Source organism: Dysidea avara, chromosome 3 (genome assembly GCF_963678975.1).
Source record: "Dysidea avara chromosome 3, odDysAvar1.4, whole genome shotgun sequence".
Taxonomy (NCBI): domain Eukaryota; kingdom Metazoa; phylum Porifera; class Demospongiae; order Dictyoceratida; family Dysideidae; genus Dysidea; species Dysidea avara.
This window is the reverse complement of record NC_089274.1, coordinates 14,149,450-14,271,345: the sequence shown is the minus strand read 5'-3', so window position 1 is coordinate 14,271,345 and position 121,896 is coordinate 14,149,450. Positions and strand designations below refer to the sequence as shown.

At 37.9% G+C, this 121,896-nt stretch overlaps 8 protein-coding genes and 2 long non-coding RNA genes across 22 annotated transcripts; 5 read left to right on the top strand and 5 right to left on the bottom strand.

The window, feature by feature from the left end:
* Positions 1 to 2,966: 2,966 nt before the first annotated feature.
* Positions 2,967 to 56,184, bottom strand: LOC136249509 (guanine nucleotide-binding protein G(s) subunit alpha-like). Of its 4 annotated transcripts, XM_066041539.1 has the most exons (14): positions 36,754 to 36,891; positions 26,228 to 26,611; positions 25,214 to 25,286; positions 24,950 to 25,004; positions 21,917 to 22,036; positions 20,685 to 20,782; positions 20,005 to 20,065; positions 18,854 to 18,927; positions 15,636 to 15,691; positions 12,324 to 12,391; positions 12,173 to 12,222; positions 11,926 to 12,047; positions 8,862 to 8,923; positions 4,519 to 4,963 (listed from the first exon to the last, which is right to left on the bottom strand). In XM_066041539.1, the coding sequence occupies exons 4-14, from the start codon at positions 24,989 to 24,991 to the stop codon at positions 4,811 to 4,813; spliced, it is 906 nt and encodes a 301-aa protein (XP_065897611.1). In that variant the 5' UTR covers positions 24,992 to 25,004; positions 25,214 to 25,286; positions 26,228 to 26,611; positions 36,754 to 36,891; the 3' UTR covers positions 4,519 to 4,810. The 4 variants fall into 4 exon arrangements, with proteins under 4 accessions (XP_065897609.1, XP_065897611.1, XP_065897610.1 ...); XM_066041537.1 differs by lacking the exons at positions 4,519 to 4,963; positions 26,228 to 26,611 and adding an exon at positions 2,967 to 3,218 and having other exon boundaries at positions 36,754 to 37,001; XM_066041538.1 differs by lacking the exons at positions 26,228 to 26,611; positions 36,754 to 36,891 and adding an exon at positions 56,109 to 56,184.
* On the top strand, positions 30,022 to 30,934 carry LOC136251583 (uncharacterized). The gene is made up of 2 exons (XM_066044045.1): positions 30,022 to 30,654; positions 30,707 to 30,934. The coding sequence occupies exons 1-2, from the start codon at positions 30,022 to 30,024 to the stop codon at positions 30,890 to 30,892; spliced, it is 819 nt and encodes a 272-aa protein (XP_065900117.1). The 3' UTR covers positions 30,893 to 30,934.
* LOC136249514 (uncharacterized) lies at positions 30,964 to 34,405 on the top strand. The gene is made up of 5 exons (XM_066041547.1): positions 30,964 to 31,033; positions 32,749 to 32,945; positions 33,557 to 33,604; positions 33,655 to 33,799; positions 33,858 to 34,405. The coding sequence occupies exons 2-5, from the start codon at positions 32,832 to 32,834 to the stop codon at positions 34,229 to 34,231; spliced, it is 681 nt and encodes a 226-aa protein (XP_065897619.1). The 5' UTR covers positions 30,964 to 31,033; positions 32,749 to 32,831; the 3' UTR covers positions 34,232 to 34,405.
* Positions 56,156 to 58,390, top strand: LOC136249515 (uncharacterized). Of its 8 annotated transcripts, XM_066041549.1 has the most exons (9): positions 56,157 to 56,422; positions 56,477 to 56,682; positions 56,731 to 56,882; positions 57,005 to 57,109; positions 57,160 to 57,429; positions 57,490 to 57,518; positions 57,569 to 57,701; positions 58,120 to 58,184; positions 58,244 to 58,390. In XM_066041549.1, the coding sequence occupies exons 5-9, from the start codon at positions 57,364 to 57,366 to the stop codon at positions 58,317 to 58,319; spliced, it is 369 nt and encodes a 122-aa protein (XP_065897621.1). In that variant the 5' UTR covers positions 56,157 to 56,422; positions 56,477 to 56,682; positions 56,731 to 56,882; positions 57,005 to 57,109; positions 57,160 to 57,363; the 3' UTR covers positions 58,320 to 58,390. The 8 variants fall into 8 exon arrangements, with proteins under 8 accessions (XP_065897628.1, XP_065897621.1, XP_065897622.1 ...); XM_066041556.1 differs by having other exon boundaries at positions 56,156 to 56,422; positions 57,005 to 57,429; positions 57,569 to 57,608; XM_066041550.1 differs by having other exon boundaries at positions 56,157 to 56,350; positions 57,005 to 57,429.
* LOC136249508 (uncharacterized) lies at positions 56,170 to 83,059 on the bottom strand. 3 transcript variants are annotated; one of them, XM_066041535.1, is made up of 2 exons: positions 82,960 to 83,049; positions 56,170 to 64,189 (listed from the first exon to the last, which is right to left on the bottom strand). In XM_066041535.1, exon 2 carries the CDS (start codon positions 64,124 to 64,126, stop codon positions 60,332 to 60,334), a length of 3,795 nt encoding a protein of 1,264 aa, XP_065897607.1. In that variant the 5' UTR covers positions 64,127 to 64,189; positions 82,960 to 83,049; the 3' UTR covers positions 56,170 to 60,331. The 3 variants fall into 3 exon arrangements, 2 of the variants coding, with proteins under 2 accessions (XP_065897607.1, XP_065897606.1); XM_066041534.1 differs by having other exon boundaries at positions 56,170 to 64,135; positions 82,960 to 83,043; XR_010698236.1 differs by lacking the exon at positions 56,170 to 64,189 and adding an exon at positions 82,511 to 82,908 and having other exon boundaries at positions 82,960 to 83,059.
* Positions 83,060 to 83,429: 370 nt separating this feature from the next.
* On the top strand, positions 83,430 to 84,115 carry LOC136248346 (uncharacterized). Its single transcript, XM_066040135.1, has 2 exons — positions 83,430 to 83,610; positions 83,709 to 84,115. The coding sequence occupies exons 1-2, from the start codon at positions 83,430 to 83,432 to the stop codon at positions 84,113 to 84,115; spliced, it is 588 nt and encodes a 195-aa protein (XP_065896207.1).
* Positions 84,116 to 84,739: 624 nt separating this feature from the next.
* LOC136248345 (uncharacterized) lies at positions 84,740 to 85,886 on the bottom strand. The gene is made up of 3 exons (XM_066040134.1): positions 85,825 to 85,886; positions 85,734 to 85,769; positions 84,740 to 85,030 (listed from the first exon to the last, which is right to left on the bottom strand). Exons 1-3 carry the CDS (start codon positions 85,870 to 85,872, stop codon positions 84,740 to 84,742), a joined length of 375 nt encoding a protein of 124 aa, XP_065896206.1. The 5' UTR covers positions 85,873 to 85,886.
* A 1,247-nt stretch (positions 85,887 to 87,133) lies between these two features.
* LOC136248344 (uncharacterized) lies at positions 87,134 to 89,551 on the bottom strand. The gene is made up of 3 exons (XM_066040133.1): positions 89,500 to 89,551; positions 89,259 to 89,342; positions 87,134 to 88,143 (listed from the first exon to the last, which is right to left on the bottom strand). Exons 1-3 carry the CDS (start codon positions 89,549 to 89,551, stop codon positions 87,134 to 87,136), a joined length of 1,146 nt encoding a protein of 381 aa, XP_065896205.1.
* Positions 89,552 to 107,220: 17,669 nt separating this feature from the next.
* On the top strand, positions 107,221 to 112,264 carry LOC136249495 (uncharacterized). Its single transcript, XR_010698235.1, has 2 exons — positions 107,221 to 107,373; positions 112,020 to 112,264. It is a non-coding gene; the product is annotated as an uncharacterized lncRNA (long non-coding RNA).
* LOC136249494 (uncharacterized) lies at positions 108,924 to 110,613 on the bottom strand. Its single transcript, XR_010698234.1, has 3 exons — positions 110,327 to 110,613; positions 110,044 to 110,122; positions 108,924 to 109,270 (listed from the first exon to the last, which is right to left on the bottom strand). It is a non-coding gene; the product is annotated as an uncharacterized lncRNA (long non-coding RNA).
* Positions 112,265 to 121,896: the final 9,632 nt, after the last annotated feature.

Here is a 121,896-nt window from a genome sequence, read left to right as displayed (position 1 = left end):
TTAAAATGTAACCATTAACCTACCATCACAGTCATTTCTTGGCCGCCACCTTGGATTTCACATATTTTTTCACCATGGCCTTTTTGGGGGCCGCACCTTTTTTTACAGCTAGGCTGTTTTTGATTAGATATCACTTCTTTTTGTATTTGTATACTGCAAAGCCGGCCTATGGCTGGCTTTGGGGCTTTTTTAACCCATGTGTTTTTTTCTTTACCACAGGAAGAAGAAAAGAACTTAAAGAAGATTTGTAATACTTCAATTATTTTTGATTTTATTAGTAATTATACAAATTATATACATATATTTATTGCATGCCCATTATTCCCCACAGGATATTTTTTTGCAGCTGATCTCTCTACTGGGTGACTTGAAATGTAGCTGAACTATATACAGGATGGTTTCTTTGTAGCTGAACTCTCTACTAGGTGACCTCTTCTAGCTGGTCTCTCTACAGGGTGATTTGTTTGCAGCTAAACTCTCTACATGGTGGTTTCTTTGTAGCTGAACTCTCTACATGATGGTTTCTTTGTAGCTGAACTCTCTATAAGGTGACTTCGTCTAGCTGAACTCTACAGGGTGATTTGTTTGCAGCTGAACTCTCTACATGATGGTTTCTTTGTAGCTAAACTCTGTACATGATGGTTTCTTTGTAGCTGAATTCTTTACAAGGTGACTTCTTCTAGCTGATCTTTCTACTGGGTGATTTGTTTGCAGCTGAACTCTCTACATGGTGGTTTCTTTGTTGCTGAACTCTCTACAAGGTGAATTCTTTTACCTGATCTCTCTACAGGGTAATTTGTTTGTAACTGAACTCTGTACAAGGTGCGTTTTTGTGGGTGATCTCACTGCAGGTTGATTTGTTTGTAGCTGAACTCACTAAAGGTGATTTGCTTGTAGCTGAACTCCTTGCATTGTGTCTAGTTTCTAGCTGATCTCTCTACAGGGTGATTTGTTTGTAGTTGATCTCTCTACAAGTTGATTTGTGTGTAGCTGATCTCTCTGCAGGTTGATTTGTTTTAGCTGAACTCTCTACAGGGTGATTTACTTGTAGCTGAACTCCTTACATTGTGTCTAGTTTCTAGCTGATCTCTCTACAGGGTAATTTGTTTGTAGCTGAACTCTCTATAAGGCGATTTGTTTGTAGCTGATCTCTCTGCAGGTTGATTTGTTTTAGCTGAACTCTCTACAGGGTGATTGCTTGTAGCTGAACTCCTTACATTGTGTCTAGTTTCTAGTTGATGTCTCTACAGGGTGATTTTTTGTAGCTGAACTCTCTACAGGGTGATTTGTTTTAGCTTATCTCTCTACAGGTAGATTTGTGTTGATTTGTTCATTGCTGATTGCTCTAAAGGTTGATTTGTTGTAGCTGAACACTCTGCAAAGTGTTTTATTTGTAGCTGATCTCTTTACAGGGTAATTTGTTTGTAGCTGAACTCTCTCCACAGTGACTTGTGTGTAGCTGAATTCTGTGTAGCTGAATTCTCTAGAGAGTGACTTAATTGTAGCTGAATTCTCTACAGGGTGCATGACTTGTTTATAGCTGAACTTTCTTCAGTGTGACTTGTAATGTTCTGAATCTCTATAGTGATATATTTGCTTAACTCTCCACATGGTGACTTGCTTCTTGCTGAACTGTCTATAAGATTAACTGTTTGCAGCTGAACTCCCTACAGAATAACTTGTGATGTAATAAAATTCTATAATGGAGTAAATAAATTAGCCGAATGCTCTATTAGGGTGACTGTTCTATTAGAGTATCTCGATCTCACATTTGCTACACGGAGTTGGCTTTAGAATCATAATTCAGTGGTTTGTACTCCGATTCTTCTGTACTACTGCAAGGACTTTCTATGAAGATTATTCCAGCTATACACCGATTTTCAGCTCATTGCTCTGAGCGGTTTGCCTATATAGTAGGCGTGAAAACTAATACTTTTTTATTCGTAAAAATCGATCGCGTAATTCTGACGCAGGTTGGGTTTTGTGTCATATCTCCATGGTCTTTATCTCGATTCCTTTCAAACGACCAAACGGCACTCCTACGATGGTTACTCCATCTACATAGCAATTTTCAACTCATTCCATGAAGCGGTTTACCCTGTAGGCGTGACAACAAATCGATCTTGTTTTACGCGAATAATCGGTCATAACTCCTGAACCATTCATCGAATTTGTACCAAATTTGATGCTAGGATTCGCCGTTGGAGTGTGCCAAATTTCATGGCGATCGGAGTACGCGTTTGCTTGTTATAGCAATTTTTGCAAGTGTGCGAAAAGACGAAGAAAAAAAAACGAAACTTTGGCAGCTCGTATCTCGGAAATGGCTGGAGCGATTTCCTTCAAATTTGGAATGTAGACTCCCCTGGCTGGCGGGCAACTGTGTAGCAAGTTTGGTTCCAATCGGATAAGTGATCACTGAGATACAAAGGTGTGAAAATGACGTTTTCGTTCTTCCTGTCAATATACTCACGGGTGTGGCGCGCCGGCTTCTTGGGCCGCACGACACACTACCGTGTGTCTTGATATGAGATATCAGGGAATGGCCACATCTTACAATTAGTACAGCATAACCCATTTGTTATAGCTAGTCCAACTGCTTGGCATCTTGTAATGTTTTAATGATAACACAGCCATCAGCAAATTGTCTCGCTCATGCATTGAGAAGATGAAAACCGCATTTTCATTCATGTCATTACGGGAGCCTATATACTTGTAGTACTCCAGCCTTGACATGTGTTGCACTAAAAGATTTTCCATCTACATGCAATCACCCTTTAACATCATTCAGTTAATGTGCAAACATGCAATGCATGCAATCAGGCACAGATTAAAACTACGACACTGAAAAGGAGAACAGCTTAAGAGCATGATAGTTACTAAACTGTTTAGTTTCCATTGTTCTTGGCATCTAAACACACTACAATATTTTCAAGTACTCAACAGCCATGACAAGATTGTGGCAATAATAAGTTATCTACCATATACATATTGACACAATTATAAAGAAGACACTTTGAGCAAGTCATGCATGAATTATTGTAATGACTTTTTTGTTATTCAGTGAGATGTTGAATTTACAACAATTCACACGGTCTACAGCATATATATAAACCGTGACGGCAATTATTGAACACTCGGTGGATAAGTTAAGTGTCAACAGCACATGTGAAATGACTGTAACAGTTACGCCTATCACCAGGTGACCTTTTAGTAGTCTTCTGTGATAAAGAAGAAAAATAAACAAGATTAGGAATTCACGGTGCAATGACAGACTATGCAAATGCACCACCTGGCTACTGCCTAGCAATACTGGTGGCCTAATATGGACTACAATATAAACATTTAATATTTTCAGAATAGTGTACAGAATGCACCATGCACACATCATAGCCACTATAAGTAAGCTGTAAAGCATTACCACAAATACCACATGCAAGCACATACAGAGTGAACACATGACAGAATTTTAATTAATATAGTACTATAGGCAAAGCTGATCATGAGTGCAATTATTCCCAAGGCCATTCTTTGAATACTGTATTCATGATGAACATGCAAAGCAATGCTGTAACTGGTACAGAGAACTTCACTAACTTCAGGTAAACAACATAATAAGAAAATTGCCGCAATGGAGAAGTCTTGAAAGCCATCATCTTGTTTATAATTGACATTATTTTGCCCAATCTTTATTCTAACTAGATTTCCCAGTTTCCCTCATGTGTATGCCACTTTATATCTACCCAACATTGACATGTAAACTGTTCGTTCTATATATGACAAATATAACACTGTTCTTTACTTCGACCCTCTCATGCAGTTTTACAAGTAAAAACCAATTTACTTTTTAAACCATTATACCATTCTTACAAGTAAAACATGAACAGTATGGTACTGTATACTATATAAAACTGGGCCTAAAATTGTATCTGTATGATTGGTCACTAACATTACTACTGGCTGGGGTAACCTTGAAATACCATACTCTTCTAAGTTGATGAGTATATATTTTTAATAGCACATGTATATTCAATTAATATACGGTAGCCAATATATATATAATTGAGACTGGTCTGTTTTAGCTGCTACCTCTTTGACCTGATGTATGATTATGCTGCAAAATGTGATGTTTTATTCGAATTACGTATACAAGTGTCACGTAGATTTGTGAAAATTTTGCTTGATTTAATGATGGGTGTATATATGGAAAACTATATAGTATGGTATGTACCACTCAGATGCAATGTCATCTTGCGAGAATGTGAGCAATTAAAAACTTGCTAAATAAAGGGCATGGGATCCATTTCGCTTGCGAGCATTCATCCTATTTTGTTTGGGATGAAGACTGACAAGTGAAACAGGTGCCACACCCTTTAGTTAATGTTAAATTGCTTGCACTCTCTGAGACAACATTGCATTTGAGCGGTACCATACTTTAGTTGCATCATTCATATAATATATAAATTACCCAATTTCTTCTACTAAACTAGAAATATTCAGAACTCATGCAATGTTACAGAATTCACAAACAATCATAATGTCTTGTATTTATGTAAATTTTCATTGGAGAATAAACATAAATAAAAAATGAGAATATAGATACAGTGTAAACCTTGCATTGAATACAAGCTTGTATATACAAACATGCATGTACTTGAGCTGGTATTAATTTCCACGTATACAGTATTTCATATTTGACTACAACTAGACACTGCAAATCTTTGAGATGCATTCAATACACCAATACGGCATAAAAATTTGTCAATAAAACTGTTGTCAATTGACTTGATCTGTTGTCTAGAAGTTGTTGACTTCACAGCAACGAACAACATTTACATCGCATATGCTCATGCAGGATTTTATGATGACAATCACCAAACACTTTGTGAATATTCTCATTTTCAACTGCACATGTGAAGTACTGGTAGAATGGGCGCCTGACATCGGGCGATGCTTTGATAATGTTCTGTAACCAAGAAATAGCAAAAGATATCCTCATTGAGTACACAAAAAATCCTAAACGGAGGTAACTTCATGACTGGGGTAACTTCGTGAATTTTTATTTTGATGGACTGCAACTCCTAGACCACTTAAAGAAACAACTTAATATTTGTGTAGAAGATACACCAGGCTATGGATATTATATCTGTACCAAATAGGCAATTTCTAACTACTCTGGTTTTTATGATAGCTTTAGTCTGATTAAACTTGATTTGCTTAAAAAACTTCAAGAATTTCAACTTTGATGGGCTGTCTAAGTTGCTACACAAAATAGTTTAAAATTTGTGTTGAAGATACATCATGCAGCGTATGGTGATTACCTGTATCAAAGTGGTAGTTTGTAGCTACTCTGGTTTTCATGCCAGCTTAGTTTGAAGTAGTGTAGCACACAATGAAATTTCCTTGAAGCTTGAAACCACTCGAGGCAGTGCTACAAGGTAGTTGCAGCTTAGTTGAAGGACTGAATTGCTTTTCTGGCACATTTTCTAACAAAGTGATGAATTACAGCAAGATTGGTGGTGTTGCTGGCTTTATGTTAGAAATTCATGAAGCTACCCTATATGTGTTTTTGATACAGCCATATCTCCGTAATAGCTAAGTTGAATCACTCATAATTTGGTATACATAAATACATGTTGCTTGTACCCATTGCAATTGGTTTCATTGATCATAAGTTATGAATGTGAATGGAAAATATTCACAGAGTTACCTCCATTTACCTAATGACCATAAACCACAAAATTATTAACGTATGATTATATACTGCTTGAATGTACGTATCTATAAAGTTATAGAATTATCTCAAAATCATTGCTTACACTAACTGTCATGCCAGATTTTGACAGATACAGTTTTAAATATCCATTGAAGTTAACAAGTGGATGTGTCGGACAGCATCACCCACTTGTCATTGTAATAAAACACAAGACAGAATTGTGCATAGTTACCTTGCTAGTAAATTGAAAATCTGAGATTGCAGTTTACTAGGAAATGTTCAACAAGTACATTACATGATCCAAATAGTATTTTTCTATTTAATGGATAGCAACAGATGATCAAAACATATAAAATAAGGCAGGGATGGTACCACAAAATTTATACAGTATGTAGTCTGTTGTATGAGTGGTTAAAATTAAGGATGAAACTTGGCACCACTACCAGGCAAATCAGTGAATGCATGTTTGAGATGAACTGGTGGCCAGGCTGAAGTATAAAGAGCTGTATACTAACATAATTAAGGTAGTAAAAGAGTTTGAAAAATGCCTGATGAAGAGGTGTAATAAGTTGGTTTCTACACAATGTTTGTAGCTTTTATATCATTCATTATAGACTAGTGAAATCAGCTAAGGGAACCGCAGTGTACATAGTATACAGCTATCTAGATTCTTTAAAATGTATGCAGAGCCCACTAACAACAGATTTGAATTTTGTGCTGGTTAGTTGCATGGGGGTGAAACTTGTGGGTAGGTGTGTTCACCCATCTTGAAGGTCCAGCCACTGGAATCAAGAATTGATTATCGATTGAAGCTTTGTCTGCTGCTAAAGCCCTCCGGCCAATGTGAGTGCATGTATATGCTTGCAGAATACATGAAAATCGATTCTTATCATTTGCAAGTAGCTATAGGAGTTTAATCAAAGAGTAATTATAGAGTTTGTGCAAGTATGTTATTTTCACAGTGAGTTTCGGTTATTGCAGGGCAGGTATAATTTCAATCTACATACAAAAAGACTAATGGTGAATAGTGGTATGGACAACATTTAGTTACAGGCTTCTTATCACTCAAGTCAGTGTATGTTGACTTAAGAAATAAAAGGATCTAGCAAAAGTCATTGATTATGACCACAACTATAATTAATAGGCTATGGCGTAAGCAAATGGGAAATATAACTTTTAGATGTGGTAGGATTCAACAGGATACAACTAACTAACTGTATAATCTATTACCTAATATTTTCAAACCGCATGCACTATGATAGCTAATCTGATTACTAACCATTCAATACTCTTGCAAGCAGTTTACCTTTTAACGTGACATCAAATTGCACCTGTGATTTGCCAGAAATAGCATTTAATTTGTCAATTATTTAGCTGATTTGTACAAACATTATAGAAAATAATGTAAGGCAAACTTTGTAGGTACATAAGATGGCTGGGGACCTTACCTGAACTATAAATAATTGTGGAATGTACCCCACTCCAGGAAAAATTTTCACCATTAAATGGTACATTTCATTTCAGCTACGAATGCCTGAAAAACTTTCTTGGTTTCTGTATAATGTGCGCTTGTCTACCGTGACACCAACACTAACTATCCTTGCATGGCCATGCACACAATACACAGTCAATCTTTTTTATAGTCCATGAATGTCAAGCTGATGTTGTTCACTTGTCGATTGCCGTCCACTGATGGTGGTTGTTTGGTAGATGTGAAGGGTTCCATGGTTCTCCTATATGACTATACAATTATGATCAGCTACAAAATGTGGTTTCCAATTGCATGAGGCTTGGCTGACTGAAGCCACAGGGATTTCTAAGGCCATCCTAATAATCCTAATGAAACTCCACACTATCACATCCCAAGTTAGTCTTGAGATGGATTTTGGGATGGGGAAAAACTGGACTTGAGTCTACTACACAAGACTCCCTTCAATGTTGGTGCATTTCCTCGCCTGATAGAATTGATTCCATAATCCCACACCATAATTGAACAAGTTGATGTGCTACTTCTAAAAACCAGGTGCCATGCAGTTGCTAACTTATCTGGAATTAACCATATATGCTACTATGAATTAACCAACTATGTATTACCATATTACAATAGGGTAGTTTGGGTTGTGCAATAATATTATTAGCTAAGTCTTGTATTTTATAATTCATGAAATTTTTGCAATTCATTCAATTACGTTGCTATGCACTGCTAAGGAAGCGCTTGTTAAACAAACAGCTTTTACCAACATATTACACACAGAAGTATCTTCTAAACTGTTTTATAGTTGTTTTTTTTTCCCACAAATTCTCTCGACAAAGCCTCAAAGCTGCTCTTCATGTTTGTTTGCGTACATAAGGGATATGCCCCCTTTCAACTCAATGCGATAGGCTATTCCTGGTAGTGTACGAGGCCTGCACCATTGTTTTTCAGTTGTTAAACGCCTGAAAACCTCAAAGGGAAGGTAGTTTATAAAGTCTCAGGAAAGTCTCCACACCTGTATTTCAGTCTGCCAAAAAGAAACTACCTCAGAGCAAAGTTCACCTGTGTAGAAGTTTAATACAGACTTCATTTCGTTTTTATTTCTTACGTAAAAGCTGCTTTTACCATTATTTAACGAATTTGCTCACGTGGGAGCGTACAGACAAACATAGGTAGATAGATAGATGGGTACACACACACGCACGTACGCACGCACACACACTCACACACACACACACACACACACACACACACACACACACACACACACACTTTTACGAAAACAATTTCAGTAAACCAGGCACCCGCCCAGGTTTAAAATATTATAAAGTTTGTTTTAACAAGTTAAACTTTATCAAGTGAAACAATTATATTATAATTCTTCTGTGTGCAAGTAAACAAATAACATGAAGAACAGACTTAATGCACAGGAATGGCTTGGTATGTAAATCTACTAAGCAATGAAAGAACTTACACACTGTAAAGGCATCCATGTATTGCATTAATCCCGTTGACTCTACCACAAGCTACCACTTGTCAATTTCTTTATTTAAAAAATTGAAAACACACCAATTGTTGTTCTTGTCAGAAAATAACACGCAACTATGTATGGTCAAGTTTAAAGTGGGTACCCACTATCCACTGGCAGCTATATATATATATATATATACTCACCATAAAAAGGTCTCTGATGAATTCCTTAGCCTCTTCTACTTCCAGTGACTCACTGCTAACATCTATTAAAGAAATGTTTGAGCATGTACGCACAATAGCAACACAAAACTCATACTAGTACACTATGAAATGCTAGCACTGTGTAACATTATCAAGATCAATCAAATATTGTACTAAAAGTAATTTTAAAAGTTAAAACATGGGAATAGAGATTGCTGAAAAAAGTAAAGAAACAAGAGTCAAACAAGCCAGCATGTTAAACACACAGAGATCTCTATTTGGACTCAATGGATATGGTAGAAACTAAGGAAAAAACAGTAGTTTCTCCATAAATCAGGGGCAGATAAATATACTGAAAATGCTTCTGTATAAATATATATTTTAGTCCAAATAGAGATCTGTGTGTGTTTAACATGCTGGCTTGTTTGACTCTTGTTTCTTTACTTTTTTCAGTGCTCTCTATTCCCATTTAAAATTACTTTTACATTAGTTTGTTTACTTTATAAATCTATTTATGGATAGCTAACATGATAATAAGATGTGCTGGTGGTGCTTGATATTACACAGTACTAAACATGTATATCAAAATCAGTCATGTACAGTAGCTGTTAAGTAGTCAGCTAATATTATCAGAGTTAGCAAACACCAGTGTATTGTTTCCTTACTATTGAATGTACTTTGTACTATATAGCTATGACACATCCAACTATAGGCAGTGTACAGCATGCTGTGGTCAGCAATAGTATGACTTCAGATTTATCATATAGGCATGTACACTTGTGCAGTTATGTAATCACAGTGAGTCAAGTATGCAATGGTACACAACAACGTAAATTGTTGCTCTGGTTAATATATTGTGGTTAAACATAAATAATGATATAGGGTTTCCAAATGAATGTGTTAACATGAATAGATTGGATACTTATTAATACATTGGTTACCCTTGCAGAGACTAAGTCAGAAACAATGGCAAAGTGAACCTACAAGAAGCAAATTTGCTTGAGAATGGGTGTTATCATTGTAATATGCATTTAAAAATAGGTAATGGACATGAAGAAAGACATATGAAGGAAAGTTATGTAGATTTTATCCCCAAAAAGTACTCACATTTTCCTCTAGCCTTGTGGGAAAAAATAATAAGATGAACAAAATGGTTCAATATGGCAGATTTTAAATCTATAAAAAGGTACTTTTATTAAGTCCTTTTGACTTCATCTTTGCTAGTGACCTAAACTTCTTCCAAATTAACTTCTAAGGCTTCTTTTGAGGTTGGAAAAGATTTCTAAGGTGGTGTTTAGTTGAGTGTTCCATTAGGATTTTGGAAAAAACATAGGCGATCTCTATTATGAACCACTACTGTGGTTCATGATTCATGCGTTGATATCCAGAGACGTATTGATTGATTTGATAGATTGATTTGAATTGATTGGTATAGGTTCAAACTCCATGGACTATGGGGGGGAGAGAGTTAGTTTCAGCATTGTCTATATGCTTCACATAAAAAATGTTTCTTTATACAACCAGTTATTCATTGGGCTAAACACATTTATTTATTTATGTATTTAGGCTTTACAGCACAAGTGCTGAAGATCTGTGGGAAACCTGGTCTACAGCCTGTTTGAAGATGTAAAGTTAAGTATGTTTGAAAAGAGAAAAGAAAAAAAATCCACAACTGGACTTGGGAAACCTCTATCCTGCAGCCATCTGATTTATGCTTGAACATTTAGGAGTCTTCCAGGTGGTCTAAATCTCACTTTACATATATAAAGGAGCTAATTATAAGTCTGCTGAATTCCATAGAGCAATATATGTCCTTTTATATATCACCTGTATACCTATACTAGCATTGGTGCCCTACAGCTAAGTGCAGGACCATTTCACATTTTCACATTAACCACAATAACACGAATCAATGCATTAGGAATGAAGCATTAAAAATCATGTCCTAAAGTAGCATGCATGGTGGTATCTTTCACATGAACTTTATTCCACCATCATGCAAGCCTAATAATGTGAACATGGGGTTAACTAAACAGCAGAATTGCATGAAAGCTAAACCAATAATTATCAAGACATGTGCAAATTATGTATCATGCAGGCACATGGTCAACAAAGAGTATTTAAAGCAGTTGTAGTTATACTGTAAACAAAAGTTTGAGCAAAATTAACTTAATACACAGGTACACACTTCCTGGCTATAAGTAGTTAACATCACAAAGAATTGGAGTTACGCACTTACTCTAATAGAACACACAGGACAAACACACAGACAAACAAACATGCACCCTATTGGCCTGTCCATGCCTACCCTATACCTATCAAAAATATGCTGTGAAACAATACCAGGATGAACTTACTATGAGAAAAATAAAGTTGAGTTAGAAAAGGTATGCACCAAAAAGGTATATAAAACAAAACAAAAAAGTTTTGTGACTGGCGGGATTCAAACCCACACCCTACACAGCAGTAACTGCAACAACTTCAGGGAGGTACTTTACCAACTGAGCTGTTTATCATGTGGTTAGCAATGAAGGTGGCACTGGGAAGAAAATAAAAGTTGTCATGGGCAGGAATCAAACCCTAGACCTTTGGGTTAACAGTTCCATGCGCTACCACTTTGACTGTTTGTTTGTGGTTTTAACAGGAATGTATCTGAAGTTTCCTCTACACAACACCTTCAATGCTTTATACAGAATGAACGGAAGCACACAGCGATTTGTAACAACAAACTTGGAGTTGCCAGATGATGAGCGCTTAAGTTTGTTAAAGTCCCATGTTGATATGTGCTTTGTTTGTGTCGAGTTAGCGGTGTAACAAAGCAGATGGACGGATGGACAGACAGACAGCTTTTCAGCTTTATATATATATATAGATAAACACAGAGCTTATTATGGAATGAGTTAATATATAGTGTTTCTTGAATATACACATAGTCTTAGCTGTATGCAATGAGAATTAGATATGCTACAGTCTAACACACAAATATATTTAAAAAATTTCTTTAGCCGGATACATACAAGTATGTCAGGAGTCTGTCACAGGATACGGTACAGTAATTTCATACCCTTTGAAATTGTCTTATATTCAGGAAAGTAAGATTCTAGCTTGAAATGACCTTCCATTATTTTCTGCTTCAGTAAATCTTGTTTGTTGAGGAACATAGTTACTGAAGCCTCTTTTAACCATCTATGTGGAACACAATTATAATGTACATTTCACAACACTGTACATACAAATTTCTATAGCCGAGCTGAGTTAACATCTAAGTTACAGTGACAAATTACATACTAATATGCATTAAACTGACGTACTCACTGTCCCAGACACTCTTAAACAGATCCACAGATTCCTCCAATAGGTTCTATATATAATTGACAACTCATGTAATGCAATAGATGGAACTTACAATATCTCATACAAAAATCAAAAAGGAACAATATAATCCTCAGAGTTAATTCTTACTTTATTTGGATTTTGCGAGCACACATTGTAACTATTACAATCCACGAAAAAGAAGATAGAGGTCACACCTGTAGAGAAGTATTACATGTTAAGTATCACTGATTTTGTTTCATCTATGGATACGTGTGTGTGCCAATCTCACCAAGATTAATTAAGTGTTCTGTTTATGCATGTTGTAAGGTTATTTAAAGTGTATTTATTGAAAGCATATTTATTTATAATATGATCTTATTATCTTAGAATCTTAAAGTATCTGGTAGCCATTATGATGACTATTAACGTCAATAAGCACAGTTGTAGGCCCTGTACGTACGTAGCTCATCCTTAAGTATGAATTCTAAGGAAGCATTTTCAACAGGTCTTAGAATGATCAGAACATTCATATCTTATTAACAGCCGTAGCTGTGATACAGTGGCATGGCATTATGAATCATGCAAGAAATAAAATTTAGCTTCACCACAAAATGTTTCATGCATTTCATAGCAAGATGCAATAAATGATCACCTTATTTCTCCAGAACCCAACGATCTATCCGTCAGTACCACCCTCTACATTTCGTTATACCTATTACCAATTGTGATTATTACAAGTATAGCTTTTTTCCAAGAATAATCCAAGATTGGAATGATTTGCCTAGTGCCTTGATTGAAAGTAACACTCTACCCTGTTTAAATCCAAGCTGCACGCAATAATTAACTCGACTCTTGATTGACTTTTATAACAAATATCATTGTATAGATATAATGTATATGGTTGCTTTTGGGCTGGTCCCCTGGATATGTCAGACACTATCTGTCTATCCAGTAAAGTAAAATAAATAAATACATAAATAAATGTTAAAAGTAGCTATATAGGCTTATAATGGTACCATTTCTGGGATAACTGGATCCTTCCCAGACCACTGTGCATGATTATTATGTAATCACTGGTTAGTGTTAGTTGTTAGAATAGACGAATTAAACTATTCTTTGAGTTGAAAACTATTCAAGAAATTATTATACATCAATGGAAACAAGTGGAGTTGACAGTTGACTGGATGTAGCATGGCAGACAATGGGATTTGGAGAATGCTTTGATATTTGCAATGTATGCAAGGTTTTTATTCTGGTAAGAGACCTATACACTGGTAGGTAAAAACAGTGAACCCGGGGACCCACGGAAATCCAACTCTTCTTGGAACTTCTTACACTTCACAGTATTCTAAACTTGTACTAGGTACCTCTGCAAACAGTCTTGCATGGCCAATCCACTTCCCCCCCCACGGCATCTCGCACGATGTTTACACCAATTAGAAATTATAAGCGCCTCTGAAAAAGTGTCTGAAGCTGACTGCATTAATTACAGGTCACTCGCTATTTTCCCAGAGTATTTGTTTGCACAATATTTCTAAACTTCAGTAGCTAGGTGACATAATAGACTAGCATGCTCATTGTGCAGCAGGTGAACAATTACCAGCTAAGCCAAGTTAAGCAAGTTCCAGCAGTTCTTCATACGTCATGGTGCATTGGCACAATGTTCCTAAACTACTCTAGTAGTGAGGCGGCATAATAGACTAGTGTGCTTACTGTGCAGCAGGCAGTGGCCTATAAATGCAGTCAGCTTCAGACACTTTTTAGAGGCGCTTATAATTTCTACTTGGTGTAAACATCATGCGAGACGCCACGAGGGAAGAAAAAGTGAATTGGCCATGCAAGACTACTTGTAAAGGTACCTAGTATAAATATAGAATACTGTGAAGTGTATAAAATTCCAAGCAGAGTTGGATTTCCGTGGGTCCCCGGGTGCCCTGGTCCTGCCTGGGTCCACTGTTTTTACCTACCCCTGTACACAGGTGTCTTACCCACAAATATTTGACAAACAAATTGCATACTGTGTGGGTTACTAACAGAATTCCAGTTACAGGGGCCATTGTCTAAATAACTATAAGACATGTCTACCTCAGTAATTATTACATCATTCCTTCAGGTTGTTTATCCACTGAAGAATGCTAGCACTGCATGTCTTACCTATACATACATATATGCATGCACAACACCTAAATCACAAAGTATGTAATTTATTTGTCAAAGCCTCTGGCTAGGTGTCTTACTCAGTAAGACCTTACTGTGTATAGGTCTCTTACCAGAATTTTTGTATCCTGCATATACTTTGTAAATATCAAAGCATCCTTCAAACTCCATTGTCTAAACAATATAGTCAAACTCCTTATAGCTTATAGTGCATATTTAGATATCTGTAACTAATTAGCTCTATGAAAAATATCATGCAATTTGGTGATTCGGCTAGTAGTTGCTAGGAATTCAGCCGTCAATGTGATATAGATATAACGAAGCCAGCAATCCTATAAATATATGAAATAGATGTTGTTTGCATGTGTTGACTTGTCCTCTTGCTCTCCAGTGCCTAACTATGAAAGTTTAAATGCTGCACTTGACTGTAGTTCTTGACTGCTCTAATAGAGTATTCTGATCTTGTGAGTGCATTTCATATCATTAGCATACACTACATACATACTGTAAGCAGTACAACTGTAAGCAGTACAACTGTAAGCAGTACAACTGTAAGCAGTACAACTGTAAGCAGTACAACTGTAAGCAGTACAACTGTAAGCAGTACAACTGTAAGCAGTACAACTGTAAGCAGTACAACTGTAAGCAGTACAACAATGTATACTCGTACAGTACCCACCACATACATGTGGTATAGCTAGTATATAAACTATATAATAATTATATGAATATTAATACTGAAATAAGGGAAACAGATGTGCTATATATTGCATACATGGTATAGAGGAGTACAGGAGGATTTGCTAGAGCTACAGAACCCTTATAGCTCTGCGTAGGGACCCATGGAATATGCTTTTAAGGCCTTTAATTATTTTTTCTAGCAATTCTACCTATTATTCCCAAAATTATTCCCTGATACTTCCTAGAGTAATTCCTGGAATACAATACATTACATCAGGTTTGTAAAGGCATTTACTAGCTTAAAATACAAAATGCTCAAATAGTCACATTACACTTGGGTGGCTTCTTTCTTAGGATAGGTGAATGCTCGAATGAATGCTTTCTATTGTAAAATTATGAAGTATTTCAGAAATAGTTTTGAGTCTTTGATTTGACCACCTATATTGCCAAATTTATTCCAATATATTTTGTGGGTCCATATGATGAATATTACTCTACAGTGTTCACAAATTCCACATTCACAATTGCTACGTGTTGAAGAGATAATCAAAGGCTATCATTACACTTTGTAATATGTATATGTTCCTACAATATGCACCAGTACAGATACAACATACGTACCATTAAAACACTGGAGCCATTTAAGGCTATTACTCCTTTGTCCAGGATCAATTATGCTACATAACAAAAACAACACAAGCATTGAAATTGTTTTCACAAAGTTTTTAGTACAGAAAACAGTACAGGTAAATATTATAAATTATTTTGAAACGCCAGGACACTTGACTATTGTCTCATTTAGTGGTATATAGAAGGACATCTTGATAGCCAGGACACTTGTCTATGGTCCCATTTACTGGTGCTAAAATATTAACACACAGATAATAAATATATGTTCTTTTTCATTTTGTTTTTGCTGTACAAAAAAAGGTAAACTGTAAGCCTCAAGCTGATCAGCTGTAGACCTTTTTTGGAACTTACAAATACGTACAAAAAGAAGTGGTTGCTGTGCCAAAACAGCCAGTGTACAACCTTTAGGAATTAAAAAGATGTGAAATTAAAGATGGTGGCCAAGAATTAACACACATTTTAATTGCTTCGGGTATGCACTGAAAACAAAGCTCAAATCAATAAAAGTTACACACCATTGGATTCACCTGTCATAGAGAATAAGAAAATCTTTGTTTTGTGTTCATACAGCAAAAGAAACAGAGCTATATGGCACTTGCAGTTTGGTAGAAATAAAGTTTACCATTGTTATTTCTTGACCTTTTTTGTCCATACAAAGGAGTACTGGAAATGCACTATACCTTGATGAATTTGCCAGCTCATAGTAAACAGATTGAGCCAAGTCCTGTCTTCATAGCTTGTTTTAGTCGTAAGTTATACTCAAATAAGCGCCTGTAATTTATTTGCTGTATTGTTGTTGTACAAATCAAATTTATTGTTCCAACTGTCTACCACTATAACTCCAAGACTGTTCATTATAAAAAGCTGAAACTTTGGCTGTCCACTCCTTTGTTACTACAGATACACAATAGAGAAACAATAAAATGGAATTCAAGGAATGTGCAAAAACAGCTGGTTTTTACTCATTACAGCCATTTCTTGGCCACCACCTTTGACTTCACAAATATTAAACTCTACCTTTTTGTTGAAGGCTGTACTTTTTTCACAGTTTGGTATAGATATTACTTCTTTTTGTATTTGCAAGCACCTAAAGCTAATCTAGGCCGGATTTTTACCCTTTTTCCTGGAACAACACAATGTGTTTTATGAATGCTTGTATGAACTATTTAATTGACAGTGCTTTTTTTAAAAACAATATTGCAGCATGATTTTTATAACTGAGGATGACTGCACTATTAGAGTATTTTGATTACATGTTTGCTACACTTAATGGTATAAAAATTAGATATATTTTTTAACTCTTATAAAATCAATCCATTTTGTTAGCCGGCTTACATAGGGGTGATTATAACAGTCGGCCATCAGCTATTTGCCATCAGCTATTTACCGACCAATTAGCAAGATTGCCACCCATTTTCCTTGTTTGGTTTGACATTTGTCAGGTCAGGTAAGGTTGGGTGTAGGCTGTGGTTCTCACTTACATAGTTTTTCTAGTTGACATAATAACATGTTTTGTTGCTAAGAGATTTACAAACCAGATGGGGTCACTGTACACCACAGTGTAAACAACCATTTTGAGGCAAATAGCAGCGTCAGATCAACCATAAAGCTGGTCTGAAATTTGTCAAATCAACACTGAAAAAATATAATCACCCCTGTTATGGCAATGAATCATTTTATTCACAAGATTCCATTACATGCTGGTTACACAAGTTTTATCCCAATTATTTTCAGACATGACTAGGAATCAAAAAATGAACAGGTACATTTATGATGCATATACAGACTGATATTTATTTTCCCTGTAGAAATTGGTCCTTTCTCTATGCTAACACAGCAATAAAACTTATCATGCTTCATTTGAAGTCATAATTAGTATAGGTAATCACACACATTTGAGTGCAATTTTGGCTGTTACGAGTATAATTATTCCCTAACTGCACAAAATGTGTGTGATAACCTACTAATCACACAGCGACCACCTTCCACACTAGTAACCATTACTAAGCAACAGAAATATAAAAATTAACTATGGCAAGACTGATTACACGTTGCAAACAATCTTTGCTATGGTGCAAAATGACTTTTACCTCAGCAATGGATACCTAGCAACCATTGCTAAGCAACCACATTGTTGTTATGGGCATCTATCATTATGGTAAATAGAATCACACCATATTGTCAGATTAATGGTACAAGTACATAAACAACCAGTATGATCTGGGATTAATCGCACTCTAACTATTGGGACTAAATGTGACCAGATCTGCAAAAATCGGACATACGTAATGGCGCCAGCTTATAGGCTATTACTTACAATTGGTAAAATATTTGTGCAAACGTAAATAAAAAATAATAATTTATGCGCCTTGTTCTGGGTGTAATGATGAAAACATGGATATCATCTCATTTGCCTATTCAAGGGGAGTTTGAAAATCTTTGTTTCGTAGCAGTAGACTAAAGGATACATGAGTTATGGGCATTTGTTTTATATGTCATGTCAAAGTGATAGTACATGATCGATCTTTCTTCACTGATTTCATCTCTGTATGTAGTGAAGAAAGGTAACAGAAGAAAAACTTACTAATGGACTCCCCTATTCATGGCGAACACGATGGTGCAAGTTGCGACTCTGTATTACATAGCGTTTGTAAGTTACAGTTGTTTTTGTAAGCAACTGTTATTTATTTTCCCAATACTTGCTGTACAAATCGATCTTTCTGTTGTTGCTACTTTGTAGGGCTTTAACTCCTAAAGTTGTTGGCATACAAGGCTGAATCTTGGCCAGAGCATACACTTGGCTAAGTGGATTGTAAATATAAGAATTTGAAAAATGTGCCATTATGTCGGGTTTTCACAGATCCAGTCAAAAATGTAATAATGTATGGCAAACCAAATCACTATGTGATAATGTAAAGTTACTATAGTGGCTTGTGTGGTTTTCAGGGATGAACAGTATGTACTGAATTGTTATACCTTTCTTGAAAGTATATATTTGTAAAAGCAACTTCAAAAGTTTGGCCCTTGAAAATGTACCCATATAGTAGATATAATCTAATCAAAAAAGCATTGGCCTGCAGAGAATACAAGAGGTATTCAGGATTAAGTGAATACACTCAACAAACTAATACTGTACCATTGTATTTTTTATTTTAAAACATGTATTAAAAATAGTGAAATAAGAGACATCATTGAAGAATCACACTTACTGCACTATGTGGCCATCCAACTCAAATTTCAATTCAGATACTCCTTGACTCTTTTCTTGGCATTGAAGGATGTCCTATGAACAATTATAAAGTACATGTGCACACTCTCTCTCTCTCTCACACACACACACACACACACGCGCACGCACGCACGCATATGTGTAGTACAGTTGTAACATCAACTTTTGCAATACGTATGCAGTGGAACCCCAGTTATCCGAACCCCTTGTGACCAGGAGTGGTCCATAAGTCTGAAAAGTCCATATCTCTGAAACTGTGTATAAATAACCTAATAGCATTGGTAAAATATATTATTCAACTACCCTAATGAAACAGTCACTACTTTAATAGAGCAGTCATTTCCGTGGTTCGGTTAATCGAGAATCCAGACAAGTGGGGTCCGGATAACTGAGGTTCTATTGTAGGTATGATTTTTTTACTAAAAATCATTATTGGTATGGCACCAATAATTTTTGTGGCGCTATTACTAAGGACCCTAACAGGGCTTTTTCAAAGTCCACAATGGTTGAAGATTTGTATGAAGGATATATTTTATGAACTAAGTGTTGATTTTGTCGATTATTGAATTTGTAACCAAGACAAGTTAAACCAGTAACAAGGATTCCCTGTACATAAAACTATTAGTTCCTATGAGAATGATGTCACCGTTGCTAATCCCTATAATTATTGTCTACGGTATAACCAAACATGCTTTCAGGACAACCTGAAATGCTTCCAATAAGTTGCTATAAATTTTTAAGATGAAGTTCAGTTTCATTGTATAGATTACTAGTAACAAGAGTTCATAACATAAAGAGAGAGGAGAGTGTCCTACTACAGTATAGCCAGTATAAATGCGTATCTCATCTCGAAGTAATGCAGTAAAACTTTGATTTCTTTAGGATATCATGCCAACACGTAAAGCGTTAAGTAGTGTTGACAATGCCATCAGTGGACTGCTTATTGAAGCCATAACTATAATGGTTATTGAAACTTAATGCTGAGTGCATCCCTGACCAACTAACACATTGAAAGTGACTATAGGTATTGCATCATAACTTCGAGATACACGTTTATACAGGCTATACTGTAGTAGGACACTCTCCTCTCTTTTTATATTATGAACTCTTGCTAGTAATGATCTCACATACTTGAATGGTTGGGAGATAAGTTGGCATAGAAATATCTTTGAACTTCTGCGGATCCATAAAACTACAAGAAAAGAATTTCATTCAATGTAAATAAAATTAATATTGTACAACCTTATTTGTCTGCATGATACTCAACTTGTGTGACAGCAATTATGAACACAATTATTGTGTAGATAAAGGATATTAAATGGTAATAACTTCTGATTGTGGTGGTTACATAAATAAAATTTTCACTATGAACGAACCATTAATTTTATGGTAAAAAAAGCAGCTGTTACAATATCTGGTCATTAGATAGGTTATATAACTCATGAGTGTAATTGTATCAAAAATGCCCACATAGACGTGAAGCGGGGGCATGCACCAGAATGGGGTTAGCAATGTGATAGCACATAATAAATGAATATAACATTTTTATAACTTAGCAAGGCAGGTCAAGTCAACAGCAACTCCAGGATCTTGCCATGGCCACTGCATAAACTGTGTTCAGCCCTTACATACCTATCTATAGAAGTCTAGCTCCAGAAAGTAGGTTTGATAATATTGAAAGTGTGGAAATTGTTAACTAGATAATGTAGCTACTTTGTGATGGTGCAATTTTAAAAATTAGTTGTTTTGTCAAAATGATCAAAAAACTATGTGTCACGTGTATTATATGCATGCATACATCAGACACTCACTAGTGTGCAGAGTCCATCAGCTGATATTCGTTAGAACGAGAGTAGCATGCCATCATCCCTGGGTCATTCCATAGCTTCAAGCAGTGGTTGAAGAACTCCTTGAAACCACAACAATGTTATAATATGATTTTTGTGTTCCAACATAACAATTATGGTAGGGCTACACAGATTCTAGTATCGGTATTGGTATCGGGCCGATACTGCTGTTTTCATGAAGTATCAGAATCAGCCATTATATTGTTGCAGATACCGATTCTTATCACGTGTGAGAATAAAATAACGTTTGTTTGTACTTGCTTATTTTACTAGCGCAGTGGATGCCTAAAAGCATCAAGTATAACACTATAGCTAACTACCATCAAAATTACTGATCTATGCATGCTGAAACCTATATGTGTGAAAATGCTTTACTGAGAAAAAGATCGATATACTCTAATAGAACAGTCAATAACTCTAATAGAGCAATCAGGTAGAAGTGACTGTTTCAGTGTTAGAATATTTTGTTTTTGTAAGCACCATTATGATATTATCTACACTTCTCCAGAAGAATACTGGAATATCCACTGGTTTGCATTTCAGTGACTTCCTTCTTTGTGAATCTTGATTGGTTATTTTATAAACAAGAACTATACTGAAAACGTGTACAAGAATACCATGAAATGCACTATATAATAAATGTGCGCACTATGAAATAGCTACTTTAAGGTACTTGGTATCGGTACTTGTACTTGCAGATACTTCCCAGCTGAGTACTTGGTATTTGAAGTATCGGTAAAAAGTGGAATCGGTGCAGCCCTAAATTATGGTATACTCTATTAGTAACTAGTCTCCTGATGTACAATCAATGTTGGGGTAGTTACTTTGTAAAAGTGTTACTTATTACTATTACTTGCAACGAAACTATTTAGTCATAGTTACATAATATTCATTAATTCGAGGTGGGATTCATTACTTTGTTGTGGCTAGGCATTGCTCAGTGAATTAGTAATGAGATTAGTAACTTCATTACTTGATAAATTACTTTACATTCGAGTTGTTACAGTATATTCATTGCTTAGGTAATGCATTATACATTTGTAAGCAAAGTAACTTGAGTTTTGTTTAATAGCATATTTCGTTATATTACTTAGTTACACAAAAGGTAATAATATTATGCATAGGTAACACATTACCCCCAACATTGCATATTATTACAGTTAAAATATTTCACCAACTCCAGTATGTTCACTCACAGGGGGATAATAATAATCAGGTTTGTTGGCTTCCTCCAGAAGATACTTAGAGTGCTCTACACTTTCAGGGTTTACCAACTGAAGTGGTGGATTAAGTGTTGACATTGTATTCAGAACAGTCTAGAATTAAAATAATAAATACACTCTAAGAATGTGTACATCTTTGCTTAGCTATCACATCATGGGGTTGATGTTTAGAGGTATATATCACACAGTAGTACTGTATATTAGGGATCATCCAGGAGGTTTGCACATAATTTTCTCACAAAAATATTATATTGACCAGAAATTAAACTAACCTCACAATACCTTCACAGTGCCTTGGTACGTAGTATAACCAAGCCCAATAGTGCCTTCAGTGCAACCCAAAACACTTCCAATAAATTGCTACAAAAATTGCGTGCTGACTGACTAACTTACTTACTTACTAATGCCTTCAGACAAGTGTAACTCGATAACTGCCAAAGCTACAGCTAGATTTTTCACTGCTAGTAGGTGTTGTCTCAGTTCAACAGGTGCATTTTGGCATACTGCAGCACATACAATGCATGCATCATGGACTTACCTCAGTCCTTCTTTATGATGTACCATTTCTTTTCGCTGAAAGCATAACTGTCAATTTGCGGTAGTGCATTATGGCTTCCCTATGGCTATGCGGTTATTGGTTATATTTTTGTAGCGACTGGTAGAAACACTTCTTGTATTATTCTTCATCATTGAAACACTATGTAATGGGGTTGAACATTTAGCTGAAAACACAGCAGAATGGCCTCTCCATTCTCAGTTCGGGGTGTACAAAGAAAAATTAGAAATTTTAAGTCGATTAGCAACTGATCCCTTGTTTCACTACTTTTTATTTCTATGATCCCTAATCGAACTTAAAATTCCTTGTACTTGCACATATTCAGAGCTGGAATTATTTCAGTTTAGTATTCATCTCTCTTTATCAATTACTTTTTACAGGGTGACAGTATAATTGTCCTAGTATGGAATATTTTACAGTAATTGTATACGTAGCTACACATTGCACATATCATCAACATGCTGAACTTGAGCATTTTCCTTAATTATTTTTTTAAGATGACATTCAAAGACAACATCAATGAATCACAATAATAATGACATACTATGTATATCATGGATCACATTTAGTGTGATTACATTATTTATTCATTGATTTAAATGCTTTATAGTACACACATATGTATATGTGTTTGAATTGCTGTGTGTATGTGATACGTGTTTGTGGTTCAGTTTGGTTGTTCAGAACATTAGATGGGTGTAGGAATTTGTGTGTGTGTGCGTGCGTGTGTGCGTGCGTGTGTGCGTGCGTGCGTGCGTGCGTGCGTGCGTGCGTGCGTGCGTGCATGTGTGTGTGAGAGAGAGAGGCAGCATAGCCAAGTAGTTAGGGCACCTGCCTGGTAATCGAGAGATCCCAGGTTCGATTCCCGGTTACACCACTTTGGTGTTATTGTTGTTTCTTAGAGCAAGAAACTTTACTTACTTTGCTCCAGTCTACCCAGCTGTTTTAATGGGACCTGATGGCCTAGTGTCAACTCGGGAAGCAGCCCACCCAGCTGTAACATCAATGGGTACCTGGTATTAACTGGGGAAGCAGATGGTCAACTGTCCCTGTCTCGCTTAGCGGTGTTGGGGTCGTTGTGGAACTTTGGGTTCCGCGACCTCTCTCCATGAGACCTGGACAGTCCTCCTGTGGGTTACTAGCCCTGCCCCAGGAGGATTTGCCTGCACAAGGCTCAAGCGCCTAAGAGGTGCACAAGCATCCCAGTCGACTGGGTGGCAATAGCTGTGTTTCGTATGGCTGCCATAGGCTTTGCTTTGTGTGTTGTGTGTGTGTGGCCAAATACACAAATGTATGGGTAAAGCAAACATTAAAGTATATGTATATGTGTATATAGTATGGAAAAGACTAAAACTTATATAAGTCCTTATGTAGTATCAAGAGTTCATAATATATATATACACTGAGGAGAGTATCCTACTCTCATATACCCCTGTAGAAGGGCATATTGTGAAGTTATGACATAATGACAAGATGTTGTGGTATGTGACGTACAAGCAGCCATAAAAGTGTAATGATTGTTAGTATTATTTCACACTCATGAAGCTTAGGATAGCTGTATTCGTGAATGACCTTAGCAAGTAATGCCTACGAAGGGGTCTTAACCCATAAAGGAACAATTGTAGTTCGGTGATAAATGCTAAGAAGCGGAGTTAATTTGGTTGCTAGCGATGTTGTTAGGCACGCATTCAATTGATATCATGTTCAAGTAATGACATCATTAATTATACAAAGAAAAACGGGCAAACTCAGAAGTGCTACGTCATAACTTCATGATACGCCCTTCTACAGGGATATATGAGAGTAGGATACTCTCCTCAGTATATATATATATATATATATATATATATATATACGTATTATGAACTCTTGGTAATATACAATTATATTTCAATGCCTTCTATTTTGGAACAATACACAATATGGATTGGAAACAGCCTCGATCTGGTCATGTGATAACATTTATGGGATACAGGTGCATCTCAATACATTTTTTGCTGAGTTTTGCCATATTTTGATGATTGAAATAAAATTACTCAAAAAGTATGCACATTTTGTAATCCTAGAATCATTTTTATGAAGTCAGGAAAATTCCCACAAAGCTACTATCACTACTGCTACTGTCCCTTCACCTGCTTAACATATTCATTGTACCAAGCTAAAAATGTACCTGAGCACTCATTCACATGTATATAGCGAATCAAAATCCTGCATATAAAAACTGCCAAACCACTGTATATACGTTCTTTCATGACAGCTTCAGTAATAAAACGACTTGCTTTCTTTATTCATAAACTAAAATATAGCCACAATACCTCAATCTTATAATAAATCCTGTAATAATGTTAAAAACACTGATATTCTACATTTTTATAAACCAATGACCAGATCAAGCCCGTAACTGTAAAAGATATAATTTCTTTTCATATAATCACAAACACAAAACGTACTGTGATGATTTCTCTGATGTTTGAATGAATTATAGCCACCATTTGCTGTCTTTCTCTAAGGGAAGATAATACAAACCATAGCCATATACATACTCCACAATTCTATAATTTCTGTTTTCAGCAAGACAATGTGTACTATTTGCCAGGAAAAACAGGCAAAATACATACCATTATACAAATAAAAAAGAACTTTAAATGTTTAAAAGAAAATTAGAATGAAAGACACACCTTGCCATGAAAAATACCTATCAACTCTATACTTACTTCAAACTGAATTCATTCCCATATAAAATTTTCAACTGCTTGAGAAATGTGCTTTTCCCTGAATGTTCGGTGCCTAAGACACAAGCAAAATACACATTATTTGGATCTGATTTTAAATTAAATTGCAAACACTGGTCATGTAAATTTTGGTCATATGTGTAGACAACAATATGCACACGGTAATGTCCTGTGCAGTATGTATGGTAATCTACCAACTAAGTATAGTACATAGCAGCAATAAACAGAATCAACAACTGCAGTTCCATATTGCTAACTCTATGCTGGTGTCCAAGGCTTATACATCATTAGTGTTACTTTATTAAGTCACTCTATGTTATTGTACTCGCATTATACTTAATAACTACGTTTGATGATACAACAGGATGTCATGCATATAATATAGCATCTATCATTTCTATCATCACCAAATAATTGAAGATTCCACTTATCATAACTTATGCAGACCAAATTTGATATTCATGACATGAATAGAGGTTAATATTCTGATAATACCAGCTACAGAATTACTGAATGTTGCATCTGAAAAAAAGATTTTCAATATGGACACCACAATAATTGCAGAAAACTATAAATAAAGGTGGTTGCCAATACATTTTTGTAAAACAAACAAAAGAGATGAAAAAGGTGTGATGAATAGGTCTGAGCAAAGGAAAAAAATGCCTAACTTGGGGGTCAAGCCTTGGCCATTCTGAATAGCTTTACATTTCAAATAGTGCTGTAAAATCAGCCATTTTGTGTGATTTCGGTACCAATATTAATTTTATATTTTATATCGGTGTATCTCTAGACATGACCAGCTGGATGTATATTACGGATATATGTAGCCCAGCGATTATTCTGTACCACAGACTTATACAAAAAGCGAAACCAGCTGAATTGCTACTATGCAATGGCTTCTTGCAGCGGCTATGAATTATTTTTCAAATGAAGCAAAAGGTTCCCTCTCTCAGAACCTTAAGACTTGATTACATTTCAATGATGAATCAAATTTACCTGGCTTTTGTAATAGCAATACGTAGATGTAGTGTAGATTTACAATATGTAAACTGTATACCTATCACATCTCCTTCCAACTAGTCTGGCAGTGCCCACCCTTTCACATAGAGAGGAAAGATTTTGTCACTCTAGCATTAATTACCAATGAAATGATGGCAGTGAGAATGTCACATTTGGCAAGCATATAAAACATTCAAAATAGTTTTACAAAAGTGCCTAGCATACAGTGACCCTTTTTACAATGAGTATAGGCAGCATCATATCAATTCCAGCTATATATATATATATATGCAGAACTTTCCTTTTTAGAATGATAATCAATCATATCTTCACAAACATTTCGTGGCAAACTCTTCGGAGTAGTATAGTATATGTGGTAATCTGAGGAGTATCAATGGTATGTTACTATGTATCTATGGTAATTCAAAGATAAACACTGTATGACGTATCTCACTAGTTAGTGCCAATGCGATTGCTATTATGCAGTTGTCAGTAGTATATGGTACATGCTAATGGTACATGCTAGAGTGACCAGACCATTATATTCTTCTCAATGATGTGAAGGGAAGGGTGTCACCAGACTACCTTTCACCTACATCTTTACAGGTAGTTTTACCAAGGACAACTGACAATGTTGTTTACTTTGTTACTGAAGGACATACAGAACCAAATATTCTTGATAAAATTGGCCCTTAAGTTTGACTACTGTGTGGCATTTGGCTAGTCTCACTATAGTGTGAGAAATTCTTTTACTGTTCCCTTAACGTAGTGGATTACATATGACAATTAAAACTTCAAGCAACCGCTATCAACAATGTGTTCAATCACATGAACGATTATAACATTACATAAAAATGTTTTTAACACAGGCAGCTTACTGCTTGTTTTTACCAATTCTACTAACTCATTATGTATTAGTTTCTTAGGTTCCCTTAGCTTGGTCCATACACACTTAGGACAGACTCTTCCTGTACTGAGTTCCTCATAGTATGGTGACTATGGCATCCCATAGGGGATTTTCGTATCTAACGAAGTGGCTAATCAACCGGTATGGCTTTCATTCATCATTATGCTAAATAACCAGTGCACATGCGCCCTTTATTCAAAATGGCGGGTGACGTTGACTTACACGTGGGGTCGAAGTTTCAATCATTGAAAGCGGTAGAAGAGGCAATGAAGCGATTAGAGCAGCAACAGTTAATTACCTATTGGATCAGGGATTCCAGAAAGGTTGCTGCTTATGAAAAACGCGCTCCAGATGGAGTCGTCATAAACCCAGCACTTGTTTATGTCGAAATGAGATGGACCTGTATAAAAGGAGGTAGAAAATTTCATTCTAACGGAAAAGGAGATCGTCCTAACGCACGGTCAGTCCATTAAGCTGCACTTATATATTTGTTTCCTCTTGCATCTGTATTGATTCCTGCACAGTAATCAATGTTGCAGATACTGTATGATTTATTTATTATTTATGTCGTTTTAGGATGTTCAGAGAGGACTGTCCATCATATGTGCGTTTTAAGGCATCTAGTGATGGAAACTACCTGTGTTGTGTTGCGTTAAATTTGCAACACAATCATCAAGTCACTAAAGTATGTAAGCAGTGTTTTTTGATAGAGTAATGTTACGTATATTTAAAATGCTGTTTGTGTAGGAAACATTTGCTTTTTTGCCAAAGCAGCGGAAGCTAAATGATGAAGAAGAAAATGAGTTGCAATCATTACTGATCACTAGACCTAACAAAAAGATATTGCAGCAGCATATGGTTATAAATGTACTGGTAAAAAGATTACACTAAAAGACATCCGCAACCAAGCTGCGTCTCTGAAACCCTGTGCTGATAAGAATACTCTCGAAGAAGTTTTAAAAGATCTTGAGAATAATTCAGGTATACAAGTGTACCAAAAATAAGTAATTTTTTATATGAGAAGGGACAATGTAATAAAAAGTGCCGAAACAAGGGAGATCACCCACATAATCCCTACTCTGGCTACTTCAGTTGCCGGAGTAGGGATTTTGTGTGTACTGGTGTCACTTGCAGTAGATAATCTCCCTTGTTTTAGCACTTTTTATTACATTGGGCTTACTCATATTAAAAATTTCTCATTTTTTGCTATACTTACTTGTGTGCTTTTTATTCACCATTTCATAAATAATACTAAGCAAAGAATTTGTAATTCAATTATTTCATAATTCACAAATTACATTGGTGGTACCTTTTAGCGTAGTATTTTCTAATCAGTTTTATAGATTATCTATTGTGTTATGTTGCACACATTCTCTACACAAGCCCTCAAGGCTGCTCTTAACTTCTGTTCACGTTCTAAGGGGAAATGCCCCTTTTAACTCGAAAGGATGTGTTGTTGATTTTCTATAGTTATCTGTTCCAGTACTTAAGCAAATTCCAAATTCTATCAATTTTTGTGAGAAAGCCCAAAACGCCATGATTCCTAATATACCCTACTATCGTAGGGTTTGATATACACAGAGGCAGATCAGGAGCTGACAAGGAGAGAAGCACAAACATGCAGGCTAGGTTGTAGGTGGTTACCTAAAGGAGATTCTCAGTAGTTGTTGTACAAAATGACAATCATCACTTCTCAATAGGTTGAATTTTGTAATCTGGCCTTTGTAGATGGTTGTGAAGTCTTAAAAGCTGTTTAAAATGCTATGAATGCTTCAAACACCATTGAAACGATGATTATTTTTAGAGGCGCTTAGTATGAACAAAGTGTTGGGAGGAAGTTTGACACTTATTGTAACTGGTTTCAGGTGAGTTTGCAATAAAATAATGGTGGTATTATGTTTTCATAAGTTACAAATTGATTTTGGTCTGACAAGGTGTATAGTACTTTTATCAAAAGAAGCATGGCTCTTCAAAAAAGGGAGGGGGGGGAGAGAATTTACCCCAAATGCCCCATCCTGGATCCGCCATTGATACACATACTTAATTTTTGGGTAAAGTGTTATCTCAATTGCAAATTTTCAGTGATGCAGTGATGCTTTCTTTACAGCTTGTTAGCCTGTCTGTATTTAATAATTTTGTACTGTGTACTCTCTAGGGAAAAACATTGCTGTAATTGCAGATGATGAAAAAGTATTGAAAGCTATCTATTTCGAGACAGACATTATGAAGAAGATGTTTGATGCATATCCTGAGTTACTTATGGTTGATGCGACCTACAAACTAAATGATTTGCGGATGCCTGTGTTCTTACAACTAGTTCAAGATGGAAATGGTGAGAGTGAAATTATTTCCGTGTTTGTTATGGCAAATGAAGACGCTGACACGATAACTGCTTTGTTGCAAATTTTTAAGCAGCATAATCCTGCATGGATAAAAACACAGACAGTTATTTCTGATAAAGATTTCATAGAACGCTCTGTCTACGCCACTGTATTTCCACAGATAAAGCTTCAACTCTGTTTATTTCATGTTCTGAGGTCCTTTAATCGTGAATTGGCCATTGAAAAAATGAACATAAGGCTAGAAGACAAAACAATATGTCTGGAAATTTTAGAGCAGTTAACATATTCGAAGTCTGAAGACGAATATGAAGAACATCTTCAATGCCTTAAGGATACAAATATCCGAACTGTGGTTGAATATTTTTTTGAAGAATTGGTATGATATATGGAACGAATGGGTTGTTGGCCTCAAAAATTCATGCAATTTTGGAAACAACACTAACAACAGAACCGAAAATGCCAACCGTTTACTTAAGCAAGTTACTGATAAGTTCTCCAATTTGAAAAGGTTTTTTGTTGATCTTGAAGTAGCTGTGGATTCCATGAGGTTGGAACGTGATCGAAGACATGCAGATGCAATTATGAAAAGACCTTGTTTAGGAGACAAGGACAATGTGCCTGATATGAAATATGCTTCATTGTTGACACCATATGCTTACAAAATTGTGGTGAAACAGATGCAGTTGTCTGAAAAGGTTAACATAGATTCAAGCGAGGATAAAGTAACTCTTATAATATCTAGTGGAGAAACCACTGTCACAGCCACATCCTGCTCCTGTGGATTTGTTCTCTTGTACCTACTTCCATGTAGACATGTCTTAGCAATGAGGAAGAAACTTGGATTGGATGTTTACTTTACAGATCTTGTTCATGAAACATGGTGTCTTGCAAAGTATAATGACAACAGTAAGATCTCTCTTGTCACTCCAACACGTGTATCAGATGATAAGTCATCCAGTGCACCTGTGAGTATACCTGTATCAGTAATGCAGAGAAGAGAAGTGTTGACACAAAGTCAAAAATACAAAACAGCTTTTGTAAAAGCCCAGAAACTTGCAGAACTAGCCAGTGAATTTTCCATGTTGGAATATAACAAACGCTTAGCCATTCTGGCAAAGCTAGTTTCATGCTGGGAACAAGATCAAGATGTTGAAGTGGTAAACTTTAGTGAAGAGGTATTTAGCAATTCTAATACATTTTGGTGCATATTGTTTTTGAACTGTTTAGGTGCAAGGAGACAATGATGAGATAAGCAGAGCTACAACTGTTGCCTTATCGGATGTGCAGGAGGTCAGAGGAGATGATGCTGCTATGACTAATGATTCTGCGATTAAGGATTCAGTAGAATTAGAAAGAGACATAGAAGAATCAGACCAAGACATGGAAGTTCCAGATCAAAGCGTGGAAGGATAAGAACAGGGCAAGGAAGAAGAGGAACAGAATATGGAATGGGACATGGACATGGACGTACCAGAGAAGGACAAAGAAGGACCAGAACGAGATATGGAAGAACGAGATGAGACATCACTAGTTTATGACAGTACCACCAGGAAGGTAAAGTCCTGTCACGTACTGTTAGGAATCATATATACAATGGTGTGTTTAAATTGTGCAATCCAGTGTGGTATCATACAGTATGTTACTATTGTACTAATATTAAGGGTCATGGAGATAATTTCTCACAAAATATTTTTTGGCCAGAAACTAGCCTCACAATACCTTCTTGATGCTTTGGCAGCATTGTTGAAGTAGAATCAAGCCCAAAAGTGTCTTCACAGTGCCAATAAACTCAACTGTCAAGTTGCTACAGTTTTTTAAAAATTATTCAGCACAATTTTCTACCGACTGACAGACAAACAGCTTGCCCACCTGATGCCTTGAGACAAACTTGACTTTACAACAGATATATTATACGTCACTTAAACTGTATTTAATAGTTATACAGCAGGCATGAGTGCTTTGCCTATAAACGAATGAGCCTGAGGGCCGTTAGGTCCAAAGGTCAATGAGTTTATATGGGGACGAGTGTACATTGTATAACTGTTATGTATCACTCACCTAATAGACAAAAATAATTAGCTGCACAACTCCATTCCTAAAGCAATAGAATGTCAGTATCGATTGTGGCATTCAATATTGATATAGCACAATGTCGTATTGATGCTACTGAACTTTCATGAAGTGAGGCTGGTTTCTGGGAAAAGAATTTATGGATTGACACCAACTAGCAGGGTCCATCAATGCGGTTACTGCAGCCTTGTTTTCATGCCTGCATTTATATAAAGATGTTGTAAAACTGCATGTTTCGCTAATATTAATGTCCCAACTACAATGCATATTGCTATCTTTCTGCTAGACAACTCTACACCTATTGCACATGCTTGATGTATGCATCAATATATCACATGCAAAGTCATCTCATATTCAAACTATTGGACCCTACAAGGATTATAACATTTATTTAACAGTTGTTATTCACAAATTTCAGGTAGGAGCAGGTTCACCATAAAATACCCCTAAGTTGTCTGAAGTCCTAGGTTTAACAGGAGTGTTACTTAAACATAGTACTTTGGACTGAGGTTCCACTACAGGACTGTGTCATAATCCTGCAGTGGTCCATCCCAATGTTACAGGCCTCACATCCTTTAGTCCTCAAGTCTCTAGGTTCCACCATAGGGCTGTTCCATAATCCTGCAGTGGACACCTCTGTTTTAGAATAATAGTAAAAAATTTTTGATGGATTTTCATTGTTTCTAGCTGCCACACAGTGGCTAAACTTGTGCTTGACGTAGTTTCCTTCGATGTCTAAGCCTGCTAGAAATTGCATCCCAGAAGTTCTATTTAATGTCCACCACATAGCATATTGCGTTGAATTGGAATGTTTGTTGCTGTGTGTAAGACAAGGGCATAGCCAGAGGGTTCAGGTGGCTCAGACAAAATCTCCTTTTGAGCAGCTGAAATTTAAAAAATCAAATATCATACTAAACTTTCAACCTTGGAGTTCTCTGAGAGCTCAGAGTATACAGATGATGTTATTTCCCAGCACTACTTCCCAGTAGTGAACCATAGACCACAATTAGATGTTGCCTATTTGAGCGTGTCAAGTGATCAGTTGTGCACGCGATACTTAAACGAATTGGCAGAAAATTGAAGTGAAATTTGTTGAGACTGGCTATAAGGCAGTAGCTGGAATGATTATGTTATAGACTACACTCTTGCTAGGTTAGTATTAATCATTTAGACAACTCAATATTGCCCTATATGTATAGGTTTGTAGGAAGTGATATGGCCAAGAGAAGGGTACGTGATGTCTCCATTACATTGGAATACCAGGCAATTGGGGAGTTAAAGGATGTGTTTTGTATGCTTTACCAATAAAGTGATTCTTATGGAGAAGGGCAGTGTGCTAGAAGATGAAAGTGTTGGCAATCAGTATCGGCATCCGGAAGTGAACATAGCTGATAAGGTTTACAATAAGCTTATAGCTAGTCAATAAACAGCAGCATGTAGGTGTCAATTAGTTTAGATGCTCACACCAACCGTTTTCAGTGCTACTGCCCAAGGGCAATATTTGTCCATGCATTATTTTTGTCTAAAACTGCGCTTGGACTGGATTTCCCTCAGTTAGCTAGTTGACTCAAATTCAAATCACCCTATATGACAGTTGGAGATGGTGCACAATCTGCAAAGACTATTTTTCTACTTGGTGCGTGTCATTTAATTGTGTACTGTTCCTGCATTTAGTACTACCCCATGGTTTTTGCTAAATCTATTTCAGAAACCAGGCTTACCCCACAGCCAGCCAAAGCAGCCAAAGGCTGGCTGTAGGCACACGCTTGGTTTAAAATCATAGCTTTTAAAAGGAAGTAGATGTCTAAGCTAAAAAGAGGTAGTGAAGGCTTGAAAATAGCCTAGATTAAAAGGCTAATAAAAGGGTAGTGACATTTGACTAAATACTATTAGAGAGGTGTCCTGATTTAAGGTATCTATATGTTACAGTAGCATTACAAGTCTAAGTGTCCTCATTATACACTGTTGTGTGTTGCATGTAATTATCTTAACTTTTATTGCTATTAGAATAATCTTATCACAAAGGCAGTAGAATGCAACAAAGTACCACTACAGGTGAGCATTATTTAAAACCTGTAATATGTAAACTTTCATTACATGTGAAGGATATCAAGCTGCCCTGCAGAATGAAAAAGAGAGGTAGACCGAAGGGATCGACATTGACCGCCATAGGTCTGCCAAAGAAAAAGAAAGAAGATAGCCATAGACCAAAAAAGTTTTACATGAAGACCGCTCTTGAAAAGGATAGAGGTAGTATGTTTAGTATTTTAACTGAGCAGCATTGGTAATTTCTTCTTCACTTTTCTAGCTATGATTAGTTGGTTTGTAAGCCCCGAACGTGTGGAAGCAGCTTTGTCCAGGGAAACTGTGTTGTGTGTTGGTGACATTAACTGCTTGAGTGATGTCTCAACTGCTTGCCTTGATGAGAATGTCAATATTAACCGTATTCGAAAGTACTTTGACTCAGTGGCATGGTGCAAGATACTGAGATTAATGGATGATGTTAGAGAAAATGGATGGTTATGCAGAACATGTAAAAGAGACGTTGATGTACAGAATTCACAGGATAGTGAGGCTATCTCCATATTTTGTGATGGATGCTTAGAGTGGCTTCACATATCTTGTGCAGGCTTACGTAAAGCTCCCAAGTCAAAGAGTTGGTTTTGCAGAAAATGCAAATAGCTTGTACTGTTTTATTTGGTTGTACTTAGGTTTTTGGCAATCATTTATTAAAGTTGAATTACTGCACATGTGTTCCATTGTAATGTTGTTGTTAATGAAACATGTATTAGTTATATAAAACGTATGATAAATGTACACGTCACTTGTACATGCTGTCTTAGCAGTCCTCAAGGAACGTCGTATCATTTAACATGCACTTCTTTCGAAGGTAAATTGTCTACACAATACGTACAGATGTAATTAACAATATTACTAATTTAACTTGCATACCTCAGTCAGTCTGACTTGATGATTTTGTTGCAAATTTAACACGACGACACTTGGAACATCTTCGATACCATCGCATTGTCCCCTCAAGGCTGTAGCTGCACTGAGGGCAAATATATTTGAATTTCACATAAATCAGTTTTGCTTATATATACTAAAGGTTTCAGCATGTACCACTTTATTGCTTTGGATGTTCAGAGAGGACTGCATTTTAAGCATCTAGTGATGGAAACTACCTCCCTTTAAGCAATGAGGCCAGCAGCGCCAGACCAGATTCCAAAGAGGTCACAGACAGTAAGCTAGCCTTTGCACAAATGTCAGGAGTGGTATCCTAAAAGGCAGAGTAATGGTGTTCATTCAGCAGTTCACCCCACTTACGTTGTAGGTGTCTGTGGTCCACATATGCATTATTTCACAGCCAGTGAAATTGTTACATAACTGCTTACACCGGTACACACTTTCATGGCAAACAATTAGAGTTCAGGCCTGTATAGCGATAGCTAACCAGCTTCAAGATGTAAAACAGTACAGCATACATTAAACAGACAAATCATTAATGATTTCATGTAGCATTTTGTGAATGAGGGTAATTTTCCACCCATCCACCTGGCTGTTATTAATGGACACTAGTTGTGTAGTAAATTACAACAGTTGTATCTTGCTAGGCATGTTTAGAAACTCGCTCACTACTTTATAGCTTTCAAACATTAGCTCAGTAATATTACCTACCATTACTAGGGATATAAAATGTGGCTTTTGGTTGCAAGGGGGTGTCACATAGGTACATGCTGTAGAGAAATCTGTGACTGCGGTCAAAGTCTTGACTGGACAAATTTCGCTTCGACCTGTGAATAAGAGGCTTTTTCAATCTTTTACCGGTAACCTAGCGATGATATTTCAGTACCTTTCAATTGTGGGTTAGAAAGTTTACTATTGACTGTTGAATTGGCACAAATTTGATGGCCTTGACCCTTAACGTCGCATAGTTCCCTACAGCACATACCTACGTGACACTCACTACCACGGCCTATATGTGTTACCAAGAGCAAGGGCATAGCCAGCCTGACATGGTAGCTCTGACCCGGGGCTTTGGGCTGTCGTAACCCGGGCTAATGTTACTTTACACTACAGTTACCAGGGCTTTGACTGTGCTGTAGAGCCCTGGTCAGCCTGGGTTTTGACTACAAGTAGCTATAGAGAAATAGATAGCAAGTATAAATGCACAACTACCCAGCAGTGATCAGCCTAAGGGTAAAACTTATGTATGTTGTATTTGTTCTCTCCATCACATCAGGTTGCAATCACAGCAGGTTGCATGGGAAGGGAATTATGATACGTAGCCAGTTGATCTCAAGCCTAGTAAAGTGAGAGCTATCCAAACTCACATTTCCAATGCTAAGCACAGTTTTTCAATATAGATACGTGCATAATATACTGACCATGGATTAGGTAGTCCAAAATTTTTACCACCACCAATACAGCAGGGCCCATGTGACTTCTCCATAAACAAGTTCAGGGTTTATTACCCCACCATTGCTAGGCTTTTGGTAAGCAGCTACATTCCTACCTCGTATAAATGCTTTATTGCTACTTTTATTCCTTTGTACGATTGAAATTCCCACTGTCCGCCATTGAACATCTGTATACTCCCCGTATTGCCTGTCCTCTTTCAGTGCACGGACTGTTACGTCTACCAAACGTTGCAATTGAAAGCCATAATCGACAATCGAAAAGCTTACTATAAAAGTACGCCACTTAGTTGTAACCTCGTGTTTGATGCTTCGCTGCGAGCAGTCTTATGGATATCCGGGCTATCAGCCTATTCCGTTAGACTGCACTACGGAGAAGCACACGCTAGGCTATTAGCCTAATGCGGTTTTACGCCGTGCGCCTCATCATGAGGTCACGTGAGCATTACATTTTATGCTCACGTTGTTCATGCAGGCAGCCGGCATTTTAGCAGCTCCTACAGAGAAGGCCGTACCGGTTTCCTATCCCCTACCATTATCTAATGAAAGGGGTAGGGCATGACACTGATGATAATGTGACATGGCATAACTGATTCTATTCTACACACATATAGTCTTGGGCTCCCTTTAGCTTTCTTGTATATGTAGCCAGAAAAGGATCAGGTCTGTACTGATAGTATCGCTGATAGTTTCATGCCCAGGACATTTTTTTTACCCTTTGCCTTGGAAAGAGGGATCTCTACTCAGGCAATACGCGACACTATTAATAAACATACACGAGGTTACCTAGTAGTAACAGGCTGATAGTGTAACGATGGGAAAATCCATAGGAGCGTATTTCACGACAGATTTCGTCGTCAATAGCTTTGCTGTGTCTTCTTCGTTCTTCCTCCTCACTGGGCCTCCAGCACGACATCACTAAGCATTACGCCTATGTGGAAACAGTGCCCCGTTTAAATCCAGTGTCTTGAGTATTGCTCGGTGTTATCAACTGAGAGCGTGACTCATGAATCAGAAAACTTCCATGACGTCATTATGCGTCACATTTTTAAATATGGAGGTCAAGAAAATACTGTGAACTGGGCTGAATAATAGAATCTATAATAGTTCTTATTATTCAGCCCAGTTCACATAAACATACGCAGGCTGGTCCGCAGAGAGTTAGTAGCTGGCTGTATCCATAGCTCAGTTTAGTAGCTAACTACCAGTTAGCTACCAGTATTTGGCCGGCTGGGTAGCCTAACATAACAATTTTGCGAATTTGGTGAATGCTCTATTAGAGTCAGTGAATACAGTCATTATGGATTTTGGTACTATACAGAGCATTTCAAGACTACTTTTAAGCAGAAACACTTAGTACAGCAGTGGCGGATCCAGGGGGGTTTCATTGGTTTCCACGGAAACCCCCTTTGAAAAATGATTGCGTAACAATTAAATGTTTTAATTATCGCGGCGTGCGTCTCGATCGAGATACTGTAATTAGAGCAGTCACAGTAGCTACTAAAGTAGTGTGTAGGAAGTTTTTAATATATTTTATGTACTATTACTAGGCTGTGACCTTTTTTATTCCTAGATCCGCCACTGTACAGTGCTATATACATCATAGGGACTAATAAACTTCCCTTAATAATGAATCACATTATAGAAGTCAAACGTGTCAGACGTGTCGCCAGTAGCGGTGTGAATATAGTTTACAATTGTAGGGATTTCATTAGCTAGATAAACAGCCATCTAACCACTCAATACGTCAAAGCAAAAAAAGTGATTGTAAGTATATAACTGCTACTGCTATGAGCACAATTATTTTGAGTTACTCTAATAAAGCAGTCACCCATTTTTAGATTTATTTTTGTTACAGCGCACAGCAATCCTTCAAAGAATAATTGTAGGCTTTGACGTTTAGAGTATTATTAGCAGTACCATATGGGCTAATGAATTCATTGCAACTATGAATCTTGTTTAAGATAATAGTGGCGACATAGTCCAGACTAAATGACATCTATAACCATATGAATATAATTTGCACTTGTATGGATTTCATTAGTTAGATAAGCTACTGGTTGATCAATAAAGCTGTCTGCACACATCAATTAGCTCTCAGTACAACTATTTATGATTTATGACAAAGCAATTTTAAAACTCTCTAATAGAGCAGTCTTTCGTTTTTAAGTATTAAATAGTTGGTCTGTTGGTCAGTCACATCACAAGAAACTTTAAAGGTAATTTCTCTGTTTCTCGTCCTGGACTCAGGCATGTTTGCATGCGGTCGGGCGGGCGGACCATTTCCATTATTTAAAAGCATGCTTAAGTTATGTTCAAGCTAGCTACCTTCCTTTTTAAATTGCAAAAATAACACAAACGTGAATTTTTGCCAACATAGTAGCACTGCTGACACCTGCAACCTCAGGAAAAAGACACATGAAGGGTATGTGGTAGTGTAGGTGTATGGTTCCAATGAGGAGACTAAGGACGATATGACTAGTCATGGGGACTCCTCTTGGGGTCACTTCAGCTTTTATTATTATTATTATTATTATTAGCACTTTACAGTGACCAGTACTGAAGGTCTGACAGCAACATGTGCTGCAGCTTTAGGATTACCTAACCTACAAGGACTTAGACCTAGTGACTTGACTTTACTGACTGAATAAGGTGTAACAGAAAAGGGGCCAAAGTAAGGAAAAAAATCCCTCCAACCCCAGGATTCGAACTGCAGGTCACCCAATGTCTAGTCGGGGCCACACTCAGTCTTCCTCCAGGAGGGATGGATTTTCTTCCTTAAACCTAAAGTATTTATTATTAGCACTTTACAGTGACCAGCACTGAAGGTCTGACAGCAACATGTGCTGCAGGCTTAGGATTACCTAACCTACAAGGACTTAGACCTAGTGACTTGACAAGCGTACCAATGCTGCATGCATATAGCTACTCCTGGCCATCATATGACTTCTTATCTATAGATCTGGAAGCAGTAGGTACAGTCTTCAAGTAACTCAGTATCAGTTAACTAGAATACTTTGTGAATCTCAGTCAGTTTTCATCAGTATTAATTAATTTTGATATGTAAAATGTTTATGGAGCTAACTTTTGACTTAGCTAGTCTATATTAGACCTATTGTGCCAGCCATAATTAATTAATGGATGGTTAGAATAATTGGAAGTTGTCGGGCACATTACAAAAATAATCAGACAACTTGATTGGAGATATCAGTATATACATGTATGCTTACAGCTACGTAGCTGTTTTTGATTGATGCATTTCTTCAATGACAGTTGAAACATCCTAAAATTGTTATCTTTAGTTGATATCATATACATGCAGTATATAAATAAACACACATAAACAGCAAGAATTATATGTAAGAACAATAGGTCTCATGTTTGGGAATAATGGGTAATAACTTTAAGAAATCCGAAATCCTGAAAAGAATACCGAATAGGCAAATTTGAAAGCATAATAGACTCAGGTCTAGTCTATATACAGGCTAGCTAAAGTCTATCAATTCACAGGTCATCGATGTACATTCCTGGTGGGATAGTTACCAAAACATTCTTGACTGTTTTATTAGAGTACGCAGGTGACTGCCTATTAGAGAATGTTCCGATTGTTTTAGGGGAAGGGTACAAACAATATATGCTGCAAAGAAACATTGTGCTTTAAAATCCAACCTATCCAACGATGACCTTTATCAGACATTATTCCCATTTCTGCGAATTCTACACTTAGTCACTAACCCACAAAAAAAAGTGGAGACTTTTACTGAAATTGTGGACCTTTTTTCAAGAGAGGGGTTCTACCCCCCTGTCTATGGGCCTAAGTCCATGCACATGTTATTTTTTTATCAAAATGATACTAACTCTTGAAAACAATTCAGCAACTATGCGTTTCCTACAAAATGGAATCTCACCCAAAAAAAAACTATAACATCTTGCAAAAAATTATATGGCAGTACAGTAACTAGTTATTATTATGGGACAAATACTTTTAGTGCCAATCTTATAACAGAATTTGAACAAAATAGTATATTTACAAGTGACTACCACATTGATAAGAGATCAGTGTTTCGTTCTCTCAGCACATTAGATTTCCTGTACAGTGTTCTCCCTTGTACCACCTTGAAACCACTTGCAGTAAACAGTCTTCTATAGGGAAACTGATCCTTCAGATTTGCCTTGAGTATCTTCAGATTGAGCCTTGCACCTTCTTCACTATGTATTGGTTCGACCATGTACACATGGAGAGTTATTAGCTTCTTAGAGTTTGTCACAAGAGCATCAATTCCTTCAGCAGTAATTGACTTCACAAATAATACCACATGAGTCAGTTCCCCATGAGCTGACACAGCATTCATTAGAGTTTCAGTCATCCTACTGAACTCTGTCTCAATGCATAACTGCTGCAAACCTTGACTGCATATGTTCACAGATGTAAAGGACATCTCTTTTCTACAACAATACTTCAACAACTTTAGCTCTTTACCACTTGAAAGGATATCTTCAACTGGAAAATTGGTTTCACAATCATCTACCTTAAAGTAAGTCAGTGACCTGAAATGCGACAGGACTTCTACAGACGGATTATCAGACATTTCACATAGAAAACAACCAGACACCTCTAAAACTTTTAGGTACGCACATTTTTGAAACTGCTTAATCAGTAGCTCCTGGTATGAATGCTCTTCCTTATTAGGCAGCAAAATACTAAGGTCTGCTGCTAGATGTGTTAGCTTTACACAGCCTAGTATTTCCCACAACTCCAAAACCCAAACACAGTGCATATACGTGTGATCCTCAATATCATGCATGTACACTATGTTCAGTCCTTGCAATTTACAATGATTGGCAACGCTGCGTAGCCCATGTAAGCTCTTCAAACAATGATGGTTATCTTTTAGGTTAAGACGCTGAAGGTTTGGGCATGCAATAGCTAGTTGCTCCAAGTGTCCAGAGTAAAGTTGACCAAAATTAGAGGCATCAAAATGAGTTACAACACTCAAGCTCTCAACATTACAATTTAAAAGAGTGACATCAAAGTACATATACTTGTTTAGAAATGCTTTATGTATATTCTTCCCATTATGGACACAATCTGTTAGTAGTAACAGACCTTTATTTAACCCTAACATCCCAAAGTTACTGGCTTTCGTAAAAGAAAGCATAGCATCTTGACCAAATTGTAACTGATACTCTGGAAGAGCAGGAATTAAATTGAGAGGAACTTTCAAATAATCATACAACTTGAAGCAAGCAGTACAACCTACTGGTACTTGTCGATTCAATGTTTTCCAGTGCTCTAGAATGGTTAGCATCAAATATGCAGTAACTTTTGTAACAACATTCAATTTTGGAGGCTTAAAACGTGCAGCTACCCAATTTTGCAACCAGTCATAATCAATCACCTTTGTGTGAACAGTAAGCTCTTCTAAATGTACAACAAATGGCAGTATAGGCTCCAGCCCATACCTAGCACAGTGAAATTCAAATTTCTGTATTCTTAACATCCGACTCATAGCCTTGCCCAGCTGATCAGTGTACAGATAAGTTCCCAGGCTAACCTGCGTCACGTAGCGGCAACTTCTCAGCATGGACACCAACTTGGTTGGTGTCACGTGATCCGGGAAACACAAAACTTTAACGTGGTCTCCACACACTTTCAGTACAGCACTGACTAATCGTTCTTCGCGGTTATCATAATGAGGCCACTCGAATTTAGTCCACAATGATGGTGTTTCGCTGACACTCCTTATTCTTTGTGATACGTAGCGAAGTCTTGCCTTGTCACGCGCAGTTGGTAAAAATGAAAATATATAAACTAACAACTCAGCAGGAAGGGTCAAGAAAACATTTGAAGATACTTTGCCATCACTGCATTCCATCATAGACCATAGTCTCGCGCAGCCAGACCACTATTTCTCCCCACGGCGTTTATCGATTAGAGATTATAAGCGCCTGCTCGAAATAGGTGTTGATAATGTACCCTTAAAATTTAAATAAAAAAGAACCAGCATGCAATGGCGAATTCTTACGTGTGCTTGTTAACGCCTTTTCGAGCGGCGTAATCGACACCTCACATTCCTACCGGGTGCTGTCACAACTGGCCTATTGGAAGTGTACCAGACCCTATTTCGAGCAGGCGCTTATAATCTCTAATCGATAAGCGCCGTGGGGAGAAATAGTGGTCTGGCTGCGCGAGACTACATAGACCACGCTGCCAGCACACGTGACCTACTTGTGCGCCCCTGCTGCCCCATTCATTCAGTACCAAAAAGCTCTGTGCATTTGTACACAAAACATCCTAATAATTATTATAGCACACCGTCATAATAGCCGGTCTGATTTTGTTTGTATTCTGCCATTGTCTTTAACCTTGTATCCAACCTAAGTTATTATTTGTAAACCTCATAAATGAGTATATAGCTAATAGCTAGCTATATTCAGTCATTGATTTTAGCATGATCTTGAAATTATCTACGGAGCAATCACAAAGGGGTAATTTGTTCCATTTGCTAGGGAAGAAACTAAACTTGTAGGGGTTCACAGTGATTGAAGGCATTACAAATTTTATAGTTTCCACGAGTCACTCTAGGTGCTAGTGTGATGTAGCTAATTATCTGGTAAAGGTAATTCAACAATCAGCAATCTTGAAAACATAATGAAGCGTATTTCCTCATGCTGTCTGCTGATAGATTGCCAGTTAAGTGAATTGATCATGGTTGACACGCTGCTTGTTCGGCGGTAGTCTGACCGGCATCACAAAACGCGGCAGCATGTCTTTGGATGGCTTCCAATTTATGGGTGTATAGAAAGCTGTTAACTACTTTAATTTGTCAGTAAAGGATGCAATCACAAAGTCATGCCAATGTAAAAACACATAGCTAGAAAAACCAAAACCAAATGACAGCACTACATTAAGTAATTTTTATTCCAAAAATGTGCAGCCTCAGTTTGAGGATTAACGCACATATGAAACATGTATACAATATGTTTTATATTATGGGATTACTGATTGGTAGGGGAAAGTAATAGTAGTTTAATTCAGTTGGTGCTCAAAAATTTGCAATATTATTATCAATCAACACTTTACAGTGACCAGCACTGAAGGTCTGACAGCAACATGTGCTGCAGCCTTATGATTACCTAACCTAATTTCAAGGACTTAGACTTAATGATTTGACTTAGTGACTGATAAGGTGTAACAGAGAAGGGGCCAAAGTAAGGAAATAAATCCCTCCAACCCCAGGATTCGAACTGCAGGTCACCCAATGTCTAACTTTGGGTGGCTTGCAGTGGGTGACCTGCAGTTTGAATCCAGGGCATTCTTCCCTAGATCAAAATTGTTGTTGTTGGATTAGGTCAGGTGGGAGTGAATCCCACAGTCTTATTGATCTAGGGAAGAATGAGATACTGTGCTGATTGGTCCTTGCATAGATATGATGAAATCTTTGGTTATGTCCTCTGGTATTAGAAGTGACAGGGATTAAATCAACAGGAGATATATCAATGAGATTATGAACAATTTTGTAGAGGAGGGTGATACTGGATACTCGTCTGCAGTGTTCTAAACTAGGAATGTTAAGGTCAATGAGCATGTTGGTTATGCTGCTGAAACACAAGAAATCAGCCATAATGAATCTGGCAGATTGCCTCTGAACTCATTCAAGCTTATCAATGTCTCTTCTGATGTGAGGGGACCAGACAGAGTTGGCGTATTATAAAATTGGTCTTGTCATGGCATTATAACATTTCAATTTAATTTGAGTTGGGCAGGACTTAAGATTTCTCTGTAGGAATGCTTTGACTGATAGAGCCTTGGATGTGATGTTAGTAATGTGTGCGTGGACCATGACAAATCATTGGTGATTGTAACTCCTAATTATAAATATTTAGTAGATGAACTTCTGTGATAGAGATGTCATTAATGGTGTAGTTGTAGGTAATCGGATTGTGTTTACGGGTGATTCTCATGCATACACTTTTATCAGGATTAAAAAACATACCAGATCTAGTGCCCCAATGTGATAAGAAGTTAAGATCGTTTTTGGAGTGATAAACAGTCAGATGTAGAGTGAATAACAGTGTAAAGTATGGTATCGTCAGCATACAGACCAATGTTGGCATTGACTGATAATGGTAGGTCATTAATATAACATAAAAATAATAGAGGGGCTAAAATTGTTCTTTGGGGGACACCAGAGTTAACTGTGTGTGACTTACTGGTTGAACCATCAAGAATTACTTGTTGATGCCTACCAATGAGGAAGTTTTGGAGCCATGTTAGTAGTTCCCCTCTAATACCATAGTAGGATAATTTGTTACATAAATGGTGATGGGGGACTTTATCAAATGCCTTAGATATATCTGGAAAGATGATATCAGTTTGAAAGCCAGAGTCAAGAGATTTAGAGATGTTATTTATGGTTGTGATTCGCATGATCTTCTAGGTTGGAACCCATGTTGTTGGTCGCAGAGAATATTTATTGATTCTAGGTGGGAGAAGAGATGAGTGTGAAATAGGTGCTCCATGATCTAGTAGCTTATACTGGTTAGCGATATTGGTCTGTAATTGGATGCAAGTGTTTGTCTAGCATAAGTAAAGGAAATAGGCTGTATATCAGGATAAGGGCTTTCATCTGGTGTGAGAGTAAACTGGGTGTCTTCGGTGGTAAACACTGAGCTAAAGTAATCGTTGAGGATATTAGCTTTGTGGGTGGAATCAGTGATGGTATGACCATTATGTGACAGTGGGGGTATTCCAACGTGATCCAATTTTTGCCTTTTGATATATGACCATTAATTAGCTGTGCGGCGCCTGCACATATTTATTGCAATGCATCAAAATTACTATGTAGTAGACAACTTTTACCCTTTAGTAAAACAAAACATCTCTATTATATACTTGTCAGGAGTATTACATTAAAGTTGTTATCCCATATGACTGTTGTACATTCTCAAAGTGTCTCTTCATATGTTCCATGACCATGCATTTTAGGTACCTTATAGATGCTAACATGCACCCCATTTCTTTATCATCCTGGTTAGTACTGTATATTATGGATAATGGATGTTTGCACTTTCAAAATATTGACCAGAAATCACCCTCACAATACCCTTGTGGCGCCTTGGCAGTATTGGTTGGGTATAACCCAAAATATAATGTGTGCCTTCAGAAATGTTTCCAATACCGTACGCAAGGAAATTTTGACGTAAGAAAAATTTGACGAATTCAGACTTCGGCAGATTTGACGAATAAAATGTTGACGAAAATCAAGAAATTGTAGGGAAAACCTGTACTTTTAAGGGCGCTTATAAACATTTGACAAATTTAAATTTGACGAATTAAACTGATTCATCAAATTCGTCAAAGTTTTTTGACGTCAAAATTTCCTTGCGTATGGTAGATTGCTACAAAATTATCACTGTGTGACAGACAAGGAGAACTAGCAACTGCTGACAATAGTAATAATGCTCTTTTAAATATTTAACACCTAGGCGAAAAGCATGATTATTCATGCTCACTGGTTTTTGTAAAACTAATTATAGTAACTAGTAAAACCAGTCTTACTGGTTCTAGATCTTGTGTGTATAAATACAATGCTGCATTTTGTTAAATCAGTTGATGAGAAATTCAAAAATACTTGAACGTGAGTGTTAGTAGTGGCCAAACTATCACATTTAGTGACAGGAGTGTTTTTTGGATACATCTCTGCAAGGAAGGCAGAGAGACCCACGTGAGGTTCCTAAGTATTAAATTTGTGAGTGCTACAAAGAGATAGATAGCTAACTGTATTCTATGACAATGTGTTCTGGTTGAGAGTATTCAGTTTATGGACAAACCATGAGTGAGACAGACCAAGCCAGTAAGATCAGCGAAGAACCTAGCCTGGCCCAGCTGCTAAAGGTTTTGTTAACAATTAACCCATAAAGAGGAGAAATGCTGGGAAAAGGTGCACCAGGAACAAGAATTAGCTCAGCGCCAGGAAGAGAGGAAAGTACAAATAAACTTGATGAAAGCCCTACTAGAAGGGGTAACCTCTAGCCCTATTCCCAGACAATCACAGCCTAACATCTATTTTAGGAAGTTAACAGAAGCAGATGACATAGAGGCATACCTTACTACCTTTGAATGACTTGTAACTTCAGAAAAGCTTGAACAGCAGCACTGATTGGGCATTTAAACTAGCACCATATTTGACTGGCAAAGCACAGCAAGCTTATGCAGCTCTAAGCAGTGAAGAAGCAGCCAATTATACCAAGCTCAAAGAAGCAATCCTTTATAAGTACTATAGAGAGCTATCGCCAACAGTTCAGAACAACTTTTAAAAAGCACAGTGAATCATATCAAGAACTAGTGATAAGGCTGGGTCATATAGTAAAGAAGTGGCTAAAAGACTGCATAACAGTAGAGGCAATCCAAGACCAGGTAATCCTAGAACAGCTTTTGAATATCCTCCCTAAAGATATGTTAAAGAAAGAAAGCCAAAATCCAGCCTAGAGACTAGTATGTTAGCAGATAACTATGTGCAAGCCAGAAGAGGCATTACAGCAGTGCCACAAGCCCCCTTTAAAAGGAATATTCCAGTGAAGTGCTTTACATGTGGGAATTAAGCTTGGACATGTTAAGAAGGACTGCTTAAAGAGGTGCCATCTAACAGCTGTTCTGACTGATGTATCATTGGAACAGTTAAGAAATCTACAGAAAGCTGACCCTACACTAGAGAAGATTTGGAAAAGTATGAAAAACAGCTTTGATGGGATGAGCCAACAATTCTTTGAGAAAGATGTGTTGCTGTACAGAAAGTGGGTGCCACCACAGAAGAATCCTAATGAGATGGAAATTGAACAGTCGGTACTTCCAGAAGAATGTCGTCCAGGAGTACTACAATTGGCTCATACCATCCCCTTAGCTGGTCATCTGGGTAAAGACAAGACAGCACAGCAAATATTACATTGGTTCTACTGGCTGTCAATTTACAAAGATGTAGCAGAATACTGCTGCCAGTGTGAAATTTGTCTAAAATCATCCCCGACATCCCGTCATCATGGCCAACAAGCTACCTTTGCCAATTTTGTCTGAACCATTCCAACGTATTGCAATGGATATCATTGGACCGTTACCTCGCAGTCGCTCGGATAAGAGGTATATGCTAGTGATTCAATTGTGACTATGCCACCAGATACCCAGAGGCCATACCACTGCATTCAACTGATGCATCTCACGTTGCAGAAGCACTGATTGGTGTGTTTTCAAGAGTGGGAATACTTGGTGAAATACTTACTGATCAAGGTAGTAACTTTACATCACAGCTCTTTAACAGAATTGTACCGAATGCTACATGTCCACCCAATCAGGACTACCCCTTACATCCACAAACAGATGGCCTGGTAGAAAGATTTCACCAGACCTTAGGTACACCATTATTTGGAAAGCAGTTAACAACATCCTAACAGAATGACCTTAGTGATTTGATAACAGAATTCAAGGATGTGTTTAGTTCCAAACCAGAACACCATATCCAGACTAGTGATGTAAAGCCTACCACCATACAGAGTGCCACAAGCTTTCCAGGCGATGGTTAAACAAGAGCTCAAGGAAATGTTGGATCAAGGAATGATGAACCATCAGTGAGTGAATGGCTGCACCAATTGTCCCTATAGCCAAAAAGGATGGGTCCCTTAGACTCTGTGTAGATTATTGGCGTTTGAATGCCATTTCACAAACTAACGCATATCCTATGCCTAGAGTCGATGATCTGATTGACCAGCTAGGTCAAGCACAATTTTTGTCAATGCTTGATCTTACTAGGGGATACTGGCAGGTGCCAATGGGAAAAGCTTCATGCAATAAGACTGCTTTTGTTACTCCTGCTGGGCAGTTTCAATTTACAGTTATGCCCTTTGGACTCAATGGTGCACCATCAACATTTCAACAAATGATGGATTTACTCACTAAGGATACACAAGACTTTGCCACTGCTTACTCATCATTTTAAGTGACACATGGGAGAATCATCTGCAGCATCTCACAATAATCCTGCAACAGCTCCGTAAAGCCAACCTCACAGTAAAACCACAAAAGTGCCAACTTGGCATGACTGAGTGTGTCTATCTGGGCCACATAGTGGGCAGAGGAGTGGTGCGACCAGAGCTATCTAAAGTGGAGGCAGTACAAGCTCTTAGTCAACCTATCACTAAGAAGCAAGCAAGTAAGAGCATTTCTGGGGATAACTGGTTACTATAGAAAATTTATCCCAAATTATTCAACACTGGCAGCACCCCTCACAGATCTAACGAAGAAGAACCGACCTACAAAAGTTACTTGGACATCAGAGTGTGGCTCTGCATTTCATGAACTGAAGACTCACTTATGTACCTCTCCGGTGCTCAATGGTCCTAATTTCAGCAAGCCATTCATATTACAAACTGACGCTTCAGATTAGGCATGAGGCTATTATGCTCCAAAAATTGAGCATTATGCTTTTGAGCAGTGCTCAAAAAATCACCTATTATGCTTTTGAGAATTGCCCATTATTCCCAAAATTATGCCACCACAATTGGCTAATAATGCCAGTTTATTGCTGTATCAGACTATTTTCATTGATGTTTAAGCTTCAAATAGTCTTGAATTCTTTAGATGGTTGCTGAATTAGAGTATTTGACTTTAATATGACTGCTTTATTAGAGTAAATAATATTCAGTGACTGTTCTATTAGAGATTCTGACTGCTCTATTAGAGTATCTCGATCTTTTTTAACGGAATTGTGCATTCTGCAGATTTTCTTACTGTTAAAGCTTTATAATCACCTCAAAATGCTAGCATAATTCCTGATTTCCACACATACCTATTATGCCCGAAATTATGCTGGCATAATCGCCGCATCTCTACTTCAGATCCAGGTGTTGGTGCAGTGCTCAGCCAGTATTCAACAGACAGTCAAATCCATCCAGTTGCATACTTTAGTAAGAAGCTACTCCCACGGGAAGAAAGATACTCCACCATAGAGAAAGAATGCTTTGCAATAAAACTGGGAATTGGAGCATTCCATTTCTAGATCTATCTCATGGGGCGCACATTCACTGTACAAACTGACCATCGTTCCTTAGTCTGGTTGGACAGACTGAAGGATACCAACTCACGGCTGACCAGATGGAGCCTCAGTTTACAGCAGTACCAGTTCACAGTTACACACCATCCTGGCATAAGTAATGGTAATGCAGATGCCCTCTCACGATGCTGTCAAACAAGTTTGACTGGAGAAGGGGAAAGATGTGACAGACAAGGAGAACTAGCAACTGCTGACAACAGTAATAATGCTCTTTTAAATATTTAACACCTAGGAAAGCATGATTATTCATGCTCACTGATTTTTGTAAAACTAATTATAGTAACTAGTAAAACCAGTTTTACTGGTTCTAGATCTTGTGTGTATAAATACAGTGCTGTATTTTGTTAAATCAGTTGATGAGAAATTCAAAAATACTTGAACTTGAGTGTTAGTATATGTGACTGGATTTGACAAAACCAGGCTTCCACACACATCCATTACTTCAACTTTAACTGCTTGTAACTTGACCTCTCAGTAGGGTATTGACCTACAATTTTCACAAATGTCTTTCACTGCATTAAATAATAACAGGTCAAATTTTGAAAGTGATAGCTTACTCCTACACTGAGTTGTGGTCCTTTAAAGTCGCAAATCTGGATGTGTGTGGAAGCCTGGTTTTGTCAAATCCGGTCACATATAGTGGCCAATCTATCACAATTGGTCATGTAGAATTTTCTCTGACCAATACTTTCAGACAAACATAGCATGATAGGGTTAGGGTAAGGTTATGGCTGGGCCTGATTTGTCTCTGTTCATGCAATGTCACTTTATACCTTTTTGGATTACTGGACCAAAAAATAGTGCAAGGCTTATTGTTGTTGTTTTTTTTAAACATATGTCTATAATAAGAATTCCCATGTCAAGTAGGTCCAAAAATAGCTTTCTTACACTCATTAATAGAACTACATTAGTTATAAGTCCCTCAATTTAATGAACTGATGTGCAGTACAGTGCAGAAGCACCAGTGAAATCAACATATAATTATAGTCTCAATCAGGAGCTTATATCATTAGCTGCCAAAGTTGTTTGCCACCTTCAGCAGCTCATAAGCTCCTGACCATGTCATAATAGCCTAATTCATAATGTCTACTCACATGACTTTCTTGTCGAGTCATTTCAGAGCAGATAAACTATAAGGGTCTGGTGGATTTTCATTAGATAAGTCATTTCCTCTACCCAATGATCAAAAAGCAGTTGGGTCATATGGGACTATCTAATATCCACTTTGACACCTCAGATCAAAGGAAACCATAAAACTATATTCATGTATTGCCCTGAGTACAGGGCAATATCATGATACCGCCCTGTGGTTAGGGCAATATCATGATATAGCCTGACCACAACTGTCTTTGATGCTGATGCATTGGTTCCCTTCTATATAGAGCTGCTTAAAATTTTGCATTGTGGAGCTGCTTAAAGTTTTGCATTGTGGGTTTGAGTTTAACATGTTGGTTTAGTTAGGGTAGGCATTATTTTGAAGGAAAAAGAATTGCGTGAGTCAGCATTTCATAGTTCAGTTACTAGTCCTCACTAAATAGTGTGGAGATTGTTTTTCTACACTGCACATTTCAACTGCATGAAGAAGATGCCTCAGACATTCCCAACCTATACGCCTAAGTATTTATTTTAGCACCCTAGGTTACTTTAGTCATCCACAAAGTAGTTATTTGGTTTAAAATGGTATCACCAACCAGTGAAACCCACAATCATTTCTTTTTGTGCCCTCAATGTAAACCCACAATCAATGTTTGCAAACCTCTGTATAAAAGTGATGTGGCAAATGCAGATTTGTCTTCATTCACCTATATCAGGTGAACATACCAGAGTAGTATATAATAAAAAGTACAAACAAAAAATAGAATTTTCAACTGGAGTAGGGACCATAGCACATCGTCATCGATAAAAAGTGCTGAAACAAGCTGGAGTTGTGATTGATATTAAATACAGTATAACAATAAGAAGTGTTATATCCCTACTGTGCTCAAGATACCATAATGGAAATGCACAGTAGGGATATATATAACACTTCTTATTGTTCTACTGTGATTTATGCACCTATCAAAATTATTCTTCACCTCCCCCTCCCAGGCGTAATAGGAGATATGGTGGGGATTTGATTTTTTGAAAATCAAATTCTCCACCCATTGCGGAATGACCAGTGGTCAAATCTCCACATGTGACCGGATTTGCAAAAAGGTACCCTTTTCAGACACAAAATTTGACCCATATTCTGAACTTTGAAGCATCATAACGTTTTAATCATAGCATACCATTACCTGAACTTTTTCATGAGTGTAGCTATGGTATCTGGCTGCAATTTGATACCAAGTGCAAGTTAATCAGTGTAAGGATTCAAATGTTACATCATTTTGTTTGCTGGTATGTAAAATGTGCGGAAAAGGTACCTTTTTGCAAATCCGGTCACATATATTATGGCTGCAGTGCACTTTAGGAAACAGGTTAGTTATTATGTAGCTTGCTAGTTAAACAAGCACCTAGAATTCGAATGGTCAAATGCCCCACTAATGGGGCAGAATTTCAGATCAAATCGGGCCAAAATCCCTCACTAATCCCGGGAAGGGGTAGTGGGGATTAATATTGATAGGTGCATTAATGTCATAGACTACTTCAACTTGCTTGTTTCAGTATTTTTTATCGATGTGCTATGGTCCCTACTCTAGTTGAAAATTCTAATTTTTTATGTACTTGTTTGTTGACTTGTTTTGTAAATAATTATTAGGACTGGTGAACCTACGCATACCGCATCTGAAATGGTGCCGCACACCCCAGCTATATCAATTATCATCTGAAAATTGAAGTATCCATTACCCTTCATTGTCAACTATGTTTAACTCGTTACACAGTAGTACGAATCAAGAACTGTTTGAAAAGCACCTCTAGTTGCAATCAAAATAGCTACTATGAAAAATACGGATGATTTCCATTATGAAGGGAAGCCATCACGTGCTACTGCCAAATCAACACTTTTCGCTGTCAGCAAAGATGAATGGGACACAAAGGAGGATACTGGTAAGTCCATGAAGAATGCATTGTACATACTGCGGTATGCTGCACCTGTCAGGCCGAAGCGATGTTGAACAGTGAAAAAATCAAGCCCGTAACCTTAGCAGTTATTGAGTTACACTTGTCTGAAGGCATCAGTCAGTCAGTTACTTACTTACTCAGTCAGTCAGTAGAAAATTCCGTTAAATGATTTTTTTTTAAATTCCGTAGCAACTTTTTGAAGGCGTTTCGGCTCAATCTGAAAGCTTCTTTGGGCCTAGTTTTACCTAACCAATAGTGCTTCATTGTCGTCTGGGAAAACTGAGGATGGTTTTTGGGTGATGTTATTTTGTGGGCCACACCACTCCTTTGTGGTCCCTACTAATGATATACAATGGCCACTTGGGATTTGCCTGATATATATGCCTACGCCCTTGGGCCTGCGGCCCTTGGGCTTGGGCGCATATATCAGGCAAATCCCTCATGGCCATGGTATCGTATAGTCTAAATATTTCGAGGTTGAGCAATGTTGCTAAAATAAAATTTTTGGGGATTTGCAAACATTCCCAAAACGTATTAGACTATATGGAGGTCTAAATATTTCGAGGGTAAAATGTTCGCTGAGAATATCCAAAACCGTGAAATCAGCAAAAATTTTCCTGCTCGAAATATTTAGGCTATACGGTTTATACAAGCCATACACATCAAAGTACCCTCAAATCTTTCACTTAATTAGCAGTTATATCACAACAGTATAGAACATCTTATAATTACATATTATAATTTTATATTTGTCCTCCTTGTCACCTGACTCTTGTCAACAACTACGTAGGTAGGACTTGAAGATACTGTATACTACTGTGATATAACTAATGAACTTATATTTGTTATAGCTATAATATATTTAGGTGTACTAGCTGTTGTGCAATTTTTATGTACAGCCCAGTAAGAAATGTTTAATTTTTAATTACCATTGACTTGAAAGAAGTTTTTTTTTACAAATGGTAAATACGGCAAATACGTAAAATGCATATAGGTAATACAGCATCAGCAATTTTTGCCATGCATGTACAACACTGAAGTACCTACAAGTTCTGTAACTTGGAGAGAAGCCACGCACTTATATCACAGATTAGTCGTTGAGACTTCCCCATTGGCTACTCCTCTGTTATAATCCTGCTCTGACATTTGATATATTGTTGCTAATTTTCTACTTACAGCCATAGGAATAAAATGTCCACTAGTATAACTGCAGATGACCTCCCTTGTTTATTCTATGATCCCTACTCAAATATAAGATTTCCTTACACTTGTTTGTTAACTTTTCCTGTAGCATAATTTATGACTGGTGAACCAACGCATACTGTATCGTATCAAAGAAAAGAAGTCAGTGGCAGATCCAAAGTGGGGCACATACCCCCCCTTAAAATACAATATTGAGATACTCTAATAAAGCAGCCAGTCAAATACTCTAATAGAACAGTCACCACACATAACACTATTGAGAATCCTCCATAGTTTCTGCAGCAACTTATCCTGTTAAGAATATTTTGCAAATGAAATACACATGGTCTTGTGTATGCCATGATCATCCTTTAGGTCCATACTGTTAGATATTTGTACATGAAACCACTCGACATCAAAAATGTTAGTCCTGAAGCATATATGAAATAGCTTTATTGCTTCGTTTTCAGCTTTGTTCTACCTGTTATACAGCATTAATATGAACAAAGAAGTACAAGAAGCTATTCTGAAATCAATACAACCATACAAAAGTTGTGTGATTCAACATGTAACTGCATGCCCGGATGCAAACAGCAATTCTGCTTCATTTTCAGTATGTTCTACCCATTATACAGCATAACAAGGCCTCTGCAATCAATCCAGGCACCATTACAGATGATTCTTGTGAGTGAAGCCACATTACCATGAATCTGCATCTAGTACTGTATGATATATATAGACAACACAGCTAATTTATTGCAAGCTGTAGTGTTAATTAACCCTGCACACTTTCAACTTTAATGTAGCATCGTTATAGTATAATATATCCACCCCAAAAACACCTTCGCTGTAAAAAAGGCGTGCCCAAGAAACTACAAGTACCTGGAACCCAATGTAAAAAAGAAAAAGAAAAAACAGCTCAGCTGAAGTGAAAAGTAACTGGTAACTTAAAGAGCTGATATCTGAAGCGGCCAAGAATACAATTACTAAAGTTTAATCCATGCAAGAACACCTTGGCTATAATACAGGTGTGTACATGAAAGTAACTGGCAACTGAAATGGCTGATATCTGAAGTGGCCAAGAATGAATGGTCATATACAACTAATTCAAAAATTTAACACTGAACCTTTATAATTCAGCTGTGTTCTATATTCACTCTTGCTGCATCGTAAAGTAATTTCTTTTAACTCTAATTGGCTGGTAATTTGGCTGCCTTTTTTAATAGTCAGTATAATAGAGCAAAAAAAGGCGGCCAAATTACCAGCCAATTAGAGTTAAAAGAAATTACTTTATGATGCAGCAAGAGTGAATATAAAACACAGCTGAATTATAAAGGTTCAGTGTTAAATTTTTGAATTAGTTGTATATGACCATTCATTCTTGGCCACTTCAGATATCAGCCATTTCAGTTGCCAGTTACTTTCATGTACACACCTGTATTATAGCCAAGGTGTTCTTGCATGGATTAAACTTTAGTAATTGTATTCTTGGCCTCTTCAGATATCAGCTCTTTAAGTTACCAGTTACTTTTCACTTCAGCTGAGCTGTTTTTTCTTTTTCTTTTTTACATTGGGTTCCAGGTACTTGTAGTTTCTTGGGCGCACCTTTTTTACAGCGAAGGTGTTTTTGGGGTGGATATCACTCATTTTTGTCAGTGATAGACTCTACATTTGGTTTAAAAGGTAATTTTTTGGAAATGAGCAATTAACATTAATGCAGAATATTATCTTGGAGAGTCAGTAAAATCCAAACATAATAATGATTGTTTCATAACACTGTAAATTCGGAAGTATGAATTTACGGTGTAGTATGACTGTTCTATTAGAGTAAATCTATCTTTACTGCCTGCATGTGACGAATATATCTCATATCTGTGCATGTTAAATGCTTCAGACACCTAATTAAACTTGCAAGTGTCTAACTAGTTCACAGTTGCTACACAGCTAAATAAATACATTTGTAATTGTTATCATCATAATCATTTATCATGTTATAACCATTTTTTAATATTTTGGTCACAACTTCAGGATTAGAGCAGCAGAGAAAGGAATAGAGGACTCAACCATCAAGACTTGTATATGGGAGATGGAACAGTATTGCGATGGACAATGCCGGTACTAACCCCTCAAGGGTGTTGCAGTACAGTATAGATGCAAGACCAGAGCCTCGATCGTCACCTTTTGACTATGGTCACAACTTCAGGATTGGAGCAGCAGAGAAAGGAATGGAGGACTCAATCATCAAGACTCTGGGAGATGGAATAGTATTGCCATGGACAATGCCAGCACTAACCCCTCAAGGATGTCACAGTGCAGTATCGATACAACCACTCCAACCAGTGCATAAGACCAGAGCCTTGATCATCACCTTTTGGCTGAAATTTTTATACTTGAAGCAATTAAAACAAAAAAGTTCTAATACTTATACTTTCCTGAGGGAGCATGTCCCCTGAGTCCCAGACTCCCTTGCCTGTTCAGCAGAATAATAGGATTGAGCCTTACTACCACTTTCACCTTTATTCTTGGCCCGGATGTTCATATCAGCAACATAATACAGTAGCTGTAGATAATGCTAGTTAATGCCCCTAGCTATAGGTAGAGCTATAGGAGTGGGAATTTTTCCCTACTATCACACTATCACAGTAGTTCTTCTCGCAGTTCTTTGCCTGGCCATCATCAACTGCTGTCAAAACATTAGTCTCGTCCCCCAGACCCTTCCTCAAGCATGCTTATCACACAAAAATAACTTAGTTTAGCAGTGCACAAACAATTATTGACAGCTTATACTATATTAAAGTATAGACTACTTACCGCATTGTTGAACCATGTATACCACCAGAATCCACCGGATTGACAACTAACACGTGATCTATTTAGGGGAAATCTCGTGGAAAGTCCCTAACTACCTTAAGCGGACACTCGTGATACGTGGTTTTAAATTGAATGGTTTAAGAATGTACCTGGATGGTGAGGCGTACTTTAATCGGCTCGACTTTAATGAGAAACTCGAGCCCCTCGTGAGAAACTACATCGCTTGAGCAACGCTTGAAGAAGTAAGAGTCAAGAATACTGAGCGGGTACTCTGACATATGCCGGTCTTGAATGCTAACGAAACGAGAAGTGAAGTTTGTACAACGTGTCATATCGCCACACACTGATTCACCGTGTTTGTGCGATAGGGTTTTTGACCTGTCCACCAGATGTTGAAAGGAAATTCATTCCACCACATGTTGAAAGGAAATTCATTCCAACTTGTGAAGTTATTGATATACTCATTGTTGGGGTCCACGGGACATCGATGATCATTTACCAGTCAGCTGTAAGTAATGTCACAACAGAAGGAGAGGAACCATTTCCATACCCCTATGGCATACTGATTTTCCAGGTCAGTTTATGTACACTCAACCACAGAAATGTAGAACTTTGGTTGCAGGTGGAAAATAAACACCTTTTTACTAGAGATTCACCCAGCTGGGATAAAATGTTGAAGTGAATGTCATTAGTACCAACTTGTTCATTAGGTATTGGACAATTCCAAGTGTCCAGATTATGCAGTTGTCCTCATGTTCAAGTTTACACGTTTAGGCAAGTTCCACAACATCCTATAATCTAGTACTATATCAGTGTGGAATAATGCTTATATAATATTTTTCATATTCCAGGCTTTAGGTGTATTGTATTTAACACCTGCTTGTTGGTTTTTGCAGGCCATCTGGTCATACTGGTTTATCCACTAGCAGTTGAATGTGATCATGGTACATATGCAAGTTGAGACCACGCAAGAACAAAGATACAGGTGTCATGAATTTCAGGTCAGTTACCGTTCAGAGGAATTGTATTATTGCAATTGTTCTTTTTGTAGTTATCAATTATCACTGACCAGTTTGTGATAGCGTACTTTTGTTTGACTAATGACCTAATGTTCTGGTTTACATGCTTACCCAACAGTTATGTTACTCACTTAACCTGCATATGGGATATATATATTTTTAGTTCATTTTGATTATCCATCCTTTATTGGTACAGCCTGGCATATTGATTTTTTGCACATTCTCTTTTTAATTCGATGCCTGCTGGATTGTTTCGTCAGATATCGAAACAGGTGTCTTTGGTGTTGCGACCAATGTTCCAGGTCAGTTTGCATGTGTGTTTAATTTAAGGTTGATTTCAGTGCCTGCTTATTCTTTTACAGGTCTCGGTATCGAGTGTCATGAATTTCAGGTCAGTTGACGTACAGAAGAATTGTATTATTGCAATTGTTGTTTTTGTAGTTATCAATTATCACTGTATACTAGTGATGTGAATTTGCAGGTCAGTCTACTCAGATGTATCGGGCATAGTGTTGATGGGTTCAAACAAATATCCAGTGTAGACTGTAGTGGCATCAAGGGTGTTAATTTCCAGGTCAGTTTACATGTTGTGATGTTAGTGATTTTTTCCTAGTACCCAGATGTTCAGTGTATTGTATTTAATGCCCACCTGTTATGTTTTTAAATTATGGTATATCAGTGTAGACAGTGCAACAGTAAGCCTTCTGTGTTGTAGTAACTATTTGTTTCATAATTATGCTGTTGTCCTGGAATGGCACAATTTTTGGGCAACCAGTGTGAAGTCCAGTGGTACAAACATTGTATTATGACCAAGTTGTGATAGCGTACTTTTGTTTGACTAATGTCCTAATGTTCAGGTTTGACATGCTTACCCAACAGTTATGTTATTCATTCACTTAGCCTGGGATATAATTTTTGTTCATTTTGATTATACATGCTATTATTAATACAACCCAGCATATTGATTTTTTGTACATTCTCTTTTAATTCAGTGCCTGCTGGATTGTGTCATCAGATATCGAAACAAGTGTTTTTGGTGTTGCGACCGATGTTCCAGGTCAGTTGCATGAGTGTTTAATTTAAGGTTAACTTCAGTGCCTACTTATTCTTTTACAGGTCTCAGTATCGTCATGCTGACATACAAGAAATCATCACTATTGTTGGAACTATTTTTAGTCAAGTCTTGATGTGATGTTGATTAACGTTGTTAAACATTGTTGTATGTTTACCATATGGCAAGAAATTTTCATGGCCATCATGAAATTTATTGTGTAAGTTGTGTGGAACAACCCCCACTCATACATGGTCACTGGCAAACCACGAACCACATTCGAGCCACAACACCACGAACCACATCCGAGCAATCCATTACAAAATTTTGTTGCATCATTTGTGTGTGCATAATACTTAATGAAAGCCACAACACAAGCTACACACTACATAGAGGTGGTAACCCCTAAAGGCTTGTATTCACCTTACCGGCCTTTGTGGTTAATCTATTAAAAATTACATGTAAATAGAGAATTGAAGAGTATGCTTAAAGCACCTTCGCTAGTGATTTTGTTCTTCACACCATAAGACAACTGGCGATTTATAAACGCTCGCATGGGGTGTGGCACTAAATCAAATTTAAAAGATTTCTGTTTAAAACGCCATCCCTAGGGAACTTACGGTTCAGCATGCTGTCACTACTTGTTTATCAGGCATTAGAGTTTGTGTCCACGTTGTGTCTTTAAAAGTTATTGTAGGGAATAGAGGTTTGATTGAAGAAAATACGCGTACAGGCAAACCAGGATTGGATAATGTCAGTGCTAGATGGACTATACAAACACAGCTATGTTGACTGGTATAACGTGACAGTAGTTGTAACATAAGGTAGAGAAATAAAGTGAAATACGCCTATTTTTTTTATTTTGCGATGGTAGAAAACTATGATGATGACGACTCCTAAAGATTTTTTTATCACGTAACGCAATACAAATCTATTGAGAGATGTTGCATAATCTAGGACTGATATTGCGAAACCGGCCCTACACGTAAATAACTCACAGTAGTGGCCGCGCGTCTTTTAATTGGGCGTGCGCTTTGTAGTTTCTTGGCCGCACGACTCACTACCGTGAGTCTTGATTTCACTGAATTATGCATGAAATGGGATATCACATTATGAGTTGGTCATAGCTAATCTTTCAGATCTTATTATGACACATGGTGATGTGTGTTTTAATTTGGACCAGTCTGTTCCAGTTAGTTTTTGCCTGTATGTATAATGCATTTGCTTTTGGTATATTTGTAGTTTACGATATCAATTACCTTAATGCCACATGTATATGCAGTTTGTACCTTTGGACTTTACCATATTTTACAACATTATTTTAGCACAAATCCAGATTTTTCAATATAGCTACTATTGATGCCAACATACAAAAATTAATATGGGCAAGTGAGTCATCTCCATGCAACCAGTTTCAATAGCTTTTTGATGGTCCCTTGACCAGACATTGTTATGTATATTTCTGTTACTTCCTGTATTGCACTGTTTGAGCTGACTGTCCATTGGACTCTGACCACCACTGTCTCAGTCATGGAAGTAGGCTGAATATTACCAACTATTAACTAAATTAACTTTGTTATTGACTGTCACGTTGAGGTGTGTATATGCTCTATGTTTAAATATAATGATTAGCCTCTCAAACAGAATCTCCATACAGCCTCATATGCATGAATTTATTGAATTTGTAGTAATCATATTATATCATCCCCATAGATTATTATAGCAGTTATCATCCCACACTTGCTAAAAGCTGAAAGTACAGCATACAGGGAATCAAAAATTTGAAACTGAAAACTATGCTGAATGCACCCCATGCAGTTCCCCATGCAGACAACTTCAGCTATGATCTCGGTCCAGCGTTCAAGGAACTACAGTGGAACAGCCAGAGATGTGGAATTTTCTCTGCATTCCATTGCAATCTCTACCATCCTCATGACTTCTTGTACACTGCATCTAATATTATAGTTGGTTCTGTAAATGCTCTGTAAATATTTCTTACTATTTCAATGATGGCTTTAATCAAACATTTGTAATTATTATTATTAGCTACTTTTAATCTGATCTTAATTATATGCAGCATTGTTTAATACTGTACTGCTAGCTACGTACGCGTACAATGGTGTGATTAAATGTTGCAGATGTAGTTAAACAATTTAGTCATCATTATCATCTTGGTGGCCACCATCATTACCATCTATCCTATTAAACAATGCCTCATAAGCCATTTCTTCAGCAGTCTCATCATCATCAATGTGAGGATCAAGTATCATTGTATATCCTCTTTTGTGTGCTTTTCTTATTTTATACACAACGTAGCTTACTATCACTACAAATGGAATCAAAGACAAGATAGTTTGGATCCACAAGTAAGTCTGAATAGTCTCCTTTAGTGCATCTTCTGTTCTCAACTGCTCTGAAAATGCATAGAAAGAATTGATTATGATCCTTAGTGAAAACATAAAAATATCAGCTTGGTTATAAGTCTTCTTTTTGTATGGTTGAATAAATGCATGTAGAAAGAGCATAATCACAAAGAGTATTGTCAAACCAAAATATATTTGATCAATCTTGGGAGCAAGAGATTCAACAGCAAAAACTAAGAATCGATACACAAAATAAAACCCAGCAAACATGTGACAGTTGGGCTTGAATTCGCTCCAGAAAACATCAAACACAGGCATGAGTTTGTAAAGGGGAATCCATCTTCTTAGAGTACGTACAGTGTCAGTGTTATCCCATCCAAAGTGCCCAATAATCGACAAAATGACAGGATATATTGTTAACAGCAATGGAGGAAGGATTCCAAATAACAATAAAAATGTTAGTGCAGTTAAAGCATATGGAAAATGCTGCTTGCCAAAGTATTTCATGGTTCCCAGCTTAAACGGAACATACACAGGTGACTGGCCACCTGTCTTATCTTCAAATGTAGCATAACTCAAAATCTGAAATGAAATGTTCACAAAGTTAGCATAAGTCAGTAACAAAAATGTGATGAAGCCATGTATCACGGTCTGCTGCATGGACGTTCTCCTCCTAATAGCCATCACGCAACGTCTAATGCTATGCCAGAAATATTTGATGGGTATACAACCAGGACAATACCTGATAACACTTAACATAATAACCATAATCAACAAGGGATATAGTGCAGCAAAATATTGTAGTAAGTAGTAATCCATAACAGTCATCTTTGATGACAAGCAATACCTTGTGGAAAACTGTACATCAAATTTTAAACTCATCACATTTATGATGGTATTGTAGATGTTAGTAATGACCTGAAGTGCATCATTGTAATTCTCCCAATGATTACTTTCCATAGTAATAGCAGGGAAAATCTGACAAAAGAGAATGAAGGAGTGAATAGGTCCAACAGCAAGGTTTATGTTCAGCACCAATAGTAATACAAACACAATTGTAATTGGTATATATGTAGTAGTTATATATATGGTCCATGCAGTGTAGTGAGATCCTTTACATTTAACGCAATCGAGTGTACCAATTTCTAACCCATGTCCAAATGAACAATTGCCACAAAGTCGTCCAATCCTATTGTTACACAAAGCATCACTGTCATTTCTGTGCTTAAGATTAAGCAAAATTGTACTATTCATGTATTTACAGTAAGACATTGGGCATGAATAAATAGACAAAAATCCATTTTCAATTTCTCCAGCCCAATAACCAGGCTGAATGTGAAGTCCTCTTGAATCACAAGATAAACCCTCAAATTTTGCAGAGGTACAAACGCATGTGCCATTATTTACATGAAAGCCCATAGGACAATCTTCCACAGAAACATTAACATACCCGACATGTCTTCTTCTGTCAACAGTTACAAACTGAAGATAAAAGCTATCATTTGTGTTGTTGGTTTTAAATAACGAACTGCCATCAGTTTGTACAACAGGGTTAGGTATCTCAACTTGCCTATCATTACTAAATACCGCAAAGATGGTTGGGGTAGTATTACCAAAATCATTTTGTGCTTCAAATGGAAATGGAAAGGTTTCACCAGGAGCTACCTTCAGATGATTAGTTGAACTTTTAAAAGATCGTGCTGATGTTTGAATAAAATTGGAACAAATATCATTGGAGGTAATAAATTCAAAATTTGTCCAGTTAAGAAACACATTTCTCAGAGTAGAATTGTCTACTACATTAAAAGATCCATCCCAAGCACAATCAACTACTGTTGTGGTGTATATTGCATCACCTCCATTATCTGTAGAGGCACAATTGTCAGTAAAGTTGAAACTAACATTCTTCCACTTATCAGGCGATGCAATATTGTCTATATACCTTATGAAACAGTTAGCAGTAGATACTAAATCATGTTCACCACTTTTTTGAGCATATATGGCACCACCTAAATTAGCAGAGTTGTTGATGAATAGTACTTGTACATTAGGTGAAGCACTTATCCATGAATAGCCACTTAAGTACAGTGCACCACCCATGTTACCACTGTTATTTGTAAAACTAACAACAGCATTGGAATGGAGGTTAATTCCAGCACTAATAGCTGCAATTGCACTGCCTGTGTTGTTAAAAAACTGTATGTCATGGGAAAAGTCTACGGTGATACCATCCAAATACATTATGCCTATTCCAGGCCAGTAACCTCCAGAAGATGTATTACTACCAACATCAGTAACAGCGTACTTACCAAGCTTGCTGTTCATTTCATAGCCACTTACCATATTACTCTCAAATCTGCAATTACCAAACAATGGTTTTACTAACTGACCATTCTCAGCCGAATGCCAAATGCTAAGATCAACAGCAGCCCCTAATCTAGCTTCATTCTTATGCCAGAGACAGTTGGTAAAACGTAAGTGATTTGTTGGTTGAAGCACACCAGTTTCTTTACTAGAATGAAAAGAAAATCCACCTCCAGTAAAAGCAAAGTTTGATTCAAACACAGTGTTAATAAATGCTACACTATTATATAAAATTTCATTGTTGTTATTAAAAATATTGTAATCTAGCATTGCACCACCTCCACTTGTGCCTGTAAATCCAAGTCTTTTGGAAAAAATTTTGTTCAATTCAAAATGAGAATTTTTTATACTAAAATTGTTGTGGTTTGATGAATCTTGGAGTTCAATAAACATTCCAGCACCATATAAAGCACTGTTTTCAGTAAAAGTACAGTTTAAAATGGTGAATGTATGGTAGCTTGCATTTCCCTTCAAGTAAACAGACAGACCTCCTCCTCTTCCAAAAGCAATGTGAGTATGATTACCTGCTCTAATAAATGCAGTTCTTTCAGGATTAGTAGTCGTAGCATTATTTAAAGTGAAATTAGAATATTTTATTGTATACTTTGTATGTGAATTGTAATTTAGTTCTACGTCCTTACAATCAATAGCAATAGTACCTGGTTGACAAAGACTGAACTCAATATATACTCCTCCACCTCCTGAAAACTTGCCAGTTTCGTTAAACAAAATTTTATTCCCAACAAAGTTACAATGTGAAATGCTAACATCTCCTATTGTATTGTATATCTGTATACCCACTCCACTGCTATTCTCTATTGTAACAAAACTCAATGTCAAATTATGACAGTATTCAAACAGAAGAGCAACTTTAGATATAAGAGTAGTGTTATTAGGGTGGTCTGGGTTCACACTGGTACTGTTAAACTTCATACCACAATTGTGAAAGGTAATGTTTTGGAGCACAATATTTGAAACATAGTTGAAGGATAATCCTGCATTGTATTTACATTGAATTGTTGTACCTTCTTTGCCTATGACTTTGATAGAGTTAGCACTGTTAAAGGTATTAGTTTCATTGCTTTCTTCGAGATTAAAAATTCCATTTTCAAGATAAAACTCTGAACATGATTTGTTAGAAAAATGCACATTCAAACTCACACGATTGTCCTTGATATTACATGTGTGACAAGATGCGAGTAGTACTTGTATCAATGTCATCAATACACTCTATCATAAGACATTACAGTTTTAATGCAGGGTAATATGTAGATCTACGAAAACCTGAAATAATAGCACAAGCTTATTATAGTACAAACAGTTCTTTGTTACAACGGGTACATGCAAGCATGCATGCCATTGTAAAAAAATTTATAATTGATTTTTGATGAAAGAACAGCAAAAACCTGGAGAGGAGTTTGTTTCATTCCAGTATGTATGCAACAAAGGTGTGAGCAGGAATGAATATGCCTATTCTAACAAATACATTAGTACAAGTCTGCAAACTTGGCATTTTAATACAATGTGCTATATTATGTATGTCAGATTTTTGCAGATCTGGTCACATATGCATGCCAGTAACACAAACAGTAAGTATCACATGTGACAATAGTAAGGATCACATGCGAAAAAGGTTTATTCCTATCCTGACGGCTATAGTACCACAATAATAATTACATAATAATATTGATGATCGTGCACTAGTTTCAAGTCAGTACCCAAATTGTACTCTTGTATGTATAACCATTGAGTGTACTATGCTTTAATGGTGTCAATCTTCTACATAGTAGATACATGCAGCTTGAGCAATAGGACAACTTAATTACAGAACATGGAGCATGCCAAAAATGATTCATTATAAATATAATCTATATGATACACTCTACAGGTAATTACAGCATCTAACTACTCGTATTTCTGCATACTCTGCATCCCAACACCAATGACAATTATTTGCACATCTTTCAAACATTATACATAGCTCATCATATGACCCACCTGCCAATGCATCACCATTCACTACACCACACACCCTTGCTTGATTATGATGAGTTTATTGTTAAATCAAGACACATGGTAGTGTGTTGTGTGGCCAAGTAAGCTGGTGCACCACACTGTGAGCATATTTATAGGAAGAAAAGAAAATGCAATTTTCATGCATACATATAGCTCTGTGTTCCCTACTTGAATTAGAATCATTATTGTACTGAAAACGCCCTCCACATTCAGCACTCCACATAGCAAATTTGAACGAGATTGCCCAACACAATCATGAAATACAAGCCCTCAAAGTTTGGCTTAATTTCTTCATTTTCACCTTCGTTTACGGGTTTGGGGGCTTAGATTATTTTTTCCACACTTTACAACAAACCATTACACTTGCTAGCATTTGAACCAAGAAGTTCCACACTGAACACTCAAATCCTTAACCACTGAGCAGCTGCTATCACTTAATATCTACTTTATAAGCTAAAATCTACTCGATAGTAAAAGTTTATAATTTCATAGATCAACCAATGGAAAATCTGTGTGTTCTATTAGAAATCCTTGAAATATGTGTATTCTATTACAGTATTACAAAAGTAATCAAATAAACTCTGCAGTACAATACTATTCTAGGTACTATAGCCATATTGGTACTAATTGGCTGGGTGTTACACTACGATTAAGACCCACTTGTGCCAATCGTTATGATCATAATAAGTACTATGCCAGCACAACTTGCGACAACAGGCTGAAACGTATTCAAGCACAAAAAGTGCAGGTTAAAAGTTGAGAATAATTGTACAACTAATCACATTTTGCATGAAAAATTGAGATACTCTAATCGAACAGTCACTGCAAAATGCAAAACAAAAATCCTAATAGACAAACAGTACAATCATCTATACCTAACTTGGAAGGAATTTCCTTTGTTATAAAACACAATTGCAAATAAATGCAGGCACCTTTATGTAGCCATAGCCAAGCACAAAATTAAACAGCAATTATCGGTATTAGTTATTGCATAGCTATGTAGGTATTCTTCTGTCATTAGTTTGTCTTATACCTTAAGTTATAACTGTTTAACATTTGCATTTAGGTTAGGATTTAGAAACGTATATTTGTACTTATAGACAGTGGTTGCTCATCACATTAAGTCTCACATTATAACCATATGTGAATTGTATCCATCTTAATTGTGAGCATAGATAAGCGATTGGAGAATCCTTTGATGGCTTGACTAAGTAATACAGTTCTTAAATGGTCCTTCAACCAGATTTGACAAACATCTAGGTGATACAGTCATGGGACGTCTTAATTAGAGTCTATTCAAAAGCAACCAACCTCACACCATGGTTTTATATTATTCTATAGAATGGTACTTGATAAGGCGAGTGACTTGTTTCATTCCCCTTCTCCTGTAGAATATCAAGTGATCTTCCGGGGGGGAAAGAAAGAGAGTGAGAGGAGCTCACAGAGCTTCAGCCACTACAATAATGCAACAGATAACAGAACTCATAAGCAGTGTCACCCCTAAGTTTGTCTGAGACAGGCATTGGATGAGAAGCTGACAACAATTACAATATTGGATACTGAAGGGAACTGATTACTTAAGATGAAGCTGTAGCTAACGGAGAAGCTTAAGATGCAGAATTCTGCTGGGTGTAATTCGACTCCACGCAAACCCCAGTCACAAATGTGTAAAACTTCCAAAGCTACAGCTAAATCTGTTTTCTGATGATCTCACCCAGTGGAAAAGCAAACTGTTAACCAAGTTACCCCAAAGAACTACCACTCATGCACCTACCTAGTGACCAGTGAGATCTTAAGGCGATGTTAGAAGCTATTGAAAAAGAATTGAATGCACAGGAATGGAGTGGTGTAACTGAAGTGCACCAGCAACAGCAGCGGGGAAACAAAGCTACAGCAGCAGCATTGATGTCAGTTTTACAATCTGTTTATTACTATTGCAGTCACTCTCATAAAACAGCTGACTGTGGGAATGTTGTGCAAATCAATGCTAGGAAACAAAATATTGAATAGAGCAGGGTGCTGTTTCATTTGCCTGAAAAAGGTGACAGAAAGATGTATCACAAGTATTTGTATAAACCTTCTGCTTCTTGTATAAATGACAAGTTGTTCCTAAGTATGTACTAAATCCAGCAGCTCCCACATTTACCTCAACACCAACATCCACATCTCTATATGTGGGTTGTAGCAAAGTTCTGTTATTAGTCAGCATTCATACCTGACAGAACAAGCGAAAAACACTTCAGCAATTCAGAGAGTCAAATGACAGCATTGTAATTGGAGCTTCTAGAGGGGATCCAGGACACTGTGCAAAGTCATGTGTGTGTGCACGTTGATTGATTGATTGATTTATTGTGATTGATTGATTTATTGTTTATCCTCACGGTAGTCGGCAGAGCCGTTCTTCCTTTGGAGCACACATACATACAACAGAGTACAAAAACAAAAACACGCAGACACAAAAACTAACTACTCAAACAATAGAACACAAGAAACTAACTATAATCACAATCAATTGCTTTGAGTGTTGATATAAAAGTCCTTGACAGAGAATACAAAGGAATTGTAATTACAATCGATTGGAATAGATTTTAGAGGAGAATTCCACCATGTTGTAGCAGAGGAACGGAAATATTTTTTTAGTGGTTGATAAATGGTAACTAGGTGGGTTGGCAAAACAGTCTTTACACCATGTATTGTAACTATGCTGTGCTCCGACCATAATAGGAGGATCGAGGAGCAAACAAGGCTGTTTATCATGATGGTAGCGGTGATACATGGCACAGGATAACTTAAACATAATACGTGTGTTGGTATTGCTACCAGATCTGTTCAGATGAGATATTAGAGCTCCTTGTTGTCCCTCATCTGTGAACCAATATCTGCTCAACTCGTCCTTTGCTCAAAACTACTTGGCACCTATAACCTTTGCAGAAACTAACCACAGTGATGATACTCCACTTGATGTTGACATGTTAATTGGTTCAGATTTCTACTGGCAATTGACTACCAGAGAGGTCACATGAGGACAAGCAGCACTATATCAACACAAAGTTGTGATGAACCAATCAAGCAGATGACACTGCCACAATCATAATGATTATCTGATGACCAGCTAGACAGGGCTCTCATGACATGATTCTGGGAGCTTGAGTCATTCAAAGTGGGATGAGCCCTATGACCACACTGTTGAAATTAAGGAAGGATGCTATGAAGCTTGGAAAGAGTTCTACCAACCATTACCAGACAACAATGAACTAAGTTTATGTAGACTTAAGAGCTTGTTACATAGACTGTCAAAGATCCTTGATGAGTACAGTGTAATAACCAGAGACCAGCTTAATGGAACTATTGAAATTAAACCAGCCAGACAATACTTCTGAAAAACTCATTATTTCCACAGTACAGCGAGACAAGGACACCACCAAAGTAAGAATTGTGTATGATGCCTCTGCTCATGCAAAGGGTCCTTCACTGAATGACTATCTGAACACTGGACCCAAAATCAATCAGAAAGTTGTAAAATTTTTACTTCGCTTTACGTCATTCAGACTAGCTTGGACTGCAGATATATAGAAGGCTTCCTTATCAGAAGAGGACTGTGATGTGTTGAGATTTTTGTTGACAATCCCATCAATGTGAACCCACACATTGTTTACAAGTTCGAGTAGTATTTGGTGTGTCCTCTAGTTCTTACTTACTCAACTCAACTATATAGCACCATTTCAATAAATATTCTTCCTTATATCCTGAACTTGTGACAAAACAATTTGGAGTCATTTTATGTCAATGACTTGGTCTGTGATGGTAACAATGATGAAGAAGCATATGAGCATTACTGCCTGCCCAAGAAGCTTTGAGCCATGCATCCTTTAATCAGCAGAAATTTGTCACTAGCTCCCACAAGCTGAAAGAGAAAAACAATCCATATGTAGATGCCACGCTGTCTCCTATACAATGGTAGACAGTTCAAATATTAACTGCAAAGACTGTACATTCCAGCGGACGCCCAATACTTTGTATTCTTCAGGCAAAGTAGGTTGGTTAGAAAGTGCAATCACTTCAGTTCCTAGCAATCAGTTAATCAGTCTGATTGGATTTTTCTGTCACCTATCACAATCGGGTTCAAAGTACTTCAAGAGTTTTGTAAGACTCAAGTAAATTGGGATGAACCGCTATAAGGTGATGGATTAAGGACATGCCTACAGATTTGATAAAGAGTGAGCCTGTAGCCATTGATTGGTGCTTTTTCTCAGCACGAGATGATGCTGTGCAATACCAGCTAATCGGATTTTGTGATGCATCCACTATCACTTATGCAGCAGTTATATATATTATACAAATTACACCATCTCTAGTTTTAAAACTTGTGCTTCCCCTTTGCTCAAGTTACTTTCTGCAGTGTTGCTAGACAGATTAAAGAAGATGGCCATGGAGAAATGTTTTACAGACTCTCAGATTGGCCTCTGCTGGACAGAAAAGGACTGGACAGAATCACGTTAATGAGATTAGAAGGCTGGTTCCCATGGAATGTTGGGTCTGGAAAGAGCAATTCTGCAGACATACCATCACATGGATTCTCATCAGCAGAGCTATTTGTCAGTGACTTGTGGAGACATGGGCCCCAGTTGGCTATATGAAGACCTGAGTTCAAACCTCCTTCCTCCTGAGATACCTGAAGCATGTGCCAAGGAGCTCAAGTCAATTATTGTATTCTGCTTGATGATATTGACAGACAACATCATTCATGCATGTGAATGTCATTGTAGATTGTCATACAGGTACAGTTCTGTCCACAAGCTATATCAAGTCACAGCATATGTTTTGAAGTTTGTATCCCAGTTGATGGATAAGAACCAACCATGTCAGTTCAACAGAATGATTTGGATAAGCTGTGGATCTCAGATTGCCAGGTACCACTATAGTGAAGGACAAGAACTTTCCAACATAGAAGTCAACATTTTAATCTCTACCTAGATGAGAATGAATTTTGGAGATGTCAGGATATGCTACAGAACTCTAGTTTATTGTGCCAAATGCTTGCATGAAAGCACCATTATACAGAATTGTTAGAGATGCCCACCACATTGTGCAGCATAGCAGTGTCAAAAAGACTGCGTCACGGTATTGGATTGTTGACGGTAGGAGCCTAGTTAGATCTATTATCCGTAAGTGTGTCACATGTCACTGGTATGAAGGCCAACCACTTTGGTCTCCACCACCACCACTCCCAGCTTTCAGAGTGAATGAAGCACCACCATTCTCCTTTGACTCACAGGTCTGTTGTTTGTCCCTTTAGAAGAGCTATAGCGTAAGCAACCAATTAACAACCATACGTCATCCTTTAACTCCTAACTTAGTGAAGGAAGGTGCTATAAACTTCCAATTTTCACCATCTGCTCTGGCTGTCTTTCAGCTATAAGTATAGTCGTGGTCCCTTTTTCGTAGACCAATTCATTTTAACGTTCTGTGCCACCAGGATCCTGCTGAAGTTCAATATTATCAAGACCAATTGAGAAGCTATTCTGTACAATTGTTTCATTGAGAAACCATTTGTTGATCTTGTACCCTTTGAGCATGTACATATTGTATTGCTAGCATATTGTTAAAGTGTAAGGTACCTGGTTGGTTCACCATATCCTTGAAGGTCCTGCCATTACTTAATACAAACTTCCGGAGAAGTCCCTGTCTGGTAACAAAATGCTTCAAACAGTTGGAGTGGACATGTCACATACAAGTTCAAGGTGTACAGCACAAGTAATGCAACAGGCAGTGTTGGGAGTAACGTGTTACAAAAGTAACGCGTTACGTAATATTATTACTTCTGTGGTAACTAAGTAATATAACGAAATACGCTATAAAAACAGGTATGACCCGTTACCTAAGTAATACAGTTACTGTAACGAATCTAATATTACGTAATATTATTACTACAAGTAACGAAGTTACTAATCTCATTAGTGGTCCACTGAGTAACGCCTAGCCACAACGAAGTAATGAAGCCTACTGAATTCACCAGCTTCTTACTTATAACCAAGATTTGCACATTGTCCAACAACGCAATCATGTCACGTGATAGGGTGGTAGTTTCAACGTGACAGCTAAAGGCTGTGGATACAAAGTAATATAATCTATATATTAATTCTCTTCGCCCACGCACGTGTTTTTCGAGCACTGATCCGTCATTCTTGGTCGGATTTCAATCGGATTGGTACCATTCAATTCTAGAATTGGAGACAAATCTTATGATCCAGAATTGGTGGCGATTCGTTAAACTACGGAAAATACCCTTTAAACCACCGTAACTACTGGAGGAAGTCACGAATTCGTCCATAACTTTCTGGAGATCCTTATCGTGTTACCAGCCTTCCCCATCCCAGCCTACACTAGACTTTTCTCTCCCCTGTGGCCGACAGAACGAGAAACGTTAAAATTGAGGCCATAAAATTTTCAAACACAAACTCCTCCCAGGTTTTTCCCCCGATTAGCTTCAAACTCGCTAAATCAACTACCCGTCCAAAACAATGTGTCATAAGGTGGTTTTCGTGTCTATCATTACGTGCTAATCTTGGTTGCGAGATACTTATCACTATCAATGGCCATTATAAGTTTACGATACGCGTATACGGCATCCCGGTATACACGCATTGCCAATAGAAATCAGATGACGTCACGGTTAAAATTAATATATAAAAGTTTACATTGAGATAGGATCAATCACTTTTTCATGATTTAACCAATCAAATCAGCGAATTTGATCATGTGATCTGGTGTGTACGCTATCATCCGGCAAACACACTCGCCAGTATAAAAGGAGAGTTTTGTAGTGGGTGTGGCCAGTCTACGACTACTTGACAGAGACTACACACGAAAGATTCATCGGGAATACACAATCTGCACCCTGCTGCGCTCATTACAAGGATAGACGTCCTGAGGCCTACACCGCTGTGCGCTAGACGAAGTATAACTACAGCGACATTTAGACAGGCAGGAGTCAGGGAAGCCTAAAATTGAGGATAACCAACACACCACTGCAATGGAGATGGAAACAGTCAATAAAGGAGAGTTTCGTAGTGGGTGTGGCAAGTCTACGAGCGATGATTATTTCTATCGGGCTACTGGACAGAGACTACACAAGGAAGACTCGCCAGAAATACACACTCTGCACACTGCTGTGCTGTCCACTACAAGATAGACGTCCTGAGGCCTATCCCGCTGTGTGCTAGACGAAGTATAGCTACTGCGACAAGTAGACAAGCAGGTCAGGGACTATAGACAGACCTAAAACGGAGGATTACTAGCAGCAACAGTGCAAGGGAAAATGAAACAGTCAATAAAGGATAGTTTCATAGTGGGTGTGGAAAGTTAAAATGGGATGATCACTCCGACCAGGCTGCCTACAATGACACACTCTGCACCCTACAGGATGACACCTTTGTGAACAAGGAAAATTACGTTCAACTACTCTAATAGAACATACATCTACCTTACTAGGCGATGAATCGTGGGGACTATATCATTTAGTTGCTATTGCAGTCTTCAATGTGTAGGGAGACATGGACACATTTTCACTCCTTGGTAACTCAACAGGGACAGCTGAAACTTCCAGAAGCTCTACTGAGCAACCACTCTTCGTATGAAAGATTCACCTGGGATATGCTGATATACAACTCTTCACATATGCTGGCGTTGACCTTGCTCAGTGCAGCCGATTAACTTGAATACCGTACTCAATACTGTACTGCATACACACTTTGTCATGTAATAAGTAAACAACACAACAATACCATGACTAGGATGTAGAAATGAAACTCCAATTCAGTTACTCATATTGACAAAACAATCTATCTGAATAATACCACTATATGTGACAAATGCAACTTGAATTAGAATATAGCTCATTGTGGTAATGCACCAACCATTGGTCAACTGATCCTCATGCCACACTCAAGCACTTTATGTTAGTTCATGCAACATCATCCAAATGAAGTATAGAGTACATCCCAATTGTGGTATTTGTCTGCCGCTCAAAACTAATTTAATGTATGTGCATGGTTGTAATGGGACCTGCATGAGTACTGCACAGATGCGCAGAAATTCCAGTGCACAAGGCCAACTTGCATTATAAAAACTATAACATCAGTCACTCATTGTTCATGAAGCCACCAACATTATAGCTAGATTTTAGTGCCACACACAATTGTAGAGATTATGCATGCACATAAGTAGCTATGTGTAATCATGACTTTGTTGGTATGTAATGATGTGATTACTTCTTGATCATTAGTAATGTTCAAACTTTAAGTGTATTCACACAATAGCACACAATTGTCTTAGTATCACGCGCATTTTGCGCGGGTACACCTAGTATGTAATATTATTATAGTTACTTTATTTTATGAGTAATATGTAACTGTAACTAAATAGTTCAGTTGCAAGTAATATGTAATATGTAACTAGTTACTTTTAAAAAGTAACTTGCCCAACACTGGCAACAGGTGAACAAACATATCCAAATCTTACAGCTGTTATCAACTACCATAGCAGAAGAAAATTTAAGCTTATCATTTTGGGATAGCAAATCACTTTCTTGTTCTATGGTGAATTGAATGGTGGATATTTGGATTTGGAAGGGAACGATGTAATGGAATTCCAACCTCTTGACACCCATTAATTAATCTTCACTACACTAGTGTTAGCTACACAGAAATAATAGCATCGTGAATTACATGGCTTTGCAAGTTACACAGTGCTAAGTTACAGTGAGTGCTAAATTACAATAAGACTAATGCTACAACTACATAACCAGCTACTACTACTACAACTACATAAAGGGGAATACAATAAGTAAGGGTAGAGGGGATTGTCATCGCCATCACTGTCCTGAAGGGCCCAATATAATTATTTTAGCATTACTTTGCCACAGTGCAACCTCTGCAAGTTATAGTTTAGCTATAGCTACATGCAGTGTCTCTGTGGTTAAGCACAATAATGTAGCAAACTTCTTCATATGATGAGTTGTTATGTAAATAAGTCACAAATAAATTGAGTAGGCAGGTGTGACAGGGCCAGGACCACACAGTTTGACAAAAGGTCAAACTTCCGGATATTAAAAGGGCGGGGCAGACTTTCGTACATTTTTCAGTTATTAATAGCTATGAACTCTATATTGCCTGATCAAAAGCTCAACTTACAGAATAGCTGATGCATGGCATTAACTAAACTCTTTGGCAATAGCGCAGGATATCGATTGCTGGCTGGGTCGTTGCGACTTTTTTTTCTTTTTTTAAATTTAATTTAAATTTTTTTTATTATTATCTAGGAACGCGTCACATACAACCAAGTACATACACCAACGTGACAGCCCCCTGGTGAGGCTATTAGGTGGTGAAGGCACGATCCCCAAATCATCTTAATATGTCACAGTAGTGACAGATATAACACAATAGTGGCATCATAACTAAAGGCCACCAGTAGCTAAGTGCCAGTGCATCATTGGTGTGGTAATGGCACAGTGATGTGTACAAAGTATATGTATACAAAACATACAGGAGAGAACTATACATCATTGCAGTATTGTATGCAGCAACACATTATAGACAACATCACCAGATAAAAATTATTAGCCAATATACAGCACAGTATATCACCATCAACTAGAGCTACATAGGGTTCATCAGTGGTGTAGCAATGGCACAGTGATGGGTGACACACTATAATTATGCATACACAACTTGCAGGAGATAGCTACACAATACTGTAGGAGTATGCAAGCCAGGGGCATAGGAAGATATTTAACTTATGGGTGCCCATTGGTAAAGCTGAAGACCAAAAAAAAAAAAAAAGGTCGCAAGTGTACGTGACTGCTTTATTAGAGTCACTGACTGCTCTATTAGAGTATCTCAATCTTTTCAGTAATATATAGTACAGTATGCTAACACCCATTAGTTATGCAACTGGAAATATTTATGGGTGCCCAAGCACCCATGCTTCCTACGCCCCTATAAAGGAGGGCAGCCAAGCTAGCCAGAGCCTAGTAGCTACGCCAGGTGAAGGCAAAAAGGATTAAGCACATATTGAATTGCCTGCCACCAACACAAAGGAAGTTCGCCATGCCAGCTGCACAAGACAAAATTGTTTACTTGTATTTTATATGTAACTGTATTGTAAAGAATGTGGCACATGTTTTAATGTTTTCTTGTATTGTTTATTTATCCACTGGCAGCTGGCATGGAGACTTGAGATGTTATAAACATAAAAACTTACTTGTAATCTTCTTTACACGTAAAGTGGCCTCTGGCTCTCCTGCACGGGCTTCTCCTTCGCGCAATCTGTAAATAATTAAGCAAGGGTGTGGTACTCGGCGTTACATAGAATTACACGTATAATGGAGGTTAATAGCTTAACTGCGGTTAGCACAAAAAAGAATCACGCACGCCTCCAGCCAGTTACGCACGTGATGCAGAAGGCGCCATTTGTTGGCTCGTGTGATCGAACTTCAACTCGTCATGCGTAAAAGTGTGAGACGGAGAGCAATGATATTTCATCTCTACCTCAAACGGAATGATACCGTGATGAATAATAGGGTATCAACTTCTACTTTTACCCCGCGAACCACAGTGATAACCGTCAGAATGTGACCAGGAAGAGTCTCAAGAAAGTTTCCATAACTAGTTTGATCAGTAGTGCTCTAGCCACGGTGGCACACACAGATCACAACTGATTCTATCGGTAGATGCTCCAGTATCGTCTCGCCGAGTGAGTTATCACCTACCACCGGAAGTCCCCACTAACCAGTCATAGATCATTCTCCTCCCTTCATACAGGAAGGGAGTGAAATATAGTACATCCTGGAGGTAGGCGTAGAGGGTACCTGGCCTTTTAGGGTAAGGTTGCTGGAATTTTCTTTTGAAAGGAATTTATGGATTGGTTGACCGCAAATTAAGCTGGTTGGATTCCACATTTTAAAGTATAGCCCCTAGGAGGGAGGGAAAAGGGGAATGATAGCTAGGCCTGGTTCAGTTGGGGACAGGTGGATTGGCAGCTACATCAGTAGCACTCAAACATCAGCTACGTCGGTAGCAGTCACATCAGCTACGTCGGTAGCACTCACATCAGCTACGTCGGTAGCACTCACATCAGCTACGTCGGTAGCACTCACATCAGCTACGTCGGTAGCACTCAAACATCAGTTACTTTAGTAGCACTCACATCAGCTACATCCGTAGCACTCAAACATCAGCTACGTCGGTAGCACTGCTACATCGGTAGCACTCAAACATCAGCTACATTAATTGGTAGTAGCACTCACATCAGCTACATTAATTGGTAGTAGCACTCAAACATCAGCTACATTGGCAGCACTCACACATGAGCTACATCGGTAGGACTCACGCATGAGCTATGTCAATAGTACTCGAACATGAGCTACATCAGTAGTACTCAAACCTGAGCTACATCAGTAGTACTCAATATGTCATTAACACCTAGACTTGAGCTGTCAGTAGCATTCAATTTGTTATTAACACCCAGACACGATCTGTCAGTAGCACTCAGACATGAACTATGTTGGTAGCGTTCAAATGAGGTAAGTTGGTACTCAAACATCAGGTACATCTCACAATGTGAGCCATGTTGGTAGCACTCACACATGAGCTACAACGGTAGCACTCAAACATGAGCTACATTGGTAGCACTCAGTCAAACACTAGCTATGTTGCAAACATGAGCTATGTCAGTAGCAGTCAAACATGAGCTACGTCGGTAGTACCCAAACCTGAGTTACATCAGCAGTACTCAATATGTCAGTAACACCCAGACATGAACTACATCACTAGTAGCCAGACACGTATAGCTCCCAGAGATGACCTATGTTGGTAGCACTCTAATGAGGTAAGTTGGTACTGAAACATGAGTTACATCTCACAGTATGAGCTATGTCAGTAGCACCTAAACATGTGCTATGTCAGTAGCACTCACACTGAACTACTATACATCAGTAGCACTCAGACATAAGCTACATTGGTAATATCCAGACATAAGCTATGTCGGTAGCACCCATACATGAGCTACATCGGTAACACTCAAATGTGGTAAGTTAAAAGCATTTACACATGAGCTATGTCGGTAGCACTCAAACATGAGTCACAACTGTAGAAAAATACATTGGTAACAGTCACATATGAACTACATCGGTAGCACTCAAACATGAGGTACGTCGGTAATAACCTGAGTGACATCGGTAGCACTCAATATGTCAGCAACACCCAGACATAAGCTGTCAGTAGCACCCAGACATGAGCTACATCAGTAGCTGTAGCCAGAAATGAGCTATGTTGGTAGCACTCAAGTTGGTACTCAAACATGAGCTACATCTCACAACATGAGCCATGTCGGTAGCACTCACACACCATAAGCTACGCCGGTAGCACTCAAACATGAGCTACATTGGTAGCACTCATACATAAGCTATGTCAGCAGCACTGAAACATGAGTTAAGATGGTATAGCACTCAAACAAGCTATGTCAGCAGTTCTCAAACATGATCATGAGTTACATTGGTAGTACCCAAATCTGTGTTACATCGGTAGCACTCAATATGTTGGTAACACCCAAAATGAGCTGTCAGTTGCACTCAGACATGAGCTACATCACTAGTAGCCAGACATGAGCGGCTATAGCACCCAGAAATGAGCTATGTTGCTAGCACCCAAATGAGGTAAGTTGGTACTCAAACATGAGTCTACATCTCACAATACGAGCTATGTTGGTAGCACGTAAACACGAACTACTATACGTCGGTAGCACTCAGGCATGAGCTACATTGGTAGTGCCCAGACATGAGCTACATCGGTAGTACCCATACACGAGCTACATCGGTAGCACCCATAATTAAGGTGGTAAGTTAAAAGCTTTCACACATGAGCTATGTCGGTAGCACTCAATCATGAGTTACAACAGTAGAACTCCACCATAAACATATTGGTAGCACTCAAGCATGAACTACATCAGTAGCACTCAAAACATGAGCTACATTGCAAACACTCAAGAGTGAGTAGCACTCAAACATGACCTACATCAGTAGCACTCAAAAGAGGTACGCTGGTAGCATTCAAACACGAGCTACGTCAGTAGCAAGCAAACATGAGCTACAAACATCAGTAGCACTCAGTATCAGACATGAGCTATCTCGGTAGCACATAAACATGAGCAGTCAGTAGCACTCAAACATTAGCTATATCAATAGCACTCAGTCAGGAGCTATGTCAGTAGCACTCAAAAGAGGTAATTATACAAGTCGGTAACACGGGCTACTACACTCAGACATGAGCTATGTTGGTAGCACTCAAACTCAAACACGGGCTACATCAGCAGTACTCAAACATGAGCTACATCAGTAGCATGCAAACATGAGCTACGAACATCAGTAGCACTCAATTTCAGACATGAGCTATGTTTGGTAGCACTCAAACATGAGCTATATTAGTAGCACTCATACAGGAGCTACTTGGTACATAGCACTCAAAGAGGTAAGCTGGTAACATGAGCTACATCAGTAGCACTCAGACATGAGCTGTGTTGGTAGCACTCAAACATGATCTACGTCCATGTAACACTCAAACATGGGCTATGTGTAACACTCAAACATGAGCTATATCATTAGCATTATGTGGACATGATCATGAGCCATGTTGGTAGTACTCAAACATGCTTACATGAGCTACATCGCTGATGCTCAAACATAAACTACATTGGTAACACTCAGACATGAGCTATATTGATAGTACCCAGACAGGAGCTCCCAGACATGAGCTATGTAAGTTTGTAGCACTCAAATGAGGTAAGCTGGTAGCACTCAAACACGAGCTGCACCAGACATGAACTACATTAGTTGCAGACATACATGAGCTATGTCAGTAGCACTCAGATGAGGTAAGTTGACAGCTTTCAAACATGAGTGATGTCAGTAGCAATCACACATGAGCTACATCAGTAACACTCAAACATGAGCTATGTCGATAGCACTCAACCATGAGCTACATCAGTAAACGTGGGCTACATCCATAGTACTCAAACATGGGCTACATTGGTAGCTCTCAAACATGAATGATGCAACATCAATTCTAGTAAAATTAATGTGATAACTATGTTGGTATCACAGTACAATCATGCATACATCAGCTACCTGACTATCAATCACAGTGAACGTGACCTCTTGTCATCACACATTTACACGACAGCTATACTGCATGCATCAGCTGTAGTTGCTACGTCAACAACACTGTACAGTCATTATATTGCTAGCTTCTGACTACATCAGTGGTAAAAAAAATATTTTAAAAAATGAAAAATGGGACAGCCATAGTACTGCTATACATTATTACCATGCACTGTAGCAACAGCCACACATCAGCTATATTGTTACATAGGAACATGTGACAGCGGAGGTGGTAGAAACTTCAGCAGGGCAGCTACATATCAGCTATATCATCACCTGACTGCATCATGATCAGGACAACTACACCAGTAGCACTGTACAGTCTATACTGTTAGCATCAGACTATATCAATTACAATGGAGGTAGCAGAAACATCACCAGCGTAGCCACACACCCTCACTACATCAATTGCAGCTTCAGTGGACATGACAGCTACATCAGTAGCACTGTGCAGTCACATATATCAGGTATATTGTTACATCTGACTGCACATCAATTGTAGTAGATGTGACATCTGGCTTTGTCATGATCCTACATCCACACATCAGATAGATTGCTACGAATAATGTACAGCAGAAGTGTCAGGAATTTCAACTGCATACTGAAAACACCTGACGCATTAGTTGCAGACGTAACAGCCATGCCAGGATAGATAATCCTGACCACATCACGATTGCGGCTACACATTAGTTGCGTTATTTGTACCTGCACCATTGACAGATCTTACAGATAGTAACAGCACAGGGCAGCTATGAGCTTTCTCACCTGACTGCATCACTATCACTCAGTATCAGTCACAGTGGGTGAGACAACTATGTCAGTAATGCAGTACAGTGGCCATAGCAATCACATGAGGTTGGGCTTTGGTCTCTGCAAAACCGTACATACTTAGCATGTCCAACCATGTGCTCTAAAGATTCCTCTTCACCCACACTGATCATAAAGGCCTAGTTCCTGCTTCAGCTATAACGATAGCACCTAACAGTGTCATTTGCAGTATATTTGACAGTTATACAGTGGTATAGCACAGTTCACTACAGATATGTATCAGCTATACATGACAACATCGATGGCAGTAAACAAAATGGCTACTCAGTTGCCTATACAGTAGCATATCAGTTACTGCACTTAACTGAATGACAGGACAGCTACATTTGTAGCATGGTACAGTGACACATCAGCTGATCACTACCACTAAATGGCAGGACTTGCAGCAGCTGTGGCCACAGTTTAAGCACGCTTCAGCTACACCGAGAGCATATGACTATACCTGCTAAGTGACCAGCACAGTGTAGTCAGTCATCAACTTGAGCGTTAGCACCAGACTATATTATTTGCTGTAGCTAGATGTGGCAGCGATGTTCAGTAGCACATGTACAGTACACACATATCAGCTAAATCAATAACCAATAATCAAGATGACCAGCTGCGACTAGTACAGCTCACTTGCTGGGAACACCTTGACTAGAACTCCTAGCAATCAAAAAAGAAAAACAAAACAAAAAAAAACAGACTAGAATATTCTATATCCAGCTAGTCAGGATGTGACAGATAAGCAGCACACTATAACAGCTATGGTGACCACTGAGCAAAGCAACCGAGTGAGTCTAGATCTAGTAGCACTACTTCAGGCAACAAGACAAAGTTGTACTAAGGTAGTTGGTCATTACCACATGCCAGCGGTATCATGCACTAGTTTATTGAAATCACACCAGGCATGGTTAACACACATACCTACACTATAAATAGAGATGTGAGATTGCCCTAAGCAGTATCAGATTAGTGACACGTAGACACATCAGACTGGGATGTGCCTCAATTCTCCGGATACAGGGAACACGTCAATTATGATTGTGTCAAGAGTGCACAAATAGGTGAGCCAATATTACTCACTATGACTGCACTGCGAGCTGGGGACAGAGCGCAACTGCACATCAGCTAGGTCATCACATGACTACAGTGCAAAAATCCAACAGACCATGCAGCCACTAAAACACACTTGCATACACACGTACATTATAGATTAATAACAAGCTATAGCTACGGCTACTGATACTGCCAACTTTGCACCACGCAGGTGACACACCTATAGCAAGCAGTCTTAGCATAAGTCATAACTATGACCATAAAACTTCAATCAAACAAAGGCTGTAGCGTCACGCAGCTAAGTATCGATGAAACTGGGGTAGTCCGCTGACAGCGGATTGCTCGCCAGACCAGGGCATGGCACTGATACAACATCACTCACTTAACGTTTTGAAATATATTCCTTTCTATACTGGCCGGTATCAACAACCAATAGCAATTTGCAGTTCCTAAACTGCACTGCTGGCACGGTTTACATAGAGGTGGCCAGGTAGCCATGAATAGGCAGACACACGTGCTAACCCTATGGCGCTAACACTTAACAGTGCCTATCAAAGGCGACAAAACCTCATCTGGGCGATAGGAAAACCAAGCTCAAACAAGATGATCATTTTTGACAAGGTTTAAACTACTCCAACTAGCCACTTAGAACCCCCTGCTACCCCATTATGGGCTTTCTTTGGGCTATGGAACTCTCGTCCAGATAGGCTCGAGTTACCTGCAGGGGCCAAAAATCCTACATCGAGCCATGCAGATTACAACAAAGGCTCGAAAACGCAATAGCAGCTACGTGCTTGTCACCGACCTGCGTTGAGAGGTGATCACGTGCACCTGATCACGTGATTAAACAACCTGATCACCTGCCAAAAAATTAGTCTCACGTGCCAGATGGTTTGTGTGGGGGTGGCAAATAAACCATCTGGTCACGGTTGCACACTTTCCGTGAACTCACTGGAATGCAATTAGATTACATCACGGCATTGTTTTGCGCCAAGGATGATGCAATAATCGTTCCAATCACCTCTTTGAGCAGACTAAGACAATAATTGTACTGGTAATGTCCTGATGACGTATTCGAAACATTGCTGAACGTCTTCCTCGACAATTCTGTCGTTTCACAAATCCGTAGCGAACCACGATCGTTCTTATACGAACGCTTTTAAGAGCCCTGTACTAGGGAAACAAAGATCCTAAGCCCATGGCATAGTTACACTTCCGAAAAAGTGATCTGTAGCCAGATTCAGTTCTTTATTACACTAAGAATTTGAATTATTAGTGGTTGTTTCGTCACAGAGTGCGCGAAGCGATCTGATTGGCTCTGCCAACATTCCGGCAGTGGTCCCGGAATGTGTGCAACAGTGACCAGACGGTTTATTTGCCGCCCCACACAAACCGTCTGGCACGCGAGACTACCAAAAAATATACATATAGTTAATAGTGATACTACCAGTATCTACTAAATGTAATTCGATGAATACTTAATACCACCAACAACCACAATACGTGATTCGTATGTGCTAAGTCAAGTCATTAGCACGAACAGGAGCGACGATTATACGTTTGTGCCTTCATTCACAGGCGAATCTATCCCCGGTTAGTTCATGTCTCTAGACCTCGTAGTTTTCGAGTACATTATTTATTAGCTATTTATTTATTTATGACGTAATTTTAACCGCATTTCGTATTATTATCTTTAGTACTTGGTTGTATAATAAAATTTTTATTAAAATTTTATTATTATTATTATATATTTTCTTCCCCGGGCTAGATAGACTGCCCTTGCCACCACCCCCAGCACTAGCTGTTAAAGTGCTGGGCCCATGTAGAGTCCGCGACAGTCCGAGCAGAGTCACTAGAGCAGCCAAAATCTCAGCTCTTCGACGAGATGCTCTACGCTCTCAAATCACTGAAGAGCGTAAGTAAATTAGGTAGTTAGCACATTAAGTCTTTAACTTACTGGTTCGTTCATCCTGTCCCTCACTTTGAACAACTGCAGAACTGGAGAGGCAGAGTCACCACAAAGCCACTAGGGTTTTTTTTCCTACCGTATTTTCTTTTTATGAACGCACAATTTTATTGATTGCTATAGCTAACCATGCATGCATGCATCAGCATGTGTTCTTAAGTTGTGACTGGTTTTTGTCATACATCTTAGCTGTGGAACGGTCAGTTGATCCACTGATTGTAGAGCTACGCCATTCTGTTGTAGCCAACAGTCCGGACATCTCTTCCAATGTCCTCGACTCTCTCTCTATCTGCTACTAAGGTTTCAGTTGCCAACATTTGCTCTACAACCTTTAAGAACCATGCATGTGACTATTTACATTCCACTCACATTAAGCATTGGGATTCAAGCTTTGAGCGGCCATTAACTGTTCAAAATAATTTTTTAGATATTGTCACCCTCGTCCTTTGTGGAAGAAATTGATGTTTGGCCTCCCTGAGAAACAACTGTCATTCTTGCTATGTGCTAGTTGTGATACTCTTCCAACTCCTATGAGCCTGTCCAGGTGGAACATAATTACTAATCCAAAGTGTGCTCTTTGCCAAACTCTTCAACCTACCACAAATCATATCTTGACCAGATGCTCTGTTGCTCTAGTTCAAGGTAGGTATGCCTGGAGACATGATTCAGTCTTACAGGTTTTTGTTCATGTACTTCAAAAGCATTTACCAGAATTTTTAAAACTTTATGCTGACTTCCAGGTTGTGTTACCAGTGTCAGCCCTCCCACCGAACTTTCTACCTCCCTTAGCAGACCTGACTTGGTCTTGGTTTCTAAGGATTCCATCTACCTGTTTGTGCTGACCGTTACCACTAATACCCAGCAACACTTCTTGGCTGCAAGAGCTCGGAAAGAAGATAGATATGGCTCTTTACTGTATGATCTTCAATGCACTGGATTAGCTGTTGATCTCATTTCTATTGAGATAGGATGTCTGGGTCACTTCATGCCAAAAACACTTGCTCAGGTGACTACTGCTTGTTGTGTGTCGAAGAAAACTGTCCAATCACTGTTTGAGCAGGCTGCTCGTATTGCCATCTCCTGCTCTTACAGAATATTCAATTCTAGAGCTTCCCCAGAGTGGGATCTATTGGACCTCTTGACTTGAACTTTGTTACTGTGTGGTAAATTTTGAACTGTGAGTTAAGTATTGTAAGTCTTTCCAGGACTCCTGCACTGATCACTCTTTGCATGGCTATCAGTATACTGAGTCTAGGCCTCCTGTTTGTATACTATGTATTATCTTAATAATCAATAAGACGTCTATCATCATGTTTCGTCACCTTGCAGTCTTTTACAGTATTTATTTTTTTGTACATGGAGAAGCAAATGCATGCGCGTCCAGAGGTATGTAGCTATAGGAATGCATGCATGTGCATATTATAGCCATCTTAACGTCTGTGTATATTCTCTATCATATGCTGTAGTGCATCTATCATCCACCCAACACAACAGAGATAATTATATTAACTAACTACATATTATAAATATACAAATAAATTACATTAGAACAAGAAAGGAAAGAAAACATTATAATAGTAAAACATTTATTGCCTGCATTTTAGGTTTTTATTGGTTTCCATATTTTAAAAATTTTTTTTGTTATTTTTAAACTTTTCAATTTTTTATATAATCACTCTTTCTACTTTTTATTATTTTTATGTTTAAATTTTTTTTAGTTTTTTTTCTTACTTTTAATTTTTTTTTTTTGCTTTACTCTGATTTGTGACATTTATTCCATGCTAAAAATAAACTGGTCTATCATTAGTTTTCTTTCCTTTAAACATTTTTTAAGTTTATCAAAACAGTTGTTCTCTTCTGGTGACTTCATTGGCAGAGTCTTATCCAGCTGCAGCAGTAAAACTTTATCAATTTTCCCAATTTTCTTTCTTGTTGGGATCATGGCAGCATTTTCTCTTCTTTGTTTGTATATGTTTGACAAGTAGATGGTCACAATTCTTTCATTGTCAAATGATTTAGCCACTCGTCTGATGTAAGATCTTCCACTTTGTCTCCTTGTATGCTGTGAACAATCAAACCATATAAGTCTTGTAATAGGAATCACAATGGTGTGGGTTTTTCTGGCCATAAATATCACCCAAAACCAGCTTCACAATACCTTCCTGGCGTCATTCATGGCAGTATTGATTGTGTACAACAAATCCCAAAGTAACGACCCTAAGCACTTCCAATAGATAGCTATAAAATATTATTCAATGGAATTTTCTACTACCTGACTGACTGACTTGCTAATCATCCCTTCAAACAAACATAAATCGATAATGGCTATGGGATTAAATTTTTTACTGTTCAATGTCACTTCTGCCCAACAGGCTCCTTTTGGCATACCACAGTACATATAATGCATGAATCACAGTATCCAATAAAGAAGGTAACACAACTGCTATACTTGATCTAAATTTAAAAGTGGTTAGGTTGAAACCTGATCAACCAGGATTGGTGGTGCTGCCCCTGGTTGATGGCATGGACAAACTCTGGGATGGGTTTGCTAACATCATCAATCTGATCAGACGTACATTACAGCAGAGCCTTTGGAATATTGAGGGTTCTACCACTCTAATAAAGCACACAGTTGTTTGTGGAACACACTTATCAAACAGTCACTATAGCTACTTGGATTATTAAAAAGTGAGGTTTAACAATGATGTACTGTACTGTATAGTTGAAATTGTTTCAGATTGAAAATGTATATAGTACAACCTCACCATTGTCATGAATTCTTTCAAATCATATTGACATTCCTACAAGTGTTGTATATAATAATACTTCACAACCATAATATACTAAAATATGTACCTCTACACTTTCTCCTCTTGAATTCAACATTACTGTATCATCCTCCATGTTGTCCTCTACAATACCACTATCCCTGTTGTCCACAAAGTGTTCACTATTAATAGTTGCAGTAGATGGTGAACTAGTAGCAGGTGGAGAAATGTCTATCTCAGAGATAGTTGAATCGCTTGTCATTGAGAATATGTTGTTTGACATTGATACAATGGTTGTATTAAAATTGAAACCATTCTCTTCTGCTGATGTACAACTCTGTAAATATTTGCAATGTTCACAAATGTAATATAACGTAGCTAGTAATATGTACATACATGTTATACGGTAAATGTATACCACCTCATCCCATGACAGATGAGTCAACAGCCACAGCTGCAGCTGTCTTGTGGCACTAGTACAATGGTGCTGGAGAATGCTGTATGGCTTTCCTGTTAGTTATGAATTACAACTATTTCCACTGTCATTACAGGCCTATAAGCAGACAGAAGGGGTCCCACAGTTATAGTGACAAGGTCCACAAATTCACTTGTACAAAAGTCTAACATTTTAATATCAAAAGTCCAGCCTAAAATTTTAGTGATTGAAATGTCACCAAATTCAACTTAAGTAATAGCTATTCATTTTCACAAAACTTTCCTCTGGGGGTTATGCTCCCAGATGCCAGCATGTAAATAAGTGTACTTTGTATTCTCTCACACCATATAAAAGGTCCACTTTTTATCTAAAGAACCCACCCAGATAAATCTCCTAGAGTATAACTTTAGTGACATGATCCACAAATTTAATAATTTACACCAGGAGGTTAGCTGGCTATCGCTAGCTTGGTATATCAATTCACAATCTGAATATCAAAATATAGGGAAATTAAGTCTCGACCTTGAATATAACTTGCTATAAATTGTGTTAATTGCCGTATACTAACAGTATGTGTGGTGTGTGTTTCCATACCTCCTCCAGAGGTCCATCGTCAACCTCCAGTTCTTGTGGTGACATGGTAGAAAGCTCTTCATTGCTGCATGTATGTATGAGGTATTTTTACTCTGCCAATATTAATATATGTGTCTATACGTAAAAGATACTTACAGATGTATTGTATGTATATACCAGTACATTGTGCACAAAATATTTGGGTCCTGCTAGACAATAGATACCTATTTGAAACTCAGCTGCAGGTTGGCAATATGGCAAGAAAGACACTATGAAATGTTCCATTATTTTACTGCATTTGTTAATAAATTTATCAAGAGAATTACAATGAAAAACTATTGTATTCAAATTGACTGAAATAGGTTATTAAAGCCAAAGCAATAACTTTTTAAGTATAAGTATGGCCAAATGATGTGTATGCAGCCACTGACCATGAATCAACATTGTCACCCAACATAGGTGTGTTCTCTAGACTCTTTACCACCACAGGTTTATCTTCCACAGTAGACGCAGTCTTTACCACCACAGGTTCCGAAGAAGAGCTGGCCACTGGTTCATCAACATTGCAACCCAACACAGATGTAGTCTCTAGACTCTTTATCACCACAGGTTCAGTAGAACTGGTTTCTGGTTCATCAACATTGCAACCCAACATAGGTGTAGTCTCTAGACTCTTTACCACCACAGGTTCAGTAGAACTGGTCTCTGGTTCATCAACATTGTAACCCAACATAGGTGTGTTCTCTAGACTCTTTACCACCACAGGTTTATCTTCCACAGTAGACGCAGTCTTTACCACCACAGGTTCCGAAGAAGAGCTGGCCTCTGGTTCATCAACATTGCAACCCAACACAGGTGTAGTCTCTAGACTCTTTACCACCACAGGTTCAGTAGAACTGGTTTCTGGTTCATCAACATTGCAACCCAACATAGGTGTAGTCTCTAGACTCTTTACCACCACAGGTTCAGTAGAACTGGTCTCTGGTTCATCAACATTGTAACCCAACATAGGTGTAGTCTCTAGATTCTTGACCACCACAGGTTCACCAATGTCATCTTCTACAGGAGACACAGTCTCTACCACCACAGATTCCAAAGTAGAACTGGTCTCTGGTTCATCAACATTGTCACCCAACATAGGTGTGGTCTCTAGATTCTCTAACACCACAGGTTCATCTTCCACAGTAGACATAGTCTCTACCACCACAGGTTCCGAAGTAAAACTGGTCTCTGGTTCATCAACACTGTCTCCTACTGTCAAGCCTACTGTAGATCTGGTCCCTGGTTCATCAGCATTGTCTGCCACACTAGATCTGGTCTCCTCCACCAATGGTTCATCATCATAGTCTCCAACAGTTAACCTGGTCTGTACCACTAAATGATCATCAGGCTCATCAACTGAAAATAACACATGTGATGTAAAACACCATTTAATGTAGTACACTGGATCCTCAGTTATGCGAACACCTTTGTTCCTAGAGTTAGACAAAAGCCAAACACTAAAACTGACTGTTTGATTAGAGTATTTTGTCATTAGTGTTTGTTCTAATAGAATAAATGACTGTTCTATTAGAGTAATTGAACAGAGATCTGTATATAAATCAATGGGCTTCATTTATCCAAACAAATTCATTATACTTGTATAAGTTTTTCACTTTCCTACATAAAACATTGACCTGAAACATAAGCGGCTCCAGAATATTTGATGACTGGTTTCTGATCGGGAGCATAGCTAAACTTTTTGGTGAAGACCAAAATACAAAAAAAGGTAACTACCTGCTGAGAATGACTGCCATCAACTAACTATATATTAAAGTCACTGATAAAGTACATAAAAATCCTTATTACTATAGCTACATAGCTTGCCTACACCACTTCTCCGAATACTGTGACTGCTCTATTAGAGTATCTCGATCTGAATGTCTTGTGCCTTTGCAAATCAATGCAAAATAATTATATTTTAACTGCTTGACCAGATTCTGGAAACTTCAGAAAGCCCCCTGGAGCTGCCACTGTGAAATGAACATCACAATACTTCATGTGGTGCCTTGGCAATATTGACTAGGGGCCCAATTGTGCCTTTAGTGTGATCCAGAACACTCACAATGAAATTGACACCAGGTCACCAGTACCCTACTGTACAGCTGAGTAAACTAGAACTGAACATAATATTATGCAAAAATATTTTGCTCAAGGAAACAATAACAGTGGGAATGTTGCAGTATCAAACGTGAAAGCAAAATCCTTGATGTTACAACTAACTTGCTAAAGCAATGAATATGGAGTACTCAAGCTTTAAACCATATTTATTTATTTATTTATTGTTTTACTTTAGGGTGTACTAAACAGAGTAGTTAGCTAGTTGCACAGGTGAAGTCATGGAAGTTGTACTGTGCCATGGACTAGTACAGTTATTTGGAATAATTCTAATACAACGTTCACTAGTAGCTTTAAGTTCACAAAGTTACAGTGGACCTAACTAACAGCTACTATATCTACGTAGCTATAGCTACCTTCAATGGCTTCATATGACGCGATGAAAACGATGTCATCAGCATCGACTATCCAATCATCCTTGTTGGAACGCTTCCGCTTAACTAAAACAAGAAATATAACACATAAACACAATATAAACTGACCACCTAAGTACAACTAGTGTTTACATGTAGTTGTACTGAGAGATGCGTACGGTTAGCAACAGTGATATAGCTAGCTAGCAGCTAAACACTCGTTTTTTAATTGTAATAATCATACCGGGGAAGCATGGTAGCCACTTGGCCAATCTTCTAAGCACCCGTCGCAACATGATATTATCTCGCAGATAAAATCACTCTCAACACGTTCAACACACTATAACACGCGCGTTGTAGCGTTCAGAACACGTGATCATTACCATGACGATGTCTTAGTTAAAATGGTCGCAGCATAGAACTATACATGTAGCTCTGAAGAGCAGTAGTTGAAAGGCGATGCAGTGCAGAGATAGAAAAAGTTTGTTGTTTATATATTTAAATGCACACACACATGACCAGACCGTTTTAGCTACCGTTTTTTGGGTGGGGTACTCAATGGCGCCGGAGCTCAAAGGGGGACTCGAAAAGCGGTCTGGCCATTACTACGCAAAAACTTATAGGTCAAGTGTGACTGCCTTATAAGAACATTTAGTTAGCATCATTTGCTCTCTGGGCTCTACTGAAAATCAGTATTTGGTTACTGAGTGGACCCCCTGTTTACAGTCATTCGTGTATAGCTACAGTACGTTGTTATACAGTTGTGGTTGAATCATAAATAGTATACACTATGGTTGAATGCATTATGCACCTATCAATGTAACCCCCAACTACCACTAATACGGGCTGAAGTGGGGGAAGGTGGGATTTGCATCACTGAAAATTACAATTCCCCATGTACCTACTGGGAAGTACGGTGATGCAAACCCCAACCAATCTTCGACTTGTAAATCCTGGGAATACTGGAGCTAGGAGGGGATTTGAACGGTCATGCAGCGTTGGTCTAGTGATGAGTTGGTGCGAGTGGATTTTATTGAATGTAGTAGTTAGCGCCGCAGACAAATTGAAAGCACACACTTGCTGCCTGAGTGAATTTCTTTACTGAAGACAAATGTCAGGGAAATTTAACGATCAATTCCCCCACCATTCCCGACCTTTCCCCACCCTCAGCCCATTCAGTGGTAGTCGGACATTACGCGTATTAAACAACTTTTAAAAAATTATATTAGAGCAGGCTAAGAAAGTTTTGCTCTGAGGCAGCTGTCTAGTTAATAAAAATCCTGCATTGCTATTTTGAGTACAGGTGGATGAGAAACTACACAATTAAATGCTACCACCTGCACACATTGGTGCCAAGCGCAAGCCAGTGTTTGCAGTAGCCTCTGATGATAAATGGTTAACTACATGTGTTCTCATTTATATACAGAACACTGTTCAAATACTCTAATGAACGTACACCACCTTCATCAAATTACTCTAGTAGAACAGTCATTTCCACAGTTCGGATAATGGAATGTGATAATCAATGGCCAGATAATAGGGCTGGGAGATTATATCAATTAATTGTGACTGTTTCTGAACATCATGATGTTGAGATGTGTTATAAATAATTGTGATGTTGTGATATCACATACAAAATGATGGCACATACTGTAATCTGGAAAACAAGCCTATACTTGTCTGATTGTGTGAATAAATCTTACCAGTTCAGGGGTAGATCCAGGGTTTGGTAAGGGGGGTACACCAGAGTAGTAGGTATATGGAGCAGGGGGTCTGTGGGCACAGCCCCCACCCCCAGAAGCTAAAGCTATTTGTATATTTCAGGATTTAGAGTGGTTTATGTGCAAATATATAAATCATACTGGTGGACGGCATTTATCAAGAGTTTTTGTACAGTGGAACGTCAGCTGTCCAAACCCCTTGGCTATCCGAACCCCTTGGGACCAGTGGTGGTCCATAAATCTGAATAGTCCATTTCTGAAACTGTATAACCATGCAACATTAACCCTTAAACCCGCACATAATGTTAAGGAATATATGATTACATAAAACCATTTTAAATGGCCTTTCTAGCCAGACTAGCCTAACTCTGTTAGCCTAAAGCTATATACCAACAGAAAGTTTATTCATTGGGCTACTTGAGGAAGTCTAAATAACCACAGAGGCTTTCTAGTTATGGAGCTATGAAAAACGGCAACTCATTATTTCTCAACACTCGTGATGGCAGCTATAATATAGAGTAAATCACTTGAGCTATATGGTGTAAATGGGGAATCGTCTCATGTTTATTTCACATGAATCTGATGGAGTAGGAAGGATATATTAACCATTTTTTAAAGGTATGCCAGGGGTTTGCATACTTATTTTACATAGCGACAGTTTCAGGGTGAGTTTTGGCCCCATGCTTTCATGCTAGAGTAAACCCCTAGGTTCCATTTTAAGTTATAGTAAGACTTCGCCTCGGTTTTCATTGTGTCATTCTAACACTGACTCCAAGGACATTTATACTTCAAAGATGCTAGTTTGGAGTGTCTTACTGTTTGGTCTGCCAGCAGTGAAAAAGACATCATAGCTTTGCCTCACGCCATTGCTAGTGATGGTCACACACAAGGCTGCATAGGAAGGTTAACTTACTTTCCTCTCAAGGCTTAGTCGCTGAAACGGCACTTTTATTGGTGATACACACTGCTATCAACAAGAATTGCATCAGTTTGAGTCAAAGAAATCTGTGAATAATTAGCGACAGGAGCTACTGTAAGGCTGTATTGTGATTGGTGTAGCTAGCAGATGCTTGACTAGACTCCAGAGTATCCTGCTATCCTCACAACTATTCAAGCGGGCAAGTCTATACCACGAGGGAGAATCAATGGATTGGTATCACCATGCCTCGTGCAAACAAAGTGAAACTGAGTGGAGAAAGACAACTAGCAAAATTACTGTATAATGGTGCTGGCTTGTCGTGTCATGCATCAACGCAACCCATTTTCTAGGAAATTAAGACACCAATACCTGCCTTGGCACTCCAGTTAACCCTCCAGCACTGGAATAGGGTGGTGAAGGACATGCTGGTTTGGTTGTGTTATTGTTTTGTTGACAATATTTCAGCAGTTAACAATAACTCTTGACTAATTAACTAACATGGTTAGCCGCGAGTCTCTTAGTACTAAGAGACTTGTGATGGAGTCTCATCGTGAATAAGAAACTTCTATTTTAATCAAACTTCAAAGCACTGCTAACATACCATTTTCTAATTCTTGTTTATTATGAATATGTAATAAAGGTGATGCGTGCCATGAGGTTCACTCACCAGTTCTTTAATTAACACTCAAAACAATCACGTGCCACTGTATACAAATACAATTATCATGTGTACTCCTACTACAATATATTATACTAAGTTCCAGTCTACATATGCCCCTCTCTATTTAAAGCTTGTCCTCAAGCTTAAGGTCTGTAAAACCGGGGTGGTTGTTGGCTTTGTGACGGGTAATGTTTTGGTGGAGTGATAGTTTCTTCAATAAAATGTTCGATTTGTGGCGGAGTTGATGGTGGTAACGCACTTTCAGTCACTGTGCTCTCTGAGCTGTCAGCCACTGCTTGAAACGAATGCTGCAATCTGTTGATGTGGACTACCACTCAAAACAATCATGTGCACTATATATAGTAACTACCAAATACAAATATCATGTGCACTCCTACTACAATATATTATGCTAAGTGTCCAGTCTACAAATAAAATGGTATTAATTATGTAGCCATAGGAAGAATGATTCATAAGTTACAGCGCTTTGTTTACAGTCATGCAAAAATGCTGATTTATTGGCATATGCAGGTTTAAGGGTTAAAATACCATAAAGAAAATTTTCAGTATTACCAAATACCCTAATAGAACAGTCACTGCTCTGATGAGTTTTGCACTTTTAACCCTTCGAGGACCAAAGCCCAATATATTAGGCACAAGTATATGGGCTAGTATAAGCCGTTATAAGTACTTATCAGTACACCATGAAATTCCTGACAAAATCACACCAAGTACCGCTTTGTTTGAAACGAATCTCCACTGCTATATAGGCCGCCAAGAAAAAGTAGTTCTTCCATTATCATCTGCCATTACTCTATACCTGTTACTTTGATCGGCCATATCTCGATGGTTTTTCACCGTAGCATATCAAACTAAATGCCATTAGACTCAGCGCGTGACGGCAATTCGATTTATATACAAAAGATCACGTGACTACCTCATGAATACATGATAAAGAAATAACAAAGTGGACATTCAGTGGAGATGACATCGCCCGCTCTTCGCTTCATATCACAAGTGCTGTTTTGTGTAGAACAAAAGTTATAATATTATTGTTGTGTATGAAATTGCCATTAAGTTAATGCCAAACAATAATCCGTCTTCGTTTTACAGAAGGCCACTGCCTTCCGTATAACACAAAGTTACGTGTTCCTCCATACTTGAAAATTAATTTGGTCCTTGAAGGATTAATTAATTAACTTAAACTGCTGCAACTTTCTAACATTTCTAACAAGGTATACTTTGTATGCCCCCATATACCGTATAGTTTATTTTCGGATATTTCAAAAAAGCCCTTCTCTTCGAAAATAAATTCCCACGTCCAGTTGTTCTTCGAAAATAAATTCCCACAAGTGAAAGCAATGATCCAGCTTTCTGCGATTCGCTTGTGTATTCCTCGAGTTTTAGCTCAGTATTACTGATGATAATGGTTAAACTGTATCATTACTGTACCAATAACCAGGAAATAGGCGATCCAGAAACGGAATTGATGCCGTCTGCTCTAGAATCTATGGTAGATAGCTAGCTATAGCTATGTAGCTACGATCGAGCGTGATCAAGCCAGTGAATTTGCTCCACTTGAGACTCCCTAAGTTCTCTCCAGTGGACAGGGATGGGGATTATTCCATCAGCAAGTCAGTTTTTTGGCAAACATTCGTGCATCTTCATAGTTTGTGACACGAATTTCCGTTTATTTGAAATCCTTCTGGACTTCAAAATATGCACTTTTCAAAATTAAAATCCTTCGAAATTCAGATTTTGCTTCTTGTGCAAAATTTTCTGTTTCAAAAATAACCCACTATATGGTACCCTCAATTCAAGCTCTGATACACACACCACATGCCGTAACTGTACACGTGCTGGACGAAAACAAAATTAACTGCATTCATCTCCTTAACCTATATAATAGCTAGCAATAACTATATACACTTGTAATGATTCAAGCTATCCTTCTCAAGGGTCCCTAGTAGGGTATATAACACTTCTAATAAACTCTCAAGTGATATTATTTGTTTATAAACTTGTTACATAGCTTAATTATTAGTTCTCATCCTCCGACACTCAAAATAGCAACGGGGACAGTTAAATTTATATTTTATTAAGTGGATAGCTGAAATAGCTGCTCAAAATGTAACTTTTCAGACTGCTCTAGCTAGTTACCAACTTTTAAAGGTGCTGAATGGCTGCATTCAGCCACCAATGGTATTAATAGTCATTGATGTGGTAGGAAAAATAGCAATGTGGGCAGAGATGAGAAACTTGTAATTAAATTTATGCCTTACACTTGTGAGTATTGCAAATATTTACAGAGTCCTACATCAATACAGTTTCAATGATAACTCAACCATCATATCAATGGAGTACAACAGTAATAGATATGATGTGGTGTGCCTCTTGTTTCACCCTGACCACTTTTGACCGATATACCCTAATAGAGCAGTGGATATTCTAATAGAGCAGTTGTATTAGTGTTGTAGGCTGATTGGCTGGCAGCCATGTCAGATCAACCATAAAGCTGGTCTGACATTTGTATGGTTATTACTGAAAGTTATAATCATGTCTACCTTCTTTCTTAGATGCTGCAGTGCAGCATGCCAAAAGCACCTGTTGGGCTGAACTATTTCTGAGATAGACATTTCTCCACCTGCTACTAATTTACCATCTACTACAACTATTAATAGTGCATGGAGGATTATACAATTCAAGGGGAGAAAGTGTAGAAGTACATATTGTAGTGTATTATATAGTTGTGAGGTATTACAACACTTGTAGGAATGTCAATATGATTTGAAAAAATTCATGACAATGATGAGGTTGCAATTGTAATCTGAAACGATTTCAACTACAGTACACATTATATCCTTGTTAACTCTCACCTTAAGTAATCCAAATGGTTATAGTGACTGTTTGATAAATGTATTCCTGTGTGTTCTATTAGAGTAGTGTATGTTGTAATAGATCAGTGAACCCTTAATATTCCAAAGGTTCTTTGTAATGTCTGATCAGACTGATGACATCAGCAAATCCATCCCAGAGTTTTGTTCATGCCATCAACCAGGCCACCAGTCTAGTTGATGAGGTTTCAACCTGACCACTTTTTGTAAAGACTGAGATTCCATTGAATAAATTTTTTAGCAATCTATTGGAAGTATTTGTGACCCAGTCTGGGAAAACTAGGCTTATCACCTATTTTAAAGTATCAAGAAATGCCAGTTTTAAGTATTTAGTGTGTTGTAGCTCGCCAGTGGTTGAAGCTATGTGTACCAAATTTTCACACGTTTTGCACCAATTCCTTACCTTCCAGAGCATCCACTGTACAAGTAGCTAGCAGCTAAGTTTCCCACCATTTTAGATATTTTTGAACTGAGGTTGGCTGTATCAGGTGAGCTCCAAATGGGGTGGGAGGCAGGGGCCCGGAAGGAAGGCCAGAGGCTGCTCAAGAAATTGAAGGGGAATGCATAGGGATGAATTAGGCCAATTTATGGGCCATTCAGGTCTCAAAACTGGCTTAAATGAAAGGAAATTCATAGCACAGGTTTTTATTCAACATCACGGAGTTGTACAGCCACATACAGCCATCCCCAGGCTGACTATAGTTCCATTAAGACCCCACACCGCACGTACAGATCGCCACTGGGCTTGGGAAAAGTAGCCAGCAAAAACAGACCACTCAAGTCTGATTGTGAAATTTGATAGTTTATTCGTGTAGCATTGTGTTCTTGGTGAACAAGCGAATCTGCTAACATGGGTGTTAAGTCCAGTTTTCCCAGATCCAGTCACATTTAGGGTTGTACTGAAGACAGTTTTGGGACTAACCAATACTGCTAAGGCACCTGGAATGTATTGTGAAGCTGGTTTTGGGTGATATTTTGGCCAGAAAAATTCACACCTCTGTGATCCCTAATATACAGTACTACCATACTGTATAATAAACACAAGCATCAAATTTGTTACATAAATTAAATTACTTGTATGGTTTGATTGTTCATACTACTGCGAGACAAACGAAATTATATATAGACATCTCTGCCTAGCAAGACACTCCACAGGCAGTGTTGGGAGTAACGCGTTACTTATGTAATGCGTTATGTAATATTATTACTTTTGTGGTAACTAAGTAATATAACAACAGATGCTATAAAAACAGGTAATATCACTCAAGTTACTTTACTAACAAATGTAACGCGTTACCTAAAATATAGTTACTGTAATGAGTCTAATATTATGTAATATTATTACTACAAGTAACAAAGTTACTAATCTCGTTAGTAATCCACTGAGCCACAACAAAGTAATGAAGCCTACTGAATGAAGCTTTTTCATCAGCTTCTTACTTATAACCAAGATTTGCACTTTGCCCAACAACGCCATCATGGCATGTGATAAGGTGGTAGTTTCACATGTGACAGCTTAAAGCTGTGGACACAAAGTAATATAATATGTAATATTATTATAGTTACTTTATTTTTTTGGGTAATATGTAACTGTAACTAAACAGTTCTGTTGCAAGTACAGTGGAACCTCTTTTATCCGGGCGGTCTGGTACATACTACTGTCCGTATCTCAGAAATGTCCGTAACTAAGAATAACATGCTATTATGCTAAAGTGACTAATTTAAATACAGGTAATGTTGTTATTGCTATCAGTTAGTGCTTAGTGGGCAGAGGGGATGTCACTACAGAGCATTCATGGTCACTCCCCTGGGCTGTAAAAATGCATTATCACCTAGCAACCAAGTGGTAGTTATTAGTAGAATAAACAAGCCACCAAACAGGTAAACAGCAACCTTTAGGCTCCCTCTTGTGCTTTTATCTAAACCAAACTTCATTATGGTCAATAAACTACAAGCCACATGACCAATTTGGGCTGTCTGGACAATGGAGGTGCCCGGATAATAGAGGTCTGGATAAGAGAGGTCTGGATAAGAGAGGTTCCACTGTAATGTGTAATATATAACTAGTTACTTTTAAAGTAACTGTTCCAACACTGTCCACAGGCAACATGCACTTGCTGAGAGGTACATTATTTAATACATGAGCACATATCCGAGACTATAATCCTTAGCATTCTTTTAGAGTAATGTATGTTCTATTAAAGTGGTTGAACGTATTAGGTAATACAGTTTGTCTCTATATTGCATACTATTGTTACTAGTATTTTAAAAAAATATTAATTTATAAATGAAGTAAGGATCTATGCAATAAAAAGTAGTGAAACAAGAGATGAATGATGATATTACAGCATATAGCTCAGTGGGAAAGTTCCTACTTCGGCATGCACATTAGCTATCACAAGTATTTTGCTCAATGCCGAAGTAGGGACTTCCCACTGAACTATGCTGTAATATCATCATTCATCTCTTGTTTCACTACTTTTTATTACATAGATTCCTACTTCATTTTTAAATTAGTAATTTTTATACTAGTTTGGTTAGTTTTTGTTGTAGCACAGCTAGCTACAATGTAACTTGTGACTGTTGTATTAGAGTATATATCTTGAGTCAGCCAAAGGGTGTGCAGCTAGCTAGACCATGCAATAAGGGGTGCAGGTCATCTTGTTTACTGTTAAGTAAATATCTAGATTGTTAAGAAGGTATTTTTTGACATATAACAAGTAAATGAAAAACAAGTGGTCTCCATACTCTATCGCTTTAGTCCATCTAGATCTTTAATTGATGCATGGCATGTGTAACATTTAAACTGTAATTATTATTGTATCATTATAGTTGCTGTATACTATAGTGTATGTTTGTTGTAACCTATATGTATGTTGTGCTTTGTTTGGAATAATAGTTGTTGTGCATGCGTCGTTATCGCACATGATGTCAGAAGTTACTGTCGTTTTGTGACGGCTACAGTGAACCTACAGCCCCCAGCTCCGTTTTGTTTTCAAAAGATTGACGAGTGGCCTAAATTGAAGCGTTGCTTCGAACAATATCAACTGGCGTCAGGACTAGCAGACAAGGGGGAAGAGCGGCAAGTAAGTACCCTTCTTTATTGCCTTGGAGAGGACGCGGAAGATGTATTAGACACAATGAAAATAACCTCTGAGAATAGGAAGAAGTACAGTAAAGTTGTTGATGTGTTTGATGATCACTTCAAGGTGTGAAAGAACATAATCTTCGAACGGGCGCATTTTAACAAGAGAAGTCAGTTGCTGAACGAGTCAGTGGAACAATTTATAACTGAGATACACCGACTAGGTGATAACTGTGAATTTGGTGAGATGAAGGAAGAACTCATCCAGGACCGTCTTGTAGTCGGGATCCGTGACCATGCCCTGTCTGAACGTTTGCAGATGGAGGTCGAACTCACGTTGGACAAAGCCAAACGGCCAATCCGCCAATGTGAAGCTGTGAAGGAGCAACAAGAAGTATTGAAAAAACCAGTTAAAGAAGAGACATCCCTTGATGCAGTAGCTAAAACAGCACCCAGAAGGAAGCTACCAGCAATACCACCTCCAGCAGTAAGGCAAACAATAACACACCAGAATTGTAGAAGATGTGGAAAGGGCTCCCATCCACGACAGTCATGCCCAGCAAGAGATGTGTCATGTCACCGCTGCAACAGGAAAGGACACTACAGCAGTCAGTGTTTATCTACCACAGTTGCCTGGCAGACCAGGGATGTACATAAACTCTCCAACCAATCAAATTACTCACAGCCAGAAACACCTGACAAGTACCTAGACACAGTGGAAGGTAATAAAAAGAACATGTGGGCTATAACAATTCAAATGCAAGACAAGCCGATAGTTGTTAAAGTAGACACAGGTGCTGAGGTTACTGCCATATCAGATTCTACCTGGAAGTCCATGGACATTGCCATGCTATTGGAAGAGACTGAAGTGTCACTTTATGGTCCAGACCAGACCCGCTTGAATATCCTTGGTAAGATAAACCTCTCCCTCACCTACCAGGAGGAGATGCTGCACGCAAGATGTGTACATTATTAAGGACCTAAAGAGTGACCTTCTGGGACTGCCGGCAATAAAGGAATTAGAACTGTTGTTTAATGTATGCTCTGTTGAAAAAACTATCATTTCACAGTATCCTTCGTTGTTTACAGGGTTGGGAACATTTGCATGTGAATATACAATCAAGCTTAGACCAAACAGTCAACCATTTGCGTTATATGCTCCACGAAACATTCCTCTCCCACTACGTTCAAAAGTGCAGTGTGAATTAAAATGCATGCAAATTTGGGGGTAATTTCACCTGTTGAAGAGCCAACCCCATGGTGTGCAGCAATGGTGGTGGTGCCCAAAGACTCAGGGGCAGTCCGAATCTGTGTTGGCCTTAAGCCACTAAATGAAAATGTATTACAAGAAGTGCACCCTATGCCAAAAGTGGATACCACACTTGCACAATTATCAGGAGCAACCGTGTTCAGCAAATTGGATGCCAATAGCGGATTCTGGCAGATCCCCCTAGCCAATGAGTCTAAGTTGTTGACCACTTTCATAACCCCTTTTGGGAGGTTTTGTTTCAATAAACTACCATTTGGAATATCCAGTGCCCCAGAAATTTTTCAACGCCACATGAATGAAGTACTTTCAGGCCTACCAGGCAGACATGGGGCCAAGTACATTTGAAAGTACTTAAGTAAAGTACAAGTACTTTTGAATTTTCCAAGTATAAGTACAAGTACTCTGGCGACAATCAAGAGAGTACTTAAGTAAAGTACAAGTACATGCTGGAAGTACTCAAGTAAAGTACAAGTACATTTTGCTGTAGCAAAATATACACTTATTCAGTGTATTGTAGTATGTAAGTGTACCTAGTGGGGTTGGTACTTTCAGGTTTTTGTCAACTATTCACTCTCTTAAACATTTAAATGCACTAACTTTAGCAGCAGCATTGTTTTTATTGGCCAGAATTCTATGACATCATTAATCGTGGCTACATGATACATAGTAAGGTTAGTGAAGGCACTAGAAGAATTGTACAATGCACCTTCATGCAATTTTGTTAAGTACCCACTGTGTACAAACTACGTACAATGTTTGCAGTACTTACAAGTACTCAAGTACATACAAGTACTTAGCAAAGTACTTGAGTATAAGTACAAGTACACTGGGGAAATTAAGGAAGTATTTAAGTAAAGTACAAGTACTTTCAAATCTGTACTTAAGTGTACTTAAGTATAAGTACTCATGTACTTGGCCCCATGTCTGCTACCAGGGGTGCTTTGTCATGTCAATGATATTCTGGTATATGGTAAAGACACAGCTGAACATGAGTCCAGACTACAGGCCACACTTCAAAGAATTCAGTCAGCCGGCACCTTAAATGAAGGTAAATGCAGCTTTTACCAGTCTTGCATATGTTTCTTAGGCCATGTGATAAACAAGCACGGAATTTCACCTGACCCAAAGAAAACCACTGCGATACTAGGAATGACACCACCATCCTCAGTTACTGAGCTAAGAAGATTCATGGGGATGATCAACCAGATGAGCAAGTTCTCCCCAAATATTGCACATATCTCAAAGCCACTCCGGGAATTGTTGAGTTCTAAGACATCATGGACATGGACAGCTGACCAAGAAGAGGCATTTATTCAACTAAAGAAGGAGGTATGCTCATCCCGTGTACTTGCCCTCTATGACATAGAAGCAAAGACAAAAGTCAGTGCTGATGCTTCAGCCTATGGGATTGGAGCCGTCCTAATGCAGCAACAACAACAAGAAGCATAGCGACCAGTAGCCTTTGCTTCACGGGCACTCAACGAAGCTGAAACTCGTTATGCCCAAATTGAAAAAGAGGCACATGCTTTGACATGGGCTTTAGAGAAGTTTGCTGGATATGTCCTTGGCAAGAGTGTTATATTAGAAACTGACCACAAGCCCTTAGTACCTATATTAGGTAGGGAGAGTTTAGATCAGCCCCCACCACGAGTGCTTCGATTCAGACTTCGTTTGATGAGGTTCCATTATTCCATTCATCACGTACCTGGAAAGACTCTGTATACAGCTGACACCTTGTCAAGAGCACCAGTTAAGAATATTTCAGATGACAGTAGCTCTTACTCCTCTCATGAAATTGAACAGTTTGTACAAGCAATCACTGCTGCTTTTCCTGCAAGCCCTGACCGTTTGGACAGTTATCGTAAGGTCCAAGCTGAGGACAGTATTTGTTCAAAGCTAATCGAGTACTGCACTTCAGGCTGGCCTAATAGAAATAACCTATCTAGAGAGTTGAAAGACTTTTGGAGATTTCGAGGTGAACTCACCCTCAGTGACACACTATTACTTTACCAATCCAGGATAGCCATCCCAATGAGTATGAGACAAGCGACCCTAGAGAAGGTCACCGGGGCATCCAATGTTGTAGGATGCGTGTCTCTTCTTCAATCTGGTGGCCAGGTGTATCTAGGGAAATTGAGAATTTTGTGCAATCATGTCCTGTTTGTCAGAAACCACAACTCCCAACAGAGAACCTCTGATTAGTACAGCATTACCTAGTCATCCTTGGGAGCGCATTGCTTCAGACCTGTTTGAGCTTAAGAATTCTACCTATCTATTGACAGTTGATTATTACTCCAGGTTTGTAGAAGTGCAAAAGCTGAATTCAACAACATCATCCAGTGTCATCACACATTTAAAATCTATTTTTGCAAGGTTTGGAATTCCAGCTGAGATGGTATCAGACAACGGGCCACAATTCAGTTCACAGGAAATGAAGGAATTTTCTGAGACTTATGGATTTAGACATATTACAACAAGTCCACATTACCCCCTAGCCAATGGGTTAGCAGAGAGAATGGTAAAACCATCAAAAGTTTGTTTGAGAATTCTACAGATCATTACAAGGCTCTCCTCAGCTACAGGTCAACACCCATACCCTGGTGTTCCCTCAGTCCTGCAGAACTGCTGATGGGGGGGAGAATACGGACAGATATTCCCCAGGTGAAAGAGAACTTCATACCCAAATGGCCTCACATTTCAATCTTTAGAAGTCATGATGAGAAGTACAAACAATTGCAAAAGAAATACTATGACAAGCACCACAGAGCAAGAACACTACCATCACTGCCAGAAGACCAATCAGTCTGGGTTGAGACCAGAGGACTTCAAATCCCAGGACGAGTTTCACATGCAGCTGATACACCAAGGTCATAAGTTGTTGAAACAGCCTCAGGGGATTTAGGAAGGAACTGTGCCCATTTAAGAACTCACTCTGAAGCTGAAGAGACTATTGTTCCCACTCAGTCTTTTGTTGGGCCCAGCAGACCAGTCACTAGGTCTCAAACTGGAACTGTTGTCCATCCTCCAGACCGTCTGAGGTATTGACCTAAGGGGGGAATGTAACATGTAAACTGTAATTATTATTGTATCATTATAGTTGCTGTATACTATAGTGTATGTTTGTTGTAACCTATATGTATGTTGTGCTTTGTTTGGAATAATAGTTGTTGCGCATGCATCGTTATCGCACAGCATGGTCATGAACATATTGTGAATGAGATACCAGAGGTGGATCCTGGAGCTGGCAAGGGGAGGGGCACAAACAGGATAAGTTGTAAGTGCAGCACTTGAAAATTAACTATAGACGAATAGACATTTAATATTCATTTATTTATCAAATGCTATCCCACTAGGGACCTGTGAGAAGGCTAAAGCCTGTGCATACACGGAGTCAGAAACATGTAACTAAAACATTGAAAAATGCAGAAAAAAATCCCAGACCCCAGAAGTGGTGACAATAATCCCCCCAGCAACATGCAGTCTAGGGATGTACTAACCTGAGGAACCACAACAGCCAGGATCTGATATCTTCTCTGCATTCAACGCGTGCTTAATCAATAACTTCTGACATTATTGATAGCTAGAGCTGTCGCATGATTTATATTTAGCAAAGGAAATACTGGGGTGTACATTGAGTGGCATATAAGTTCAATTCCAGGGCCTAGCTGAATAACACTATTATTAGCTACCTTATACAGTTTAAACACTAGAAAAAAGCATGAAAGCTTACAGGCATGCCACATATAGCTACCACATGCAGGAAAATTATCAAAAACTAAACTCTGACAGGTAAACTATTATTTTTTGATTGTTGTATTAGGGTGATCAGGTATCTTGATCTTGATAATTGTTACAAGCATGCATGCATCCAGTTATAAATAACATAGTGCAGTTGTTAAGTTCAATAACCACTACGAGTTTTTTTAATAAGGGATGCTACATCTCTTCATAATATGCACTTGCCCTAGTCTAGCTCCTTTCCACTATATATATACCCCTTCATGATTCAAAACTGCAAGCGTATGATCATAGCTATACAGTAGCTGCTGTAGATTAGTGGGTACCACTTTTCTCACAGCTCTCGCAACAAACTCAAATTGCAATGTGTATTATAAGGCAAGCATAGCTGATCTTATATGCTTGATCTAGAGGTGTGCGATGACTAATTTAAACATATCTCGATATTTCCTTTGAACTTATCTCGATTGTCTAACTTATCTCGATAACTGAAGCATTTATTTATTTTAGTAAACTGCCAATATTGTAACCATTAACGTAAGCAAATTGAAATTTGAAGACTATAAAAAAGTGAATAATGTTTGTCTTAACACTGTTCCCCAAGTGGTAGGAGAGTTGGGGCCCCCAGGAGGTGCCTACACCATCAGGTATACAAATAATTTACGGAAGTCTACTAGATTAATAAACCTATCATCCTTATCTCGATAAGTCTTATGATATCTCGATAATCGAATATATCTAGATAATCGTACACCTCTAGCTTGATCACATGTATGCATTATGGCTATATAGTGTGGGTCACATTTAATTGCAAATGTCAACAATGAGTTTATGAAGATCAGCACTGCTGTAATGGCTTAATTGCAATATAGCTATGTATTGGCATGCAGTAATGCAACATTGTGTTAATCAGCATGTAAAGATCTGCAACCACTTAGATGTTTCAAGAGTAGAATATGTAATTATGTATTTTATTATAGTGATGGTCGTAAGGACTACACAAAATCAAATTTATCACTGCATGCATGCACGCTTTAAGTTGTGCAGTGTTAAGGCCTTACTTTAGGCCCACTGTAAAAAAAGCAACTATGAATATAGTTTGCATGAGTGGCAGACTGTTTGCTATTCAAAATTCTTGCGCTGATATAAAAAAGGCAAAATACCACATGTTATGTAATTAATTGTGGTGGATGAATTTGGTGGATCTTAAGGCTATTTTTAATAATTTTTTTTGAATAATATAAATATTGCAACAAAGTAATTATAGTCAAATCCCTGATGTAAAAGAGATTTAAGATGTACACATACATGTATATAACTTAGAACAGTTTGCTATTTTAGTCTGACCTTTACAACTAGCCTCATCAAAATTCACAACTGGCCAAAAGTCATCACTTACAACTACCCTTGTAGCCACAACTAGCCCCCCTCCCCCCTTAGCCCCTGAATGTACTATATATATAGGCCTTAAAGTTAAAAGTGACTGTAGCTACATTTATATTACCTTCATACATGTGTAGTACTTAACCTTTACTCTAAATATGATTGTCTCATTTTACAACATGAGTACAGCATTTAGAACAATTTGCTTACTCATGATCATCAACTTGTGTGACCTAATAAGATTATTAATACATGTGGTCGGATTTAGCACAATCAACCATATGGGCACAAGAACCAAAAGTGAGATAACATCAGCATGAAGTTGCTGCACTATCAGGCTAACAATTTCCATCTCAAACTTGCTTCAACTTGTCGGGTCTGCTTTTGGTGGACTGTTTTCTGGTGGCCTGTATAACCATGCAAGATATCTGTACAGGTCTGTGAACAGCAGGGAAGTGCTTTGGGAATTCATACATTCTGGATAGACAAGCAGGGAGCTGAATGTGTGATGTCTGTCTGTTTTGTGAGATTTTAGTCAATTTCCTACCTCTGACGGGTTGTTTTGTGGTCTAGTGCCTTCTATCACCATCCTCATCCATTCACGTCCATTTTGTAGTCTATCTCTTGCCCACCCCACCACCTCCCACCCCTACCTAATAAGATTGTTAATATATGTGACCGGATTTAGCAAAATCAACCATATGGACGCTAGAGCCAAAAGTGAGATAACACCAGCATGAAGTTATTGCACTATCAGGCTAACAATTTCCATATCAAACTTGTCGGGTCTGCTTTTGGTGGACTGTTTTCTGGTGGCCTATATAACCATGCAAGACATCTGTACAGGTCTGTGAACAGCACGGAAGTGCTTTGGGGGTTCATACACTACTCTGGACAGACAAGCAGGGAGCTGAATGTATGGTGTTTGTCTGTTTTGTGAGATTTAAGTCAATTTCCTACCTCTGACAGACTGTTTTGTGGTCTGGTGCCTTCTATCACCATCCTCATCCATTCACGTCCATTTTGTAGGTAGCTAAATGTGTGATGTCTGTCTGTTTTGTGATATTTCAGTCAATTTCCTGCCTCTGATGGGCTGTTTTGTGGTCTGGTGCCTTCTATCATCATCCTCATCCATTCACGTCCATCTTTTAGTCTATCTCTTACCCACCACACCACCCCCACTTCTTTTTGAGGACTCGTGATACAGCAACACTGGTGAAAAAACCTATCTGAAACTCTACAGGGATTACCTTGGCCACCAGGTGCTCCTAAAGGCTGTGAATTGCTCCATCTTTGGTGAAATATCCATACGTGTAGCTGCCAAGGCTAGTGAGTAACAATACTTTAAACTATTAAAATATGTTTTCTTTGAATTAACAATGTGCCCATATGGGTGATTTTCCAGAATCCAGTCACACATAGTCAGTAATAACAAACAAGAATAGTTCACCATAATCACCTTAAAAGTTTTGTTATTATTATAGTTGGTGACCTTTACGTAGTTGAATGTTCTATAAGATGACTTGTTATGTAAGGCATTACACAAATAAAATACCAGCAAACCAGATTATCACAAATACAGTTTATGAATTTGCATCCAAAAGTTTGTGGCTACAAATTTTAAAACAGCATGATATAGTTATAATTACTATATACATATTGGATGCTACTATGGGAAAAGTATAGCTAATATAGTCCAGCTTTATACAGAAGTTATATGGATAAGCAAGCAAACTTAATGTATGGATACAAAAGAGTAGTCTAGGCCTTAAATGACTATATTTCATCATATAAAACTAGACTGGAACAATCTACAGCCACTCATCAATATCTATGAACTTCATGACCTAATGCTCTGCATCTTTAAAATCACTAACACACAACATCAATCATCACATCACTTTTGCTAGCAGTACCACAGGGTCTAGAAACCTACCGAAAGTTAATTCATCCAAGCTAGGACATCAACGACATCTCAACATCATGTTTACTTCAGCAGAATTGCAAGACTTTATAAATACTTACCAGTCTTAGACTTACCATTATCTACTAACACGATCAAGCATCACATACTGACCACTTCTGGATTCATTTTACTGACAACTTTAATTCTGAGTGAGCCTGTACATGCCACTGCTCTAGGAAACCGATTCCCACCAACTTTAATCAGTTGTGATTGTTAATTTGTAGCAGTATAGCTAATTATAACTTTAGTGGTTACCATGGTATGCAATTAATTATTGTGATAACTATATTGTACGTAGTTAGTAATTGCATAGATATTATAACACCTGGATTGGAAACGGTTTTCGCGGACCCAATATACCCTGTAGTTATGACGTAGACACTCTTGAAACAATCCCTGTTATCCGCGCTAGGGAAAAATAATTACCTTTGGACGCTGAAAAGTCACTCGAGAATCTGAAAACTGATGAGTTATCGACATGGTTAGTCATATTATAACATGTTGTACACGCTAGTCCAGTTTTTGTACGAAAAAAGTGCATATTCACGTTTTGAAAAAATGCGCCATTTTTGCTTCCTCTCTCTTTCACTGGAGCAAGCAAAAATTCTAAAGTGTTTTATGTCACGAATTTATGCTGTATTAATGCGCTATTCAATAGTGATACTGTACTGTGAGTTTAGAGGTGTTATTGTAACAAATTCGCGACTTGTGCCAAATTTTAGCCAGAGGTATCTTTTTGCCTGTTTCACAAATGGGCGTGAAACTATCCAGACAAGCATCTTTTGATCATTTTGAGTCGCCGAGGTGATTGTCTGATAAAATACATCACTTAGGCTATATTTTGAGTTGGTATCTGTAGTAGATTAAGAACAACAGACCATCCATTGGTTCATATTGAAAACTTTTTCGTGTTTTTGAAACAATTAAATTTTTCCGTAAAATGCGTGTTACCGTAATTTATGTGGACTCCGCTTGTACTGTTTGTTATCGCAGGAGGTGAAACGAGGAACGTCCAGAATAGAATAGCCTGTTTAACGAAGAACTGTAGATGACCAAGCAATGCTCCGTTCCTATATTTCTTGGAGAAACCAAACGACGCTACGTCAGGCCATAGCATTGCCGGACTAGAGCATTGAAGTGAAGCCGTGAGGACCGAAACGACCATACAGTCATTTGATTCAAGGAAGTTCCGTTATGTAAATCGAGTATTCCAGGTGGAACAAGGAACCTCAAGTTGTGGTGGGCGCTTCTGTCGGTGTAAAAAGTACTACTGAGTGGTTCAGTGTAACTTGGATTTGATGTGTATTTAGCTTCTCTGTTATAGTTGTAGCTAATCAATGAAGTCACATTCTGTCTACTAACTATAACGCATCAGGGTATACTAAAAGAGTATGCTGTTTGTATTTCCTTACAGTAGCCCATCTGACACATTGCATTGTACTGTTGAGAGTAATCCCATACAGTGAAACCTGTTTAAGCTGCATGGTCATGTTTGAGCCAACATTTCTTGGCCTCAATAGACAGGTGGACAAACTTCTCACTTAAGGTAAAAAATCAAAATAAATTTTATGTTGACAGGTGGCCTTTCTGTACCTATACAGATGACCACTAAGACAGGTTTCTCTGTACTGATGCTGTCATAATTGACACTTCAGGATATTTTTAAACCTAGTTTTGTTGGAGTACATAATTTCTTTTTCTGAGGTGAAAGCTGTAGCCAACCCCACTCAGCAGGAAATCCCTTCTTCAGTGCTGAATACTGTTGCTCCAGAAATGATGCTTCCTCATTTCACACTTTGATGACAGGTAGCAATGGCAGATGTACAAGTAGTGTGCTTCGAGATTTCACATTTGTTGCAGTTACAGCCCAGTCGAAACCATCCCAAACCCATCCTACTGGGATGTATGGTGCACAGGGTACCAGAAGTCTGACATAGCAAAAACAATTCAATTCTTACTTGAGTGTGAAGTCGTGAAATAACCGATATGAAGTACTACTAGTTTACCAACATTATCGTGAAGCCTTTCATACTTCAAAATGTAGAGGTGTAAGTAATTTATAATTGATCATTCAGCAATGGTATTTGCGTATGTCAACGATCAACACATGTAGAACCACTAAAAGATTATTCGACACTACTACAGACAATGTGTTGTATTTATTTTCTATTTCAGTAAGATATCACACTTTAAATTACAAAATAAAAATTTTGAAAGTTACCGCAATGTCATACTCCTATACAAACAATGATTAGTAATGTATTATACTGTTGGTGTCAAGCTACCAGTGGAATAGTTACTTCAACTTCTCAGCACATTCAAATACCAGTCCTCCTTACATTGAATCTATCCAGCATAACTACTGGTCACCTGAACACCTGCAAAAAGATGTTTGTGAATAACCAGTAACTATGTTATGTGCAGCATAAAACTTTATACTGTAGGCAGAGAAATTTTCGAGTAAAAATATTTTCATGGGTGCAGACAACCCACGAAAATGTTTTTACTCGAATTTTTTTTAGTACTGTATCACAAAGTTATCTTTCAGGGTTTATTTGTAGATACACTTTTGGTGATGTACCCGGCCGTATTACTGGAAATTGATGGCCTCCAATCAGGGTGTGGCACCAGAATTAATTACTTGCTGACCAAGGGACTCAAGCTGACTCAGACGCAAAGTGACAAAGCTCGGGAATTACAGCAACCAAAACTGAAATGAAGCACTGGACTGTAAATAATGCCAGCTGTTTATAGGCACCAGCGAATTATATTTGCGTGTGGCGATACAACACCTTTAAATAATGCATTATATATAAGCCCAAGAACTATTCTAATACTATGCTTACTTTAATAACCTTTGTAGCTGGATCATAGCTGTATAATTGAGGTAACAAATTTTTTGTGGTAAAAGTTTTTTTGTTAAAAATATTTTCGTGGTCTCAGACCAACCACGAAAATATTTTTACCATGAAAATTTCCCTACCTACGTATGGTATGGTAACATTAAAGCACCTTGTGTACTTTTTAAAGATGCACCAACTCAATAAAGCAGTGTACATGTCTTTAGCATAAATACATCAAATATTATCCTGACTTTCAAGTGATTTACACATATACAAAATGCCCAAATATCATTCAAATTAAGACATACTTCCTGAAATCACCATCACACATAGGATCTGCTGTACTAAATCCTCTGCAATTTTTGGTATAAAAGAATACCTTAGTTTCTAAATTAAAAGAACACTACTGTAAAACCTTTATCTAGAAGGATAGAACGTTTTTCACACATTAATAGCCGTTTATACTCGATTCACCGGGATTGATAATCATTTATGCAAAACAGCCGGCCTATTATATCTGCTCAGGGAACCTTTACAGATGTCCCCACCTCACATTCACACACAATTGTCATGGTGAAGTGCTAAACTCACTGAATCCTGGCTGAAATGGACAGATAGAGGTCCTGGTGAGGCGAGAAACTTGGTACGCGTCGTGAAATGTTAGTGTTTACGTTCATCGCTTCACTTCAACGTCAAATAGCGGAGCATCCCGCCAAGATAAATTCAAAGACTTTGGCATCAAAATATACCCCAGACACTGGAGAACACGATTGTGACCGTAAAATTGTTCTACCGTACAGCAAATATTCACAGGAACATTTTTCGCACGATAACCCAAAACCACAATACAATTGCCATACAAAAACTATTGGGAGAAATCGATAGTGACTATCGCAAATCGAAAAATAGCGGAGACTTGCCCTATAGGTATGGCGCTATAAATTTGTACACATGTAGTATGTTAGCTTCTGATGTAAAAGCCGACCGTTTTTTTAAAGAAAGGTACTTGCACGAAGTGTGAAGAGCAGTAGTAAACGAAATTTTCATTGTCTTCCCAATACTCGTAATACATTTCCGAATTTATTTTTGTATTTTGGGGGCGTGGCCCGGTTTCGTTTTTTTGTATTGTTATTTCATTGAGAGTTTTCGTTATGTTCATGCCAACAATCTTTGCTTCCTTGTGTATGGACCCTAAATGTGAGTCATTCTTCTAGATACAAGTTCAGTTTTAATGGTTCCACAATATGTAAGGATGTGAGGTAAAGAGTTTTAATCGTGCTAAGTGTGTTAGTTCAAAATTTCATTGTAACCAACCTGGTGTAAATTTGAAGGTGACAATGATTATTTGGTTAGTGTACCATCATTACTGCTGTAAATATGCACAAATAAGAAGGGTAAGGAATAGTGAAACTGTTGCAAATGTTGAAGTGCTGATCATTTGGTACATTTGTCTGGCCATTGTTCTGAAATTTTGTGGCACTATCATGTCCACAGTAATTTACTATACTAAGGCCATACCAAATTAATCATGTATTTCATGGATTGTTTGCCCTCTAGTAGTGAGCCAGCAGGTTTTGATAGTTATATGACTGCTCTATTAGAGTATCTTGATCTTGACTGGTGCAAAAGCTGAAGTCCTTCCATAATAAAGTGACGGAGCTCCATTTCCTCCCCCTTGGCTACTGCACCTGTTACTGCTTGCACAATATTTTATTTTTGAGTTTGCCAAAACAGTGACCCACCGCATCCGCATCCCTGAAACATAAGATTAATTTGTCATGGCCTAAGCTGATCCCTGGTTTTATATTTTTGTTGTATAGTTGTACTGCACAAAAGCAACTTGAGCTGTGAAAAGGGTTCCAGCCTTCGAAAGCCTGGGTAAATAAAGCTGTGCACCAAGAGAAATTAAAGTAAAGTAGTGCTGACCCAGTCTGGGTGGTAAAGGCTTTAGCTCCATTGGTTGTACAGTAAATAGTTAATTGTTAGTTTGGCTGGTTAATTTTCAACTATGTTTGAGTATGTAGTAGTGTAAGGGACTGTAAGTCCACACTTTTTACATTGCCACTCGTAACTGGCCTTGTGCAACGGTTTTCAAAAATTGACAATAACAAGCCAAAAAGAAACCAAACTATACAGTGCCATGATATCACATGTTTTACCCCATCAAACAGGACCTGAGGACACTAGGCACCATCTGTAAGTATACGTAATTTGAAGGCCCGTATTTAATCAACTCGTTATTGTATTTAGTGGATAATTGTGTATCACTTTTAATGCTGTATAGGATTATGGTTGTGTCAGCAAGTATACATGGAGAAGTGTCAGCAAGGAAAGGATGTAACGTTAAGTCATCATCTTGATTGATTCTGTGGTGCGTACTTAATGGAGATGGACTAAGATATTCAGTAAAGACTTGGATAGCAACTGCAGTTGTCAGAAGAAAATGTTTCTCCATAATTAGATTGTTATGACTCCCCTTGTGGGAAGTGTGTTCATGGTTGTGTGTGTGTGCCTGTGTGATAAACTATATTATTGTTAATATGGGTAGTGCATGAATTGACTAGGACCGATTTTCCGAAACAGTCATCGAGACCGTTCGTTTAGTCAGAGGTGTGATGAAGTAACTCTAATACAACACACGCTATTCTATTACAACGCACAGCTGGTGACAAAATTAGTCATTGGTTGTGTAGTGCGGCTAGTTTCCCATATATACTTGAATTGACTGGCTTCCTAATGAAATTATGCACCTAAGGCTAAGTAAAGAAACCCTTCCATTTCTTCGCCAACACAAAATAGCTCCTTCCTGAAGCTTGACCTCCAGTCCTCCACACTTCCGGTAACACGGAGTGTTTCAACGCGCGAACTCCGTTTCCAATCCCGGTCTTTTAAGTAATATAATATCTATGGTAATTGTTTGTATATATGTGTGTGTGTTTTTTTCTGGCTGTGTGAGTATAATGTTGCCTACAAGCCATTGATGCAGGCTTGATAACTTGCATTAAAATAATAAACAGCTACACATTTACTCAGCATTATCATCTTGGTGGCCACCATTATTATCATCATCTATCCTATTAACCAATGCCTCATAAGCCATTTCTTCAACAGTCTCATCATCGTCAGCATGAGGATCAAGCATCATCATATAATATCCTCTCTTGTGTGCCTTTCTTATTTTAAACACAATGTAACTTATGATCAGTACAAATGGAATCCAAAGTATCATAGTTCGAAAGGCTTGAATGGTTTCTATTCCTTTATTTTGCGCTCTTAATGAATCTGTGTATGAGTTAAAAGAACTAATGGCAATTATGATTGAAAATACCATAATGTCAGTGTTGTTGTATATCGTCTTCTTGTATGGCTGGATTACTGAATGCAGAACAAGGATGACCACAAAGAGTATAGATATCCCAAAGTAAACTTGATACATAGAGGGAGAAAGAGAAAAGACAGTAAAGGCCAAGAAACAATAAACAAAATAAAAACCAGCAAACACTTTACAGTTGGGTTTGAATTCACTCCAATATGCATCAAACATGGGAATGAGCTTATAAAATGGAATCCATTTTTGTACAGTATGCATAGTTGTAGTGTCATCCCATCCAAAGTGTCCAACAATTGAAAGAATAACAGGATAAGCTATCAGTAATAATGGGGGAAGAATGCCGAATATCAGTAAAAATGCTAATGCAATCAAGCCATACGTCAAATGTTCTTTACAAAAGTACTCCATATTCCCCTGTCTAAAAGGAACCTTCACAGATGTGTAGTGTCCATGTTTGTCTTCAAGAACTGCATATGCTAAAATCTGAAATGAAACATTTACAAAGTTAGCATAAGTCAATAACAAAAATGTGATGAAGCCATGTATCACTGTTTGCTGAATGGATGTTCTCCTCCTAATAGCCATCACACAACGTCTAATGCTATGCCAGAAATATTTGAAGGGTATACAACCGGGACAATACCTGATAACACTTAATATAATAACCATAATCAACAAGGGATATAGTGCAGCGAAATATTGTAGTAAGTAGTAATCCATAACAGTCATCTTTGATGATAAGCAATAACTTGTGGAAAATTGTAAATCAAATTTTAAACTCATAACATTGATAATAGTACTATAAATGTCATTGATGACTTGAACTGTAGCAGTGCGATTGCCCCAATAATCACTATCCATAGCAATGGTTGGAAAAATCTGACAAAAGAGAATGAATGAATGAACAGGTCCAACAGCAAGATTCATATTCAACACCAAAAGTAAAACAAACACGATGGTAATTGGTATATATGTAGTGGTAATGTATATGATCCATGCAGTGTATTGGGATCCACTACACTTTACACAATCATATCTTCCAATTTCTAACCCATGTCCAGGTGAACAGCTACCACAAAGTGTCCCAATTCTGTTCCTACACAAAACATCGCTATTATTTTTTAGCAAAACTGCATTAGTGGTATACTTGCAGTAAGACACTGGACAGACATAAGTGGAGAAATATTTATTGTGAACGTTTCCAGCCCAATAACCAGGTTGCATCTGAATTTCTAGTCCACTTGCATTACAGAAAGATACTCCCTCATATTCATACTTGTCTGAAACACAAACACATTTGCCGTTGATTAAATTAAAGGCAAGTGGACAATCTTCTACTGAAACATTGACATAACCGACATGTTTTCTGCTGTCAACAGTTAAAAACTGGAGATAAAAGTTCCTATTTGTTTTATTGGTTATAAACATTGAGCTACCATTACTTTTTACAACAGGATTGGGTATCTCCACTTGTTCACTGTCACTAAATATGCCAAATATGGTGGAGGTAGTATCACCAAAATCATTTTGTGCTTCAAATGGAAATGGGAAGACTTCACCAGGAGCTACTGCCTGTCTTAGATGATTGACTGTATGTAAGCTTTTGAAGGATCTTGCTGATGTCTGAATAAATTTGTGACAATCACTAGTGGTGACATTAAATTTAAAATTTGGCCACTTAAGAAACACATTTTTTAAAGTAGAATTGTCTACCATATTAAACGATCCATCCCAAGCACAATCAACTACTGTTGTGGTGTATATTGCATCACCTCCATTATCTGTAGAGGCACAATTGTCAATAAAGTTGAAGCTAACATTTTGCCATTGGTCGGGTGGTGAAATGTTGTCTATATACCTAATGAAACAGTTAGCAGTAGACACTAAATCATGTTCACCATTTTTCTGAGCATATATGGCACCACCTAAACTAGTAGCAGAGTTGTTGATGAACAATACTTGTACATTAGGTGATGCACTTATCCATGAATAGCCACTTAAGTACAGTGCACCACCTTCGCTGCCTTGATTGTTAGTGAAGTTAAGGAGAGTATTGGAGTAAAGGTTTATACCAGCGCTAACAGCCGCAATAGAACTACCTGTGTTGTTGAAAAATTCCACATTTCTTGACAAATCTACAGTGATTCCATCCAAATACATAATACCTGTTCCTGGCCAGTAGCCTCCAAAAAAGCTATTGCTTTTAGGATCAGAAATACCATATTTATCTAACCTATGATCTATGCTAAAGCCACTTACTACATTCCTTTCAAATGTACAATTACCAAACACTGGTTTTATTAGTTGGCCATTCTCAGCTGCGTGCAAAATGCTAAGATCAATAGCTGCTCCTAATCTAGCTGTGTTATTGTACCAGTAACACCTAGTAAAATGCATATGATTTGTTGGATTAACTACACCACTCTCTCTGCTAGAATGAAATGAAAATCCACCACCGGTGAAAGCAGAATTTGAATCAAATCTGATGTCAATAAATGCTACAGTGTTGTATAATACTCCACTATTTTTATTAAATATAATATAACCTAGCATTGCACCACCTCCACTTGTCCCTGTGTAACCAAGTCTCTCTGAAATAACTTTATTAAATTTAAAATGAGAGCCTCTTATGCCAAAATGATTGTTATTGGATGTATCTTGCAGTTCAATAAACAGTCCAGCTCCAAACAATGCAGAATTATTAGTGAATGTACAATTTGAAATTTTAAAATTATTGCAGCTTGCATTTCCTTTCAAATAAATAGACAGACCTCCTCCTCTGCCAAATGCAAAATGGGTATAATTACCTCCTCGAATAAAAGCAGTTCTGTTTGGATTAGTGGTGGAACCGAGATTCTGAGTAAAATTGGAATATTCAATAGTGTATATTGCGTTAGTAGTAAACTTTGTTTCTGTTGTCTTACAACCAACGGCATTTGTACCTGGTTGGCATAAGCTAAACTCAATATATGTGACTGGGCCTGCGAATATAGGGCATGTGGGCACATGATTTTTGCCTACTTTTTTGAAGTTGCATCACTAATAACTGTTTGTACCATTATGCTATGGCAATCCAATTTTCAGCTCTTAGTAAGCATTTAATTGGCATTATGATGCAAGATACAGAATTGCAAATATTCTGTTCCAGTACTGAGATATGACTTGTAGAGTGGCGGGGTGTAGTTTGTGCCCACATGCCCTGTTTTCGCAGGCCTGGTCACATATACTCCTCCACCTCCTGAAAAGTTGCCAGTCTCGTTAGACCAAATTTTATTCCCAACAAAGTTACATTGTGAAATGTTAACATCTCCTATTGTATTGTATATCTGTATACCCACTCCACTGCTGTTCTCTATTGTAACAAAATTCACTGACAGATTATGACAGTATTCAAACAGAAGAGCAGCTTTAGATATAAGAGTAGTGTTATTAGGAGAGTCTGGGTTCACACTGGTACTGTTAAACTTCATACCACAATTATGAAAGGTAACATTTTGGAGCACAATGTTTGACACATTTCTGAAGGCTAATCCTGCATTGTAATGACAATGGATTGTGGAGCTTTCTTTGCCAATTAATCTGATACAACTTGCATTCTCAAAAATATTAGTCATTTTGTCTTCCTCCAAATAATAAATTCCATTTTCAAGGTGAATATCTGAACATGATTGGTTGACAAAATATGTATTCAAACTGACATGACTATCAGTGACATTGCATGTATAGCAAAACACAGTTGGAACTTGTATCAGTTGGATCACAATCAGTAATAAAATCTAAAAAGACAACATTAGCATTATTAAAAGTCACAGGCAGTCAGGCACAACATAAGCATCATCCATCATTATGTAAACTAATACAATCGACATCGATGTATAGACAAGAATCAAATTAAAGCATGCATGCAGCAGTAAAGAATGATCCATATTCCTTGGTCTTCTAAACTCAGCCATGGTCTAACACGTTATTTGTTATAGAGTTAGTGTTGATATAGAGTTAGTATTGTACTTTGCGTGGGAGAATTAAAATGCTAAAGTGTACTGTTATTTTACATTTAAGTAGGGGGAATCACATAGAAATAAACAAATTGATATACAAAGTATACTAGTTGACATATAATTCCTACTTCAGTCATTATATACAGCCTGTCATGCCATGATGAGTTGTAGGGATTAAAAGTCAACTAGTATAGCTGCAGATGTAGATGACCTCCCTTGTTTCATTACTTTTTATCTCTGTGATCCCTACTCAAATGCAAAATTTCTATACTTGTTTATTTACTCTTTTTGTAATAACATACTGGTGAACCATTGTACACCTCAATGGTGCCAGACCTATTGTAAAAATAAACTGTGCAACTGAATGCACACTCCAATTATCAATTACTGAAACATGAAGTAGCCACTCCGCTTTGTTTTCAGCTGTATGTTCCACCTATTAAAAGCGAATAACAGTATGAGAAGCACCTCTGTAATTGATCTATATAGACACTATAGCTGAACAGATGCTCCAACTATCAATCACTGAAACACAAAAATTTAATTAATGACCATTCTACTTCAACTATGTTCCACCTGTTATATAGCATCAAAAATGAAGAGCAGTATGAGAATCACTTGTGCAATGAAATTAAACATTGAATCACTGCCAACACCTAGTTATGTGGTAGTGGACAGAGAAATATATGGGACATAAAGGCATAAGTCCATTATGCACGCATTGTAACCTGCTGCAGTTCCCTACTATACAGTACTACTCATGATTCCTATATACTAGCTATTGTGCCCATAGATAAGAAGTAAAAACCACTATCAAAGGCCAGTTTATGGCTGGCCTTGGGGTATTTAAATACAAAAAGAAGTGGGATTTATGGAAAAACAGCTAAGTTGTAAAAGGCCTTCAAAAAACCTATGAAATCAAAAGAAATAATGGCTGCAATGATGTTATTGCTAATAATGCATGCTAAAAACTAATATCATTGTAACCGGTTTTAAATTTAATTTTAGCCTGCACTAACAGCAATATGACTGAAGGGATTTTTGTAGGAATATGACAAGCTGCTTGCACACAGTAGCCTTTCTTTTCAGATGCATAATTAAAATATAAACTAGTAAAGTAAAGGAATTTTAGATGATTATGATGATTCTAATTATAAGATTATTATATTGTAGATTTTATTTGACCAAGTGTATTTATTTTTTTAATAGAGCACACATTTCTCTTTGAGGGTTTCTAATAGAACACACATATATAGAATGTTCTACTTTTTCCATTGGTATATAGATCTATAAAATTATGAACTCTTAGCATTGTGTAGAATTTATAAGGTAGAAATTTAGTGAGCTGAGCAGCTGACAAAATAGGTTCAGTGATTAAAGGTTTGGGAGTTAGGTATGGCTAATCTTGTCACACTCTTTTTCAGTCTACCACCAAGCTGTTTTTGCAAGGGATTTCATTTCTGTGAACCATGAGAATGCAAGGTGAGGTTAATTATATGTAAACTGAAAAGAAACATTATGTAAAGACCCAATTATAAATACACCTTCTTAACATCCTGCATCTATTTGCTGCCTTTAACTCTTCTATGTCATGTACACTCCTCTGAGAACAGTTGAATTTGACATCAAATTCATCTCACAATTTATCAACTTGCCTAGTAATAACATAAATTAGCCTCATGTCTTTTAGTCACTCATCCACCAACAAATTACATCTCCATGTAGTTGCTCCCAATTAGTTCTGTGGCATAACAGACTCCCCAAATGATCCAACAGTTTCTTTCATCCCCACCTTAAAGTTTTGATCACATGATGCAATGCCTATAGAACTTAAGCTTCTATCTCACAATGTTGCTGTTTTTAACCACAATATCATGAAACTGTTCCATGCACTATTCTGTCCCCTGCTTATTGGCAAAGAGTAGGTGTAGCCTAGGGCAATTGGATAGGTTTATGCACATCCAGGTCCACCTTTGGTTTTACACCAAGAGGAGATGGCTAGTCTGAATGTTGCAAACATAGTTAACAACCAATCACTGTACAACATAATTAATCTTGTCATTTGAAGTGACTCCTGTTTGTGAGGAGTTTATTTTATTGGTTGAGAGTCACTTTTGACAGATAGTTGTACATTACTTTTTTGTGTACATTAAATGTAAAGATACTTGTGTGTAAACTCGTGTGTTTGTGGTGCTGTCATGTTTGTCTTTGTAGTGTGTATGTTTGTATTCAGGCAAGGTAGGAGGTTGTGTCAGTGCCCAAATAGAGCAGTACATTATAAATTAATCATTGAAAGTACATATACAATAATCTTAACTTCTATCTGCATAATAAACAAGAGCATAATACACCTACAAATAAACAAGCTGTTCAGCATGTTTCCTAAATTTCAACTTGCCTTTTCAGTCTAGCTATTTAATAGCATCTTTGCCTAATTTCACTGTCACTTTCAACTATATAATATTATATACAAACAACTAGCTTCTCTGTCTTGGTTAATTGGGGATAGGTAAAACAGGAATAGCTGATACCAGGATGTAGCAGATATGGAATTGAAAGTGCATGTGATCCAAATTTTGAATACAATCTCTATATGTTCTGAACCTTATGCAGCTATGTATCAATTTTTTATAAGCAGCTACTGTACAAACATAAGTATAGCTCCTCATATCAAAGTCGGCATAACAATGCCATAATTGAAACCATAACTCCATCTTAGGTACGTATTGTTGCATCAATACGACACCTCCACTTTAGTTGTTTACCTGTATACACATAAGTTCTTGAGATAGCCACTTACCTTTGGGTAGACAAGTGTGCAGTAGGTGAAATGTATTTTCTCACCACAAAGCATATATATATATATAAATATCGTTGAGATCCAATAAACCCTGAAGTTACTCTCATTACAAATACAAACTTGCAGCTAGAAGCAATTGCGGTTTCAAGACAGAGTGCCAGGGAAAATTGTACCTTTTTCAGTTTTAAAGCACTGCACATGCCAAAGTAGTTCCAACCATATAATTCTGAGATCAGTAATTAATATACTCTATCTATTGAGTATATAAAAATCCAAAATTTAGAAATTGGGCTGGAATGTCTACTAGCTATATGGCAGGCAGAGGGCAGGACTAACGTGCTTGATCAGTCACTCCCATAGAATCACTCCATATTGTGACTGAGCTAAGGAGTAACAGGTTTAATAACAAGATATCCAACAAAGCCAATTCCACCAGAGCTTTCTTAAAAGAAATCTTAATCAGTGCCAACCATCTGTAAAATCAGCTTGTTAGCCACACAACCATACTATAGAGTAAGCCAAGCTAAGTCAGTACCACACAACCATCTTACCCAGTCATCTTTGACCACCTGAGGTCACAGCATGAGAAATATACAGCTGGCAGCCAGAACAACCACATATCTGCACTGTCATTCTTCCCATCCACCATTAGACTATAAATGGAACTTTCTCTCAGAAGAAATTGTTAGCTCACCAGACTTCGATCATTGTAAAACACTTTAGAAAATCAGTTAGCTATCTATATTTTTAATCAATTGTATCTGTACATGTGCGGCGCTATACTCAATTCTGAGTCCTGCATGTACATATGAAAAAGTAGTCTGGCTTAGTGAGACTATTCATCATCATGTACTCCATGATGCAGACTAGACCGCCGACCGAAGCGGCAGTCATCATTCCGCTGGCTACATGAATACACAATAAAACCCTTACTGGTTTGTTCATCGCTTGTTCGATGTCACGAGCTATCTGGTCATTCTTGGTGACAGCGAGCCTGACCAAATGACAAACAGATTTATTTTTTTACCGTAATTTTCTGGTTCGTTGTCAAATCAATAACTCGCGCACGCGCATGCTCAAATCTTCTCGTAGGCGGATAACTGCACCAGTTAGAGATTCCGCTGTCATATTCAGTTGATTTATGATAGTTAACCACTCGCCCTTTGATTAGAAGCGTCTCCTACGATGTTTAGAGCACATTTGAATCACGTGCATCGTTGCTGGTGAGCATGCGCCAACTTTATTTTTGACAACGAACCGGAAAATTACGGTACTATAGTTGGGGCGCGGCCACGGGCGTGCGCTTTATCATTATCTATGACTCGATTGCCCTCTTGATTTAAGGGGGGCGCCCCCATAGTATAGCTACATGTCAGTTGTGCTGCTGTATATCTACATGTCATAAAAATCTCATCCAGTGATGTTCATCTTTCTATTTGCGACTTTTAGCTGCTTATTGCTTAAATAGCTATACCATCAGTCTCTATCAGGCTACTCCAAATAAATTCTCTGTTCCCGTCCACCACCAGCTCTATATATTCCATTATTCCGTATTCATCCTGTTATTCTTGCATTCTGTACAGGCTCAGTAAAAGCAATCTTGGCAGTGTCAGCTCACGTGTCAGCGATGCTATCAAGTGGCGTCTATGTTACTTAAAAGGAAAGTACAAGCATTAATTTAGCATGCTATTTTGCAACTTTTTATGGTTGCGCCAGGGAAATGATGGCTTGAAAAGCTGCCAATCTTATAATGAAATAATAGAAATGGACCGCCCTCTGGCATACAATAATAGAAACAAAGTCTCTCTGGACTCAGACATATTTGAAATATGCCTGAGTCCAGAGAGATTTTATTTCTATTACTATAAAGGAAAGAAGGCAAAAGCCTGTGATACCTTATCGTTATAAAAAGTTAATATAATTAAAAATCAGTTTGAGTCATTTTGATCTGAGAAGAAATCATCAAGCTGGTTCTTGATACATTTAGAGACTGTGCCGTAACTACATAATCTGGTAAACTGTTCCAAGGATT

What these genes read in the sequence shown, in the direction of transcription:
- LOC136249515 (XM_066041554.1), top strand. Translation starts at nt 57,364, where the DNA reads ATGCCTGCTGGATTGTTTCGTCAGATATCGAAACAGGTGTCTTTGGTG. An exon ending in TGTTGCGACCAATGTTCCAG is followed by an intron (nt 57,430 to 57,489) that starts GTCAGTTTGCAT and finishes ATTCTTTTACAG; the next exon opens with GTCTCGGTATCGAGTGTCAT. An exon ending in TGTTGCGACCGATGTTCCAG is followed by an intron (nt 58,185 to 58,243) that starts GTCAGTTGCATG and finishes ATTCTTTTACAG; the next exon opens with GTCTCAGTATCGTCATGCTG.
- LOC136248346 (XM_066040135.1), top strand. Translation starts at nt 83,430, where the DNA reads ATGTTTGGCCTCCCTGAGAAACAACTGTCATTCTTGCTATGTGCTAGT. An exon ending in CTCTGTTGCTCTAGTTCAAG is followed by an intron (nt 83,611 to 83,708) that starts GTAGGTATGCCT and finishes GCTGACTTCCAG; the next exon opens with GTTGTGTTACCAGTGTCAGC.
- LOC136248344 (XM_066040133.1), bottom strand. Translation starts at nt 89,551, where the DNA reads ATGTTGCGACGGGTGCTTAGAAGATTGGCCAAGTGGCTACCATGCTTC. An exon ending in GTGGCTACCATGCTTCCCCG is followed by an intron (nt 89,343 to 89,499) that starts GTATGATTATTA and finishes TTCTTGTTTTAG; the next exon opens with TTAAGCGGAAGCGTTCCAAC. An exon ending in GTCATATGAAGCCATTGAAG is followed by an intron (nt 88,144 to 89,258) that starts GTAGCTATAGCT and finishes TGTTATTTTCAG; the next exon opens with TTGATGAGCCTGATGATCAT.
- LOC136251583 (XM_066044045.1), top strand. Translation starts at nt 30,022, where the DNA reads ATGAGGTTGGAACGTGATCGAAGACATGCAGATGCAATTATGAAAAGA. An exon ending in TGGTAAACTTTAGTGAAGAG is followed by an intron (nt 30,655 to 30,706) that starts GTATTTAGCAAT and finishes TGAACTGTTTAG; the next exon opens with GTGCAAGGAGACAATGATGA.
- LOC136249509 (XM_066041536.1), bottom strand. Translation starts at nt 36,883, where the DNA reads ATGTCGTGCTGGAGGCCCAGTGAGGAGGAAGAACGAAGAAGACACAGC. An exon ending in ATGGCTCCAGTGTTTTAATG is followed by an intron (nt 12,392 to 15,635) that starts GTACGTATGTTG and finishes ACTTCTCTACAG; the next exon opens with GTGTGACCTCTATCTTCTTT. An exon ending in TCATCAGAGACCTTTTTATG is followed by an intron (nt 4,964 to 8,861) that starts GTGAGTATATAT and finishes TCTTGGTTACAG; the next exon opens with AACATTATCAAAGCATCGCC.
- LOC136248345 (XM_066040134.1), bottom strand. Translation starts at nt 85,872, where the DNA reads ATGGAGGATGATACAGTAATGTTGAATTCAAGAGGAGAAAGTGTAGAG. An exon ending in CAAGAGGAGAAAGTGTAGAG is followed by an intron (nt 85,770 to 85,824) that starts GTACATATTTTA and finishes CAACACTTGTAG; the next exon opens with GAATGTCAATATGATTTGAA. An exon ending in TGAAAGAATTCATGACAATG is followed by an intron (nt 85,031 to 85,733) that starts GTGAGGTTGTAC and finishes GATTGTTCACAG; the next exon opens with CATACAAGGAGACAAAGTGG.
- LOC136249514 (XM_066041547.1), top strand. Translation starts at nt 32,832, where the DNA reads ATGTGTTTTGTATGCTTTACCAATAAAGTGATTCTTATGGAGAAGGGC. An exon ending in AAGTGAACATAGCTGATAAG is followed by an intron (nt 32,946 to 33,556) that starts GTTTACAATAAG and finishes TATTGCTATTAG; the next exon opens with AATAATCTTATCACAAAGGC. An exon ending in GCAACAAAGTACCACTACAG is followed by an intron (nt 33,605 to 33,654) that starts GTGAGCATTATT and finishes TTACATGTGAAG; the next exon opens with GATATCAAGCTGCCCTGCAG.